The 143,936-nt window shown below is 40.9% G+C and overlaps 3 protein-coding genes across 4 annotated transcripts; 1 reads left to right on the top strand and 2 right to left on the bottom strand.

The window, feature by feature from the left end:
- Window positions 1-14,761: 14,761 nt before the first annotated feature.
- LOC116488959 (sodium/bile acid cotransporter 7) lies at window positions 14,762-63,585 on the top strand. The gene is made up of 7 exons (XM_032186966.1): window positions 14,762-14,785; window positions 28,784-28,867; window positions 38,533-38,698; window positions 41,644-41,695; window positions 43,218-43,291; window positions 58,337-58,482; window positions 60,854-63,585. The coding sequence occupies exons 2-7, from the start codon at window positions 28,835-28,837 to the stop codon at window positions 60,896-60,898; spliced, it is 516 nt and encodes a 171-aa protein (XP_032042857.1). The 5' UTR covers window positions 14,762-14,785; window positions 28,784-28,834; the 3' UTR covers window positions 60,899-63,585.
- Window positions 63,586-75,420: 11,835 nt separating this feature from the next.
- Window positions 75,421-84,434, bottom strand: REELD1 (reeler domain containing 1). The gene is made up of 7 exons (XM_032186250.1): window positions 84,215-84,434; window positions 82,872-83,094; window positions 80,833-81,002; window positions 80,654-80,719; window positions 79,831-80,020; window positions 78,108-78,171; window positions 75,421-76,016 (listed from the first exon to the last, which is right to left on the bottom strand). Exons 1-7 carry the CDS (start codon window positions 84,432-84,434, stop codon window positions 75,426-75,428), a joined length of 1,524 nt encoding a protein of 507 aa, XP_032042141.1. The 3' UTR covers window positions 75,421-75,425.
- An 8,810-nt stretch (window positions 84,435-93,244) lies between these two features.
- Window positions 93,245-98,070, bottom strand: LSM6 (LSM6 homolog, U6 small nuclear RNA and mRNA degradation associated). Of its 2 annotated transcripts, none has more exons than XM_032185923.1 (4): window positions 98,022-98,070; window positions 97,745-97,856; window positions 95,058-95,171; window positions 93,245-93,414 (listed from the first exon to the last, which is right to left on the bottom strand). In XM_032185923.1, exons 2-4 carry the CDS (start codon window positions 97,836-97,838, stop codon window positions 93,380-93,382), a joined length of 243 nt encoding a protein of 80 aa, XP_032041814.1. In that variant the 5' UTR covers window positions 97,839-97,856; window positions 98,022-98,070; the 3' UTR covers window positions 93,245-93,379. The 2 variants fall into 2 exon arrangements, with proteins under 2 accessions (XP_032041814.1, XP_032041815.1); XM_032185924.1 differs by lacking the exon at window positions 98,022-98,070 and adding an exon at window positions 97,980-98,017.
- Window positions 98,071-143,936: the final 45,866 nt, after the last annotated feature.

Below are 143,936 nucleotides of genomic sequence, written 5' to 3' on the forward strand. Positions count from 1 at the left end.
TCTGGCTCCCATGGCTCTATGAAAAGTGTGAGTTTGAAACCAAACAAAATAAAGCTTCAGTCCACATCTTTGCTCAGCCTTTACATGTACATTTTCCTGTTTTGAGCTCTTTTAAACTGCAGCTATCAGAAAGAATAAAATAGTGCATCACCTAGTAGAGTACTGAAGTGATCATCCAAGCAATTTTCTTCTCCCTGAAGCCAGACAGCCAAAGCTTTTTATTACTGACTGACTGAACTTCCTCTGTCTGTCTGTCTAGGTTGTTAGGCCACCTACTTGTCATGATTTGTGATGTTAGATGCTTTTGATTGTAGGCAAAACAGAAATGCTAATTTTAAAATAATATTTACATTTTAAAAACTCTCTTATATAAGATGTGCTATAAAATTGCCAGGTTATTTTTGATATATATATATATATATATATATATATATATATATATATATTTTTTTTATTTTTTTTTTTTTTTTTTTTTTTGGTGGAATGCTCTAGCAGGCATCTGGCAGGCAGCTCCCTGGGAGTGCTTGCTTGTTCACAGATCCCGAAGCTCTTTGGTTAATGCACCTTCTCAGGAAAGCAGGGTGCTTAAAAATTTCCAAAGACATTTGAGAGCTGGCAGCTCATTTACAGCACCAATACTGGGAACAACCAGTCCACGTTATGTTACCTTAACCTACAGGGTGGTTGTTTCTGCTCTTGATATGAGAGAGGCTGGTCTCTTGTGTCAGGTGTGGAAATGAGGGTGACAATGGCCTTGTGCCCTTCTAATAGCAGGGCCTTGATTTAGCCACTGTCATGTTACAAGCCTGCCTTGAACACGCATTTGCATTGCTGTACAGGTGTAACTGCTTTAGAGATGTAACAGTTATGTGCAATTGTAAATAGCCGATGCAGTTTCCTTTTTGACTCTGCCGCCTGTGTGAGCATGCAGCAAAACTTCAGGAAAAAAATCGGAAATCGAGTCTTTTTCACGCTGAAATTACATTTATAACAAAAAAAGGCTGATAATAAACTGATGGTGACTAAATCAGGGGGTCAGGATCCCTTCTCTGAAATATACGTTGTGTACTCAGACAGGAGCTGTTGTATTTCTCACTTGTAAGGCATTGTCTGCAGAATACTGTAGACAATGTAAATACTGTACCAAGATTTGTATTTAACACCAGGATGAGGCTGTTGTTTAACCCTTCATCTGGTGGGAACTAAAGCTGCTTTATAATGGATAAGCAATAGTTATTAACAACTGATACTGAGCTGGATGATGGTGTTTTATTTTTCATTATTTTTTCTTTTGAAATAGTTTCAGCTGGTAGATCTCAATGGTGTATAACACTAACATGAGCTTGTGTACCTGAATTTCTGTTAGATAAATTGAGGAACCTGAGAACTACTTTGAAAATCAAGTCACTTATTAATCTTGGGATGGCTTAAATCTTGCGATTCTCTCAGTAACTCACACATTCAGGGTGGAGATAGCGGCTGATTTACTCCTTCCCTGTCTTCTATGGAGAGCAGTACTGTTTGCCAGGTGAGGCAGTTCATGGAAGAAGTTAATGATGACAGTAGACACAAACAAGTCTCTTGTTGATTAGAGAGTCCTAGAAGTCCTCCGTAAAAATTAAGAGCATTAGGGATATGTGTTGTCCGGCTAATGAGGTTCTGTGAATGCCTGTCATTTAACTGATCGATTATAAGGGACTTCACTTTTAAAAGGGAAGTATTCTCCATGCAGAATGAGAATTATCCTGGATATGGAGGACTGGGGCCTTTTGAGGTTTAAGTACACAGTGATCTAATCCTGTACGGTGAACTTCCAGCCTGATGGTGGTGCTGTGTAAAGAGCTGGGGCAAAGTTTGGGGAGGGAGAACAGAGCTAAAAAGTATGATGATAACTTGAGAAGGGGAAGGTAGAGATCTTGGACAACATCTTTCCATTTTGTAAAACATTTCCTTGTTTTATCTCTTCTAAAGTAGGAAACACCTTCCAAGTTAATACTGTCTTGCCATTTGAGCCCTTGGGAGTGCAAATCAAAAAAGGCTGTCTTGTGGGGGCCGTAAAGGAAGTATTTTCTCTGTGTTTGGTTCCGCTCATGTGAATTACCCTTTCCTGCCGAGGCAGTCTCTGCTAGACTAGGACTGTTTTGTTTTCAGAAACAATTTTCCCCCTCAAGAAATACTCTGTTATGTTACAAAATCAAGGATCCACATTTCAGAGCAGATGATTTAAGCCAAAACTGGTGTTTGTATCAGAGGGTGGAAAAGCAGGCTCCTTCTAACGGCAAGTTTGAGCAGTGTAACCCAAGAGCCTTCCTAGGCAGCACTCCTCTCTCTGCTTGCAAGGAAGATGGCAATGGTGAGCACCCCGTGACTTGTGGAGGTGGTTTTTTGTTGGACCTGCTTGCACAAAATCAGTGTAGACAGCTCTCTTTTGATGAGAGAGAGCTGTAGATTCCACCATTTGCGTGCATGCTTCAAAGTGGTTGTCATTTTTTTAAGGCGGTGAGATGAGCGATTTAGGGTGCTCAGCTAAGTGGCAGGCTGCTGTAAGCAAGACCTCATGCGATTGGGTCATCTGTGACTTTAGAGATGGCAAGTAATTGAAAAAATGGTGGGTTTTTTTTGTGTGTCATGAATGAGATCCTCATCCGTACCTAAGGAATAACATTTTAAAAAAATGCACATCTTTGAAGTAGATGGTTAAACTAAAATAAAATTACAAGATATTCTGAGACCCATATGGCATTGTTGATAACAAGAGCGTGGGCTTTGGCCCACCCTACTCCAGATGAACAAAAGCTACATTTTCTTGTTCCAAATGTGCATGTTGGGCATTTTAAGACGTGTATTAAGCAGATGTCCATGCTGTGGGGATATCCAAAACAATGCAAAAAAAAAGGCAATACCAAAGTTTCATGCTCTCAGCCCTGTGTTTGGACAATAGGCTAGAGAGATGGTTGAGCTCTTGCAAGAGCACAAAAACTTGTCACCAGGAGAAAAGAAGCAGTTTTTACTGCTTGTATAGAATCGGCAAAATGGATAATAATCACTGCAGTCGTGCTAAAGCATGTTTGGAGTCAGAACTGTGAAACGACTTCTCTGCTATAAAATAGTTTAGTAACTCTTTAAGCAGAATAAAGTGAGAATTTTTTTTTTTTTGTAACTAAAAGATCTTTGCCTGCACCTAGTTAATCTAAACGGAATCACTGTTCTGCAGTTTGGTACTCTTAACCTTTGTGTGCTGTAGTGATTTGTGATTTTTGAGGCAGTTATTTTAATGTCTGCCACAAAAAGGTGCTTTATGTTCCTTTTTCCTTATTCAGTCATTGCTAACATATTCAACCAGTGAATGTTCAGCAATTTATGCACAATTCAGCTGAATACTGTAATAATCCATTCTAAGCAGTAAAAACAGTTATCACAAGGTAACATTAGGTCTGCACACACAGAGTAGGCTGTTCAAATCGTATTACTGATTGCTGAAGATTTTCTTCAGTTGTTTTTAAACCATTTACTATTTGCTTCTGGAAAAGGTGGTGTGGCAGCATAATTTGAGTTGAGACATCTTGCTTTTGATTCCCGTTTGAAAGCAAATGCTTATATCATTTAATTTCTTACACGAATTATTTAGTTCCAGGCTTTTTGAAAAGAAGGCTGCATCTTCAGTCCCATCTTCCAAAGTGGAGAATATTTACCCACCTACTACCGAAGTTCCTACAGAAGTTGATGTTATCAAAACACAGTGCACGAGTTACTCTGGAATTTATGCAGAGGCAGAAAGCAAGAAAGATTTAGGGTTACAATTGGGTTTTCAATCAGTTTAGTTTTTGCATGTCCTGTGGACATTTTGTAATCTGCCACCCACCCTCCCCAGGGGGTGGATTGGTAGTGTACCAGCTGGTGTGGTCTGTTTGGAAAATGCAAGATAATCACTACTGCAAGACTACAGTCACAATGTCTGTAGAAATGTATTTGGGAACACTAAAAGGAAATGATAGATTAAATGACTGCATCCTTTCTAACATTGTCTAACTAATTTATTGGGATCTGCATATCTTTAATAACGCTGTGTGGGTATGTGTTTGCGTGCATTAAGTTTCTTCTTCAAAAACAATTTTATTTGAGGCTGAACTTGCTGGGTTTCCTGGAAGACTAAACTGTTTTTTTCTCTCCCTCTATGTAAACCATGCTATTTGACTCCTCTTCGGTATGTATTCATTATCTTAAAATAGGAGCAACCTCCCCTCCCTGTGCTCAAAATCAACATTATTGTTGAATTCCCAGACCTAAGAGAATACTGGTTGCATTACAAGCAAATAATTTTTTATTCTGTATGGTAGGAGAAACCACCAATTAGTACAAAAAGGGTTAATCATATTTCCCTTTTTAAAATACCCCTTTGTTTCCTCTGTCTTGTGTTTGCCATAGAAGATACAATGAAATGGCAAACCTGTGTTTTTGTTCCTTTTCAAAAATCCCTGACAAGCCCATGACACAGGCTACTGCTGTAGCTGTACATTTCTATTCATTATTGATGACTTGGGGCCAGGCAGGCAGCAGAGAACACAAGCAATATAGATTACCATATTGGGGGCTGGGTCTGGGGGGTTGTGTGTACGCGTGCGCACGCACACACACGTGTGCGTGTATTTTGGTTGGGTTTGGCTTAACGCTTTGGAAATGCTCAATTCTGAACAGAAATCATATCCGGGAATAAGAAAGGGAAACAGATCAAATGAGCTTTGTCATACATTTTAATAAAACAATTTGGGGCACTTAGACTAAGGAAGAGAAAGAGAATATATGAGTGAGCTTGCTCACAAACTAATTACTATTAGTTTAACTTTCTAGCAGTCTTAGCAGCAATCCTGAGGGATCCTGAGCATCATTTATCGTAAGGGAATTTGGAGAGTATTTCTCACCTTACAGAGTGTAGGTAGTACCATTGCTGATGAGGAATTTTGCTGACAAAACACATGTAAGCTGTCTAATTTGTCTGTATTGATACTTACAGACTAACAGTGCTGTTGGTCTGATTTGAGGGATGGGCAGTATCTTATTTCACAGGTACCACAGCCCAAACCCACGGTTTGGGTGAGTGAGAGTAATTATGCCAGCACTTCATAGGTTTTGAAGTGGTATTTCTGAATAGTAAGTCACCAAAAGACCTTTTCAAGCCCAATTAAGTGTTTTATTGCTACTGTTAAATGAATTAATGCTTACAGGATTTTACTGGGACAACATTCCTGCCCATTATATGAAGTTTTTCTTCCGTATGTCATAGAAGAGTTGTACAAGGCTTTCTTCTTGTACTGTTTGAGGTTCTTGGCTTTAAGAAAAATTGGGAGATAGGAGTTTATTTAAACAAAGTATGTGTGTTGAACATACGAAGTGTTCTTTGGTTCAAATATGGATGGTGTGTTCATGCAGACACTGTTGTATTTAAATAGTTTTCAGTTACAAGGAAGGCTATCAAAGAAATAAATACAATCAATTTTGATAACTGCTTATTTCTGTATTTGTTATAGCTCTTCTTTCAGGTTTCTGTAATTTTTCCTTATGCTTCTGTGTGTGTTGTTTTTTTTTTCACACAACTGATAATCGCAGCAGGAAAAGTTAATTTAAAGTTTAGTCAATTCAAAGCTTACTGTGTTAAAACATTACATATAATTATATATATACACATACAGACACACACCCTCACAGAATAAAATACTGAGTTCTAGACAGAATTAGGTCCAGCTCATAAAAAAGATCAGAAAAGGCTGGTAGGGACCTTTTTCTGTATCTGATCTCTGACCTTGGACATCACTTTTCTAATTCTGTTTTCCATGTTGAATAAGCCTTTGAAAATAAAAAAGGAGGCTGGTGTAAAGCATAAGAAAACCTGCTTTCTCTTGTTTGGGGAAGAAGAGGTAAGAAACCATTGCCATGGAAGAGGGGCACTTAACTATTCCAAAAAGCAGGATCAGGCAACACATGATGTTTGTTTAGTGCATTGGTTTAATTTCTGTGGTTCTGGTTTCTCTTAGTTGTGACTCAATACTCTTTAATGTGTTTCAAAACATGGAATCAACTATATGGCTAATTTAATACTACAACTTCTCTTTTAGAAGGAAGTTCTTTTCCCTGGAAGGTCCCACAGCACCATCTAGTGTGCCATCCTTTCCTGCTACCAAATGGTGTTGTGATGGCAGGGGTGCTGAGGCTGGCATCTTTTGCTACCTAACGTCTTCCTATTAATTAAAATTAGGGTTTGCTGATTAATGTAGGTAGGTTCACTTGTAATTTTCTTTTTCAAGAAAACATACTTGAAAATTAAATGGAAAAATAACTTTTTTTTTTCCTAAAGTGTGTATGTTACTGCATTTCTGTTTCCTACATTCAAAACAAGGAGAAATTGTAGTGCATTCTTAGCACTGCACTACCATACATGCTGCGCTTGACATAAGCTCCAAAGCATGTAACTCTTTCTTATATCCTTATCATGTATGCAGCTGTTATCGAGAAAGGGCCATGCTTACACCTGCAGGCACCCTAATCCCCTGAGCTGCTCTGCTTTCCCCCTCAGTCCCACTGAGGCCTTGCTAGGTGCTGTGGGAACCTTTCTGCCTGCAAGAAGTTACAGGATTGTGTCTAAATGATTTTTGCAAAGGGAAGGGGATCAATCTGAGAAATGCACAGGTGGGGATGGTTGAGAAATCCCTTTCTTCCTTTTATGCCTCCTCTAGGGAAGACCCACCTAATGGCAATGTATAAATTGAGTTCCTGTGCTGACATACAGAATTAGTGATCTTGTTCTTTGTTGACACTGCACAAGAAATAATCCTGAATAGGAACAGACAGTGGTTTAATGAGCTGGTATTTGGAAAAAGTATTGCACGTGTGAGGAAGTGTAAAAGATTCTCGGGATGGGACGTGAAGGAGAGGAAGAAAGCATTGGGGCCAGGAATGATGGTCAGCCAGAGTGACAGAAGAGGAAATGGAAAAGAACTGGAGCTACTGGCTTGGCAGTATCATTGCATGCACCGAAGATGTTAACAAGACACCCAACTTCTTGCATTGTGCAAAAGAGAGCTAATAAAAAGTTGCAGGAGGGTGCTGCAGGTTTGAGCAGGGAACGTGGCTTGCTCCTGTCCCAGACAGGTGTGCGAAGGCTCTCCATGATCCCTTTGGTCACACAAAGTAGCAAAAGGTTGCTGCAGCTGAAGGGAAGTGCAGCCAGCAGCAGTTTCCTCAGCCAGCAGCATTTCCCTGCCCATCCCGGGAGCTGTTCCACATGCTGCCAGACAACTCCTCTGTCACTGAGTTTCACTCATGCTAATGTAAGCTATCAGGTTTCAGGATGCTTGATGGAAGCACTTATTTACGACTCTGAATCAGACTTTTTTTTTTTTTTTTTTTTTGTATTTTGTGCATCATTTCAAGTGCTCTTCTTCACTTTCAAAACCCAAAGAAGTTTTTGTAGTTACTTGAAAACTCAGGGTCCTTACTGACTTTACTGCTGTGTAAAAAGAAAATTTCTGATGTGTTGAAGATGCCCTCTGCTGGGAAGCCAGGCAAACTATATTTATATGGAGTTTTACCTTTCTGAAAGACTCATACTCTTCACTTAACTCTCTACCCTGTACTGGAGCCTGACCCCTCAAAACTACTGGAAAAAATAATTTCTCCTTCTGATTTTTTTTCTTTGCACTCAATTTACAACAGAGGTAGTAATGTTATGCCAGTATTTCAGACCACTGTATTTCTTTCCAGGTTCTGTTGCATTGGAAGTACTGAATTCTGGCTTCTTTAATTCATTTTGATTCTGTGTTGATTTCATACTTGTGTAAAGTGTGTGTAAAGGGAACATTCGTATTTAGTAATTCCTAATAAATAGTGAAAATTCGTTTGGTTTCTACGAGTATCTGATGCGAACATGCTTTTTAATCTAATCTTTTTCTTTTTTTTTTTCTTCTTCAAATTTCCCTTCCTGTAGTAGAGAACACTGGGTTGTCACAACATAACAAAGGTGGTGCAACATCTGGAACAATTCACAAAGTACTCTGCATAATCTCATAGTTGATGTGAAATCAGGTTTATTTTGTCTCCTCCAATAAAGGAAAAGCCATTTGACACAGGACTTCTAATTTTACAGTTTTGTTATTAAAATCCAATATTGGCCTAATTCGATGAGTTGCAGCTATTGTTGTACTTATTTATAATTATAGTTGAATTAGGGTTATGCAAAGCTGTCTTTTCAATTTGGTACTGTAGTTCATTGACTTCATGCTGTAGACTGTGAATTTAACAAAACGTGTGAGTTTAACTTTATGTTCTTCTCAATGTCCTTTTGCATTTTCGTATTGTATATTGTGGGGAGAATGGGTGCATCTAGCATTCTAAAAAGTATCAATTTATAAAGCCTTTGTTCTTCTCAGCATTCAAATCAGTCATTTGATATAAAACAGTATAGTAATGAGCTAAATTAACTATTTCGCTTTGAAGACCTACAATTGTAGAAGACTTCTCAGGGCAAATAACATCTTTGGAGTAGCTGACATGGAAGGGATGTGAGATAGGAGACTTTTAAAAGCCCGTGTTCTGCAACTTTAATAATTTCGAAAATAATAAAATCGGAGAACAAAAGACAAGTGGTTATTTTGGAATCATGAGCTTCTGTGATGTCCATGGGGGAACAACACAGGAACACCGAAGATGCATTGTGAGGCAGTGACTGAAATCACAAGCACAACGGAAAGTCTAGTTCTAACGCTATCTCTGAAATTGGAAGAGGTGAAAACCAACACGTCATTCATGGGGACAGTTAGCTTTGTTTGGGGGTGAGGAGAATGTATGCATCAGTGTGGAAATTGAGATCTAGTTCAGCATCTAATTCAACACAAACTTGTCAATTCCAGTGTTGCCTTTAAATAGGAACAAATGAATAGCATCGTCTTTATAGCCATGCTTATACAAATACTAAAAACTGCTCAAAGAATCCAGAAAAGGGATGTCTTGAAAGCACCTGCAGTCAGTTAGTCCATGTACTAATGCACTGAATTTTTTTCCAAAGTATTTCGGTTACAGACTTGAAATCGTATTAAAAAGGTTTAATACTCGAAACATCAAGATGTGCAAAATTTACAGTTGCCTATGCAACCCTTTTCTGTTAGGACTCCATAAAACACAGAATGATGCTTTCATAAGGCCTTGCACAGGCCTTCCCAATGTAACTTTTAGTTTTTTTACTTTTCTGGTTTGAAACCAAAGAAGTATATTTAGCATGGAGGTTTTAAACTTGTTCTGTGGTGTGTGTCGTGAGGCTATGCATCATTCCAGAGAATTGGGAGTGGGTGAAAGAAGGGGGAAGGCTACTCTTTCCTGGGACTTTTGGCTGGTTACCCAGGTATGTGAAAACCCTGTTTCAGAAGTAAGAGTCGATCTTGTAATGTCTAAAATAAAGATTACTACAGAACAGGTCAGCATGGGACTGTATTTTAAATCAGCCTATTGAAGAGGGTGTGTAATGTAATGTCCTATCCAGTAAGCAATATGTTATGCAGGCGCCATGTCACCATGTGGAATTGTAGAGCTGTGAGGGTTGAAGGTAGGGGAATTCTTGCTGTCCTTCTCTTGAATAAATGGAGTTGACTCTAAGTGCTGTTGTGGTCTTTACGATCTCTTTATCATCTTCTATAAGCTTTTGGGCCTTTGGGATCGCCTGCTTGTTTTCCTGTTGTGATGGTACCAGACTTTGAGAACTTCTGTGTATTGTCAGAAATTTGGTACTAGTTTACCTGTATTGCTCACAAACATATCTAATTCCGACCTAGAAGTACTTTACTAGAGGCAAGGCTACTATTTAAAATGAAAAACATTATGAAGTGGTCTGCAAATTTGTCAAAAATAAAAATAGAAATGTAGTGGGTGGCACACACAAAAAAAAAAAAAAAAAACCAAAAAAAACCACCACCACCAAACATTTCCAAGCACAAAAGCAAGCAAACAAATGACATAAAAAGAAATAGAAATAATATGTGTTTTGAGGTAAAGTCCATCTCACACTGCAAGCAGAAAAACTGCCTAGATTGGTTTTTGTTGGGAGGTAAGGTGGGGAGGGACTTGCACTTTCTTTTCCAAAAAGTGGCGCTGACTCTTGAGGGGGACAGCGAACATGCAGTACTGTTGTACACACGTGGAGATTGTTTTCTGAATACCTTCTCCAGAGTTCATAGCCAGTTTTCTCACATATTACCCTATCAGTAGTAATGGAAAAGCCATCCAGTTAACTTGTTAGTAACCTTTATTCAGTTTATAACTTAAGGAGGCTTATGCTTTTGCTCCTTTTGTGCCCTGCACTAAATTACCTTTAAGCACATGAGTAGGTAATTGATTTCAGAAATTATGCATTTCTTCTGTGCCTTGATTACAAATATATATATATATATATATATATAAAATATACGTGTATTAGATATTATATATATTTTTTGCCTTCTAATCCTACTTCTAACAAACCAGAGGCTGCTTTGGTTAAACTTTTTTTTCCCACTTAGTAATTGCCATATGTGTGTCATACTGATGACCTGTGAGAATGAAGAAAAATTGCATGGGAAATTTGTGGGTAAAGGAAACGAAGGAAAGTTCACATGTATTTCATGCCTCATTACAATAATCCTTACTTGTCTTCTACCATGTGTCCCTTTGGATCTGTGCCCACCTTGCTCTTACTATTTGCATAATTTCTTTCTTAATGATTTGCCATTATAGATTCAAATCCATTATGTTACTTCCTTTTGCTGTCCAATTTGGCAGCCAATTACATGTATTGATTCTATGTATTATCTTGGAGAATAAAACACCTTCTAATATCTGCTCTACAGCAGTGCTGTACTGAATGAAACCTCTAAAAACCTTCTGAACATATTTTATCTGTACAGGGCAAATAGCAATTAAATGCATCTCCAGGTATCCTCCTTCCTGCTACAGGGCATGTGCATATGCATGCGCACACACGTCTTTAAACTCTGTTAAGATAGTTTAACGTGAAGATGTGTTTCTTGATACCGTAAAAAGAAGTGTATTTGCAGGTATCCAATTTGACTGTTCAGACTCCTATTTTGTATCAGTGTCTCAGGTCAGGCTGAGATTTTGTTTTCTTCCTTTTCCATTAAAATCATTGAAATATATTCAGTCAGTCTTTCACATCAGAGGTGTAAATGGATTTCTTGAAAGTTTTTCTGCTGATGGCAAACGGCAGTCACTTTACAACTTTGACTCCATTGTGGGCAGCAGTCAGAAAACTTAACACTCCACCCGAACTTTGGAGATGCTAAAACTGTGTGATGACCTTGCATTCTCAAGGGCAGCTGCTCGGCTTCTGCTGGAAGTGCTAATCTCCAATCTGTTTATCTCCATACACTGGGTGTTTGACAGCACTTGCCTCGAAAGCCAGGCAGGGAGAAGAGCAGTCAAAGTTAGATACTTTTCCTCTTTGATGGTGTTTGTTTCCAATTGACTTAAAAAAAAAAAATAGTCTCTTTTTTTTCTTTTTTCTTTTTCTTTTTCTGTCTTTACTTTGAAGGTAGCCACATCACAGAGGGCAGAACATGCCTGGTTAACAGCCTGCTAGTGCATGAGCGGGACAGCGTAGAGTAACCATTCTCTTCCTCCTTTTCTCCCGAGTGAACTACATTTTGTTTTTACCTTAGGAACCGAAGTCATTGTCTGTAACTTCTGTCAGTTGGTTTTAGACTGAATGTGCTCTGTATGTTATTCTTTGGTGGGTATGAATTGAGATGCGTCACGTAGTGCTTATGAGCATGTTGAGGAGCACATTTCTAACGAAAAGGTAATGTGTTGAAGTGAGGTGGTGTGTGCAGGGAAAAGTAATAATACCTTTTGTTAGCTATGCTTTAGTCATGTGAATCCTTCAAGCCTGGGATAGAAACCTAAAGAAAAGGGTTTTTGCAAATAAAAGCACAACAGTGTTCATATAGCGCATAAATGGGCTTTATGTACACAGGGTTTGGCTGTTCTTTTCCATCTCTATCAGGCAGCCTGATGGCAGATTCTCTCCCCTAACAAATCTTGCCTTGTTTGCCCCCGTAAACAATCACAGTCAGCACAGCACAACAGACTGAAAAAAATCCTTGGTATTAATGTAGTCCTTGTTTTTTCCAGCGAGAATTCCCTATCAAAATAAAACATTAACATCAAATTAATCTGATTCTGCAACAGTATCTATTTTTTAATATGAACTTGTCTGTACTGTCGGGTAATTGTTTAGCTTCCCAGGGAATTGCCTGTGTGTTGCAAATGGGCAAATTCAACCTTGTGAATCCTTTCTGTGGTGAGACAACGGGAAACTTCCTTCTGATTATCAAGACCTCCAGGTTTAATTGCAAAACTTTCTAAAGAATTGCTAGAATTGACCTTTTGAACACTAGATTTTCAACAAGCACAGTCAGGATTCTATTTATGATGTAAGCAGGGATTCTCTTCCCCTCCACTTACAGAATTAGGAAGAAGTGTTACTGTCACGGAGGTAATGTTTTCTTTTATGAAATAATGTGCTTTGAACTAGCAGCTGTTGCTGCCCATTGCATTAGTATCTCAAAGCTTCCATAGCAAATATATAACAAGTCGGAGATCCCATCCTAAAGAGGAAGGATGCTGTCTTTATCCATCATCAAGATAAAGCAGAGGGTTGTTTTCTTCTGTTTCTGTTTTTGCATTTTTCTGTAATGTATAAAAGTGCTGTGGGATTCACTGAGGCACGAAGCACGCAAGAAATGGCTAATGGTGCTGAATCACTGAGATCCTTCAGGTTTAGTGGAGATGCATCATAAGCAAAGGTAAAAACAAAAGAGGAGATGATGTAGGTGCATTGCCTCCTGCGCCATTCATGTTCCACGTTGCTCATGCCCAGAAAAATCTGAAGTTGAAAGCCTATTGCAATTGTTTCCTGCTATCCCAAAACTGCAGGGTGCTTAGGCAGTACTCAGCCACTTGCTACTGTTTGAGCTGTGCAATGTCATTGTCAGTGAGGAAAAGGGAAGAAGAGGCTCAGGTATTCTTAGTAGTTTTTCCAGAGTTTGCCCATTCTGATGGAGTGACTGCTGCATCTGCTTTATACAGATCTTACTGTCAGCTCTGTGTTCCAAGCACCGTAGATGCTGCTGTTCACAAGTTCAGCTCTTAGTGCCTCCTCCCTTTCTCAGCTTTTGTTTCATCCTTTACAGCTGACGTATTTGAACACCTATATTTCTTTATAACTGTATCTGCATTTTGGTCTAGGCTCCCCTGTAAACAGTGAGCGACTCCCTAAAGCAATTCTTACTGCTTCTTCTATTTCTAGTCTTTTATGATCCATCTCAGCTGTGACATTTGCAAAAAGATAAATGATTATGGATAGCTAGGCTGTGGGGCAGTCAGATACAGCATATATTATTAATTTCAAAATATGTTTCAAAATTCTGCAGTCTTCAAGTTGCACAGCTTATCTGTTGTCTCCTCTACCCTTCTTGTGGCATTTACTTGTTGCATTTTGTTTTAAGAGCACAAGAGGAACTCTGTGTGCATAGTGGGCACTAGTGTCTGGATTAGGGACTTGTGGACCCAGAAAGTAAATACAAAACTAGTCATATAAGGTTTTTCTTTATATTGGCTTCCAAAATATTTAAGTAAAGGTGTGTTTCTGTAGGCTAAATGAAAAGCTGCCTTTTTGTTTAATTGTTTTTTTTGTGTGTGGAGACAAAACCAAATAGAAAATAAGCATCCTTTAAGATGAACATAAGCAAATTTTGTACTGTCATCCTTTATACCATGAAGTTTGTGAATAGCCAAAGGAATTATTATTGAGAAATGTTTGGATGAAGAACAGTCTTGTCTTAGAGAAATTCTGAGCAAGCTCTGTGAATTAGCATACATTAAATGATAAAATAATTTTGTTGAGCAACAATAAAATATTGAAGTCAGATGGAAGGATGATGGGGAATTGCTCTTTGCAGCCATGAAACTGATGCATGTCATGTTAACTCCCAACCCAAACAATTCATTTAAAGATTTGCTCTCATGAAACTTAAAACCCTCTGTTTTGTCCAATCATCAGCTTTAAACCTGTTCCTTGTCAGTGAAGACAAAAAATCCTTTTGCTTGCGTCTGCCTGGGGGATGTGGAAAGCTGAGGTGGTCCTGTGTGATTAAATTAGATGAAAGACTTGCCTTCTACCAGTGAGACACGAAGTCTAATCAAGTGAAATGAGTTTTGAGATCTCAGCTCATTTCCTTGGGGAGTATCAGTTTACATTACACAGTCACGACACCTAATTCATCACAGTTGATGTGGCTTTTGCTCAGAAGAAGACTTGGGATTGGGTAGCACGGGACTCAATCACAAGTCTCCCCCTAAGGAGGGGCAGCCTAGTGGAGTTAAGATACAGCACAGTGAGGGGAGAGCTTTAATATGTTTTTTAAAATAATTGATCTGTATTTCCGTCTTTCAGATTAGAAAGGCTTAGGCCCAAAATGGGAAAAGCTAGAGGTAAAAAAAAAAACAAAACACAAAACTTTGTACTGAGTATAGTTTATAAAATGATCGACGTACAAGTGCTAAGGAATGTACACTGAAGAGTGAAGTTGAACTTTTTTTCACTTAATTTCCATGATGTTGAATGGCGTTTGTGTATTTCCATGCATCGTGGTAAAATGAAGAAAAGAGTATTCTGCTTCCCTGACTAATGGACAATTTCTTTTATTTCTTCCAGGGCATTGTTGTAACTCCACTTCTGCTTCTGCTTTTTGTAAGTATTTTGATCTTAAGATGTCTTTTTACTGAGTAATTCTGCATCTATTAAACAGCATATTTAAGACAGAGATTTGGGTGGTATAGCCATGCTTAAGTAACAGGAGATTTTTCTGGTTGATATTTGAAATAAACTGCCTTCCAGAAGGGACATAAAAGTGTGTCACAATGAAAGCAAACAGTAAGTGCACTTTATTGTAAGAAGACCAAAACCTGTTGCTGTTGCAGCACCACAAAACCCTATGCTGCTGGGCTGGGTCAAATGCAAAGGCTTGCCACATAAGGTGATCACCCAGTTAGGTGATCTCTTGAAGAGCTCTCACATGCAGGAGTTGGACAAGATTATACGGTCTGGAATGGGTGACAGGCCAGTTGGAGAGAGTGCTGCTGAGATCAACAAAGCTGCACTCTTGGGCAACTAAGCTCATGGGTATTTCTGTGGTAATGGTCAGTGATGTCGGAAGCAGAAAGACAAATGACTGGAGCCCCTGTTTATCACTAAGGTGATGCTGCTTCATTCCTGTTAGTTCGGGACTTTCTCAGTTGTTATGCTCAGTCAGGATCCTCACAGTCTGGGGTAGAAGGGCAAAGACCTAGTTTTATCTTCAGGATGTTAGTAGATATTAGTGAATATACAATGAAGGGACGTTAACAGACAGGTGATGGCTCTTCAGTAAGTCCTGCGTCAGCAAGTCATGATGCTTGTGAAGGATTTGCAGGCAAAGTATGGTGCAAGTTACTGGGGATTGTGGCTTCATGAAGAGGAAGGAAGGAGGCTGAAGCACTTCAAGGATTTCAGGAGAGGCGTAACTTGTCTTACTTATTTATGTTACTAATCATATGATGTGTAAGCCAGCACCCTGGAAAGGGAAGCAAGTGTGGAGTTAGTCTGAAGCAATTTGTAAGCAGCAGGTTGTTTGTAGTAGGGATGTTCAAGCAGCAGATGTACTATATACACATATAGCAGTGTATACTGCTAAACTGGGACAAATAGTACTGTGAGAGTAGTTGTAACATCAGCTACTGTTTCAGTAAAGCTGTGTGGGAAGATTTTTATTTTAGAGTATTTTTATTTTACTGTAGCAGATTGTAATTTATATGACACAGCTCTGTTTACACAAGACCTGCTTTGACTACATCATCTATATCAATACACACCAGCAGAGCTTTCCTCATATTCTTGGGACCATGGACTTACTGCAGGTTGAGAAAGACAATTATTCTAAGAAAAATGGATGTTTTGTTGTTCTTTCACCAAATAAATTGATTCCAGATGATCTGTCTCACTGTTTTCCTCTCTTCTTACCTCCCATATGGAACATGTATCTTCCAGGCAAGCACTCATCTGGAGACCTGTGCCTTTGTTTCTAAGCGACTGAAACTTCATCTCTTTTTACTTTATCTCTCTGGCAACTTTCCCCCTGCTATGTCTCACTGAGTTATGGTGCTCTATACAGCCAAACCTAAGAAAGGACTGTTTTTTGTAGAACTTGAAATGTTAAAGAATGATCTGCATACCTTTCAAGCAAGATAAGGATCTTTCTTTCAGTGACTTTATGGACAGAAAACAAAATATTCTGTCCCCTAAACTGCAATTTTCACCATTACTTCTCAGTAGAGATGGTAAAACTTTTTGTGTGCAAGAACCAGAAGGCATAGCATATGCTTCTGTTCTTCGTACAAGCCCTAGAGATGCTTGTATAAGAAGTGTGTAAAATGTGCATTAATTGTTCTGCTGTTTGTAACATGACTTCGAGCTGTTCATTTTGAGGAAGATAAACACGTATTACTTTTTCATCAGAGTAGTAAACAAACTAGTCTGGGGGTGGGGGGAGTTGCCAAAGCTGCAGTCTTTGTCACACAGCCCCAAACTTGAGGACTCCTCTTGGAGTTACGTAAATATTTAAAGCTCCTTGATATCTTTGTTGAGGTCTTGACACACGAAGAACAGTCATTCGGATCAGACTAGCCACACATCTTGCCAAGATGTGGCCCTCTCTGAAGGTTCAGTTTATCCAGTGGCAGGTATTTGGGACAGCAAACTAAATGTATGTGCTCTTCTGTAGTCTTCCTGTACCCTGGCAATGTATGGTTTGGACTGTTGAACACTTTTTTTCTTGTGAACCTCTCTAATTTTTCATTGAATTTCCTTGCTACATCTGACTTCCTCAACATGCAGTGGCAGCAAGGACATAGCTCACATGCTTCTGTTGGCTTGTTTTAAACCTGTTGCTTTATCATTTCATATCGTACTGCATAATTACAGTGGAATGAGAAACTATGACTAGTAATTTTCTGTTTAGCTTTCTGTATCACTCATTAATTTAGTCATGCCAACTTAGTTTTAGAGCTTAATTAATACAGGGTGGGATTTCAAGTTTGAAGATACCGTTTACCTCAACAGTAACTGAGCTGGGCTTCTGAATAGCATTCAGGGAGCTGTGAACTCAATGCCTCCGGTGAATTTTGATTCATGAATTTGGTGCTCACTGGCATTAGTTCTTCCACGGAGTCATGCTAGTATATAGTCTGAATGCTATATTCAATTAGTGATCCTATTTGTAAGGTTCCTTGTATATAGCACATAAAATATCCTTAGTGCTGCCAGAAATAAAATAGATTGTTGTCCATTAGCTTGTTGTTGTTATATAGCTTAACCTGTGGTAGTGCTTATGGTTTAAATTTTGTCCCATGTGCACTGGAGAATATAGTGTTCTGTGCTGCCTTTCCAGTTCCTAATTGCCTGGTAATGTAAATGTAAGTTGTCTAAACAACATTGATAAAGACATGTTGAAGCTTATAATAAATAATGCATTTAATGCAAATAATTTGTCATCTTAAATGAATGGTGTTAAATGTAAGATTGTCAGTTACATTTCTGAAAACTGTATTTCTGTTATGAAACTTTTGGTTATAAAGCTTACTCAAAAAAAAGGTTTCTAAGAGGTTTTTGATTTAATGAAACCTTAAATATTGTGCATGTAATTACCAGCCTGTATCCTTGTGAGAACGCTTAGCTAGACTTTAAAGAATAGCAGCCTTCAGCATGGATACCTCTGATTAACGTTTTACCTAATAAGAAGCTATTGAATCTTGGCTTCCAGATGCATTAATCTGCAATATCATCATCTTCATGTTAACTCTTATTATTAACAGTTAATATGATATATTCCCAGCAATGGTGTTATAAATGGGCAATGTCCCATAAACTATATATAATTGATTAGGGTTCATATATATGGTGAGGAGAAGCATTGAAACAAAGTACTGTAAGATACATCAGTTTCAAGTTAACATAGGTTTATGCTGTTCACATTTCTTTGCAACATTCTGCAATGTTTCATTAATGGTGATTAGGAGTGTGTATACCAAAGCATTCAGAGAAGGATGCTGTCTGTCTTCTTCTTGTCAGGTCAGGTACGTAGCTGAAACCAATTGATCGTGAAGATTTTTAAGGCAGAGAAATAAGTTTTGATTTGTTTGCTCAAAAGTATATTGTAGAGAAAAAAATGCTAGAAATTGTAGCACAGAAGAAATTTTGCTTTTGGAAATAACCTATTTGTAATCATTATTTATTGATATAGTTAAGTAATTCCTGAGGAATTTAGTCACTTGGGCATGAAACAGTACTATTACTTCCCTTTATTTTTGTAATAACATTTCCCCTTTATTTGTAATCTTTCAAAAGAAAGTTTTTGTAAAGAACCTTTACATTTCAGTGGTTTAAATAACTGCCTGTCCTAGCACCTTTTCTGAGCAAATTTTGAGAGCTGAGCAAGGTGGTTACTCAGGGAGGTGACCAAGTATCCAGTGAGCTAGCAAAGGGAGCGGAGGTAAGAGGAACTGACCCAAATCTGACACTCCAGCTTTGACTACTGAACCTTGTATTTCTTAACCTAGTTCTACTGACTTCACGTAAACTCTCCATAAATATACATAAAAGAAGCTCCAGTCCATACTGATGTGTGGCTGAGGCAGAGGCTAACTCCTATCCACCTGCAAGTATTTATGATTTGAATTCATAAGTATGCTGCATTTGGGCATATTGACATTGCTAAAAGACAGTTAAACAAAAGGTATTGTCACGCTGCAGAGATAAGTGCTGTGATCTCTGATAGCCTCAAGTTGTCAGTGCCTTTTTATAACGTCTCATTCGAAAAACAGAACTTCAAGAGTACTGTGCTCTGCAGCAGTTCTATAGTATCACACATGCATGTCTGTGACTGAAAAGCAGAAGTACATGTAAGTATGAATGGAATTTTATTTTCATTTAGAGCTTTTATATGCTTTTGTATTGCCCAGGATGGAGGGCAGCCCGATGCTTCAGCAAGGTCCACGTCCCTTGGATTTGCCCTGGAATCAGAGTGAGCGTAGATACTGTGCTACACTGCAAGAGGAAGCAGTGACCTTTCTCTTCTGAGCATGGCTCTGTGCTTTCCAGCTGCACTGGAATAGGGTTCCCTCTCTGTCCTGAAATTTGGTTGAGCACATGGACTCACAGTCATACCAAGGCACAGAGGCTTATGATTTTGGTGATTGCATTTGTTATCAAAATACAAGAAATCAGTCATCTGCACACTTGTTGTGGCCAAATGTGAAGCTGCAGTTCTTATGGCACAGCATCACAGCTCTGCCATGTTCTTGATTACTGTTGAGGTTCAGTGCCTTGACAGAAATGGTCTCTGCAGTTGTTGGAAGCACGGTCAGTTAGCTGTCAAAGAAAAAGTCAAATTGCATGAAGCTACGCATCATTATTGAAAGCTATCAAAGCAAATGTTAAAGTGTTTTAGATTTGTATGTACAGTCTTCAGAAGTGTGCCTGCAAACCAGTCAACACGGAATGTTAAAAAGTGGAAACAAAATCCTTGTGTATTTTTAAGAATACACTTGGCAAAACCTTCCTGTAAGTGTCACACACTGCTCCCATGTTTGCTATTTACCAAGGGGGGTTACAGTGATGTTTGTGTCACAATGGAGTCTTCCTAAGGCTTTATCAGCTTGCTCCTTTCCTTGATTTATTCAGCGATGTTTTCTTTTCTGGTAACTTCTAAAAGTTTTGGTGTTTAGAGTAGATGTTTTCATGGTGGCATTGTCGTGGTGATGTCATAAGTGACAAAAATTTGGGTGTAGTCAGTGAAGGAAATTCTGTGCAAGTATTGCAGAAGAAACAGAAGGAAGGTGACTGGTGAAGAAAGACATGAATGAAACTAGGTGTTGATTGAAATATTGAAGTTTAAAAATTTTCCCCCTACATTCAAAATCCCTAAATTAAAACATTGTTTTAAAAGTTAATAATTCTCAATTTTTCACCAAGTCTTCTCCAATCCCATGCTAATGTATTCCAGATAAATCTTTTTATTAAAAGGAGCTCTCGTTACTTAAAATAAACAAAAAAAAGTAATGGATTTCTACACACCATGTCTTGTTTTTCCTCCCACACATCTGGTAAATGAAAGTTGATACTAGTCAGATGAATCGTTAAATATGCAAATACTGTAGGAGCTGGAAAGCCTTGGAAGTTGATAAGGAAGTTGATAATGGATTTCACTAGTATGTGACAAAAGACTGATTACAGGAGAAGGGGGGGGCAAGGGAAGAAGCACCACAGTGCATTAGCTGTTAAGAGATCAGCTCGTTCATGTGAAAGATTTAAAGTGCATCATCATTTCTACCTGGTTATTTACCTCACCATTTACTTTCTCTTTAATCACTGAGAAGACAAAATACTCAGATCTGATCCAAACCCATTACAATTAACAAGAAGTTTGAAATGACTATTGTGAAATATTTGCATAGCATTTTAGTACATTTTCAAATGCAGGTTTTATGGCTTTATTATATAAAATTGCATACAGATAACAGCCAGGGAATAATAGGGGGTCCTTCTCTTCCTGATGCATGTACAAATTATCGTATATTTGTGTAGGCAGAAAGCTCTAATATATGTAATATTTCTGTGGAAAACACTTATCTACTTTGTTTTTGCTCTTGGAATTTTACATCTATACAGTGCTAGGGGAGTCTTTTATGCACACATCCTGCTTCTATGCAGCAGACGCTGAACGTACTTCTTGACAGGATGCACAGAAGCAGGACACTGGGAAGAACCAGTCCCAGAACAGCCAGTCCTCCGCTATTTCGTGCTGTGCAATTTATCTCAAAATGGAACATATTTCATTTTAAAAGTTAACATTTTTGCTTTCCCCTCCATCCTTGCAATGCTAGAAACTTGCTGTCTTGTAGATAACTTTCTATCTTGTAGATACTTTCTGATTTCCCCTTGTTAAGTATCTGTGACAGGTCTTTGGTGCATTTGTCCTTGTTGCCAGTGTTACATGCACCTGAACACCATTTCTGTGAGATTTAGCTTCCTGGCTCAGACATAGTGCACATCTTATCCCCTTTCCCAGACTTCATTCAGCTAGGCTGAACGAACCATGCTTTTCTAATCTTTGCTTATAAAACAGAACCCTCATTCTCAGGTTTTCTGCACCTGCTCTAGTTGTAATTCTTTCTTCCATTCAGGTAAAAAGGATTGTGCACAGTAGCAGAGAATTCTTCACAAGGGCTTATCCAGGCCTTGTACAAGCAATTTTGAATAATTTATTTCTTCTGGTACATCGCTGCTGTCTTTTTCATGGATGCATAATATTCAAGGTTCTTAATTATCCTGTGATTTACTAATCTATTTGTTTCCAGTTAGTCACCCCATGTTCATAGCAGAAATTTTGGATGCTAGTCCCAAAGTCGCAGCTCTCTGAGGGTACTAACCATCAAACTCCCGCTTAGGTGCCTTTGGGTTGTACGTTTGGTCTCTTTTCATTACAGGAGCCCTGAAGATCACTGTTCTGTGGTGAAGCAGAATTGTGACTCTGGTATAGTTTCAGAATACCTGTGGTTATGTTTACAGCTCTATAAAAGGCTTTAAAATTGACAAGTATGTTTTGGTTGTCTTGGTATTTAATGTGTCATAGAGGAACCCAGCATGGGCTTAGTGTCGTGGTTTAACTCGGCTGGCAGCTAAACACCACGCAGCCGTTCGCTCACCCTCCCCCCTCCCTCTCTGGGACGGGGGAGAGAAATGGAAAGTGAAGCCCGTGAGTTGAGATAAAGACAGTTTAATAAGACAGGAAAATAATAATAACAATAATAATAATAATGTTACAATGGTGATAATAGGAAAGTAATAATAATATGTACAAGCAAGTGATGCACAATGCAATTGCTCACCACCCGCTGACCAATGCCCAGCTTAACCCCGAGCAGTCCGGCCCCCTCCCCCCGGCTAGCCACCCCTATATATTGTTTAGCATGACGTCAGATGGTATGGAATACCCCTTTGGCTAGTTTGGGTCACCTGTCCTGGGTCTGTCCCCTCCCAGCTCTTACTGCACCCCCAGCCTGCCTGTTGGCAGGACAGAGCAAAAAGCTGAGATGTCCTTGGCTTGGTATAAGCACTGCTCTGCAACAATTAAAACATCGGGGTGTTATCAGCACTCTTCTCATCCTAAGCCAAAACACAGCATTCCACCAGCTACTAGGAAGAAAATTAATTCTGTTCTAACTGAAACCAGGACACTTAGGAATCTGATCACTTCAACAAGAAATACTGCAAAGTCTCCTTGCCCTACAAAGAAAAAAAAAAAAGTATTTTAAAAGTTGTCAGTTTGTCAGCTTTTCTTTTACTACACATCTGACTATGAAACTGACTTTTTTTTGGAAACAGAACTGGAGGATATATGCAGACAGGGTTTTTTATGTTTGTACCAAATGAATTCCCATGGCCACAGAAGTGTATAGAGGTATGGAAATACATGTATACCATGAGACCAGAACATCCTTTTCCTTAGCAGAACTAGAGAACTAATTCTGCATTTAATTTTTAAGAATAGCAATAAAAGATCTGTTTGTTAAAATACAGGGTTGCCAAAGCACTGGACATGATCCGTGTCGTACCTTTAGTCCCTTTCTCTGAGGGAAGAGTCAACTTGTTGGTTTGGATAGGCAGACTTTAAAGCTTTATTTTAAAATTTATTTATATTCTTTTTGGTACCTCCAATTCTGCCAGTGCTAGGAAATTGAAGCTTATTTGCTTTTGAATACCAAACCTTGTTTCTTCTCATGGTATAGAAGCTCCATTCTCAGTGACGTTCCTCCCCTTTCCTTCCTTCTCCTGCTGTCAGCACCTGTTAGAGGCAGACAGTTTCAGTACCAATGACTTGATCAGTCTCTGGGAGCTGGCATCCCTTCCACAGCGCCTCTGCCTCACAGAGCTATCTAAACACTGCTTGTGAAGGGTAAGCAGTGGAGCAGGAGGAACATCCTAGTGACCTGCCAGCGCAGTGTAGACTGTTGTGAAATGTTAGGCAGGAATGACTACTTCATCCCTTTCAACCTCCTTCTGCAATTCCCATGATCAGAATAAATTAAAGACCTAAGGCCAGACAAGCTTGTATTCCCAAGAAGATAAAATGAAGACTTACTGCTTTTTTTTTTTTTTTTTTTTCCTTCCCCTTTGGTAGTTGGTTAATGTAAATAGTTTGGCTTGCTATGTTCTTACTGAAACATCTTCAGACATTTTTCATAGAAATCTACATTGCAGAACAGGGAAGGAGGGTCAGTCTTTAGTTTTTCAATTTTTGTCAGAAGGCTGATTTATACTTTCCTACCAGCGTATTTTTTGCATGCTTGAAGAGATCAAAGGAACTTCTTTTGCTTGTTGTCAGACATCCAAGCTCCATTTCCTGCCTGAAACCTGTAGCCAGGCAATGTAGAAGTTGTAGGTGCCTGTCAGCACCATCCCCATGCAGCAGCACAGCTGCTTTCTACTTCTCAGAGTGGGAAGATCACTGCAGTAACTGACCAAGTACCTGGGTCACTTAGGGTGATGTGTATACTTTTCTGCTGTAACACAGCATACTGCAATGACTGGGTCAAGATAAGGGTTCTGGCAGGAGTCAAAGCAAGGGAGGGTTTAGTTTAGCTGGTCGCTCTTGTTCGCTGTCCTTCATTACTGAAGAGGACCCCATCCACATCTTTTCTAAAAGCACATCACTTTCCACTTCTTTTCTGTAACAGGGGTGTCATTCACAGCAGGGCGTAAAGGGCAGGGTGGTCCAAGCAGGCCTCTGAGGCAGCTGAATCTGGACTGGATGAAAGTAACCAGAAGCAGTGACAAGACAGCATTGAAGAAAAAAATTAGAAAGATAGGTCTCGAAGTACTCTGTCCCAAAGGTGGAAAGGAAAAGCTTAAATTTAACATCTCACATAAGAGAGCAGCCAGTGATCCTCCCTGACAGTTCAGTCCTGTTTTCACCCCTACCTTACTTCCTTGTCTGTTCTTAACAAATGGTGAGGCTGAAGTTGGCTGACAGTGTTTTAGAGTACAAAGACACAATCTGAGGAAACATGTTAATTAGAGGAGAGCACTGGAGGAGTAAGGTCCCAGAGGACAGCTGCCTCTGAAGTGGACTCAATGTGTGCAACACATGTGACACTGGATTATGATTTGGTATGACTGGTGGGAGGTCGGTTTCTTCTGAATCAGTGGCAGTTGTAGACATGGGAACACCCGCTGTGAGACCTGCCCAGTCTGCCAGAAAGATGTGAGTGGAGGGGGCATCTGGCTTGTGCAGGCAGTCAGGCCTGGAAGTGGAATTGTCTCAGTGTTAAGCAAGCAAGGCTTTTGTTTGGTTTTGTTTTTACCACAACCAATTGAGTACATCCTATCAGTTAAGGATAAGCCAAGGTTTTTACCATGAACTCATAAATAAGCCTACTAAATAATCTGATTTTCTGAAAAGTCTGCTGAGAAGAAAAGTCTGAGACTGAATTAGCAAGAATGCTGCAGGTGAGGTTTGAAGTACTGCATGGGGACAGAATTGTCTGAGTTGCTTGGAAAGGTGTCCCTGGAATTCTCTCTTATTACAGCCAGATCCAGCAAATACTTGCAGAAGGCCCAGTCCCTGCTCATGTGAGCTGTCCTTCTGAAATCACTCAGAATAGTTAAGTAAAAAGTGCCTGTTCCTTCCCACAGGAAGGAATACTCAGAATTAATTAATTAATTAATTAATTAAATTATTTATTTATTTATAGTATTCAAACAGTTTTATTCAAACAGGTCGGTCTCATTAATAGACTTTTAACTGAAATGCTGCTATCCAGATTAGAACATGACAATCACTTTACAATATTAAACTTCTCTTTAAAATAAGCATAGACAAGGGCTGGCATGACAGTATGCTGGCATGAAAAATTTTGATCACTGGATAAAATGGTATGTCTTATTTCCATTCGAGATTGCAAGCAGATTTTCTCTATACAGCTGTAAATCATCAGCTTGAATCTGTTGATGTTCCTACAGCCATTCTTAACAGGGCTTGTTTATTCCCTGTGATGAAAGTTTTCTATTTAGTCATGGATGTTGTTATAACAAGGAGGGCAGCCAAATAGAAACAGATATTTTAACACAGTGCTAATTTCAGTGCAACGTGGAAGATCTAGGGTTTTTGTTTGTTTGTTTGTTTGTTTTTGTTTGTTTTGTGTTTTGTTTGTTTCTTGACAGCAAATGCAGTACAGACCTCAGCTTGATCCCACTAAAACCCGAGTAAAGTCATAATTATTCATTCAGACAGAATATTTGAATTTGTAAATGTGTAAAAAGGTTTGATCAACATTACATTGAACTTTGTTTCCTCTGTTCCTAAATGGTCACTGCTCATCCTTATAATGGATGGGACCAGCAGAGCCAAGTTCAAAGTAAGTCTGGAACACAGGCAGCACCTGAGATCCCATGGGACACTTACATTTGTGAGCCTGATGAGTTCTCATACTACAAACACCGAGGCAGTTCTTGGTCAAGTTCTGCATCCGTTATCTGCAGCTCCCTGTGCATGTGCGATTCCTCATGGTTAGCCTCTGGATGTCCAGAGGCTGAGTTAAAAATTCTTTTTCTTCTAGGTGATTGAAAAGTTCCTGCCTTATTTTTTTCTTCAGCTTTTATCTATCTCCTGTGTCTTTCTCTGGGAGTAGATTTAAGATTAAGATGATGCAGGAGTTTTTATAGGCTTGTTGTCTCATGTTCTTACCAAAAAACAAACAGCCCACTGAAGTTATTATCACAATATACAGAAGGGAAGCAGAATTCAGAAATCTGCCTGAGGAATAAATAATGTCAGTGCCGTAGACGGGACAGGGAAGTCTAACACCAGAGCAGTGCAGGAAGGGGACATGGAGCTGAGCAAACATGCTGCTCTTTGCCTGTCTGTTGTGTAGCAGAGTTTTGGGACCCCAGAAAGAAACCAGCTCCACTCTGTTCCAGAAAAATGGAATTCTCAACTACACAACTGAAATGGGATCAAAAATAGTGTGATCGTAGGAGCATCCAGAAGAGGGAGGAGTCATGTTAGAAGCAACAAAACTTGACTTTTTTTGCCAAGAGAATTTATCTTAAGGAAATCAATCTGTGATATGAGTGGTTTCCTTTAGCATCCGACCACAGTACGTATAATTCAGTTTCTAATTGTGTAAAAATATGTCTATCTGTATATATACCCAGTGCTACAAATCCATGATAACTTGAAGATGCTGTTTTAGAAGTAATATTTAAAAAATCTGGCAAGACAATTGATGTTTGAACGGTTGCCTTTTTCAGCAGTGTGTTACATTGTTAAACAGCTTTTCATTCTTGACTTAGAAACTGATTAAACACCCACTAAGCATAAAACTTTAAAACAGAGAAGTCCAATCAATGCTTTTATAAAAATGCACAAGAGCCACTGTCAAAGTGTCACAGTTTCGTGAAGCCATGAAGGAATGTGGACTGCTTGGTTAGATTCTCTCCTCTGTGACTCAGGCAGATTTTAAAGTTTAAAAATCTTCACTTTCACTTGAAAAAGCTTCTTTGAATACACAGTAAGTAATGCTTTTAACTCCTCAGCATACAGAAGGAAAAAAAGCGTCCAAATACAGTTTGAAAAACTATGAACCTTTTAAAATTTCAAAAGCTCCTTACAATAATTCAAACATGAGTGCTGTGATGGCATTTTGATGCTCTGCTTTCTGCAAGGAATCATGCAGACAAGCCCCATGTCCCTTGCGAATGAGATACCAGTACTGTCTAACTTCAGGTACTTGTGTGGGTGATCCAAGTCTTCCCCTGGAAGCACTTCTCCCTCTTGCCACCATGGGAATTTAGGCTTTGTAATCTCGGTGCTCTCACTTGCCACCCTGCTCGCAGACTGAAAGCCTCAGCAGTGACATTATCTTCAGCTCCTCTCCAGCCATCTGCTGCACCCTCATCCCTCAGCTGGGGATGGTGGGGCTGTGCACGAAACAGATGAGCTCTAGTTTGTTAAATGGCCAGGCTGAATCTCACCTGGTGCTGCCAGTCAAAGTAACACATAAGAAACAGTCCTACCCTGGGTGTTCTGCCTAGGGCTCTCTACCTAGAGTACATTCAGAACAGGTCTTATCAAAGAAAGTGGTGGAGTATGTTTACAGGAGAACAGACTTTGTCTGGTCCCACTCAAAGTCGCATGATTTCCTAGGGTGCTGAAAGGGAATTCAATGCTGTATTTTTTCCCAATTCAGTTGCCACCCATGTACACCAAGAGTCCAGCTTGCATGCATACACAGCCCGACTGGTGTGTACACTGTTCTCCCAGGCAGTACATACAAAGTCTGCAACAGTGATCTAACTGCCCTTTACTCCTCAGATGACTTTCTTTAGATACAGGTTATAGTTTTACATTTCTGAATAAAATGAAGTGCTTCACCATGGGAAACTTCTGGGTTTTTTTTGTCCTGGTCTTTGAATTTCTGAAGAATGTTTTTATGCCAAACCCATTTTTATGGGCATATGTTGATTTTTTCTAGGCAGAGTTATAGGAAGTGACTAGACTGTGTGATCACCTTGTCTATCATGCCTGCAGGTGGCTTTGAAAGGAAGACACATGTCAGAAGTGTAATGTGCTGTCAGAACGTAATTTATGAGACTGATGTCTGTGTGAGAATGTTGTAGGAAATCAACATAATTTAGGAATGATTCTGAATTCTGTTTTCATTTTGAGGATTGTTAAGGTGATGTGCAAAATGTAGAATAATGTGGATCTATGAAATCCTCAGTTTAATATCATTTACCCTCCTCCTGAACCAAGGTTGTCTGAGGAAGCTCTGACAGTGCTGTTTCAGTTGTCTTAGTATATGTTTCTTAGTGTATGTTCTATTGCTGTTAAAGATGTATTAAATGAAATTACATGAAACTTTTCAATGATCTAGCATAGAATAATTCCAGTCAGAATGTTAAAAAATAGTATTTTCCCAAATTTTCCTGAACTAAGTTGCAAAAAAATCCCACTAACGTTGTTTGGTTCATCTTTCCTTCTTGCGTCTTAAAAAATATAACACACACAGTTCTAGCTTTAAAATAGTAATTAAGAGATCACCTGTCTGAAAACAAAGCCTGTCACTGTCTAGTTGTCATAATGAGAGAATAGCAATATGCCTTCAGTAGATCTCTCTTATTTTAATGTCATTGAAATAAAAACTGAATATCTTCACTATTAACTTTTCTATTATTTTTATTCTGAAAATAATGACACTTTTTTTTTTTTTTTTTTTTGCTTGCTTGATATTTGTATAGATGGTACGGTTAGTTGAATTAACTGCTTAGTTAGGAAGACGTTTGCTCCCTGTCTTTTTTAGAGTATCATCCTACAAATGCTTATATGCTTTACTTTGCATATGTGTGTAGTAGGGATTCAAGTAAATGAGTATTTGATGGAACTATCATTTGAGGTTATAAAATAATCAACCAGGGATTGTTTTGCTTTTGTATTGTGGAATACCAAATGCTTTATTGGGACTTAACAATTAAACGTGTGCACATACTTCCAAGTTTTTATGCATAAAATAAAGGCATGTTAGCATGCAATATCTATGTACTTGTAGATACTAAGAAAAAGTTGAATATTAATGGTATGTTTTTATTTTGTAGCTTGGATCATCCTCCTCTGTGCCTTTTACATCTATATTCTCGCAGCTGTTTATGACTGTTGTAGTCCCCCTTATTATTGGACAGGTATGTCTTTTGAATATACATCCTTATTTAAAAAAATAAGATAAAGAAAGCGATCTTAAAGACAGACTGGCAACACTGTGTGCTCCACATAGGAAACAGCCTCAGGATAGTGAAGTCTAATATCAGAGAAAAGATGCTACAGTACTCCCTGGAGCCACATTGATCTTTGTGGAGATTGAGCATCTGTCCCTCACTACCACAAACATACACTACTGCATATAGAGAAGGGAGTTTGTGAACATAAAGCGGGAAAAATGGCAGCCCAGACTGTGAGAAATTCCAGCTCCATACAAATGAGCTTTGAGAATACTATATAGTCCTTTTGTCACATGCCCTTTGCCTGGATGATGAGGGAAGTTCTCCCTGTGTAGTATCTGCTATTAATTACAGGAATCAAAAATTCTCTACCTTAAATATATATATATAAGAGCTAAACAGCCAGAAGTTAAGAAATAGTAAAATTAAGGCTGCTTGAGCCATTTAGCATATCCTTTATGATAAGGGTGGTAATTGTACAATTGCAAACTATTTTTTCCTACATGACTCCTCCATCATTTGTAACACTGGATGGAGGGTATTCATGGAATGAGCAGCTGTTCAGTATTTCATTTTTTACGCATTATTCATATTGAAACACAAGGCCTTATTTTTCATGGTGTATGGTTGAAACATTTCACCAAGTGCAAATATACTAATTACAATATAAGGTTTTCTCTAACACTTGTCTGTGGTATATGTTTTTTCAGAAATATTAATATTATGTCTTTTCTTTCACTTCATGGTGGAAAGTTGCTATATTAAGACCAAAAATCATAAGAAGTGTCCACTATATATTTTTTGGTTTTGCATACCAAAACACCTGGAGCCTAAATCTTTAATACTTGTCGGTATTTATTGTTCCCAGGCATTCAGAATGCATTGAGAGAACATCAGAGGAATATGCCAGTAGTTCCAGAGGAGTACTGTTGCTGTCTCTGGAATCCAGAGTTTTGGTCTGGGGTCAGCAGGAGCTTTCTTAATTTTGTAAGCCCAAACCAGGCTTTGAAATGCAAAGCATGGTTAAAATATATAGGTAAATAACATTGGAATCTGTAGTGGAGAACTGAGCAGTAAGCATACAAAACAAATACTCTGAATGATCTTAAATATAAAATCATAAACGTGATGAGACTTAACCGGGAACAGATGTGATTTAGGAGCTTTGAAAAAGACTAAAAGGAAAGAAAATAGAGAATCTTTTGAGCTTATGTAACTCAGTTGCATTTTGAATACTTTTTTTTGAATACATTTCAGTAAGAAACAGAAGTATGATTCTCCTTTACAATTGTTCGAAGCAGCATCTGGAAATAAATGATGAACAGAAATAGCTCACTTTCCTCTAAACATAAAGACTTTGTTTTGAAAGTTACTCTGCTTGATTATATCTATTTAGAGGATATGGAAGAGAGGAAATGCTAAGGGTAGCTGCAGATAAGAAATGCCAAGGATAGTTTGCATTGATTGTCTTGATCATGTAGAACTGTACGAAGGTAAACCAACCTGCCCAGATGGGAATAGAAGCCATTTTTGAAGGCAGATATCCAAAAGTAACGTGCAGTAACTCAGGGAAAAACAATAAGCAAGTAAAGCACTAACATCAGGAGGTGCGGGGATATGTCAGATTACTCTTGATCCAGAGGTGGCACGGATCTGCTTTGAATTAAGTGGGAGGCTGTGCATTTCATGTGTGGACCACTGCTCACTCACTCCTGGACTGTTGCACAACGCGTGGTGTAGCAACGTAGCAAAGCTTTGTGAATCACAGGCTGCTCACTCTGGGATTCCAGATGCATTAAGAGATAATGGCCCACAATTCATGAATGACAGTTTCAGCAATTACTTCTAATTTATCATTTCATGCCCTCAATTCCTTACCTCGCAGAGCCACGCTGTTCAGCAGCACAGTCAGCACGAGGATGCCCGTTAAGGTTCCCTAGTAGCAAAGAGCTTGATTGGGAAAAACTGAGCTTGGAAGCTGCCTGCTTGGAGGAGGGTTACTGCTCATCACCTTTCCGAACTCAGCTGTGATCAACAGAGGCTTTAAGCTCTCTCCACATCAGTGTAAAACAGAGGAGGCTGCTAAAGGGAGCATTTTCTAAGGGGGTTATTTTCCTTTAAAAAATCTCGCCTCTGGGAAAACCTGTGTTGCCTAAATGCTCATTTCCTGAGCAGGCTGCAAAGCTGCCTGTTTGAGCAGCCCCCAAGGATATGAGCAAAGCAGATGAGGAGATGCTTTTACATTTGTTTTGTGGTGGTATTTGCTTTATGGCAAAGCATATCTAGAGTTTTGGTTGCTTGGCTGACTTGTCAGATTTTTTTTAATGATGGCTGGTAGAAAGAAGTCACAATAGTGTAATCGATGCTTGCTTTCTGCTGTCTCTAACAATTTTTTAGCATGTGGCAAGACTGCTGTTGACAGAAGTCAAACATGCTTTTCTAGCCTCTGACAATTAAATGTGTAAAGGGCTGCAGGTACAGCCTCTGCTCAGGTGGTGACTGCCATTTGATAGTTAAAGAGAGAACTGGTAAAGAAGGAAGACACTGTGTTATCTGGAAGCCACCAAGGCTCACAGGTTGCTGAGGCATTGTCTTCAATGAGGAGGGTTACTCTGTTCTTGGTCAGAGATGTTTGGGGTGTCTGCAGTGGCCTGCATCTGCTGCGTCTATAAATGTGTTTTGGTAGTAGGCAATATGATATTATGCAAGTTGATATGGATAGCACAATATTGCATTTGTTTTTACAGAGTTAAAAATAAGATCCCGCTGAGAAGAGATCTCAAAGAAAGATACAATCGATAGTATTTTATAAAGACCTAATGTGCTATAATCCTTAAACATCTGTAGTGTGTAAGAACTTACTGTGCACCACTCTTGAACACCTCTAAGGGGAATTTGAGAATACTTGTTACACAACAAACATGCTTAATAGATCGTCGTGGATAAGATTTTTGAATTTCTTCTGGTATCTTAAAGTTCTGATTTTTTTTTTTTCTGGGCAGCAGAGTTCTGTAAAGTCTGATGAAGATTGCTGCTGTCCTGAGCTGTCATTTTGCAGAAAAATAATTGTTTCCTTGGTTTTAGGTGTTGGTAATACTTTTAGGCAGCAAAATGTGTGGTTTCATAAAATGTCAAAACGGTTTCTTCCTGACCAGCTCTGAGAATTTGGCTGAAGACTGTTGTTTCTGTGCTTACTTTTGTCTTCTGAAGTGGCAGATAACAGGAACAGCGAAAGCCACTGCAATATTTCCTTTCCCCGTTTTGCAGACTTTCTCCATTCTCTACACCTAAGTGCTTATGACAGACTTATTTTATGTTTTATATTAAAGAGCGATTTATGATTAAATGTTAATGAAATAGAATTTTCACTGTGCTTTCATTATATTCTACTAGTTTGAACATTTTTCAAAGCAGCACACCAAAACCCACTGTTTTCTATGAATAAATAATAAAAAGCTTGTCTGTACATTATCATTCATGCATTCTCTAGTTGCCCCATTGGTAATTTGTCTGCCAGCGTAAAGTGGGCACTTCATATTAAACAGGCCTTAACTAAAGCTAAAATTAATGTTATGATTCTAGTAGTTCTTCTTCCCAAATCTATAAAATGAAGTCAGTTGAACAGAAATCCTAGCTGAACGTAGTCACACTAAAAATCTTGATGTTCTACAAGTAAAGGATTTTAAGTGCCTTCTGCGTCATTGCCCAGAATGTTCCAGAGGAACCCTCTCAGCGTTTTGGAGGTGTGTTTATAAATGCAATTTAAAAAGAGTTCTACGTTGCAATACAAGTTGTCAGTGAAATTGAAGCTAAAAGACTTAGCAATGGATTTATTTTTAAAGAATAAGAAATCAAAAGGGAAGGTCATGTAGCAGTTACTAGTGAGCAGGAGGAACCATTCACCAAACATAATGTTTGTATATTGTGGAGAGGGGAAACAATACTCAAAGAAACTGTCATAAAAAGGGAGCAGTGTCAAATGCTTTTGTTCTTGTAACTTATACAGAAGCAACCCTGCTTTTTCTTCAGACTCTGGGGAGTTGCAGGGAGGAGAGGAGGAGGAAGAATGCCGTCCTGGGAAACGAGTGCTTCTGGAAGCTTGTTGCAGAAAACTGAGGTGGCAGATAAACGTTTGTACCACAGTGCATTCCCTACTGACACTTGACTCAAAGAGGGAACAGAACCTAATCCCTACAGAAATATGAAGAAAGTAACGCACTGCTGTTACAGACTCACTTCACATTTCTTGCCATGTTGCATCTGTTCTTAATGTTTTAAAGCAACAGTTGTAAATTGCTCCAAAATGTGAAAGTTAATTTTCAAAATGGCCTCATATGGGCTTTATAAAGCTTGGTTTGAAGGTGTATACGTGTCAGGAGTTACCTCTTGGCAGTAAATTGATGGGAAAAATGGAATGAAGTAGCTTTTAGAGGAATTTGGTAAGCTGAGGAAAGAAAACAAATAATGTAAATATTTACTTTCCAGATTGCAAAAATAATTTTGTGATTCTCTTTCCTAGCTTCAGAAAAGAAAAACTAAATTAGATTGCATGCTCTAAAATAAGGGCAGATCTGACATCTGTTGATGTCCTAGAAGCTACAGAATGGTGGGTGAGCTGGTACAAAGCTTGGGCCTGTATGAAAACATACAGGAGTAGGTGAGAATGCGCACCTGGACACAGGTACTGCTCCAGACAGATGGTCCTGGCAGGGTCTGGCTGCACCGATATGGGCTCTGCTCTGGAAAAAGGGTCTGTGCATTTGAACTGCAATACGGACCTTGGAGGCATGGAGGGCTATGACATAACATAAATCTGAGAAGTTGCAACTTACCTATATTATTTCTTACAACCCATATAATCTCCCTTCTATCCCAGTATCTAATGCTTCCTAGTGGTTTTCACAATCTCTGCCTTCTTTGTTCACTTTCTTTATTAATTTTTCAGTATATTCCCCCCTTTCATGTTTTCCAGCTTTACTGCAGTAGTTCCCAGTATTCCGTGCAGACTTTTTTCTTAGTTCGCCGTCACTATGTAAGAAGGGTTGCTGAGAAGTCATAGAACTCTTACAGGTATCCTTTGAGCCAAGCTTATAGCTTTTCAAAAGAAAATGTTGCTTTGCAAAGTTCTGTTGCTATAAGTAATAGTTAGGAGTGAGTTAGTAATCTTACCTCAAAATACAAAGTAAATAAGGTAACTGCGGCATTTAGGGATAGTGATAAATCCAGCATTGGTTCAGCTTGTTTCCTTGTGCATTTCAACACAAGGAAGAAGTGGCTTGCATTTCTTTGTTGAATTGTTAAAGCCCAGGTGTTTTGTCCAGGTATTTTGAAGTCCATACCAACAGCTAAAAATCAAGAGGAGCAAAAGTGCAGTAAAAATGTTGTAAATTCTCTTAAAGGCTAAATTAAACCCCAAGAATAGATAAATTCAGAAAAAAACTACTTTGCATAATGATACAAATACCAAGATATACTCTTGTAGGAACAGAAAAAGTGGCTTCATAACCATTTCCCCTAGTTCGTCATTTCAGGAGTTTACAAAAAAAAAAAAAAAAAAAAAAAAAAGTTAAAGATCTAGGTAGGTTTTAAAAGATGTACTCTATTACATATGTCAGAGATGGCTCCATTGCATATTTGTTGGTGGGGGAAAAAAGCTCCTTGCTCTGTTTAGTTCAATTAATAATGAACATTAATGAATTACATTGCTTATTACATTTTTAAAAAAATCTTGCCTGTCCAGCCTGTGAGCAGGCAGGTGGAAACAGTCTAACTGTATTTTACTGATGGATTTCTCTAGGTATATAGTGTGGCTTGTGAAGGTATAATAAGATAAGTGAATTGTTTTTCTATAATGTATCTCCTACTATTTTCATGTAAGATTTTTTTAATGGATGAATCTTATTTACCTGCTTTCCTGGAAGAGCAGATCGTGTTTGTACAGGGCACCTTAAATGAATTAAGCAGATGAGCAGTTAGTCCATTTGCTTGGGAAGAGTAGTTGAACAAGAAGGTATGGCAGGATACCGAGCAGTCTAGAGGAAAAATACTCTAGATGTAACCACTCTGGTAGAAGAGCTAATTTGAAATGGACATATGACTGTTAATTCATGTATTATTACATTCCGTTGTTGCTGGAAAATAAATTCAGTGCAAGAGGAAATTTTGAGCCTGGAATTGTGCTTCAAAGTGAATTTGAGCCAATGCCTTTTCAAGAACCTTTGGAGGTTACCAGGACCAAGGCAGCAGGAGGTGGTTGCCTGATGGACACATTTTTGTTTAGTTACTACCTGACTTTCATGCTTTTATATTTCACTGTGATTATTTTTCCAACATCTCTGCCCTTTCTCCCGTCCCGTAACAATGCATTTTTTTTTAATTGCATTTCTTATGTGAGGAATTCCCTTTCACTAGGATCCATGGATTTATTGCATCTAAAGAGTACTGTCCTTTTTGCTCTTTTTCATCAGTGTGCCAGTCTGATGCATCTGTTTTGGATGTCAGTCCTTCACATTTCTGCTCCAGGCTGTGAGTTCATCTGTTCACAGGAATATCACTTCAGACATTTTCTCAAGTGCTTGTCTCTGGTGCTTGTCCTTTTCTTGTCCCCCCTTGTAGTGGTGTTTACTTCAAAATTGTGGGATCTATCATTTCAACTAAGAAGCAGCACCCCAGCATAGTGCTCGAGTCTGGCGTATTTAGTACAGCTCATAACATGCAAAAATCATTGTGGTAGCTCTCTCTGTTTGCAGACAAATGAAGCTTAACATTTCTGTCCAGGCTCCAACTTTACCTAGCAGGTTCTTTATTTAATCATTTCAACCTGTGTTGTTCGTGGCTTTTCAACCTCTATTAGACTTGTTGTCAGTGTGTGCTGTCGCCACAGAGCTGCCAGGTTCCCTGGCTGACTCTGTACTAGTGTGTGTTGTCTGTGTTGTATTTTTGGGATTTGCCAAGATGTGTAGTGAAATAATAAGCTTGTTTTGTTTTGTTTAAGCTCCTATATTTTAACACTGGAAAGTTATAGGGTTAAGAATTAAAAGGCTTTCAAAGTATCCTTGTCCTCAAACAACTCTGCAGGGCATGAATAAGTAACAAATAGATTGTTTTTCAGTCAAAATGAATCAGCTGACATGAGCTTCCCTGTTAAAAAATCTAGTTGAGCTCTTACAAATACCTGTAGGGTTATTTTTTTCTCCTCTTAAATTATATAAGAATTTGGGTTACGTAGAATCAATGATCATAGGCTGAATCCACCTCTGAAATTCTAGATTTTTTTTGAACCTGTGAGAGAATCAAAAGGTATTGGATACAGTGTTAGAGAGGATGGACTTAACGGTGTTTTTACAATCTATGTGTAGCATGACACTGGGTTGATCTGATGATTTTCTAAAGCCACAGTTCAGTTCTTCAGAATCTGATTACGTCTTTTTTGTTGTTGTTGTTGTAGTTTTATATAAAGTGCAATAAGAAACCCATAGTGGTAGTTATGCTTGCTCATTCACAATAGTTGCAGACTCAGTGAAGGTGGCTATCTAAAGAAGGTGTCAGCTGATTGAAGATTTTGAGGAAGTACAACTTGCAGCTTTAAAATGTTTTTCCTTTCTCTTATACATCTGTCTGCGTTAAATACGTGCATGAAGTTCATATTGTCATGCACATTATATTTATACCTTGTACAGACACAAGGTTATAGGTCTCATAATAAATACCTCCAGTTACTTATACCTGAGGCATAATTAACCATAACTTTTCGTTTTTCAGCATCTCATTAATGAGCACGGTGAAAAGACCATGAATGTGTGGTCTCACCTAGCTTGTCTTTTTCCCCAAATTGACCTTAATTTAAGTTATAATAGGAATTATTTTTAGCTTCCTTAGAAAACACTCACTTTAGAGGTGAAAATCTGTGCTTATTGCTTGCAAAGTCCAGAATAGGCTCATCTGGTCTTCCTGGTTGATCTCTGTCACGCTGCACACTGAATTTCTGCACGCAGCTGTCCCGGCTCCCCTCCATCAGCGTGGCGGTGTATTCCTACCTGCTGGCCTGTAGGGAGCTGCCTGCTGGACTCCTCTCAGTGCTCTTTCAGAAGTTTGGCTGTATCACTGAGTTGTGTTCTCTAACATCTGGCAAGTGTGAAATTTTAAAGTTGTGTTTTCACTGAGGTGCTGAGCTTTTTGTGTGTTTTCCTGTAAATCTCTTACTCTTCATCAGCAGGAAGCTTACACGTACTGTGAGGTGAGCACTGGGCTTCAGCCTGCTTAGCTTTTTGTGAATCTCACACACAAAGTTTTTAGTGGGTGCCCTGCCATGTGGCTTACCAAGCCTATTTTCCGTGGTTACCGGGATAGCTGCTTACAGGACTTCTCTGCTGAGAGATTTGCAAACAAGCTGGGAAGGCAGTGAGGAAAGCTGACGGCTCTGAGGTCAATCCTGTGGCTTTGGCGGTTAGTGTGTGAAAAGGTCCTGTGGTAGCTTTGGTGACGATGTTTTGATATTAATCTTGAATACCTCTAAAACGCTCTGTATTATTAAACTGATAGGGGTGTTGCTTATTAATGGTACCGCTATGGGAAGGTAATGAGACACCTTTAGAGCCTTCTTGGTAGAGTTGTTTCAGGATCTTGTGCTATTATTTCTGAAAGAGTATGGTAACAGAGAGTATCGGGAAGTCTCAGGAGAAATTAGGCAAGATAATGGGATCGCTGAAAAATTAACAGAAGTCACAGCTATATGAGAAAAGCTTTAAAAAGTTTTTTCAAACCATATAAAGTGAAGAGAAAAAATGAAAGCGACTCCCCAGGCAGGGCTGAAATAGATGTATTGTATCTGCTGATGCGTAGTCCTGTTGTGTTTGGCATAATTTGAAAGTTGAATTTCCTTTAAAATTTATAGTTGTTTCTAAAAAAAAAATCTTGAAAAACAACTTCAGATTCAATTTCCTGAAATTGCAAAAGTTAGGCTAAGTAGAGTAGTTTTGCTTGTTTTCATGTGTTAATTCTTGTATTCTGAAAGCGTGCAAATGGCATTTGTCTTTGGATTTACAAAAACTCTAGATATTCAGAGTTTGAATTATTTAAACTCCCACAACACATGCACTTTTGCTTTTCAAGCTTGAGTTATAATTTAATTAAAAACTTCTGGTGCATCGCTAGCTATTTAAATATTAAAATGTTCCATGGATCACTTTCGATTATCTACCGTCATGAAATTCCTGAAGATGTCAGATTTTTAAGATTCCCAAAGTTGCACTTGGAATTGTCTGTTGATGCAAAGGGGACTGTGATAATTACATACATCCATTAGTATCAGCAGAGGAGATAAACTTTGGGGAGGCTTAATGGGCATGTCTCGGTGACAGCTAGCAAAGAACATTTGGCATGATTAAGGATGGATTTGAATGTACTTGAAAATATACTCTCATTATGGACGCCCAGTGGAAGTTGCACTACAAATGTTAAATTCCCCAGAAGAAGAGTTGTGTGGCAGGGAAGCTTTGAAATCCACTGTGGCCGTCATCCAAATTACTCTCTTCTCTTTGTGTCTTTCCGCTGTCAGATTCACTTTGTGATGCCCAACTTGGCTCCCTGCATCTTTGAAAAGAGGCAACCTGTTGATTTCTGTGTTTCAGATTGTCCGAAGATACATCAGGGACTGGCTTGAAAGGAAGAAGCCTCCATTTGGCGCTATCAGCAGCTGTGTGCTCCTGATGATCATCTACACCACATTCTGTGATACTTTTGCCAATCCAAATATCGACCTTGACAAATTTAGCTTGATCGTCATAGTGTTCATAAGTAAGTTCAGTCGTAAAACTTCTCATTTATCAGTGATTCATGGGCGCAATGAGCTATAGGTATTGCAAAGGATGGGGCTGGAGTAATGCTGAAATGGGGCTAGAGCTTGTACTTTTAACGTGTCTAGCAAAATAGATTACCAGACTTCTTAGGGGCTGGATGCTTTTAGGAGACTGAGTAAGCATTTTGAGAAAGGTGAACCCTGCTACGTAGGGGTTCCTGAGACTACTCAGTGGACCTTGCCTTGTAAAGGGGCATGGCATTACTTTCCAAGTGTTTCTGACTGTTCTGATTTGTCTTCTTGTTTTTTAAACGGCCATATTTGCACAAATGATACATTCCAAGCAGAAAGGAAATATCTGGGTTTAAGCTGTTATTCAAAAGCATTGTCAAAACTTTTAAATAGTTCCTGACCATGTTACAAACCTAGAAACTAGTTGGGAGTTCGAAGGTGTTGATACATTTCTGTGGATGAACACATTTGGTGCAGAGTTTGTTTTAGAAGCACTCTATTCATTCAGCCTTAAATAATGCACACATGAGAATAGACTGCTGGTATCTTTGCCATCAGTTAAAAATACACTTGCAGATCACTACCTCCCAGGGAAGGGCAGTGGTATACAGGCACTGTCTTCTCTCCCTGTAGGTATTTCCTGTCTTGCTTCAGACTGCAGAGATTTGTTTGCTTGAAGCAGAGGTAACTGCAGTATAAATCATATCTTATGTTTTCTAAAATCAGTGCATCACTTTCCTGAAGTATGTGTACGTGCACATGTTTCTACCTAATAAGAATCATTTATATTATATAAATCCAACCTTCACTGAAGTCAGTGGGAAATTTGCCCCTGCACTTCGTGGGTCACTTTTTATTCGTATTACATGTTCTAGTTGTGGCTTTTTTTTTTATCATGAAACACTATGTGTGTGTAAAATATTACATGGAATTATAACTGGTACTGCATAACTGCTTTATTCTGAAAGCAAAGAAAGAAGCCATTCTAACAAGCTTTTGCAAAACGGAGGAAATACTTGTTTGCACAGGCACCTGAGAATGACCACATATGCTTAAATCAGTGTAGGGTTGTCAAAGAAAAAGAGGGACATGGAAATCTCCAACTCTGACATGAAGTGCAGAGAAACAGAATAAAGTAATTTTGTTGCTGTGATGACCACTACATTGAAAAAAAGTTGCCTTTGAGATAAAAAGGCATGTTTTTCCTTGAACAACTGTAGAGTGGTTGCTTTCATTGCCTTTCTTTTACTTTCATTTTGCAGAGACAGCTCTGCATTTGTGCCATGTGTAATTAGGTGCACCACTTGTAGTGCAGTGCATTAAAATGATTATATATACGTTTTTATTTCCAGTGTGCATAATTGGAGTTTCTTAGTACAAATATTAATGTAAGCCTTGAAACTGCTAGGAACATATTAGGCATTTGTTTTTGCTAAAACATTTATAAAACTGAACGATAAGGAAGTTGTGGAGGTAAGTATGGATGCTATATTCTAGAAAAAAGTTTTTGAACCTACATTGGATGTGTTGGCTGGATGCGTGTGTTATGTTATTACCAGGATGTGAAATTAGCACAAAGATTTTGAGATGAAACTGCATTTATTATTCTGCTGATGAATGTTGTCGTGGAATTTTTATGTTAATATGCTAGCCACAGCAAAATATGCACGAGGGATAATTGGTAGTAACACATGCATATTGCTTTACAGAGGTATACGTATTAAGGGATTTTTTTTTCTGTGCATATTAAATTAATGGACTTAGCTGCAGAAATATTGTAATTTGGGAACAATGGATTGCTTCCGTAGTTCACGAAGGAAGTATTAAGTGCATGCTGAGGTGACATTTATACATCCTAGGAAACGTTATGTAAGAGAATGGAAAATGTCACTGGTAATAGCTAATATCCCTGCCATGTTGCCCAGTTATAAACTGGGGTCAAAATCAAATGCATTGTCTTGGCTTGCACTACCCTCAGGGACACATTAGCCTTATTGCATTCACAAGTTTTGCAAGGAGAAGGAAGAGGACTCATCCCCAGATTCTGCTGAAAGTAAAAAGCCTTCCCCCCAGCACGCTCCCCCCGAAAAGGGCCGTACAGGTCATAGGGCTTCTCCTCCAGCTCTGCGGGGAGTTCCTGCCCTCCAGCGCGGAGCTGGTCTCTGCAGCCCCAGCAGCTACTCGCAGCACAGCTGGGAAGCCGCCTCTGCTCCCTGAGCTCATTCCCCGCATCTCTGCAGATCGAGTGAGGGCTCTGCGTGTCCCAGAACCCCTGCGGGCATCACGTGAGCTGGCAGAGAGGAGATCTCCCCTCAGGATGCACAAAACCCATCCACACTTACAAAGTTGACTGAGCTTGAACGAACAGCTGCTTTGTCTGATGTATGCTGCCCAGTTCAGGAATTAGCCTTTGTCTCCGAGGGAATTAAATGTGTATGATTATCTCCTGTTAATAGTGATCATTCATCAGGAGAGTAATATACCCACTGCATGAGAATATTTATTGCAATCACGCTTACACATTGTACTTTCTTCTGTTAAATAGAAAGGGGCTGCATTTAAACACTTGGCAACCAGAGCACATCCAAGAGGTTTTATGTTGTTGATCCCATAAGCAAAACTAGTGAAAACAGATGTGCAGCATGCAACAGTGAATTCTCTGTAATTCATTGTGTAGCCAAGAACTTGTGTAGCGAGAATACCAGCTCTGTCTGGGATGTGATGATACATACTGTTCTTGCAGACATGATTGTCCTAATCACCAGCCTTTAAAGGCTGTCTGTCTGTCACTGGATTTCTCTCAATTGACTCGGTCCAGCCTACCTTCTGATCTGTTGTGTGAGTGCAAGAGGCGCATACACTGCACTCGCAGAGATTTAAATGACCTTCACTTCTGTGATGTAAGTCCAATTTTACCTTGTTTCTCTTTCAGTATTTTCTGTTCAGATGAGCTTCATGTTTTTGACCTTCCTCTTCTCTACAAGGTAAATGAGTGTCCTATAACAGAGTGCTTGAATATTTTTGTGTGATGTTTTGGTTTTGTGTGATACAAAAATGTGAAAGCACAGGTTCCTGAATAGGGGTGACCTCATTTTGATATTTCATATTGTCCTTACTGCATTTTCTGTTAGCATTTCATAGACTAAGAGAGCAGGACCTGAATTCTGTCCTTTCTTGTGTGTTAATTACAGAGTTGTTAAATCTCAATCAATCACTGCTATACCTCATCCACTGAAAAAAAATGGATTTGCACAGATGTCACTGAAGGTATAATTTGCCCTGCAGACATGCTGATGACATATGAGAGAGAGAACTCAGTTTGACTTTTTACATCTCAAGATACATTTGCTGGGCTGGCAATCCACTCTTCTCTGTATATGTCAAATCTGTTACATTTATATGGTGACTCTTAAAAGACAGTTGTCCCAAACTAACGTTGGTATAGGTATTCTTTTTCTTTTTAAATATCAGCTAAGAAGAACAGTTGTATGTTCACTTCTCAAAAAATAGTACTATGAGACTGGTGTTAGCTGAAGGCTTAGCGCATCACTTGAGCTAGTTAGAATATCCAGCACTGTCCTCTGATTTGTGCTTCCTGGAGTATTTTCCTCAGCAGCACTCTGCTGAACGTGAAGTGTCACAGTACAGCAGACTCCAGACATATGCTTTATATAAATTATACAATATCTGTAAGGGGGAATCATAAAGAAAGGTGCCATGTCTTACAGCTACTTATGCTTTTTTTAGTGCCACAAGGAAATTTCTCTGTGACAAGGTCATACTGTGACCTTGGAAGGCAATTTTATATAACTTTTGAATGGCTATACTTGATCTGGAGGAAAGATCTGCCCCAACTGTAAAATCTAAAGTGCTGTAAGTAGTAACCAGTTCAGACAGTATGATAAATATTTAGGATCTCAGAAAATCATTCCAAATTTGGACCAAAGAGTGATCCATTAACCAGTCATCGACCTCTGCATGTCATTTTTCCACCTTTTCTGGCATTTCTTCCAATGTGTAAACCTTTAGATGAAGTTTTTCTCTGAAGTAGAAGATAATGACATGTCCTAAGCAATGTTTATAGTGTAGACTCAGTTTGCTGTCTAAATTGAGCATCTTGTAACCGTTACATACCAGGAAAGAAAATCATAGGGGTTTTTTTGTTTGTTTGTTTGTTTTTCTTCACAGAGGCAAGCCAGCCACTGCTGTGATATAGCATGTTTGCAAAAATAGCCTTGGCTGGAATAAAATTTGTCCTACATACTGTATTCCTCTCTTTCACACAGGAGCATATTCAGTATATAGCTTGCAACAACTGAGAAACAATTCTGCTTAAAAAAAATAAATCAAACACTACTGTTCATTTGTGGGTAGAATTATTTCTGTCACTAGAACTGATCAAAGTGATGTGAACTTGCATATGGATCCTCAAAGTAATATATTTGATTGATGATGTTTTAAGAAGGTTTTTGCTATTAGAGGTTATTAAAACTCTTTCTTTTCTAGGAATGACTCTGGTTTCACACCAGCAGACACAGTGGCTATCATTTTCTGTTCCACACACAAATCCCTCACCCTTGGTAAGTCAGAAGATAAGCTTTTGAGCAAAATAACAGTAACACTCATAGCCTGTTTTGTTGAAAAGGAAATAAAAGTAGTTGTTTGCTGGCTTTTCTGCTTAAATGTTTTTAATTTCAGTGTGGCAAGTAATGCTACCAGTATGATATTAATCATAGGATAATATTTTTACATACATAAAATAAATGGTTATTACAGGACACGCAACGTAATCTTCTCAGCTCAGATTTCAGGAATATCATTAAGACCTTATGGAAAGCTGGATTTTTCTTTCTGTTCTTATATTGTTGTTCTGTTGCCTATTCCGATATTGATAAAATTTCTGCTTTGTTACTAAAAATATTCTAAGGTGTATCTTCGCAGTCTCACAATAAATTCCTTAAACCTCAAAACTAGGATGCAGAAGTGAAAACAAAGCATGTAGTGTATTCAGTAATCACAAACAGATAATACAGTCTTTTACTTAACATGAGCGAAATGTCTGTGTTTAAGTCTGCACATTTTGGGGGGCAGTGTTTTAACTACTAGAATTAATTTATCAAAATATTATTGAGATATTTGTCATTTAAAATCTTTTAGTGATAAGATGTTCTAAAGTCACAAAATACTGTCTCTGAGTCCTGCTTAGCCTCACTTGATACTGCTTCATTCATTATGTTCAGTCAGTGAAATGACTTGAATATTTTTGTGCTGTTTTTCGAAATATGAAAACGTTTGATAGAGCATATGCAACTAGATGTATGCCTTTTCAAGACCTAAACACAGCTAGTGTCAATAAGGGAGTTAAAAGCTCGGCCTGAAGCAGGGGAAGAACTAGTTCAAAGATAGAGAGGTGAGATGTTTTCAAGTCAGTTTGATAAGGTAAAATTCATCCCAGGGTTCTTTGCTTCAACCAGGCCTGTGCTGCAGAATGGTTGGAAGCACCCTTGGCAGGCTGTGGGAGGTGAAAGAGTTCCAGGAATACAAGGGAAAGGCAAACATAATGCCTCTTTTCCATTGAGAAGGGGCCAAGGAATTATAGACAGTGAGTTTAACTTAATTTCATAGGAAACTACTGAAACAAGTAAATAATTTTAACAGTGTAGGAGGAAATGGGGAAATGAGATTTGTCAAATGCGTATCAAATCAAACCAAATTAATTTCCTTTCACACAAGGTCCTGTGGTTTGTGGAAAAGTAGCAAAAGTTGCATGGGTTAAGAGCATCCTGACTTTTGACACTATTGCATGGTGTTCTGGGTTCCGCAGTTCAAAAATGATGTGGACCAATTGGAAGGAGAGCAGAGGAGAGTGCCATAAATGATCCTAAGTCTCATAAATATGGCCCATGAGAAAGGTTCAAACAACTGGGTTGAGACAACAGCTGAAATACAGTAATGATCTTCAAATGCATAAAATGTTGATGCAAAGTAGGAGAAGTGACTCTTTTACAGTGGACTTTGAAAAGGGAAGAGCTTTGTTACAATGAATAAGATTCAAGCAGTCAGGGAAGCCTCACTGTAAAAAAACACTTCAGCCGTGGAATATGTTGCCTATCAGTGTAGTGAAATATCTTATCATTGTAGACAAGCTTCAGTCAGGAATTAGATAAACTGGAGTTGACCCTGCCTTGGAGCAGTAGATAGATTAAATGACATTTGAGGTTCTTTCCAGCCGATTGTTCAGTGAAACTGAAGCTTCAACTAGTAAATGTGCTTGCATTCAGGAGGACGGTTATGTTTGCATTTATAGAAAGCAACTCCACACCTAAATCATAACACACTAGTGTACTTGCTGCTATATGGAGATGTATAGGAACTTAGGACACAACCATGATATTACAGAAGAGAAGTTGGTTGTATCTGACAGCACAAATGTGTAATTTGCTTCTTTCCTCCCCAGTGAAAATAGTTCTATATACACTCTGTGAATACTTCTGCAGCATGTGATGGCACTGAGAAAATAACCACAAAGCCTTTTTAAAAATATTTAAGTCCTGAAGGGCCTTGCTCACCTTCACCCAGAAAAACCATTAGGGACTCTTCATATCTTTGACTTGCTCTGCCAAGCATCCTCATGTAGACCATCTTGACTCGTATGCTATGTGAACAGCTCAGTCAGTGCACATTTCATCTGCTAATACACTCTACTTTTGGTATTTTATTTTCTTATCTAAAAGAGATTATTTCCAGGTTTGTAGTTTGCTTGTCTTTTTGACTTGCGTTTTCCCAATTCCAGGTTACTGCTCTGATTAGCACAGCCTGAGGAGTCAGATATACTTTATATTTTGCTGCTGTCTTTGCCCTATCACAGCAACAACAAAAAAAATTATTTCAACTACCTTGACTTCAAGGACTCCTACAACTTCTCCTCAGCCATATATACTTTTATCTCATACAGATGTCTCATATGAATAAGTGTGCAAATTGAAATGAAACAGACTCATGGTGGAACACAGTATTACAGGACTGTTTCTTGGCTACAGATAGTTTCATTTGTGAGCTTCAGGACAGATTGCTTTACCTTCATCTTTGAAGAGCCTGTGTCTCATTAAAGGCATATTCTGCTCTGTTTGGTATTAGTACCAGGTCTAGATAAGACAGAGCTGTGTAAGTACACATTTCTGTGTAAATAAAGAGGATCGGGTTTTGTAAAGCCATTGTGAGACGAGATATGCCCCTGTAGCTGATGATGTAAACAGGAATTGTTAACCAGAGCAACTAGCATTTATTTCTTCACTGAAGTTGAAAGCAGAGTAGATACGATTAGTTCTTAAGGATCAGCCATTTCTGAATGACAGTTAAATCTATTTCTAGTAGTCTTGTCCACCCTGATCTTAGCAGAAACAAGAACAGACACATGTATTTTACCTCCTATTCTTTTGTTGTTCTGTCACATTTCTCCATGTCCAGAGGTGTTTACGATAAACCACTCAACAAGAAACCTTCTGTTCTCTTGTAGCAGAGAGAGTTTTTCTCTCTCACAGTTGTTGCAGTGCCTGAAAACACAAACACAGCTCAGGGTCTGGTTTCATATCCATTGTGGAGCTGTGCTTTGTTTGTCTTCAAGATTCCAGTGGTAGTGTATAAATGACCCCCCAACACTTGTTCTTTCACTTTGAAATTGATTTCTCTCAGCTTGGCAGGTAAAGCTCCAGATAGGTACATCTGGTCCCTTCCCTGGGGAATTTACGATGGCACCGACAAAAGTGGGAGAAGAGCTGACAGCTTTAAAGCTTTAGAAGTGGTAATAGGAGAGGCATGAGAAGACTTTTATAAGTCACTTTCTCCCACACCATATTATGAAACCAACTAATTCCCATGCAGTGCATGCTCATGAGGCCAACTGCCACTTCCAGTGTTGAATCCATGAATAAGTGCTTGCTTTGCACGGAGATGAGTGCTGTTCCCATATGCTGGGTTTTATTTTGTAGACAGAACAGTTGACACACTTTTTGTCTCACAGATCAGAGTGCAGGGCATGTTTGTGTAAGGACAAATTACACAGGGTAGGTGCCTTTGTGTTTCTTAGTTAGGAGCACAAGCCGGTATTTCTGAATAGAGGTGGATGCTTTGGCAGTTTTTGAATACAGTACATCACACATGCAGAAAAAATAATGTTATTTGGATTTCACGTAATGAGTGAAACGGGATATAAACTTACAAGTAGTGAAGATAAATATAGCATTCACAATGCCCTCTGGCATATTCACCCACACTTTGTTCTCTTTCTCTCCTTCCGCCTACTCACATATATGCATAGTGCATGTGAGCACACACATATGCGGACATTTGATGCATGGCTTTTATTAGTGCATTTGCCATTGATTGATTAGTACTTAGTATTAGTACTTCTTCTATTGATTGATTGCAGATGAAGTGACTATTTGACCTTTAATTATGAGCCTTGCTATTGAAAATGACATTGAGCTATGGCTTCACATAATCCATCTGGAAAGCCCGACATGATGCCATTCCCTGGAGTTCATTCAGTAAGAAGAGAAGAGGCCTCAAGGAAGTGCAAAGCTATCAGTGTGGCTCGTCTAAACAATACTGCAGAGTTGTTGCTTGGACTTACACGAAAGTTGCAGCCAAGTATGGAATATTATTTTATCTTTGGCAGAGTTGTCAGTGTGAATTACTAGCCAGAAGTTACAACTCTAAAATGAAAATTTAGGATAGTCAAAAAAATATTTTTAATTTACTTTGTGATATTTTTAATTTACTCAGTAAATGTATTTTATGAATAGAAAATGGAGTAGTGATACTTATTTGGCTCTCACAAGTGCAAATGTCTGTCATGCAGGTATGATGAACAGCAGATTAGTTTAAAAAAAAAAAAAAAAAAAAAACAACAACAACAACAACAAACACCTATAATGAAATCAGGGTATTTTGTGATGCATAGTACATTTTTCCTCATTTGTATTTAACAATGTTGCTGTTCTTTCATTACGGAATTCTTAAGGTAATGTAATCAAAGTTTCTAGGGTACAAAGTACTTCCAGGAAAGAATAATTTTCAAAATAAAAGACAAAGCCCTTTGTATTGTTTTAATTTCATTCATTTTTTTTTTTTTTTAAATACTCAGCTGCTTACTCTGTGAGTGCAGAATTGATAGTCTGTCCTTGAACAATTTTTAAAAGCACTGTGTAATGCACAAGTGGATTCACAGACAGCTCAATTGTGTGTGAGCAGATCATCTAGGCTATGGATTAATCAGCCCATGCCTTCCCTCAAGTTCCCCAGCTGCACAATGTGACAGAGTGCATCGTGCTCACATATAGCGCTAATCTGCTCACAGCTATCTAGAGTTTGCTCATGTTTTCTACAGATCTCTTTGCAAGTTTTTCAGAGGTAAGTAATTATATTTGCACAACCTAAGCCACTGCTGTTTAATATTAGCTTCATCTGGTTGTTCCTGTACCCAAAGTCTGCGAAATGCTGCTCTAATCAAAAGCAGACTCTTATTTTGTGGTGATAATCACCTTTTTCTTTAGACAGAAAAATGCCAAAGTGTCCTAACTTGTGTTAAGATAAAAGGTAGGTCACTTTGATTTTAAAAAGGAGGCCTCACTTAATAATTCTGTGATAGAAAGTAAGGTTGCAAAATCAGATGCATTGCCCTAAGTGAATATTCAAGCCAAACTCTGTGGTTGTTTTTCTCTGCTCCTGGCAGAGAATTGTCCTCTAAGGTGGTTATTCACCAAGGGACTAACTGTGATTACCTGTGAATGTGTGAATAATTCCATAAAGATGTAAAAAATAATCCCGGTTAATTGCGCTCTAAAAGTTTTCAAGAGTAAGATTTGTGATAGTCTTTTCTACTTCCAAATTTTCCTGTGAATGTTGAACGAGAGGCATTACTGCTGGTATCCTGTCATACTTCCCCATGTTATTAGTGCTTGAATTTGCAGATACTCTTACCTGTTCCAGACTTTTAATCTCATTTCCTACCCAGCTGTTAGAGTGATGTAAGTGAAAATGATCTCGCTGCTACTCTGACTGGAATTGGTAGGGTGCTGACCTTCAGAGAAGAAGGGAAGCCAATGGGAGAAATGTGGTAGAAAGAGTGTGTGTCATGTAGATACCACGTCTGGGCTGCGCATCCCTCACTTCTTCCAGAGGGTTAGGAACAGAAGGGCCCTCTTGATCCCATGCCTGCTTCTGAGATCCCAGGGGATTTAGTGGCTACTTTTCACTAGTTTTCTTAGCGTGATTCTTTGGGTCAAACTGAAGTTTTTCTCATCTCTTCAGTTTTCACGCGGCAATTGCTTGGAAGAAGCAGCAAGTCATTGGTTGGGCTTTTTCCTCTTCTCTGTAGTTCACCACCTCTTTGTCTCTGGAAAATAAGAACTGAGGATTTTGTATTACATGAGATGAGAGCGGGATGAGCAGAAGCACCCAAATCCACTAGACTTCTCTCCTGTCCACATCTTTCTTTGTAACCTAACTTGAGGGCAGCTGGATTGTCTTTCCTAGCTCATTAGTTTTGTAGAAGCAATGTTTAGTTCTTACCAAATGATATTATCAAAGAGGTCATTATCATGTAATCAGTATGTCTTTTTTCTTAGCAGACCCCTAAAGGAAGCCTGGGGAGTTCTGTTATTTCCAGTATGGCTGCCAGATCAGAATACTAGCAAAACGAAATATAATCTTCAAGGCAAAGATTTATATAATTGGGAATAGTATATATGTTTCCTGCTTGCACAGACTGCCTAATCCATGCGAGGTGACGTGCCATTTTGCATGTGCAAACATTTCTCTAATACTAATCCCACCACTTGCTTTAAGGAGATTCTCCATGAGAAGTCAAACTAACAGTTTTGAGTAGGGTGCGGTCACTGGGATATCAGAACATGTCTTTTATTTCCCCCTTGCTACTGACATATGTGGCTGGGAAAGTACCCAGTGCTCGTCTGCTTCATACCAGGGCATCCCAAGGGGCTGTGCTTTCAGGAAGGACATGCCCTAGCAGGCCAACACGAAAGTGGGAAGTGTTTTAGTCCAATGAGTTCTAGTGGCTCTCAGACGCAGAGTGCCTGATTCTCCGTTTTTTTATCACAAGACTGGCAATATAGCATGTCTAATATATTGCAATTTACTCAATTTTGACCTCTCTGTGATTCCAGAAGGGAAATACTGGAGGAAATTAGGGAATCTCTTTTCCTTTCTGACCTGAAACGTATGTTTCTTTGATTAGACTTTGAATGTGGCTAGAAATTCTGCACCAGCTCCCAGGGCTTCCTTTTCATCTGTATACTCTGCCAGTAGTAGGTTTTTTATTAATATTTAGAAAGTTTGCCTCCAGCAGTACTAAAATGTGCATCAGAGGACAACAGTTGTTTACTGTGTTTGAACTGAAGAATCTCACCCAGGAGATCTCATTCACTTGAAGTTTACATCTCTCAATCTCGACTTACAGAAAGAGATCGATGAATAACAATTGTCATTTCAGAGTTGCACCTCTCCAATTATTTATTTGGTTGTGTGTCTTCCCAGATGTACACATAATTGGATCAGACACTAAAAACCAGATTGCAGGTTTTTAATGACAGCAAGCTCGTACCTCTTTATAATAAAAAAAAAAATAAAAAAAATAAACACATATCCATCTGTAAAATGATAATGACACAAGAGCCCTCCCAACCCTCCCTCCCCACCAAAAACAGTTAAAGTTAATTTATCTGCTTTAAGAAACTACATTATACTCAGCAGACAGCTGACAGGTTACCCTCGGGAAGATCCACATTTGGACATGACTCAAGAATTTTTTTTACTTCAATCTGGCAGAGGCTACAAGTGTCACCCATGCTAAACCTGAGTATTGAAGATGATGTTGAGTCTCCCTGAGAGAGTTGCATCTACATTTGCTGCTCTCAGTGCACCTTCTGGCAGCCAGTCTGAGCTGCTGACTCCAGACACTTCTGAAAGAGTGGGTGCAAAGATGTAAAAAAAAAAAAAAACAACAACAGCAACAAAAATTAGAAATCCTACAGTTCATGGAATTTTAGGATGGGAAATAGTATCCCTTAGTATTTCTGGGTAGTATGCTGTTTTCTCAAAATGCCTTCCCAAATGACTGCAACATTTAAGCTTTTCTGGCCTCATAGCTCTTTTTCTTGGACTCAGAAATCAGGTAAAGAGATGATTGAAGGAAAAATATGCTAGCATTCCTAACATTTTTTTTTCTTTGTGAAAAGAATCTTTTTTTGTTTTATCATTTATAATGAATTTGTGGTATCATGTTTTCCTTTGTGTCAAAGCTTCAGGAGAAAAAGACTTAAAAAAAATAATAATAAAATTAGAAGATATGAAACAGTTTGGGATATAATCCTTTCCTTCTTGTGTTTACAAAAATAACAGGTGTGACTATAAAATAAAATTATACTTGTAAAAATATATATATGTAAATAAATCCACATAATCAAGACTCTAATGCTGAGAGGGATGTTAGCCTCAGCTGTGTGTGGAAGGGGCAGTAACGTTCAAGGAAATAATCAAATTAATCAAATCTCAGCTTATGTATTTTTAGGAAATTTGTCAATCTGGTTGTCCAGAATTCCTTTCAATAGTGGATCTAACATATTAAACCTTCAAAAAGTATTGAATACAGGAATTGTAGAGAAGGGAAGGAAGTGTTTAAATTCTATTTGTTTAAACTTCATAGCTTAGATATTAATAGTGAATTACAAGGAAGATTTTACCCTATGCCTTGAATATAATATGTGTGTGAAGAGTGAATTGATCTTTAAGCAATAAAAAGCAGTGAAGTGTTATGGTCAGCTTACACCACTGCTGTGCCTGCACTGTGGTCCCAAATTAAGGATAAGTCGCCTGTAAAATATGACTCATGATGGTTCAATTCATTCGTGTATTCCCTCTTAACTAATTATTACTACCATGTTGTCAGGCAGGTGGAGGAGGTGTTCTAGAGTCTGAGGCACTAGTCTTCAGTTGTTGATGTTAAATGTTTCATTGCTAGCAGCTGGTAAGATCGCCTGTGTTGTTCACTAAACATCACTTCCAATCTGAACACATGCATTGAAAACCCAGAAATAGGCAAACTGTACTTTCTTCCTCTTCCATCTTCTACATTTATTTACTTAAAATTTTGATAGTATCACAATGTGTCATTTTCTAGTAACTACTTAGATTTCACTTAAAATTGCTGATTTATGATGAGTATAGTGAGCCAGTTACCTGAAGAACAGGAATTACTAAAAGCATACAAACCATACTAGGGTTTTGGTTTTTCTTAGTTATGACAAAATATATATATATATATATATATATATATATATATATATATATATTCCTTATTTCCTTTTCTTCTCCTTCTTTATTTGAGTATTAGACCAGCTAAGTCTCTTACAACATAGTGTGGGTCTCAGTGAAATTCTTGCACTCGTAGGGTAATTGCATGGACCACACCGTGTGATCACATCAGTCTAATTCAGTACAGAGCCTTTCCAATCTTTCCAATATTTCTAGTCCTCTGAGAGAGGTAAGTCACCTAGTGTCGTGCAATAGTTTAATATGATTTCATATTACATTGGAAGATGCTTTCTTCAGCTGAAAGCACTCAGCAGAGAGCACGTATTTGTAAAGTTACTGGTAGTCAGATATCATTCAGCTGTTCCCAAGACTGAAAGAAACTGGTCCTGAGGGAAAAGCATTTAACTTGAGTTCAGTGCATATTTAGGTGAGGGTAAAGAATCCTTATCTGGTTATTTTGTCAAAAGCATCATGATATCAGTATGTCATAGCAGAGTCTTAACAAGGGCAGTAACTTCTATCCCTGGGTTGCCTTCACTGAGGAGAGGCCCAGTATATGAACTTCTGCCTCCTCAAAACTAACCATTGCAATCTGATTTACCTGGAAGAAAAGCAAGGAAATCTTTAAGAAAGTTTGAGAACTGGAGATTAGCAGTATGTTGCCATTCTGGCAGCTATCTGCATGAGCAACCTTTCTCTCATCCTGTGTACTGGATTTTTCCAGATCTCACCACCCTTTCCTACCATGCAGTCACTGGACTGCATGTGATGCTATTCTGAAATTCAGCAGTAAAATTTCAGGTGCTCATTTGGCACTGTCTTTGCAGAGAGAAACTCAGAAATCTCCTGTTTTGGCAGTTTAGGAGGGGTTTAATGCAATATATGCCTCCCTTTGCGGGCTTCTCAGTTAAAAAAAAAAAAAAAAAAAAAAAAAAAAAAGCTTTTTGGCCTACTGATGTTCCCTTCACATCAACTCCTGAGAGGATTCTTCAGAAAGACAGCATAGCACAGAGAGTGTCAGAGAAGCCACCATTCATACACCTGCTTCATTTTGTATATTGCAGTTAAAGATTATGGCAGTTGCGAATTCTGAAATGTATAGATGAGGAGAAAAGAGAACTGAAAAATGCACAGGTTAAGGATTTTCTTCTGAGTATTTCCACTGCCTCTCTCTAACAGTTGTTTGACGCTCTGATTCCTTGTGATTTCATAGCCTTAGTGATGACCTCTTTGTTTTGTACCTAAATCTCTTTTCCGGAGAAGAAATGCAGGAGCATTTTGTGATTTGGAATATGTTTCAGTAATTTAAGCTATAAAGTTTTAGGATAAATTGTTTGTTATAAAGACATTTAAGGGGAAAAACCTATACAGTGAAGTATGTAAGTAGAGCATCTAGCAATAATTCTGCTTTGGGTGTGAGAGATAATGGCCTATGTTTCAGTGGTAATAAAAATGTTCTATTAAGTTCTCTGAATCCATCGCAATGTGGTAGAAAACAGCAAATGATGAAACACTGCTTTGAGGGGAGCTTACACATCCAGTGAGCATAAAATAAACATATTAAAATAGAAAAAAAAACAACTGATTTCCAGTACTTATTGTTTTATCACTTCCATCATGGGTATAGGATAAAAGAAAACTCTTACTTGCTTGTTAGAAGAAGAAAGCTCTTACTTGAAGTTCTTACTTGGCAGATGTCAGTTGAAAGCTCTGCTATGGAATATGCTGCAATGTCAAACTCTGTTGGGTAATTTTAGACAAATGTGTCATGTGTGACACGGAAATATGGCATGCTGTACATTAGTGATTTCCCAAGTGTTTGGATCAGGTAGTAATGTGCTGAGAAAGTGCTCTTTATCTCTCCGCGCTGTGTACTTGTATAGCAGTGGGGAAAGGCTTTTGGTAGAAATTACTTTAGTCAGAAAAAGAATCCATTTACAATATGTGCCTTCTAACATCTTTCAGACAATGCATTGTATTAAAGAGGCATTTTTTGATTAATGTTTTATAAACATTTTTCAGCATGACAGCTTAAAGTCCCTGTAAAATTGTAAATGCGTGCATAGTGCTCACTTCCATAAAGTCAAATGCCATCTCATAAAGTCTGGTTGGATCCTGTCAGTGACAGTGACACAGAATCAGTACCTTGGAGCATTAAAATTAATTTGCTTCATTTATATTACTGCCATGATAGCTAGATGAAAAGAGTCCTATATTTAAATTCTCTTAAAAATACCTTCAAATCTTTTAGGATTTTTATTATAATTATTTTACAGTTAACTAAATGTAGAGAAGCGCAGCATAATATTTTCATGGGCCTTTTATGAAGGTGACTACAAAATATGAAAGTAGCAAAAAGGAAAGGGGAGCATGTGGGAGGTTATACTGGGTGCAGAGCTGGAGGAAGGATAAATAGCTTTCCGTTTTGTAGACTACTACAGGAACAGTGGCCTTAGACCAGGGCTGATAAACTACAGCCTTGAGACCAGATTGGGATGCTCTAGAGCAATGGAAAGCAACCAGGACTTTCCTGTCCCAGACCGTATGAGCAGTCTTCTCACTCCTCCTTGCTTCAGTTCCTCAGGTGTGCGAAGTTGTTGCGTGATGGGAAGAGGCTGGATGAGGATGGAGACAAAGAGAAAAGTGAACAGTACTCCCACGTCACAGGAATTACTTCCCTGTCTTAGTTGCAGTGGGCCTGTACCCCATTTCTGCTATCTGTCCTCTCATCAGACATAGTGAGTGAGGGTCTTTGGCAGAGGAGTTGAACCAAGATGCTGGAAGCCTGTAACTTCATAAACTGGAGCAGCATGGATTGGTGTCTGTGATGTGAGACTTCAGACCATGACGGCAGTCTTAGAACTCACCAGCCTGTATACAACCTTTGTTAATTCCAGCATTCCTCCGTCAGTGTCAGTCAGGATGAAGACCCAAGAAAGTCAGTCCAACTTCCCTGAAATGCAGATAAGCATGATTTAATGGCTCTGTGAAAACAGAATGACAGATCCTTACAGGTGTCATTCCTTACACATGTGAATGCTCCATTCTGTAAGTAAATGCCCTAGTGTTACTGGAAGGCCACGGGGGAAGGGAGCGTCTGCTGTGTACTTTGAGGAAACAAGAATTATAGCTATGCCAGTGGCTTGTTTTCTACAACAAGTGATTTGATCCCGTGCAAAATTTTACTTACCTTAGACTAAAGATATAGCTATCATACTCCATTAATACTGAGGACAATATGTTATAAAAATGAGGAAAAGAAGAATGGACAGCCCAAAATAAAGACAGCAAGCTCCATTTTGCTTAGCAACTTTATTCCTTGCCATCTATCCAAAAGATTTAAACTCTTCTTACAATAGCTTCTTACAATGATAGTTCATAGTCTCATCTTGAAAATGCATTCTAAGGTACAGCAAACAGCAGCACCCCAATCATCAGCTGGGATTTGGTTTTCATTCTTTTCCGGTTGTGTTGTTGTTGTTTTCAAATGGTTTATTTAAAAACAAGCAAGAAAAAAACAAACACCCAGTTACTAATATTTTTAAGAGAGGAAAAAAAATTTTTCCTAAAAAGGAATTGGTGTGAGCTTTATGCTCATGAAAAACATCATCAATCATCCTGATGCTTGCAGTTGCTATATGTTGGAATAAAAAAAGTTTAGATAATATTTAAAAAAAAATAAAATCCCATGCTGTTTTGTTTAGCTCTGTGGTACTATGACTGACATAAGCATTTGTGACTGTAGTCTATGGATCTCTGTCATGAAATAGTTTTGGAGAGAGTTGCATGCTGGCAAAGTTGAAATTGCAAAAACCAGAACGTACATAAAAAGGGAACAGAGAATTTGCTTTTCTTTAAACTACTGCTTACCTGCAAAAAATATTACTTCTTCTTTTCACCAGTTAGTTTTTCCTAGTAAATAGCAGGAACTTTAATTGCACATTAGTGGCTTACAAGAACCTATTGTTGTGACATGTATTTAAACAAGCTGTGAATTAAGAACCTCTTTCCACCCTGCAATCTAATTACATTGTCACACTAATTATAGTATTTTGTATTTATATTTGACAACTTTAATTTTCTTTTCCTAGTTTACTGAAATAGCTTTCCTCTAGAGAATTTACCTTTTAGTCTAGAATTTCTCCTATTTTCTTTCAGTTCAGAAAATGTACAGTGACTTAAAGAATGCCTCAGTCGCTTTGGATCCATTCTGTTCATGTCTCCACCATTAGTTTTCTGTGTGATCTTAGGCTGGTCATCTTAGAGTTCCCAGATTCTTTGTTGGAGTCCTGTTCAGCATACTGAAGTGTTTTTAAATCTATGGATGACAAATGCCAGGTCCTGTCTTATGAACATAAATATAACGTGTTCATAGGTTGGGACTCTAGTTTATTTTTCTGTGGTTAGAAAACAGGAAAAGACATGTTAGGGTGAAGTTGAGACTGGAAACAGACAATAAAATCATTATCTGTTTACAAAAACAATATGATGGGTATTTGAAGTAAATTATACTCCATAATAGAATGCAAATTCCCATTTAATTCCTATCAAAATACTGTATATTCCTAAGCCCTAGAAATCAGTGTTAATAATAAGCAGTCCTATTGTGTTGGTGATATGTCCCTGATACTGTTTTAAGGGTAATTATTTATTAATATTGAATTAAGTATGCAAGCCTTTATTTTTTTGATTTAGTCTTTTGCTGGAAATAGCCACATAAGAACAGGCAACTGATATGGGGATGAGGTTGTTAGTGGTTTAATGTGATGAAGCTAATTAAAATAATTAAAAGAAATTGTGCTGTGGCAACTGTGAAGATTTTGGCAAGTTTAGCTATGTGTGAGCAATAAAGAGGTACTGGCAGCATAAATATCCAGCAAATAAGATATGCTTTCCTCCCAAAGGAAGGGAGACACTTTATTAAGGGAAAGGTTGTTGAGAACAGAAATTTATTCAAGACATAGATAAGTTTTTGTTTGTTTGTTTGTTTTGTTTGTTTGGTTGGTTGGTTGGTTTTTTAATGGCAAATTTGGTTGATCTAAATCATCTACTAATGGGGGAATGAAGGTCATGTGCCACAGTGCTCAGTTTATTGTCACTGCCAAGAAAGAAGACGCAGATAAACTCTGTGAAAACTCTTGTCTAGTTTCGTTCGCTGCAAGGTTGATGCTGGTGGAAGATTCCTAGACTGACATGTAAACCAGAGAAAAAGTAAGGTATGTTCTCAGGGGGGTCCTGAGGACTAGCAGCGACTCTTGTCTGCAACTGGTCAAACAAGACAAGAGATGGTTGTGAGGATTGCCCATGCTTTGTGGAGCAGGTAACAAAGCTGCAAGATTTAAACAGACTATTTTGAACAATTAAGTGTTCAGTGTCAGCTTAATCAGTTTCATTACTGCAAGAACTAAATCAAACGTAACCTTACATATCACTTCATCAAGTGGGAAGATTACGCATGGAGATGTCTAATAGAAGTAGCACTGTTGAGCATAAATTCAAGCTCTTCAGAAAAATGGCCTATGTCTCTCTCTTAAAATTTACCTCTTCCAACACCTAGCAACTTCTCTACTCCAGCTGCTCTCCAATTCTGCATATGGCCTCTTCATATTGCTCACTAAACCTTTTTTCTCTCAAGCTGTCACTCTTCTGAAACATACAGGTAGAGCAGAGAGTTTTACTCTCTAACACGTGAACACTCACCTGCACAATACTTGACTCTCCAACTTAACTATGTGAATCAGTCTAGGGATGTCATTTGGGTACTTAACTGGCAGGGAGTATGCCAGGAAAACGCAACCCTCCTCCAGAGGTGAATGGACTGAAGAAAAGGTTACAAGCAGGAGTTGGGCTGCTTGGATGGCGGACAATCATGAAAATATGAAACAGCATAGCAAGATAAGGTTATAAATAAACAGTACAGACCTATGCTTGGCAACTGAGCAATCATGTTGTAGCACTGATGTATTTTATAGCATATCTTCAGCAGGAGTTTGCAGCTATCAGCAAAATTAGAAAAGATCTTTATGGCATTCCCCTACTGCTTCCTTTCTGGCATAGAGCTTTCTCTGCAATGTATTTTTTTTTTTTTGTTGCTGTTCATTTTCTTACAGGATTTTTTTTTTTTTTTTTTTTTTTTTTTTTTTTTTTTTTTTAATATATATACAACCTCTGTGCCTTCATGTTCTGTTTTCTTGGAGGGTATTGGATGGTTGGGTTGTTTTGCAAAATGCTTTGCTTTTGTCCTTGACTCGAAATCTGAATTGAGAATCTGTCTCCTGCTTTTCTGCCTGCAGGGATTCCAATGCTGAAGATAGTATTTGCGGGATATGAGCACCTGTCCTTAATTTCTGTCCCCTTACTCATCTATCATCCTGCTCAGATTCTTCTTGGCAGTCTTTTGGTACCAACGATAAAATCTTGGATGGTTTCTAGGCAAAAGGTAAGAACTTCACTTCAGTAAAATCACCTTGCTAACTTGAATTCTAATCCTTAAATTACTCACTGTATGTGGCTCCATTTTGGTTACCTGAGTTATGAAAAGTGGGAAAGGTCCCAGTTTTCCAGAACTGAGTCCAGAAATCAGGTCTTGTTAAGCTATACTTATCTTAGCATCCAAAAATGGACAATTGTGAATCATATTTAATTTTGAGATTCCATCAGTTTCATGTAATGATAACTACTTAATTATCAAAATTAAATAATTACAGACATAATCAGGAGACTGGTTGTTTAAAGAAAATTGCATGCTGTTCCTGAAGAATGATAGCCCAAAGTTGACGCTACCAGTGGCAGAACAATCCCTGCAATGCTGGCTTCATTGTCTAGCTGCTCCCTGCTGCCAAGACCAGGAGTGTGGCTGGAGTTCATCCAGACCTCCCTGGTCCTCAGGGGTGGTACTGGCTTTCAAGGGCTGCTGTCAGTTGCTGCAAGTTAGCACAGCCTTTAAACAGGGCATCAGAAAAGTCAGCCCAGTACTGGAGAGATTTACAGTTCACCAGCACTAGTTTCTTATTCATTAAGCTTCAAATAAACCTTCTGTGTTAATCAGACTGTAATGCTACCATAGAGCCACTTCAGGGGATTGTTGTTCTGTTGCAGCAGATTTATCAGTTGGTCTTCTGTATTATTCACAAATGTTATTTTAATTACTCTCATAAGAAAAATCAATGAGGTTGGGGTTGGTACAGTTGCAATAAGTATAATAGAAGTGAATATTGTGACTGGATAATGGTCTCCCGCTTTGAAAATAAACATGTCATCATCACCCTTGATGTTTATTTTCTATAAACACCTTGGTTTCGTTTTGGCATCTCTCTTGCAGGGGGAGACGGTTATCCAGTCACAGTACTCAACTGCAGTGACATTCTTACTTAATTATGATAGTACATGTGATCTGGTTGTATGAAATTGAATTTAAATATTTAGAGGTTCATCTGCAGTACGGTATTTCTAGTTCGTAAATATGGCAACAGAATCTGCCAAACTACAAAGTTAAAATATTGTTTCCCCAAACAAAATGTGGGATGATGTCTCTCTCCAAAGTCTCTCGCTGAATAATATCCAAAAGACTAATCTCAAATGGCTAGATTTAACAATAGTTAAATGCTGGAGTTTCTGAAAGCTGGTGTTTCTGAGGGGAATATAGCCTATTTATTTTTAAAGGTTTAGATTTTTTAAAGGGTTTACATTTGTGCTAGAGTGTTTTTTCAGCAGTGCATACAAGCTTGAAATGTACACTATTAAAGGTTAATATCTACAACAAGAAGACCCATCAGACTTATCTCTCAGACTGAAAATTGTTTGTTTAGCCAACAATCCTCCAGAAACAAGTGTCTTACCCATCAAGCAAATGCGTCTGTCAGGGCACTTCCCTCAAAAGGACACGGAAAGCAAAGGTTCCAAATTTGATGAATTTCCCTCTCAGGCCACAAGAAACACCAAGTATTTTTTGTTGAACAGCACACCAAAAGAAGGCATCCTGCACAGTGCACACATCTGTATAAATTTGCAGCTGAAAGCCTAACCCCATTTCAGCCTGTCACGCTTGCCTCCTAGGTTAGAGAGGGTGCTTCCTGCCAAACTGGAAACACGACCACTTATTATTTGAGCTGAACCTCTGTCACATACTGAGTAGTTCAGCTACCATAATTGGCTGACCCTGCCATTGCTTCAACGTTTCTCCATGGGGTTTCTCCTCTCCTTGTAAAAACGTTTGGTAAGAGCAGACTAAAGCTACAGACATTTTAAACAAGATCCTCAGGCATCAGTCACCTGGCATAAGATCAGTTCTGGACTTGGCTTACTCTTACATACCCTCAGAAAGGAAGGTGTAAACACCCAAGGTGCATGACATCCACCACTGTTACAGTGACTATGCTGTGAGCAGGCTTTGAGCCACATGGAAAGAGGCCAAGGACCAAAAAAGTGTTTGCAGAAGTTCTCATCACAGTCTTTACCCTGAGTAGCTCAGAAGCTCTTGTATCCATGCCACAGGTGGTTTCTTGACTGGGGTCCCAACAGTTGCTTTCTAAAAGACATCTGAGACCCACCCCAGCTTCCTTCACTGCCAATGTAGCCGTATTCCTTAAGGTTCCTCTGTTATGTCTGTCTGTATATGAGGAGGTTGTGATGGGCTATCAGAGATAAAAAGAACATCAAAATAGAGTGGCCTATTAGCTGCATGCTGATAACTTACCATCCCAGAAGTACATGGAGCATTTTGTCAACCCTCAATAAAAAGCTTGTCATGTACTGTTGATCTTCTTTTAATATAAAAAAAGTGATGTTTTTTTTTCTTTCCCTGTTCACAGGCACTGAAGTTAACCAGGCAGCCCAAAGTACCTGTGAAGGTATAATGATGGAGATGGCCTGTGTCACAGTGAATGTATATATGTACTATACTGTACACACAGACAATTGAGACAACTGGGTATTTGTGAATGTTGCTTCAGTGCATATTTTATTTTTATATATACATATATTATATATATATATATATATATATATATATTAAAACGATACCTGTTAAGTGCCTTACAGATGCATTTTTGGCAAAAGCATTGTTTCCAGAAGCCACTTTGTTGGTTACTGCAAGAAGTTGTACAGTATTTTGGAGTCCTTTAGTTTTTATTTTTCTAACAGAGTGAAATGAAGAGGTCATGACTAGCAGCTGTTCCTTCCATTACCCCTGCTTTGATGCCAGGGTCCCATAGCTGTAAGTTTCTGTTTTAAACTAGCCAAAATGACCAGAAGCCTATCCCACTGCTGGCTTACCCTGGAGAAGAGCTTTCTTGAAGGTTTTTTTTCAAGATTGACTTGAATTCCTGTGTGATTCTGTTACACTCCCTAGTCATATGACTGTGACATGCCTTTTTCTTCTGAGTTTGTGTATACTCAGCATGGGGCCATCTATTGGATAGAAGCTGAGAAGCATGAATTATTTGCATTTGTTGACACAGTTGTCTAGACATTCCTTCAAAGTTAATGGTATCTCAAGAAAATTCTTTCAATTCCATTGTATGATATTGTGCCATTGTATATCTTAAATGCCTCATAAGCTTCTTCAAAGAAATGGTCTGGTGCTTGGGTTATGAGTGAAATATTTGTGTTTGCAGCTAGGAGATCTTTTATAATTTACCCCTGAAGAACACATTTTTGTTTTTTTCTTTCTTTTTTTCTTTTTTTTTTTTATTTTTGTTGTTGTTGTTTTTGTTTTTCTTCCCCTGGTGCAATGCACAGAGATCTACAGTGACAGAATTTAGGATGTTAATATTGAAGCAAAGTCTTTACTGTAGTAAGCCAAGCTATGTTTTCTGTATTGCTGCATTGGTAATGAATAATAGTTTGTGAGGATAAGAGTTGACAATTATTTTCTGTTGCCAATTAAAAAGATCCTTACAGTAACAGGAACACTATCTTAGCTAATTTGACAATCAGTCACAACTTTTTAGAAAATCAAATGTTACCTTTTTTAGTGAAACTATATAAAACATATACAAAATACTATTTCTAATGTGAGAGTTGAAGAGATGGGAACACAGGCATATGTTTTAAGCACCTAGCCAGCACTGCATTTTGCCTGAGAGACTGAGATTTCAGAAGAGAACTCTACACTAGACTCTGAGGGTTCCTATCTGCAAAAGCTGTGCTGGCAATTGTGGGTTAAAACATTAAAAGGAATGAAAGAAATTGGTCAAACACAGATCAATGTAAGTGCAGAAACATCATGTGTGTCACAGGTAACATTGCAGCAAATGCGACTGAGCCGATCTTTAGCAGATGTAAATTATTATAGCTCTGGTAGGGCTATAGGCATTTATGCAAGCTAAAGGTCTTTTTTTTTTTTTTTTTTTAATGAGAATAGGCATGTGAAATTCATATCCTTTTGCCTTACTGAAAAACAAATCATCTTTGGTTTACCTAGTGTGTTTTTTCTAGTCTGGTATTCCCGTGAATAACAGGAAAGCAGTCTGGTACCAATCATCAGTGCTTTACCTGATGGTCTGTCAGTGCAAGACTGCTCTGTTGCCATCTGTATGAGAAACTATCAGGAGCCAACACTGTCACCTTATTCAAAATTGTCGTCACTGATAAAACAACCACATAACAAAGGTACGTGATGTGGTAATAAGCTGAATTCTTGCCATTCCCTGGAGAGGAATCAAACTCTGCACACTGAGTATGTGGGAGGGCTGAGAGACACCCCCAGTGTCCTCTAGGGCTGTGCTCTCTTCTCACTAGCCAGTAATGCAAAGGACAGCAGGCAGTGAGCTCACAGTTTGGATTAGTATGTCCCTAGATGGCAGTCAGATCCACCAACCGGCTAACCTGGGAGGTAACGAGAGAGGGAGAGAGTAACATGCACGTTCCTGGGCCCTTTCTTAAAAACTCCTTTGTCTGTGCTTAAAAACTCTCCTTGCAGCAGAGTCCAGACTCAGGACAGCTCCTTTTTGTTTGCTATAAACCTGAACATCCAGAATGTTGTAAGGACTTAATCCCACTGAAATTAATGTCTCTTTCCATTGGTTTTGAATGGCAAAGCAACAGTCCCAGGAAGAGTGACTTTTTTTTTTTTTTAATATACAGGACAAGTTCAAGCATACAGTAATTTAGTGTGGTTGTGTTGGCACTAAATAGTCAGAACACTGCAGCTACCCTTACTGAGCTACCTCTGTGTACTGAATCTCATACTTTCAGTACATCCAACAACTTGCTTAGATTCCACTGAAAACATTCTTTCTTTGTTACATACTTTCTGCATTTAAGAATATTTCAGACTGTTTTAAGGTGGAGTTCTGTTAAAGCCTTTACAAAGTCATTTTTGCTTGGGGCAACGTAAATGTTGTGTATGAATGTTGGAGGTGTTGATCTAAAGGGAATATGAAGCAAAACTGAAATACATGTATTAAATCCATACTTAATGAAACTTTATTAATGCATATCAATTCTGTTATGTTTAAAGACTATTAAGATGTTTGTTTTCTGACTTGCTATGCTGGTATGTCCTTAATAAACAGAATGATTTTGAATTTAATTTTGCAAAGAGGAAAACAAGATACAATTACTTATTGAGGTCAACATTTTACCTCTATTACCTTTTGTTTTGTTTTTTGTTTGTTTGTTTTTGTGAGTAAGCTTTTAAATTGTTTGCTTGTCCTTTAAAAAAATCTGTGATCTGTACTGAAATATTTTATGAACTAAACTTGGGGAAAGAAAGTTCTCAGAATACTGTAAATTATAATCAAATGGAAGTTAATTCATTGAGTTCCAACAATTGTTCAGTAGAGAGTTAGAAACGTGGTTTTTTGTTTTTTTTTTTTTTTAGCCTTAAATTTAACAGAGAGATCTGGTATAGAACATAACCAGGCAAAACTGGTGACAAATGAGGACTTTGATTATAAAACATACGGATTTTCTTGATCATTAATACTTAAATTTACATATCTGTAATCCTGTTTAACATTATCAGAGCTAAAAAAAAAAAAAAAAAGACAATAAAACAGCACTTCAGAGTTCACAGGGAATCTTGGCACCTTGTGTTGAGTTATTCAAACATTTAATTTTCCCTTTTGTGCAGTAAATTGAGAAGCTTATGATGACCCCAGTAATAGGTCCAAGATAAATCATTTTTTACATATTTAAAAGCAAGATCTTTATTTTCTGGTTGTAATTCTTCTTATATATCCTTTAGCTCGTGTGAATAGGTTATATGACAGAAGAGCCACAGTCTCAGCAGAAGCTGGGCAGTTGTGCTTGTTCATGGACCAAAAGGAGAGTAATCTAGCAGTTTGGTTTTACAGAAGTAGTCCCCTCAGTTATACTAGCAGTCAGAGAAAGAGGAACTTTTATTTGTGTATGGTTTTCTGTGAAAATATCTCGACAGCAGGAGGTTAGAAGGAAAGATGAAATATTGTCTGTCTGCAAGCACTTTTATTTATGTGTAAGTGCATACGTGCATAAAATATGAGCAGTTACATATGTAGAAATACTAGAAAGGACCAAGTCCCTGGTATATATTTTTTGCCAGTTTGCATATGGAGAAAGAGACTCTTTTTTTTTTTTTTTGCTGTTATTCTGACATTAAAAATGAAATTTCAGACACCGAATCGTCTTTTGTATTGAATCGTATTCTTATACCTTTAGAGCAGATGATCACAGCATTGTATTTGTAAACTGTGGACTATTTTGCACTTAAATAGATGTTGATGCATTTGGGAATTACAACACAGTAAGAGGCTAAATCACGGTTTCACCATTCTGTTATAATCCAAATGTGTTTATATTACTATTATTATAAAGTGCCAGAGCACACAGAGACCTTTGCAAACACGTTAAATAGACAAGAGACTAAATTCTGTCCTTGGTTTCACTTGCACATCTCCAATGAAAAGGCTGTTAAGCTGTGGAGTAGGCTTCCAAGGGAAGCTGTTTGAAAAGCCCTGCCTAACAATGCTCTGTGATAATGTAGCCTATGAAGAGAGTTAAATAAAGAGTATTTTATATTTTATATTTGATGGCCTGCTCTTTCCAGCATGTAACAAACCTAATCTCTTTTGTCCCTATTTCCACGGGTAGCCCCAGTCTCCCAGACCAAAGGTACGGCATCTGACTGGCACAATGTCTGAAGAGGGAGATTGTCTCCTCTTTGCAGTTTTCTTTTGTGAACCACGTATCACTTGCAATCGTTAGACTGTGAGCTCTTTTGAGGAGGCATTTTGAATTCATTTTTTTGAAATTTTTATGTACAGTTACTCTACAATTCTCATTCAGCAGAGAACACCCTACCTGATGGTAAGTAATCATGAGTAGTAGGGACACGTACTATCCAGTGGGTGTAGATTTGCAGGAGTAGAAAAGGAAACGCCAGGAAATAGAGGTGCGACGCATTGCTACAGGCAGGTCTGCTTCATGCTGGCATGTAGAGCTGTAGCAGAGGTCACAAAATCAGCCTCTAAATTGTTCTTTTGCCAGAAAGGTGGAGAGTGAGATCTTCAGTGAGAAGTGAAATTAAATTTGCTAGTGATTAAAAGGACAAGAGAGATGTGTTGGAAGCAATTGGTGCCAATGAGGCCTCTCAGCTGCTCCCCTAAGCAAATTGCAGTCTCAGTGGAATATCGGCTTCTCAGTCCATCAAATTGCAGTAATCAAGTCTGGAGCTGATGGGAGCATGAGTCACCACTTAATTTTCTCATCAGTGGAGGCCAAGTTTTCAAAATATTTTTAGATGCATTTCTGTAGAGATTTCTGCCAGCCAGTGACCTATAAGACTGACAACGAAATGAGCAGTAACTGCTCTTGAATCACACTCTGTTCCCTGCCACCTACCCTGCTGACTGCTGTTTTGGGCATGGAGGGCAGGTAGACTGAAGGTCTTTGTCATCATTGTGCAGAAAAGAGCCCCACTGAGTTGATCCCAACATCAGCATTTCCTAAGTAAAGTACTGTTCCTAGATTTCAGTATTTCTCCTGAAGCTGGGCTCAGCCCACCTAAGAGAAAAAAAAAAAAAAAAAAGAAAGAAAAAAAAAAAAAGTCAGTGCAAACTCTTACTGAAAAGCAATATAATCAAGGAGAACAACATGGCTATTAAAATAACCTATTTAACTGTTAACATATCTGGCAGGTCCAAATCAGCTCTGGCTCTGTGTTGCTAGCCCAGACTGGAAGCAAGCAAGAGATTAGGAACTCGTTATCCCTGCTCAGAGAGGCAGCCAGTACTTAGCAGCCGCAGCACACAGAAGAGGCCGTCTGTCTCCAAGGCATCCTGTGCTGGTGCATATTGTCTGCTCTTTACCTGTGTTCAGAGGTGCCACCTGGCAAAACCATTTTTCACCCAGTGAAGAAGAAAAAACCCTCTCTGGACAGCATCAGCCATGGGTGGTCTCCAGTGAGTATAATTGTAATGAAATCAAAGGCTTACAGATGTCAGTATGCAGATGTTCATCTCTGTAAGAGGAAAAATTACTATTTATGGTCAGTTTTCTTATGAAATGCTTCCAAATTCTTAAGGAAATCAACTCTTAACAGGAAGAAAATGGGCTGCCTTGAAGGAAAGATGATTTCATTGATACGATTTAAAAAATTATGGAGGTCATGTGAGAACTGGCCTTTTGCCAGAGGAATTGTGGAAAATAAAATTTGAGAGTCCCGTGACAATAATTGGGTATGAAATTCTATTGACAAAAGCTTTTACAGGTCTCTGCTCTGTCCGTTCCTTCGCATTGTGACTGCAGTCCTTCCCAATCAGCGTCCTTTGTCTGCTGCACAGCCCATACCCGGTGTTCCAAAATTGTCTCTCATTTCCTGGGGCCTTCCCCATGTAGTTCTGTTTCTCACCAGCAGTGCTTGATGACATCTGCAGTAAAATGTCTTTTTTTCCCCTATCTTCAACCTGACACTGAAGAACTTTAGACACACAAATTCCTATTCCTATGTTCTTCATCAGGACTTGCTGCTCCCCTGTGCCATGGTGCCACCACGCATGTGGGCCTGCAGCTGGCTGTCGGATCTATCACGGTCACTGCTGCTCCATCAGGCAGTCCTACCTTTGCTGATGGTTTCCTTTAGCCTTGGTGGTAATCTAGGCTGTATATATAGCTGCTAAAGCTAAGGGATTCTGGAAAAACTGCATCTCAGTCGGGGATCAAAGAATTCTCTAGGAAAAAAATCCAGAGTCAAGATAACGCTTTTCCAAGAGCAGAGTCTAACCCTCCTCTGCGTTCTTAGCTGTCCGATGCAACGTAGCACTGCGGAGCGGGATTCGAGTCTGCATTGATGCCCCAGAGCCAAAGCCTCCACCCAGCGTTGGTGCTGATGGCAGCATGTAAAATGTATGTATCAATTCTGGTGTGATATGTTTTGCCAAGATCTTCAGCAAACTGTTGCCTGCTCTGTTTCATGGTGTTGCTTTAAATTATAATAATTTCAGGAGGAACTCAATATTTATAACAATTACAAAGAACCTTTTATTTCCAGTGAAATATTTTATATATTTCTGTTTCAGATTGTCTGAAAAATAAACTGTGATTTCCAAATAGTGGCTCAGTACTCAGATGCATGTACAGTATTGGCTGATGCATTCACTCTGCCCTTCTCCAGAACACGTGTACAGCCTTTCAAGTACTCGCAGAGTTGTCTGAAGTGCCCTTTAGGAAAATGGTATAACATCTCTGTTTAGGTCCAATTCCTCGATAAATAAAATATATCCCAGAGGCATAATAGTGTACTAAAAATAAGAGTATGACAATTTCAGCCAGCTAATACAGTAACTCTGATGCAGCTCATGGAGTGTTAACGTGGGAAGTCTGTGTCTTTTCAGCTCAGCTGCCTACAAGCATCGAGCACGGCTCTTTCTCCAAGCCGGAGTCAAATCCCACAGCCCCATTAACAGCAACGTGGGAGCAGTACTTCCCCAGCACGCTCGTATTTGTGCCACCCTGTGTTTACAAACTCCTCTCCTTCTGGCCCTTCCCAATGTAAAACCATCGCGGAGCTGTGATACATGAGGTGTTTGTGAGTCAGCGGAACATGAGTGCTGCAGGCTGTGGAGTCTTGACCTGATCATGGTTCAGATCGGGCAGCGTGTATTTGTGATGCACGGCGCTAACACGTAGCCTCTCCACTTACGAAGGGCATAAAGAGCTGTGTGTTGTTATACAGTCATATATAAACGTGCCCAAATAATCTCATTTAAAGTATCTAACAGGGCATTGTTCTAAAAACAGCAACATTCAAATCTTACTGGTACCATTCCTGGGCAGATTTTTAGGTAACTTTTTTTTTTTTTTTTAAAGTAAGGTGCATATTGCATGTAGAAAAAACACTCTCCCAGTGTAACAGTATGTGTATTAAACCACTACCCTGTATGTTCTGTAATTTAAAATTTTGCATGTCTATAGTAAGTTGTGCTTGTCTAGCTATTATTTTTGGCAGCAAACTCTCTGGTAATTCATCCCATTTGAATTTTTAGCTTGGACTTATAAATAAATATGCCCCAGTGTACTGCAAGCAGCAGCTTTCTGTATTTAAAAATTAAATTTTGCGAGAAATTTCAATGCATTTTTCAATATCAGTGCAAATATTCACAATTTAGTTCGTTAAGATGGTATCGCAGTGTTGTTTGCATAGCTGCTGTTTGGGAACGCATTTGAAATTTTTTCAGAAGCCCAAATTTAGGGGTTTATTGTCTTAGTAACAAAATGTTTGCTCTGAACAAAATCCCAGAAGCACAATACATTAGCAGAGAGAAAAGAGTATTTATAGCCAATAATTCAGCTGAACTCTTTTATAAATTATGACTGTAAAGAAAGACAAAAGGGTGCCTTTTTAAAACCTTTTGGCAGCTTCTGGTTCCAGCGATGCTGAGTAAGGTAAGTAATGTTCTTTTGATTAACAGTCAAGCCTTGAGTGGTTTTCGTTTAAAAAAGTCTTTATTAAGCTTTTTTTCTCAGTCATCTTTTTTGTTCTGTTTTGAATGGACTTCCATCTGAAGAAAACTTCCCATGACTTTTTAGCCTGCATTAAATTCACGCTGACAGATGAGAATTATTATTAATTTGCTCCAGAAAGAATTAACAGGCCGTGCCAAATAAATCCACTAAGTGTGCTATTCATCTCTCGCGCATATTATAGCTTAAAAATCATGATAGTGGTGCTATAAAAAATCAAGAGTCAAGCCCATACTTCGACCTGAAGCGAAGAGACGGGCTTGGGCTGAGGGTTGTCGGGGGCCTTATTCTTGTGTCGGCGGGTCAGGACATGACGGAGGCGGGGGGCTCAGCCTGGGCTCTCGGTCTCTAGGAATGAATTTGTGCCCTCAAATTCATCCTGTGCCCGCTTTAGCAGCGCTGAGCCCCGGGGAGGCGCCAGGGGCTCGGTGCCGGCGGCCAGAAGATGGCGGCGGCGGGGGCAGCGGGCGGCGGGGCCGGGCCGGGGGAGCCGCCGCCATCGGCGGGACAAGGCTGCCCCCTGGCGGGAACAAGCGCCTCGCTATGGCCCGTCCTCACCGTCACACCTTGACCAGCGCGCTGCTTCTCTCCTCACAGGTCGCTCAGGGCATGCGGGACTGTGTTTTTTGAGGTTCATCCCTAATCCTGTGTGTGTGCACCCGGTAACTGGCTTGCTTCAAACGGCAGAAGAGCTTACACAGATCAAACGTCCGAGTGAAGCAAGAGTCAAGCAGGTACTCTGTTATTTTTACTGCAGTAGCGTGAGGAGTTACAGCCCAGATCAGAGCCCCGCTGCGCTAGATGCTGGAAGTGGAAAATGTTCTCATTAGCGGGGTGCGCAGACTGTCACAGGAGTGAGCATGAAAGCCTGCACCAGCATTTTTCTAGGTCACTTTTACCTCTCGTAGAAATAAATAGGAAATATACATAAGGTGGCAATCACAGTCTTATTTTAATTTCTTTCTTTTTTGAAACAATATGCGTGAGAAGCTTTCATAAAACCCTTTTTTAAAGTCTAGAAACCAGCGTGTGAGTATATTTGCCTTCTCTTGTGCACTGTACACATACACCTTGCAGTAGTCCAAGTGCCAGTCGCATCTACAGTAAGGCTGGAAACCAAACACTCGGTGCTTGCTTGGCCAAGAGCTAGCGAGTTATGCCAGAGTTTCTGCGTGCCATACTGCCCACTTCATTGTCCGGGTGTATGAAAGGAACAAGCTATGCTTTCCCCACAGGAGAGTTTCTCTTATTTGTTGTTGTATCTTTAACCCTTCCCGGCAAATTTCAGCACAAAGGGTTGGTCTGCCTGCCATGTCTATTAACAGCATAGAAGATCGCAGTTAACTTGTCTGACATGTAGTGTTTGTGCTACATTAAGCTTTGGGAATTACTGGTGACATTTTACTTGACTGGGTTAAATATTTTTCCACTTTGAGCCACGTGTTTGCATAATAAAGATCAGCAAGTCATATCTTCTGTGTTTCCCTCTATACCAACAGCATAATGTCCTTGGTACCTGGACACCACTTCCTAATGTACATCAGCGTGCAGTGATATACAGCAAGTCTGATCTTTGACTTGCCTTTGAAATAGGGACACATTTTCTGAACAACAAATTATGCTTTGACATTAGAAGGTGGCAATCTGTAATGGATATTGCAATCTGAAGATTCAAAGAGACTATCTGTGATCTTTGTCCTTAGCCTAGTAAGCTGGAGCCTCTCTTCCCTTCTGCACATTATTTGATTGTAGTACATAACCTTGGGATGTACTAATAATCATTAGTCAGAGCTGATACATCCTTTACGGACCTGCCCTGCTAAGAAAAGGAGATGTTCTCTAGAACAGCAGTAAATCAGCAAAACATGCACTTAAATATACAGTAAAATGTGGTTTGAGACATGATCCTTCATACATCATATAACAAAATGGTTTACTGAGAGAGTCACGCATACACTAATGAGAAAAGAGCACTTCTGCAATGAGACGTGAAAGGGGGAAATGATTCAGTGGTGGGAGGGAGGCTGGGGAGAGGTTCCAGATAAGCTCGTGGTCCAAGGTGGTTGTGACTCCCCAGATCCTGCAGGAGAGCTGGGTGGGAAGGCACTTCTCTGCCCTACTGCGCCTGATGTGGTACCTGGGAGGAAATGGCAGGGAACGGGGAGGGAAAAGATAGGAAGGGAGCACTGCAGAGCTGCTCAGGCTTGTTGACTTTCAGACTATTGAGACTATGGCAGAGGCAGTGGAGAGAGTCTGGCTTATCAGGAGGAATGACGGGGCTGTTCACCAGCTGGGTAGGTCAAATCACTACTTTGTCAGGGTTTTTTTGGCTGGTAAGCAAATGTCTTTTTGCAGTTGAATGCTGCAAGAAATCATTAAAGCGTCCCCTCTTTTTACAGGCATTTCTCATTGTTAGGTAATCTGAGCAAATAAACAATGCATACGTCTGCAGACCAAGGAGCTGGCTGAAGCACAGGTGACCCCACAGAGGTGAGAGAGAAGTCAAAACCTCACCCCTCAGCAAGCAGCTAGTGTGACCTCAACCCGTGCTCAGTGTGTTGTGGAGACGTGCTGAATGTTTTAGTCTCTGGGTTCCTGGCCTAGCTGCTTTGCCTCCCTTGGTTTATATGGTCTCCAGTAGTTGCAGAAACTATTGCCAAAAGAGCTGGCCAAGCCATCCTGCCAGATCTCCATAACACCTAGGGCCTCTCCCAGCTCTGCTCTGCGGAGAGGTTCGCCTGAGCTTGCACATCCCTGAGGACTGCTGCAGCTGGGCCCACGGGGGTGGGCATTAGGTTTCACACTTGGGGCAGGGACGTGAACCGGGCTTCAAAAAGGGTTGGTGGAAGAACTCCCATTTACCTCAACAAGGAAGGCTTCGCGTGAGTCTCATCACCCATTCTGGGGCTGCAAAAGTAGTGCATGTTTGGCTTTTTTCTCACGAGTGACAATTCAACCAGTGCAGGAAATGTCTGTGATGACTTAACCAAGCTTTGGGCCAAACGCTCTGCTTAATGTAACCTCTCTGCACTACGTTTAATGCCACTAATGTATTGGAGGGCTGCCATCCCCTGCTAACTGCACTTGGGTCAGGAATCTTTTAATAGAGCAGATGCAGCATAGTGTGAGACAACATCATCTCCCGGGCAGAGGGGAACAGAGTCACGGAAGGGCTTGATCCAAACTGGTGCTGATACCATGAAAAAGCAATAAGAATCAGTAAGTGATGGTGTTACGTGTTCAGTACACAGGATTGATGATTTGGGGACAGTGCTTGCTTTTTTTTCTTTTTTCTTTTTCTTTTTTTTTTAATGAAGCAGGGAGAAAGTGGGAATTACAGTGACACAAGATGGGAAAATGAGTATGCAAGTAAGGGAGTGATAACTGGGCATGTCCAGTAGTTATTTCTCTAAACCTTTTTTTTTTTTTTTTAATTAGGATAGCTTATGCATCATAACAACAAGAAAGTATTTCAGCCATAAGAGTTTTCACTGCTAAAACTGTGAACTGTGTTTGATGCCTGTTTGATTGGTGGGGAGACAGGCTTAGGATGGGTGTGAATTAGAGCTGAATGGAAGCTCCTCTGCCACCTTCTGTCAGCAATTCAGACAAAGCACTGTCACTTGCCTGAGGGATGGCGGCCTCACGTGGGCCACAGACTACTTCAGGCTGACCTGCAGTGGAGGAACTGAGACTCCCCACTGTTGAAATAAAGCCAACAGACTGACTGCATTTGTGACCAACACAGTCGTACACCCGGAGAGGGAAATTCTTTCACTTCTCACTCTAATAAGTATTAGAACGGTTTGTGTCTTTCTCTCCCTACCTCTGACTTTTTTTTTTTCACTTAAACTTGCTACAAATATGAGCATAGGTTAATTTCACTAAAAGGTGAGTCGCTTAAGAATGTGGGGCATTTGAATGATTGGCCTTTTAATAAGTTATTGCTCATGTTTTTAGCAGCATTAAGAAGAGATAAAACCTCTATCCCTCTTGCCACGGCAACTACAATAAGCGAAACGTCATTCAGAAGTCAAGAAAAAAACACAAGCACTTTCAGTCTCAGCCAAGTCCACAAAGCAGCAGAACTCATTACTAATTCAAAGGAGATGTGTCCCTCAGAGCTCACCATTACTGTTTTTACTACTAATAATACTAGAGCTGCATAAATTTAACAGAAGGTAGAGTTTGGCAGAAGGCAAGAGGAGCACTTCAGTGCTTCTATCCTAATCAAACATCTCCCTCTTTCAGACTGAGGCCTTCATTTCCTGCAATCAGTCTGGTAGGAAGCAGTGCTGGATTATAGGGAAGGTGCTGGGGAGAAGGGTACAGTTTTCAAGCTGTACCAGTCTGATAACATTAAACCTAGAGAGAAATAGGAAGAGGACATAGGTATTTGTAATTTATTTATAAACAACTATGCCTTCATGAGAAACTTCTTAAAATAATATGTGATAGTTCTTTAAATATTTAAGAGTTTGTTGGCCTATTTTCTCAGTTAATTAGGAATTTTTTGGCTGCATTAACAATGAATTAAATGCAGTCTGCTTCAATCACTAGACAGTTCAGCAACACCAGGATAGAGAAACATGATTTCTTTCTAAAGCATGACATAGCAGGCAAACTTCATTGTGTGTGTCTAGACTTGTGCTTAAAAAACTATAAAGTTCCTAGTAGCTAGTGCTTAAACTGGACTTACTGAACATAAAAGCATTCACCTAACACCCTTTGGAGTCCTGAAACAAATGTACTTTCAATTACAGCTTGGCTAACCTTGGCTACTCTGCAGTAGAAGTGCCCCGGTGCAGCCACCCTTCTCATCAAAGTGCGGTGGTTAAGACTGCCCAGGTCATCTCTGCAAGCTGCATTTGTGAGTACACTTATTTTCTTACTCATTTACTTTATTGTTACTTGACAGAAGTTTGGCCACATAGGGGCTATAAGGCTTCATGTCGCTAATCACAGTGCAGCAGTATGGTCAGAAATGAGCCCTTCCTCAAGATGGAAGTCTCTGTTAGCCAAAGATGTGCTACATTACCCCGAGGGGTCTGAACAGGAGATCATACGTTTCCACTGAAGTCAGTGGCAGTGCAAGGGAGTAACTGAGAGCAGAGCACTGACTGATTATCAAGCATGAAGATGGCCAGCTAGCTGGAGACGGCCACAGTGCCCTGCTGACAGAGTTGTCTGGTGTCCCCATCCTGGGGAAGGAAGTGAAAGCCATCAGGATCCCATCAGTATCTGCTTAGCTTGGTGGGGCGGGAGTGTTGCAGGCTGTAACATAAATCACAGCACCAAGGTTTAAGTCTGTTCTGGATTACACAGCTCAGGGGACCACCTAGCCCCTGCGCCATAGCAAAGGACACCAGAAGAGGGGATCACTGCTCTCTGAACGGCTCTTAAGTTTACATCTCAGGAGGATTATTGTCAGGATTACACTTTTTGCTCTTTTAAGGCTTCAGTAAAACAAACCTTTGCCCTTGCCTTCATCACCTTTAATTCTTGGAACCTGTCAAGGGTCTTCATGTTTTCCAAGGGCTGTTTTAGTGCCCTCCTGCAGAAAATCACACGGTCGGAGGGAAGTTTGCCAACTCGGAGAAGGATGCAGATAACTTACCATTTGCTGGAGACCTCCAAAGTGACCTGGAAAGGGTACTTTTCAGTGTGTGTTTCTGCACAGAGTGTTACTGAACTGGCTCAAAATAAAAGACAAAGTAAATGATGGCTCTCAGACTTAAACAAGCTTCTTCATCAGGTGCAAATGGATAGAAAAGGTTTTCTTCCATTTGCACCTGATAAGGCAGCATGTTTCTCCCCCAAAAGCTGGTGTCGGCTACCCTGTGTTTCCTTCCCTTAGATCAATTCAGCATCCTTTGGATCAATGTTCTCCACTAGTGAGTTATTGCTTTTTATTTTTAAATTGAAACTTTAAATCTAGTGGCAAATATTTTGTCATCTGAGACATACCAAGTGCACAGACCTAAACCTGTAAGCTTCTAAATGAGAATGGCTGTCTAAATCAGGGGTTTCTAGTTCCTAGAAAGGAGGAGAAAATATAACACTTGAAACCTTTGCTGAGATTAAACAGGAGACAACAGTACAGTGCAGAGGAAGAATTTCTATTCTTGGCTACACCCTTAAGGCAACAGGGGAAGTGTAATGGCTGCAGTGACAGTTAATGAGTAGATATACAATATTAATTGTGGTAAGTGTAACACAGAACAGTCTATCTACGTTTGTTTTCTTAGCAGGAGCTTAGATATTTTTGACTAACACCTCTGTGTGAACTGGCTGCGTCACTTCTGTTTACCTCTACGTGTGCATGTACACAAACAACACTACTGCTTCCTAGAGTCCGTGTTCTGCACACCTGGGCCATTTTCACCTCTACGGGCAGCTGGCTCACCGACGTGGCTCTGCCCTGAGTGCTGCAAACATTTAGATTATTCTCCTTTTCCCGCTGCTGGAGGGGCTGACCCAGTTGTACTCAGCCTGGACCAGCACGAAGCTGTTCTCCCGGACCTTGCGGAAATGCAGCATCTCCCCGTTCTCCCTGACGGTGACGACGTCGCTGCCTGGCTCGCTGAAGGACACCTCCGTCCGCTTGTGGCAGTACTGGGCGTAGAGGCAGCGCAAGCCAGCTGCCAGAGCCAGGCCCAGGACAGCTGTGCAGACCAGGAGGATGCCAAGCTGCGCTGCTATGAGACGGGTCCCTCTGCGAGAGCCTTCTCCCTTCCCAGGAACGGCAGATTCAGGAGCTGGTCTGGTCACCCACGGCAGCGTATTCCCACCCACCTCCTCTCTGACCTCCTCCTCCTCGCCCACGGAGCCTGCCTCCTCCAGCGGCAGTGGTGGCTTGCTTTCTGCCATCTGCCTCGAAGCCAGTGACAAATTGCTGGTAGTGTCTGCCTCGCCAAGCCAGGCTGTCATCACAGTGGCTTCACCCAGGTGATGGCCCATCTGTAGGGCAGACCACGAAGCTGTTGCCTGCAGGGAGGTTTTCAAGGTGGCCCCGTTCTCAGTGCTTGCCTTTGAAAGCAAAAACATGACAAAATATCCAATGAGGGAACAGAAAGGAGGACAATTAGATTCTCATCCACTACCAACTCCAGTGGTAGTTTCTGATTCTGATTCTGACTCTGTTTCTGATTCAAGCATCCCCTGGCCTTGGAAAAACTCTTGTTTCATCCCCTACACTACTCAGTAGTAGTGTTTAGCAAACAAGCTAGATTCAGAACTGCTCCTTCTGTATCAAATACATGTAGTCACGGGAGGTGAGGCACGGGCAGCTGATCCTGCAGGGGCAAGGTAAGCGTGTTGAATGGGCAGAGATGAAGGGCACGGGCAGAGAGGAAGGTCACTGCTTTGCATAAGTAAAGGTCTGCAGGTCCCATTGTTGATGTAGTGGTATTTTTCACGGGCATTGTTACCACAGAAAAATCACTTAATAAATTCCTGCCTTCAGTGATGCCACGGTCATGTTCAAAGGACAGATGTGATCTTCCCAGCCAAGCTTTGTGCTGGGGGTCACAGTGGGCCCACTGTAATTCAGCATTGCCCTTCTGAGATTGTGGATCAGGCCATGGAGCTGAGAGGCCTTGAGAAGGCTTGAGATGGCCCTTGGCATCAGCATTTTGGGGGCAGCCCATAAAAGCTGTGAACTCTCCCCAAGGCCTGTCCTGGTTTCTCAGTCTGCACAGCCAGTTTGAAATCTGCTGCCCTTCAGCACTGGTTAACCATGTGTTATAGTGCTCCTTGCTCCGGTGCGTTTCTAGGGGCTCTGCTTGGTGCCAGGCACCTTATTTCATCAGTCACAAAATGACAGCCACCCCATGCCAGCTCTGCAGTCCAGGCTTTGCTGCAAATATCATCCAAGACTAACTGTGAAATGATCTCGCAATTTAGGAGGCCCCCACAGAATTTTTCCGTTCCCACTGCGCACCTGAGGCCCAATCCAAAACCTGTGAAATGTGCTGGAGTCTTTTCTTTGGCTCCACTGAGATTTGGATCTGGCCCTTAGTAGCTGGCTACTCTCCAGCCTGTCCAGCCTGGCAGGCTTTTTCACACATCCATTAATTACACCGGAGAAAAATCTCACCCTCTCCCATCACTAGTGATTTCTAAAGCTTGCTGGGAAGGCCGTGTGACAGGAGCACAAAGCTGAGGTAGGAACCCTGGCAAGCTGTGAACCAATGGGGGGCGGGGGTGGCATCAGAGCATCCTTTGTGGAAGAGACAATTTCTGAAGAAAGGAAGGCGCTAGTAAAGCACAGGTAGTAAATAAAAGAATTTGAGTGGTTGAACTGCAAGCTGTAGGGTAGCTGGCTGGCAAAGTTATATCATGTGTGTATGGTTTGCGAGACCTCATAATGGAAGCTGAGGTAGGGATATAGCACAGGACTTGGGACTTTGCTGTAGGAAATGGAATTTCCTTGCATGTCCTTGCCCTGTCTCACCATTTTTCTTCTTTCTCTTTGTACTGCTTCTCTCCTTTCAGTATTTTTATTTCATTATGCTGGTCCGGTCTTACATTGCACAGTAATTTCCTGTCCATTGGTTACCATCTTCTGCCATTTCTTCACTTCTCTCCATAGCACTGCCAGATGTGTGTCTCTACTCACTTGGCTGAGGAGAATATAGGTTTGTTGTGTGCAGAGTGCTGCGGAACCACCCTCTGAAAGCACCCTCAGCTTTTACCAGAATGGATGAAATCTTTGACCTCCAGTGAATGTAACGGGCACCTCTGGAAAGGAATATCTCAGCCTTCCACTGGAATAAAATGCACATTTCCAGCCCCGTAACATCCAGCAGCCTGGAGTCGTGGTTACATATGGAAAAGTTATCTCACATTGGTTTTGCAGAAGGACTCAGAAATCCAGCCATCAGGCTCAAAACGAAACAAAAAAAAAAATAAAATAAAATAAAAAACCTTTCCAAGTTAAGGTTAACAAATAAAACTTAATAATCTCTAAGTAGTTTTAGTCACTCTGGAGTCCTATGCAGCCTGCGTGGTCCTGTGAAGGAGCAGAGAGGTTTTATCCTCATCTTCTCTTAGACCTTTCACCAGCTTCCAACAATTTCTGCCATGGTAGAAGGCATCCTCCCCATGCCCAGTGCTTACCTGCCTGTCTTCTTTACACATCAAACATGGGTACGGTCTGGTGGTGCTGGCAGTGCTTTGTGCTCTAAAGTATTGAAACAGGAAAGACACGGTTAATACCCAGTATCTCTTGCTTCAGATCACGTTAGAAGAACCCCCGGGGCCTACAGTATGCACAATTTGTAAGGAGTGCCACTTGTTGGAGCAACCTCGTGATGCACACAGCCAACACCCACCATACAGGGTCATATTTAGACCCTGTCAAAATAGAGGGTATTTTGAGCAAGTTTGCTGATGACACCAAACTTGGAGGAGTTGTGGACTCAAATGAGGGCGTAAAGGCCTTACAGAGGGATCTGGACAGGTTGGAGAGCTGGGCGATCACCAACCGCATGAAGTTCAATAAGAGCAAGTGCCGGGTCCTGCACCTGGGACGGGGAAACCCTGGCTGCACGTACAGACTGGGCGATGAGACACTGGAGAGCAGCCTAGAAGAGAGGGATCTGGGGGTCGTGGTAGACAGCAAGTTGAATATGAGCCAGCAATGTGCCCTGGCAGCCAGGAGGGCCAACCGTGTCCTGGGGTGCATCAAGCACGGCATCGCTAGTAGGTCAAGGGAGGTGATTGTCCCGCTCTACTCTGCGCTGGTGCGGCCTCACCTCGAGTACTGTGTGCAGTTCTGGGCACCACAGTATAAAAAGGACATGAAACTGTTGGAGAGTGTCCAGAGGAGGGCTACGAAGATGGTGAAAGGCCTGGAGGGGAAGACGTACGAAGAACGGCTGAGGTCACTGGGCCTGTTCAGCCTGGAGAAGAGGAGGCTGAGGGGAGACCTCATCACAGTCTACAACTTCCTCGTAAGGGGGTGTCGAGAGGCAGGAGACCTTTTCTCCATTAACACTAGTGACAGGACCCGCAGGAACGGGGTTAAGCTGAGGCAGGGGAAATTTAGGCTGGACGTCAGGAGGGGGTTCTTCACAGAGAGGGTGGTTGCACACTGGAACAGGCTCCCCAGGGAAGTGGTCACTGCACCGAGCCTGTCTGAATTTAAGAAGAGATTGGACTGTGAACTTAGGCACATGGTCTGAACTTTTGGGTAGACCTGTGCGGTGTCAAGAGTTGGACTTGATGATCCTTAAGGGTCCCTTCCAACTCAGGATATTCTATGGTTCTATGATTCTATATTTTTAATAATGTCTGATCGTTTAGTCCTAGCCTCATCATTTACTCATTTACACCCCCTGTATAAAACTTTGCATGAAAGGTCACGTGGCCCAAGCCCTTTAAGACATCTGAGTAGACACCCTCAAGGCAAAATTTCATAATTGCCTGAAATCCTTTCTTCCTTTTCCCTGCAGGTGGAGAAATAGCTCTGCTAAGTTCACCATTTCTTTGAACATTTGCACACTTTTAGAAGAATATTTCAGCAATCAATTGTGATCAATAGCTTTTATCACATTTTTCAGTCACCTGGCTAGGCAGCTCTGCCTGGCTAATCAGCAGAAGGGCTGTTCCCTGACTGCTCTGTTACCTCGCTGCTACTGCCTGGCGTGTGCCATCTCCAAAAGATTATTTTTGGAAAGCTCAGCAAGCAAACACCTTCTCACATCCCCTCCACAGCCACAGACACCTTGCTCCATGGCCCCTCATCCGCCCACAGTGAAACCAGCATTGATTTCCTTCCCCAGGACTGCTGGGGAAGCGGCTGCTCGCACTGCCTGGTTATGGGGTGTCCGTGCAGTACCTGTCAGAGGGGCTCTGGCTGGAGGTGTAGTCCTGGAAGAGGAAGCTTTGTAGGGCACTGGCCATGCCCGGCTCCTGGAAGGTGAGCGATGGCTCCAGCCCCGGGCCGCTGGAGTTGCTGCTCCCTCTGCTCCCGCTGCGTGCATCCAGCAAAGGCTGGGACTGCGTTGGCTCGGCAGCAGGCGATGTATCTGGGTGTGCACCAGAACCTGGCCCCGCTGCTGGTGTCGGGCTGAGGCCGGCAGGGCTGGCAGGAGCTGGGCTGCTGTGCTGGGGAGAGCTGGGGGCAGCAGCAGGAGAGCTGGAGCCTTGCAAGACATGGAGACAGAGCACAAAGCAGACGAGGAGCAGAAATCAACTTTCTTTGCTTTGTTTGTTTCAAATCCCACCTGGTGCTAGCATTTACTAGTAAGGATCATAGCAGTTACTTTTATTTTAAGTCTCTTAATTTAAATAGGAACCCAGATGGAGAGTAAAGCAACAAAGCCCACTGCCTAAAAGGCATTCAAGTAAAATAATTACAACTCAGTCTTGATGCCATGCCAAAAAGGCTGAGAAACACATCTCATTGTAGTATACGTAAATTCTTTGAGTATTTTACCGATCAGAGGCTGCATAAATACAAATAACTACATGCCCGAAGGGTAGTAGTCACATTTAGAGATGTTATTTAGGCAGTATTGCTAACTGCACTTGCTTGTCTTTGAGATGGGATTTTAGGCAAAGTATGTTTAGCATTTTCAGTAGCATTTTAGCTCTTAAATCATAGGAGCTGGCAGCTCTCTCTGTCTTGTTGCTACCTTTCGTGGGACCGTCTCTGTTACCTTGGATGCCGACTTGTGCCCTCACTTCAGGAACTTCTTCATGGCCATCGCTGATCTCGCTGGCAGCTAAAAAAGTTAAATGGCCCTCTGTAGCTTGTTTATCTCACTTGTCTTCAACGCTTGCAATAAATAAGCTATAAAAATACTCTGCTTGAAGCTGTCAGCAGCAAACCACGTACCTTTGCTTGCTGTGCCAGCTACACGTGGGTCAGCGCGTTCCTGCAAGGATGCAGACGTCAGGGGGCCGGCCTTCTTGGTGCCAGCAGACGTGGTGTTCAGCCCTTGTTGAGCCACGACAGCAGACTCAATCCTTGCCCAGTAAACAAAGTATGACTGGACTACAGAGATGCTGTTAAAAGATAATGAGGAAGGAATTTACTCACTCTGTCCCATTAATAAAAGATCAGAACGCTTAGCTAATCACAAGGAGTGCTTTAATCCAAAGGCAGCGCACAAATATTTTAAAGGATTAGCCCATCGCACATCTTATATTACAAATAAAAGATAGCACGTCCCAAGTGAAAGATACTGGTTGAAGGATCACTCATAATTAAGATCAGTCAAAAAATGTGTGGGAACAGAAAGGGAAGAGAAAAAAAAAAAGCCATTATATTAGCTGTGTCTGTAGGAGCACATTTGGAGAAGTTTGAATAGCTCTACATATAATCTTCCGTAGGCAGGGAAACAACAGAGGTATTTACTAATTAAAACAAGTCAGTGTAACTTGTACAAACAGCAGAATAGGTAGAGAAAGCCACAGGCGCTCTCTCTTCTCAGCCCTTCAATATTTGCGCCTGCCTCTCGCTCTGCTTTTTGTCAGGTGCCAAAGCTGCGCTTGGCCAGCCCGTAGCCAGTCGTCCCCAGAGCCTTATTCAAGCTGGATCTTTTTGGGGAATTTCAACCCAGATTGCTCAGCTGCTTCTGCAAATTAGATGAGGGGGAGGCAGCCCTGCTCCTCCTAGGCTGACTGATTCCTCTGAGAGGTTTCGAAGTGCAGCGAGGAGTTCTCTCGGATGCCGTGACACAAGTTTCGAAACACAGATTTACGGTGTGGCTGGGGTCACCCTTGTGGGATGTGCCTCTTGCTGTCTGCCTTAAATCTGCCCAAATTTTACTGATTTATAAATAATTTTGAGGGGGATCTGAGAGCAGAAGTGAGAGCAGACACAGGAGATGGGGCGAGAGCAGGGGAGGAGGTTTCTGCTGGAGACATGGCATGCGTGTGGGGGCACAGCCTGGCCTTGGTGGGGAGGGGCTGCGGGTGGTCAGCTTGGGGGGGCAACAGACAGAGGGTGCGGGGAGAATTGCAGAGGGTGGCTAGCGATAGGCACTGCTGCATTTGGGTTATTTTTAATCTGCTTTTTTTTTTTTTTCCTTCCATGTTTTTAATAGTATTTTCTGAAGCAGCGGGCAAAATGGAAATGCTGAGCAAAAATATTTTTGTTTCAATGAATTTGTGTTGAATCACGATAAGATGCTCAAGCTGTGGCACTCACCAGGAAGCTTGTGTTTCGGGGAGCAGCCAGCAAGCTGGCCCTGCAGCTTCTGAGCAATTTTGTGAAGTCAAAACGTAACAAGTTATTCCAAAATGAAAAATCACTGTTCTCCCTCTAAGACAGCCAGTTAGAAAAATTTTAACTTCATTCCAGATCAGAACCAAAATACTTGGACTTCAGTGCAGAACAGCAATGCCAAATTTTGACCCTGTTTTTTGACCCCAAGCTTTGCTCCCTAACTAATCCTTCTGGGAATAATTCTGTTTACATTTAACATTAAAAAAGCAAACATACAAACAAACAAAAAAAAAAAACATCAACACAGCAATGATATACGACATTGTCCTGTAGGCAGGGAAGTCCTATGGGCTGTGTTACTTAGAAAGGCAGACAGAGTGATCACAGTTCCCTCCTTATGCCTTAATATTCCTATTTCCTTAGTGCTTAGGCTGTCATCTCCCATGGCATTTATTCTAAGAAGATAGTGGCCATGTAAATAAAAAGCAGCACTACCCAGCAGATACAAATGGAGATTTATACACCAGCTGGGGCACTGTTGCATCACTCAATAAGTATTTAGCTATATGGGGTTCAGAAGACTTTAAACCACCATGCTGGACAAGTGCAATAGAAAAATACAGCCAAGTCTTTGAAAACTGAAAGATGAGAAAGCCTGAAACTGCGCAGACACTGGTTGTGGTTAGGAGCCAGCATGTTCTTACAAAAATTTGATGTCTCCAATGGGTTGGTCTGGTGCCTTCCATACAAAGGACAGGTTTCTCTTCAGGGACTTGTCCGAGTGGGTGACAGTATCACCATCTTCAAAACACGTCAGCAGCTTGGAACCAGGAGGAATGAAGACAAACGTGCCAGCAACTTCGTCGTTAGACACTTTGCGGGCTTGAAGCAAAAAGCCCATGAAATCCCGGCTGCTCCTCACCATCACTGCAAGACAAGACATGGGACACAACGGGAGCTGTGTTCCAGTGCTCAAATTAGTCTTTTAAAATGGAATTTCCATTGACACTGTGAAATCAAAAGAAAGCCATCAAAAAGAAACCAGCATCCTACAATATTTGTCCTTACAATCTATGTTGGATGTGCTAGCTACAGGGGGCCAGACTTTACCCTTAACTTTGCCATATGACCTTGCACGGACAATTTGCTTCAGTCTTTTTCCCCCCTGATTATAACGCTAACCATGCTGCGCTAGGCAGCGTGCAGCCATTTTTAAGGAGTGAGGTTTGGGTCTTTGTGTTTTGTGCCTGTGCAGAAGGTTGTTTGCAGCCCTCAGAGCAGTATTATTTTGGACAGGAATGAACAGGCAGGTGGCCAGGCTGCAGGACACAACCTCGCAGCTCTGTCTGCCTCCTCCTTGGGTGCAGCAGTGCTCGGGGTGGGTCACGTTGCCCAACCATCCCTGAGAGTCAAGGCAGTCCCCTTGCCCCCTTCATGGCCTGAAGAGAGCCCATCCCTTGCCGGGGATGGTTCCTCCTGTCCCCATGCAGGCATGAGAGGCAGAGAAGGTGTTTTGCCCTCTGGAGGTGCCTCTCACGTGCCTGTGTGATGGGTTCCTGTGTGGATGAAACGCAGCTGAGACGAATCCCACCCGAAGCACCTGAACCTACCAGCTCGCTCTGGCAACCACCTGGTCTGCAAAACAGTGAAAATCTGGAGCCAGGTGCCACCTGAGGAAGCTTTAGGCAAAGTGCTGCAACCAGAATCTCTCTGTAAATACATTTGGTTCCCAGTGATGAGACATCCAGCACAGCGCACCTGGAGCAGTGCCACGTGGAAGTTCTCTTCCCATCCCTCACAAAGATTAATGTCATCACTTGTGATTACTTAGCGTGTGTTTTTTAGACGCATGGAAGTTTCTTAAATAATTGCTCTTCTGAGTCAGGAGCGCAGAGCAGAAAGCACAGTACACAGGGTTTTGAGTCACAAATGGATATAATTTGAAAGTCTGTGAACTGCCACCAGCTAGAATTAATAACCACTTTATGTTTTCTGCCCATGACTGGAAAGGTCTGGCTAAGACATAAAATCAGCAGTGGTTTCTCACCTGGAACCTTGCCTCCCGGGAAGTAGAAGGACACGTTGGTGTGGATGGTAACGTAGTTGTTCCTGGGGCTGTGCAGCTGAGCTCTCAGGTGCTTGGGCATCATGTCAGCACAGGCGGAAAGACTGGCGCCGTGCGAGAAGGCGGCCGTGTAGGAAGCCAGGCAGAGGGTTGTGCACAGCCAGCCAGCAATCACCAGGTGGGCTTTCCTCCCGTCCTCCATGCCGCATCGGGGGGACAGCAGGCAGGTTCACCTCAGAGCAGGGCCCTCTGGCAGCTGCAGTCTGTACACACGTCCGTTGCCTCTGAATTAGCTGAGCAGCCGTTCCCACAGCCTTTAAATGAAGAGGAATAAATGATCTCTGCAGCATACGGAGCCTCTCTGGGGATCCACAGAATTTCACATTTTGAAGTAAATTGTTGGGGCTGGGAGGGGAGAGATCCCACCAGAGGATGCATCTCTTGTGAAGCGTCTGTGGAGCGAGTAGCTGGGAGAGATTTGCTCCAGAACTGTGGGTCACATTTAGCGGGAGGAGAAGGCTCTGTGAGGATATGCTCGGGAGTCAGCTCAGCACCGTCTACCTCTTCTGAACTCTAGAAGTTCAATATTTTGCATGCCTTGCTTTTAGTGTCACTCAGATTCGGTGGCAGGCACAGAGCATATTTCCAGATCAGACTGAGTATTTTATTCCCATTTTTCAGACTGCACTTTTGAAAGTGAAGATGAGGAGTGAGAGCACCACACTTACTGTGAGTGGTAAGGTGGCATAAAGCAGGTAGCCCTGCTTTTAATGTAGCTCTTTCTAACATCCTTTCAACACGCAGCTTTTCCTGGCTTAGATTTCACTACACTCAATCAACAAACAGATGCAAATGCATCAAAAGGAATCAGAGACTGAGGAGGTCCAGCCTGCACCTCCATTTACATCACTTCTGAAACTCACCAGCTGACTCTAAAAAAACATCACATGAAACAGCTTGTGCCCCGCCTGGAGCTGGGCGCAGATGGATGCAGTTTAACCTACGGCCGAGCATCATCACGTTCCCATCAGATATGTTCCAGAAGATATTCTGGGATTCACGGGAGCCGTTGCCAAACACCCCAGCCCCTGTGCTAGAGGCAGGATGCTGTTGTGCTCTTATAGCAAACCTTCCCCTCCAGATACATGTAAATCTCCCTTGCTGGGTGAGATTTCTCTCAGCAGCTCATGCAAGTACCTCTGAGCAGCAGCTCTGCTCCTCGGGAGGTTCCCAGGCTGCGTTTTCCCCCTTCCCATCTCACCCCCATTGCTTCCTGCACCCTTCACCACACGCTCGCAGGCAGCGGGGACGTCACCTCCAGGGCCCTGGCCACCTGGTTTGGGGTCTGGGTTTGGGTGCAGGTCCAGACCCACGCCGTCTCCGCGCACTTACCTCAGGACACACGCACCTCCCCGCTCGCTGCCGCCGCGTCCCTCAGGCTGCCGGCGACGCATCCCGTCAGGGAAGTTCTTCGCCTTCTCCTCTAATGGGGAGTGCAGCAGCTGTTACTGCTGACACCCGCTGCTTATGGGAACGCGCCGGCAGTGCCCAAATCCAGCCTTAATCACATTAGTTTTCCCCTTCGTATCCCATTCCCACCCCCCCCCCTTTTTAAAAAAAAATAAAAATCTCCAAGCTTCTGCAGCGAAAACAAAGGCAAATAGCAGGGGGGCAGGGGGGCAGCAGCAAGCCATGGGGTGTGCGTGGGACACCCTGGGAGCCCTCTGGGTGGGGCAGGGTGCCAGCTCCTCCAAGTACGCTCCCCTCGTCCTCAGGTCCCTGGTGAGACCAGGGATTACCCTGCTCAAGCCAAAAAGCTTGAAAGTGGGTTTTGTTGTGGCTGTGCTGTGCGCAGATTTGCATAAACAGCCTGTCTGCGTGCCAGTACGAAATCGACACGGCCATAAAAGCATCGCTGTTGCCTGTCGTCACCCTGCCTGTGATCGGCTTTGCTGTACTTCAGGAGGCGGCACGGTGGGTGACAGCAAAGTGGCTTTGGCCGTACCAGTGTCCCCTCATTGCCTTGACCTGGTCCTTGGTCACCCCTGGGCCCTGCCTGAGCTGTGCCAGCGCCCAGCCATGGTGCTGGTCCTGGCCCTTCACTTCCCAGCTCAATTTTGGGTCGTTCCTGGTCTCTTCTGGCTGCTGTGGTGGCCTGGACTCGTGGCCACCATCACCAGGCTGGTGCAGCTGCTGCTGGAGCCCCCTGACAGTTCTGGCAGCCCTGTTTGGAAATCTCAATCCCAATCCTCGTCGCCCCAGAGCCCCCATTAGAAGGGGCTGAGCATAGTGCCATAGCATTGCGGCCTCAGGCAGACAGGGATGAAGGCACCGACCACCTCAGCGGCCCTCTTCAGGAGGCAGCATCAGGTGCCCGCCATGCCACAGGGCTGGGGCCTGGCCTTGTGGCAGGGCAACGCACACGGCTGTAGCGCTTACTGACGGAGGGGTGATGGAAGAGGGTTTGGTACCTGCAGTCCTCCTCCACTGACAAATGTGTTCTTGCAGGTGCTTCAGCCACGGCGGACACCACGACAGCCTGCCCTGCTGAGTGGAGGTGGTGGATACGTGCCTTAGCGTGAAGCTGCTGTACGGTGCTGGGGAGACATGACCACTGAGAGCCCAGCTTTCATCTGCTTGACTGGTTTGAAAGTGCAGAACTGGTGGTACTGGCCTCTCATCTGAGATCTGTACGTGAAAAAGGCTTTATAGCCACTGAATTTCAGGATATAATGTAAGGCTTATAGTTTCCCTTCTTTTTGTCAGTGAAAGCAGAAAGTCTTAGCTGTAGTAGTTGCGGGGAGGGATAGTTTGTTTTATTGCTTCTATTTCTGTTTGCAATTGCCCATACTTTATATATTTAAAAAAAAAATATGTGCATTTAAGTAATGCTATGTTAGTGCCTAATCCTTTCTTGAAACAAGGCAGGCTCTTCTGGCTATTCCTTACTAACTTACTCCCAAGTTAAACAATCCCTTTCTTGTAATTCCAGTGTAATAAGGAAGCAGCTCCAGACCTCTGCCCATGTGTAGGGAAAACAACTGAATCCACCAAACACCACCGCTGCAGGTAAGTGTGTCACCGAGTCACCGTGTGGAGTTACAGCACCACACGGCCTTCTGCAGCTGCTGTTTGCCTCGAGCACACATTTTCATTGTACCATCTCCAGTGAGCTCCAGGCCTCAAGAGGCTTTCAGCAGCACAGGGAGTGTGCAGATCCTGAAGCAAGTGGCACCGAGGGTTCATTGTAGCTCTGTGCAAAGGTATGGGGGAAAGCAGCAGAGCTTCAAACTGATGAGACCAGCACCAACCCAGCTGCACCAGCACAGGATGTAACACAGCACGGAGCTGTCCCTGCACACTTTGGAGCTGGGGCTGGGCTGCACGCAGTGTGTTGTGTATAGGTACACCCGCTCTGCTCAGCGCCAGGTCAGAGAGATCTGCACAGCCTGGGCACAGCTGTAAGTGCTGGGCTGGTTTGAAATACAGCCTGGCGCAGAGTTCAGCCCTGCTGTCTGCTCTCGAGCAGAGAACTCAGTGGCTTCAAAGCCGCAGTCAAACCAGACGTCACCACCACCTCCTGATAGAGATGGAAAAATCCCGTCACAGTCATTACCATGACATGAGCACCTACCAGCAGCCCCCAGCTGCAGGCTCTAATGCCAAGTGACAGGCATATGTTTCCTTAAGAAATATAGTCCTCCCCGTAGCCTTTGGTTGCATCACCCAACAGGACAGCATTGCCTCAGCCTTTTCTGGCCAGAGCTGTGACCTACTGGAGTCATTTTTGCTCAGCCAGGCTCTGTATGTCCTTCTTGTGATGGGGCCCAGACTCAGACTAGGAAAGATCATGTGGCACTGCTGTCACTAGCAAGAGTTTTGGCTTTTTCCTGTCATAAATTTCTTTCTTAGTAGGAAGCTGGCACAGAGAAGGGATGTGAGACAACTTACATCCTCTTCATTGATTTCTCAGCAACATTTGTGTTACAGATTCTTAGAAGAGAAAAATACTCAGTTGAGGCTTCAAAATAGAGTTAGGGAAAATTGTACGTGCTCCATAATAGCTTGATAATTAAAATAGTCTGTAGACCGTGTAATTTGAAATTTCAGCAACGTAGTGCACAGAAAGATTGTAAACCCAGCAACAGTCCAGGCTCTTTGATGCAGAAACATTCTCCTTCTTGCAGGTTGCTTGTACACCTCCACAGCAGCAGAGTGCAACAGCGACAGCAGGCATGGAGCAGCGGATGTGGAGAAGTACCACGAAGGTCACTCTGTAATGCGGGCATGGACGCAAGCAACCCTGAGCTGACACTGGAGCAAGCTGGTTGCTTCATTAACAGGTTGAGAAATGCTCTGATACTGCAAGATAATCAGGGTTATAACAAGTTTTAGCAGTCCTTCCCACTCAGCCAGCAGCCACTTCAGTCCTCTGAACGGTTTTGGGAGATTAGAGAAGTAGGAGCAGATTGATCAATTAGCGAGACAGAAGGTGGCAACAGCTAGTTGAGTTGGGCTCACAAGGAACTGATCACTAAACCCACAAAGCTGCAAGTACTGTCTTATTTAAGTACTTCGTGTCATCTTTAAACTGGGAGCAGTGGCCAACATTTAAATGCGGAAGGAGGTTGGTAAAAATTGTGAGAAGTCCCACAAGGAGAATGAAGAATAATGCCTGCAAACTGCCATCTCAGGGTTGACCCGTGCATGTCTGTGGCTCTGTGTTTGGGGAGATCAGGGAAAGCAGGATGCTTCTCTATGTCTAGTTAGGAGGAAGGTCAGAAGTGCCAGCGGGGCCTCCTGCTTCTATTCCATCGGCTGGTTTTGCTATTCCTCTGTCAGACTCTCTGGTTCGGCAGTGCATTCAAATGTTACCGGTGGGAATGAACTCACACACACACACACATGCAAAATACATTGTGGCCTCCTGAGCCTCATTCTCTTACAAATTCTGCTTAACCACCCCCTGCCACTTTATTTTATTTGGTAACTGCTGGAGCCTGCGTGGGGGTGCGGGTGGGGATTAGCGGGGAGGGATGGTGCAGGGCTCTTGCTGGATTTCAGTAAGAGAGGCCTGGCAACAAAGAGCTTACTAAGAAAACTGCTTTAGTAAGGCAGAACAGGAGGAATACAGATAGTGAGTAAACTGCACGTCCCTTCAGGTGCTGGGCACCCCACATTCAGGTAGCATCAGACAGCCTGGATGGATTTTTTTTCCCATGTCGTGCTGTGCAGAGCAGATCTGACCCTGTCTGAGGAGAGACGCTCTCCCTTTCGGCCATTTGAACTGTTATGTGATTTCCTGTGAAAACAACTCTCTTCTTGAAGGCTGTTCTCATGAGAACGCCTGGCTGCCCTGCTCGATAAGGGCAAGGCCAGGCAGGTGGCACAGGCAGGGGGAGCTGCCCGCGGGCTCCTGTTGTGCTGCTTGGCGCTGGCGATCCCACAGCCAGGAGGCTTGCTACGCCTGCTCAGGGTAACCTGACTGCAGCACTGGCCCCTGCGTGCGAAGCAGCCTCATGGGCAGGATCAGCACCGGCCAGGGAAAGCTCGTGCCCGTGCGTTTTCTCTGGCACAGGAACCTCAGACATTAAACCACTGGCTCTGCAGTTTGTTTGCTTTCAAAAATGACAATGAGCTGGGGCCGGCCACAGGCATGGGTTGGCATATTAAAGCTCAGGCATCCCTCTGGTTCCATCAGTCAAATGCTCTAAGGCGTCACTTCACAAACACTTCCACACATTCTTTTGGCTACCGTGAACAATGCGGCCAAAACCTGCAGCGCTGTGGCGTAACCCGTTTTGGAGCCGGGCATGAACCTCAGGGCTTCATGGACAAGTGGTGCCCAAAAGCATTCTGGGCGGCTGTTTTGTCCCCATAATGTTGTGAGAAAGCTGTGCAGAGCTCACAGCAATACCATTCGGAGCGCTTTTACATTACATTTCCTTTCAGCAAGGAGCCAGGTGGCGATCGGAAAAGTGAGTGGTCAGCAGCGCGTGCACCTTTAAAGCAAACCTCTCCCAGCTCCCCCTGCTCCCTGCAGAGAGGGCACTGCAGGGCACTGGGGCCCTAGTGGGAACTGCACCTCGCACCTTGGCCTGCTCCTTGCTGCTGGTAAGTACCCAGCTCCTTCTCCAGGCATGCTTCCTCTTGCTGCCTTGCTGCTCCTGAGCAGGGTTTTGTTGAAGGTGCTGTGGTGTAGTTGGGCTTTTCCACTTGGTTTCATGATTGGTTCTGCAGTTACTGCTCTTCCCAGGGTCTGCCTGAGAGCATGGGAGGGGGCGGGGCTGGGGAAGCGCTTGGGTGGCCTTGGTTTCATGAAGTGATCCAGTGTGAAGTTACTAAGGTAGGGAAACACAGCTCTGTCCTTTGAAACTCAATTAATTTGTTGGTTAGTTCTTGATTATTTGATTTTGGAGGCATTCTTTTAAGTGAAGTGACTGCTGTTATGGCTAAGCACGTGTAAGTCGCTCCAGGTTAAGTTTGACACCTAGCTGCTAGGGAAAGAGCTTCAGGACATAGTAAGTTAGGTAAAATGAAGGATGTAAGTGTTACTGCCTGATCCTGTCTGCAGGAAGATACGCTTCTAGTTGTAAGAGTATGCAAAATGCATCGTGTTGTTGGTGGATCTTCTCCCAGTGGAGTAAGGATCGTATAAACGTGGCTGAGTGATTTCTAAGCACCAAGAGTTTGTGAAATGCATCATTCTACGGCGTTTATATACATGTATCATGAGAAAGCTTGCCTTAAATTTTGGATAGCATTCCATGTGCTACTCTGAGAGCTGACTGCCCAGCGTCTGATTTACTTGTAGCTGGTATGTTGTCACATACAACACTATAAGTCAAAACAAAATCTAAAAGATAGGCAAAATAAAGAGAAGTAAGATAAAAGCACGATGAACGTTGTATCCAGCTCAAAACAAACATTGGAACGAATAATTGAAGTAAGGCTTAAATGTTCGCTTGATTCAACATAGGGGCTGAAGCTTGAATTAAGAGGAAAACCTTGAAAAATGTACATGAAGGTCAGTGATTGTGGGAATTAAACATTTAATTATTTTTAAACTTGAATGTGGATTGCAACAGCTCTTTTTTAACACAAATTTTATCAATCTCATGTAGCAAGTTGTGACTTCATTATCTAAACCACATTAAAATCTCAGTATTTAAACAGTATTTTCCAAAGTTGGAGTTTAATTTGTGATTAGACCATGCACTGCCTTTTGAAGTAGCCAATCACAATTTAAACTTGTTCTGTAATCAGCCATTTAGGAACAGAACTGCAGTGATCAAGTTAGAGGTGCAAGCACTTGAGAATAATGTAAAGTCTATACAACATGTGTTGCTACAGCTGGGTAGGTAGAGCAGGTAAAAAAAAAAAAAGTCTCAGGGACTGAAAGAGCACAGTAACCTGCCAGCTGTATAAAAATAACAAAACAAATGAGCAACTGCGTGCTCCACTTGGAGCACATCTTCTTCTTTTTTAGAAGTCACTTACAGAAGAGCACGTTGGTGATTTGTACTCACATCCTGGACCATTTTCAAGCCCTTGTCAAAGAAAGATAAATTATTGAAGCATTTTATAAAGTAGCGTCTCTGTGTGTTCTGTAGTGGCTTCTGAAGTCTTTAATGTAGAAAGGTTAACTATTAATTGCAAAATAATTTGGAATTATTCCCTGACTTTTTTAGAAAAGCAACCTACATTTTCTGCCTTGGATAATTGAAATGTTACTCGCATTAGAGCTACTGGTACTTGAAAAGAATGGGGCAATGTTACACTAACACAATTGTCTTGTGTTAGTCCATCCACAGCTAGAAGTATTTTCTTATTCTTGGAGACACTGTAAGCTACTCAAAGAATAAAGGAGGGCTTCAGAAAACTCATTTAAAAAAAAAAAAAAAAAGGCTAAATAACCTCACCATGAGGCACAGTACCCTAAATTATAACCTTGTCCTGAGGAACAAGAAAGTGTTTTTGAAAAATTTGGATGTTAAGTGCAGTAATGCTCAGACTAAGAAACACCTGAACCTTCATATTTATTTCTTGTCTGACTGCAAGTAAAAGGAGAAGAGAGGTTTTATAAATCGATGCAAGTATCCATCTAAAACTGAGCTGGATTTACTTGCTTGTCTTTGATTAACTGGGAGGGTTGCTGCAGAATGTAAACAAACCAGTTCCGACTTCATTGCCTGCACAGATATTTCTCTTTCTCTTATGCATACCCCATGCTATGAGCTCAATGTATTTTTTTCACATTTCTGGCTAGCACATAAAGAAAACAATGTATGGATGGTGCTAAGTTGTGAGGAAAAAGAGCAAGCTATCTGAACAGGATACGCGTGATATGATAGCAAAAGCTTTTAGATTTCTTGTCTGTTTTGAGGAATAGCTTTAAATAATAGCTTAAAATGCTTTTTATTGAAGAAGTCCTTTGTGTTTGGAAAGAGATGCAAAACCAAAACAAAGGTTACTGCAGTCGGGGAGGGAGGGAAGTACGGAGTGGGAGGTGAAGTGGCTGCTAGCTGTGCTGGGTTACCAGCTGAGAGCTTTTCACTGGTGACTGACTTCCACAGCGGGTGCAGTGCTCCCCCTTAGGGTTTTTCTTCCATTTGACTCAATTCTTTCCCCACCCCTAATTGTTCAACTGTCACTGTTGCATCCCTTGATTCCAATCCACAATTCAAGATGTTTTGGGTAATTTAACAGTCAGCAGCTGAACTTTTTACCCAGTGACTCTTGCTACAGTTTGGCATTTAAAGCTGAATCTTTTCCAAAAAAGACAGGTCGCTGTCACCTGATTCTTTTTCCTTCCCAACATCAGTTAAATGATCATTTTGCCATGGCTGCATGGCTGTGATTCTACGCCTGCTTACCTCCAATCAGTATTTCTGTGACTGCTAGTGTAACCAAATGAGCTGTTGCTTTGAATTAGTCTTGTGGTACTGTTACATGCTTCATTTTTACTTATTTCTGTATTGTGGAACAAAGCAGTATTTTGAAACAAAAACATTGAGGAAGCTTAGATTCATTTACATTTATTTAAAAAAAAATATTTAAACACTTGTGAGTTATTAACTGCAAATCAAATACTTCTCATCCCTTTGGAAAGGTTCACAAGTACAAATTAGCCTCCTTCTGGCATCTTCACATCCTTCTCTTCTGTGTGCTTATGTACAATACTGTGAAAACGAGAAAATGGCACACATAAGAGGGCTCCAGTAAATGCCGTGCAGAAGACTGTTTATTTAAAACATCTTAGTTCCATGGCTTGTAAACTAAGTGTAATGAATCCCCTTCAGCATGAACGAAGTCTGAAACATTCAAGTTTCAAGAAATGTTATTAAATTTATACATTATGTACTAACTTGGCTCAGTATTATATCCAGAACCAAACCATACACTCCAGCAGATGAGAATAAACCCAGCTACCCTGCAGCATTACTGAGGAGAGCATGATAAAATCTTTACGCAGCAGAATTAAGGGTGTTAGACACGAGTGTTACGGTCTTTCAACAAGAGCCGAAATCCCAGGCACTTCTGGCAAAGCTAATTACCCATGCGACAGCAGGCATCTCTCGCCTACTTGGCTGGTGACACCAGAACACCGTCTGACGCAATGTTTCCCAGGCACTTCTTAGGAATGTTTCTTACCTGAGAGTGGGACTATGCAAACTGTATTTTGAATGTCCACAACATGAAATTGTATCGTGCTCCTAAACCTGGGATATCTTAAGCTCTCTGCCCAGCCTGTACTTCATTTTCCTCCCTCTTATCCAATTGTTACTAACTTCTATTATAAATTCTTATTTCCATAATTGATTGTCCAGCTGCAGTGCCACAGTACTTCCTATCATAATAAGCTAAATTCCTTGCAAAAAAAGCACTTGGCCTTGCTCAAGGATTGTTTCTCCTCCCAAAACAGAACAGAATCTTTCACGCTGGTGCCACAGTCTCCTTGACTATTTATGTAATGCGAGATTCAGTTCTTGTTTCTTTCTATTCCCCTTCCTGGCTTGTGCTTTCTTTTCTAGTAACTTAGGCAAACGCTGCTTAACTTACCTTTTCTACAAGTCGTCTCTTCACATCTGGCTTTTGAACCTTTTCTGTTTTTAGATATTCTTCTCCCTGGCATGTCCTGCTGCTACAGCCTAACTGTCTGATACCACAGCATCATTCCAGGAGCCTGGGATACCATCAGCCCATGATTAGAAGCAAGTTTCTTGCAGGGGGAAGGATGCTAACTGTCCTTGCAGCACACTAAAATTCATGTACTGCACTGGGACAGTTCAAGGTTCAATAGTGAAGGGCAAGTGATTTTTCTTGACTGATCACAGAACCTCTACTATAAAAATAGCCTGCAGTACTAATGAACACCACTCATCCAGGTGTGTTCAGGCTGGGGCATTCACACCTCAGGGACACAGAGCTCTCTGTGTCTCCATGTACCCATGTGCTGTCCGTATCATCCATGTGTCCGGCAGTTTACCTAGCAAAACACTGAACTTCCTGTGGAGAGGTCACCTTGGCAGGCAGCGGGTGCAAAAGTAATTCTGTCAAGTGACAGGAACTTGAGGTCTGTGAATGAATAGAAAAGAGCACGCTTCTCCTAAAGAACTCTGAGTTCAGAGGCAAAAAGGGCCATGGGAATGAGGAAAAGCACAGACCCTGAAAAAGTGCCCTATAAAAAGTAAACATTAAGTTTTCCAAGGAAGTATGAAAGGAACATTCTTAAAGGGAACCTACTAACACCTCAGTCACATCTCAGATGCAGAAGTAGAATACCATTATTTTACTGAGCAATAACACAGGGAGGAGGAGTTACCATTATTTCCTCGGATAAAGGCGTCCCCATACTTGTTCTTTAATTGTCCATTTACGTATTCTTCTGTCTGTTCCAGAGCTATGTTCATATACCCATCCAGGCAAGCCAGGACACCTGAAGGTAGTGACAGTTTAACAGTGAATCAGCTTAAACTTACTTTTAAAGAAATAAAAATGCATTGCATTCGAACAGTACAGGGAAGAAAACAAAACTCTTTACAACAAACTAAAAGCCCAAGCTTGCAGGTGAGTCAGTGGATCAGAGTATTCTTAAAAGAATGAAGCTGTGAGTAAGGAACCCCAGGTCCTCTAGCAGCAACTTTATCAGTTGATATAAGGATGGGGGGCAGGAGTCACTGAGGCACAACTTCCAGAAGACCAACAACCTCCACTTGAAAGTTCAGTTGTCCCTTCTTGCTTGTTTTATGCCCAAGAAGAACTTGTGACATTAGGTGTAACGGGGTAGCCTAAGAACAAGACTATTAAGTTCAGTTTAATTAAAGCTTGTCAAGGATGTATCTGATAAATAACCCTTTTAATACAGGACACCGTATACATTTTTCAGATTGATTTTTATGCTTACAGACCCAGAATAACATGGGCTGCCAGTCTGTTTTTGTGTGAGCAAAGTTCTAAATCACTTTCAACAGGCAAGGAGTTTCCAAATGACACTGATATCTTCCCACAAAAATGAAATTACACTGCTTAATTAATGCACAGCTTAAAAAAAATACCTGTTATACTAGATGGTCTCTTGATCAGGAAAATATGCATTTGCAAAATATGCATAACATGCACTGCCTTTAGAAGTTTTTGGTATTCTGACTTCTCATAGCCCCTGTTCAGGCTGCACCTTGTTGACACAGTACTTGCACTGTGCTGGCAGTACGATGGCATTTTTATTCATAAGCACTCCTCGGGATCTGCACTCACCACTACAGCCAGAGCTAAATTAAACTTAGCTAATGAACAGACCATTTCTGTAACAAACTGAACGTGGGGATTAACAGAAGAATTGCTCAGAAAATGTACTCTGATTTTGTGTGTACATGAAACAACTTCTAACAAGCTGTTCTAACCTCAGTCTTGCCTGTGCATTTTTCCAACTTCATTGCAGCACAGACCCTACCACTAAAACTACTGCCACTACTAAAATTGAGAAGAACCTCATTTATTTACCTAGTATTAAAACTCAGGAATTACGGTACATTGCTGTATTGAGGAGAGAAAGAAAACTCCAGACTGAGAATCTTCCTCTGGGGCATGTTTTCATTTTCCAGAAGTGTTACTGTAATATATTCCATTAAATAATTAGGAATTTAGGTTTTTCTGCCAACTTGTAATGGTTTGAGGATTGTTATTTTCCTGTATGTGTTTTTCTTCTCTGTTTCCACACAAAGGGGAAAACCTGACTGCTGAGTGTTTTTTAGCTCCTTGTAGGCCTGACTGTAGGCACATTAAACTAGCAGAGTTCCAGGCCTAGCTAAGGGGGCAGGTTACAAATGTATCTTAATGAGTAAAAGGTACCAATGTTCTTATGGAACATAGGAAGTGTATCAAAAAACACCTTGCACGTACTCTTAGGCAAGTGATGACTTGCTTTAATTAACTTGAATGAGCTGCCACTACATAATCCTGCAAGAATGAATTTACAGAAATGACAGATTGCAAATTTCATCAGCTGAGAGACACTGAAGAGGAACAGGAAGGGATAATAAGGCACTGCTTGCCCTGTCAGTGAGCAAGAATTTGAAGCTGTCAGAATGCAAAGGCTCCTGTCACAGGACAAACCAGTCTTGTCTCAGAAGCACTAAGCTTTGCCCACTGAATTGAACCTACCGGTAACAGGTATCTCTGGCACAACGGTAACGTTTAATTCATTCTAGAATAAAGTGCCTAGCTTCTGTTCGATAGGAGATCGTGATAGTTTTAGTTACGTTTGGATGCTATTGGGGGAAAAAAAATTGGCAGGCTGATAGTCTTAGCCTAAGGGGAGTATGAACTTAACATACTCCCCTTATATAATCCCAGGATTATAGGGTGTTTTTAAGCAGTAAATTAAACTTAACAGAAGTTTAATTTACTGCTTAAAAAACACCCTATAATCCTACATAGAGTGCATGAAGGTCTGCAGATAAGCCAAGGAGTTCTGGAATAAAACTGCTGGACTGCGTTTAAAAAACACTGGGCACAGAGGTGCAAAAAACACACTGAGCTTTCTTCTGTATCCCTGTGTGTCTTGATCCAACAGGAGTTTAGGAGCTGTTTAACCAAGCACACAACTCGTCCTATTTCATCCCCATGTAGTTGCTGATAGCACAGGTTGCTGTTTGAAGCTTTTCTGGACCAAGGTCTGTGCCAGGAGTTGGGGAACATGAAGGCACAGGAAAGGGGTGGCTTCCAAAAGGCGTGCTGTCAGCGCAATGAGGGCCTGACCATTTCAGGAGCTGTGATTCAAGCCCACCTCTAAAAAACTTGATTTAGAAACTCAGGCTCGTCTTGAGACTGCAGTCAACCGCTGCGGCTAGGGGTTGTAATGACTTAGATGGGTATTTCTGATCAGTAAACCCGCCGTTACCCTCCTCCCTCCCTCCCCTTGCTGTCCCCGCCCTGCGGCCGGGTCTCGCCGTGCATCTCTCCGAGCAGCGCTGTCCGGGGCTTGCTGCGGGGCGGGGGCCGCGCGCTCACCTCGGTAATCCACGCCGGAGTTCAGCTTCACCACCACGGGCCGGCCGATGATCTGCTTCAGGAAGTCGCTGGGGGTTTGCTTCCGCAGGCTCATCCTGGGCTCCGAGCGTGGCTGCGGGGAGAGGCGCGGGCAGCGGCTGAGCCCCTGTGGGGGCGGCCCGGCACCCCCCCCGCGGAGCCTCCCTCCCTACCGCCCGGCCGCCCTCCCGCCCGGCCCTGTCACGGCGGCCGTTACCCCGCGGCCGTTAGCCCGGGACCGTTGGGCGCCGCTGCTCACCCGCCGCCGCCTCCTGCGCGCGCCCCGGCCCGCTCGCGGCCAATGCGGGCGGCCCCGCTACGGCGCGCCGGTAGGGACAAAGCGCAGCGCGCGCGCAGCGCCGCCCGGGCAACGGCGGCAGCCGGCCCGCCCTGACAGGAACCCGCGGGGGCTGGTCCCCACGGCTAGGAACTGTGCCAAGTTCTGTTCTTCAACAAGATTACAAATAATAATACTTGTTAATGATAAAATAATAATAATAATAATAAATTAAAAACAAAACAAAACAAAACAAAAAAAAAAAAAAAACAAAAAAAAAAAAAACAAGCAAACAAAACGCCTTGTTTTTTAGGAGTTTGGTAGCGTGACCCAAACTCCTGGTGGAGTTGACCCTCTGTGAAAGCATCTGGACTGACTTTTTTTTCTTTATTCTTCCAGTATTGATTAAAAAACTTTTTAATTCTTGTAATAGAGGGAAAACTTGCTCCAGAAAACGTGCTCTTCAGAACAGGGAAAAATTTTTTCTTCAGAGCACGGCCAAGCGTTCGCCCTTCCTGAGTTGCCTTCTCTTTTTAAACACAATTTCAGCCATGTCTCCCCCAAACACAGCCCAAAATAAAAGAAAAACAGCCCAAAACTCCAAACCTCGGGCCAGGAGGCCTTCATCCTGGGGCTGCAGACCAGCCACGGTCAGGCAGCCAGGCCCACCATGGCCGTGCTGGCGGGCGCCCCTCAGCACCAGGCCCGTCGCGGCCTCACGCACGGGCACCTCGGGGAGCAGGCGGCACCGTGTCAGGTGGGTGCCAGGTTTGTTTTTGGGGTGTTTGATGCCACCCAAATCCTCCTAATTCCCTTCTTAATACCATTACTGCGTTTACAGATGTGTCTATTCTGAGACACCCGAATCGAAATGGCCAACGGTTTCATATCCTCCCCGCTCCCATGCTTTGAGGCCAAGTCATGAGTCCAAATCTCTGTTAATGTTTCCAGCATTGCCATAGGTCTCTAAACAATCTCACATGCTGTTCTTAGGGGTAAATTAACCTTCATGCAATAAGACATACATTAACGAGCACTTTGGTGTGGTGGGATTTGACCTGGAAAGAAAATTCCTATCTTGTGATTACATAATCTTCCTGAATCTACATCTGTTAATGCACAACCTAAAGAATGCTTTATTTCCTGAGTGATGAAGACCACCTTCCTGAGGTCATTTGGATTTCAAAGGTTTTAAGTAATCCACATCCAGCAGATTGCTTACAGAATTCAAAGCTTCAGGAATGAAAATAAAATTCAGACCTCATTGTTTAATGATTCTCTTTTTTTGTTGTTGTTTCGGTCATCTAGATGAAAAAGGATTTAAATGCAAAACTTTGTGTGCGTTGCTATGAGTAGATTCTTCTAAATACTGTGTTGCTTTATCCTTTCGTAGTGCACTGAGAGAGTTTTTCCAGCTGTGCAACTCATTGAAGTCAGCGAGATGCTGCCCTTGTGTTTTAATCAAGATGAACTTGAAAGGTGAACATTGTAAGTGGTAGAAATTATTTATAATTTGGTAATAAAAGTTTATGTCTAACACTTCCAAATTTCATACATCTGCTATGTGCTGGCCTTGAGATATAGAACAGTTGTGATTGCCTTTACATTTGGCCTTAGATGAAAGGTCATAAATTACAATGATAGTTCGTACTCATTCCCAGCTCGCAAAATTTCCATATTAACATCTTCACCTCAAACATAAATGGTTACAAAGTTACAAAGAAAAAGTTGCATTGGCCTTTGTCAACTGAACTTAATGATGGAAGTCGGCAGCTCGTATACTATCGCTAACTCTTAAACATGAAGCATCTCGGAATCTTTGTTCAGAGGACCTAATTAAAACTTTACAGTTAGCTTTAAAAAATGAAATGGGATTTGACAGTCTCTCGTTCTCTCTTTTCAATGCAATAAAAAACACTTCAAAGTTAGGGAGATTTTTCTTTCCAGCCAGTTGAAATAAAAGCATTTCCGTAGAGCGAGATGGCCGTGTAACACAGAACGTGTTAAAAAGGGTCATCCAATTCTTCTAGCTCTTCTGAAAGGAACACCATTTACATAAGTTAAATGCAGGAGAACAACAATCCAGATGACAAAAGAATATCTGTGGGAAGGCTTTGAATTCAGCCTAAATAATCCCTGGCTACAATCAGTGGATGAAAAAAGATGTATGAAACAATCCTCACCTGACAGTTCTGTCACAGAGGACAAACCTATTCGGGCCAAAGTCATGGCATACCGCAAGACTTTAAGAATCAACTTTGGAACCTACTTAGATAAAAAAGAAAAATATGCAAGGAAATATGGGGCTGAGAACCAAATCCAGGGAAACTTCTTTTTCCAGGCCCACTGGCCTGATCCAACAGTCTTGAGGGGGCTCAGGTTCAGATCCGTGCCACGCTGTTTGCATCAAGGAATCGCCGCAGGTGTTTTCTCCGAAGCAATCCCAGAGGATCCCTGAGGAAGAACTGAGCACATTGGTGCCTCGTGCTGCTCAGTGTCACGGCAAAAAGGCTTTTTCAATCCAAGTGGCAGGTCTTCAGGGAGCCGAGGATAACAACGTGAGAATCCAGCCCAAGGCTTTCTCTCTTCCTCCAGGACTTTCAGGTCTGTAGAAAAGAAAGGGAAGGTCTCTAGAAGCTTTCAGAGTTCATGTAACTCCCTCAGAGTTCCTGGCAGTGCTCTCCTTGGTTCACCCAAGGGATAAGCTTTCCTGTGAGCCTTAAGAGGTTTGAAATTCTCTTTGCATGCATTTTGATGGGAGAATTCAAGCCTTTTGGCATTTGAATGACACTCTATCTGCTCCTATGCAGTGAAAGATTAAAGGTTTTTTCCCTTAAATGAAGGCTTAGTTATCCAACATTATATCCAATGCTGTGCTAAGATCATCAGAACTGCTGATTCCCAGCCATGTTCTCAATTAAAAAGTTAATGCATTTTTAAATTGGACCTTAATAAAATATATACATATATATAGGTTCTGTGCCACAGATTTCAGACAAAGAGCATTAAAAAATTCTGTTGTCTTCAGGTTCTTGCTTTGCGTTCCCCAACCCGGGATGTTCATGTCATCCGATATGGATTAAGTGACATGATTACCTTTTGTAACATGTTTTTGTCTGCAGCTTTCTGTTTGGTTCAAGTATAGTTTAATAGATCACGTGAAAACTGTGCTTTCTGTTACATTAAGTAAAGACTCAATTTTTTTTTTTTTAATTTTTTGAAACACTTAGCTAGATTATATCCAAATTACAATCAAATTGGACCCAGCCTTTTATGTTTAAACTTTCTAAAATACTTACATCAAAGAAACACAAGTTCTTTATTTTCTTCAGTACGGAATATCAATGCCAGATGACATTTCAATGTAAATTTTTCCATAGCCAGTTTGATGCTAATTCCGTACTTCAGGTTAAAATCCTGGTGTCAAGGTTAAGCCCAGAGATGAGCTCAAATGGTTCCTTTTAACTGACCCGCTGGTGTAAAGCATCTGCAAGGTTAGTTCCCAGCTCCCCAGCAGTGCTTCTGATGGCCACCTGAGGATATGGAGTAAACACAGGGCTGCTCTAACTCATCGTGTGGTGAAAACAGCCCACACCTTGTTTCAAAAAGGAGGATTGGGAAGCGTTCAGCCGCCTTTCTGTCCCTCTGACCCTTTCCACCTAAGGATTCAGCTGATGCTCTAGGACAGGAGTAGACTTGTGGGAAGAATAATTCTCTTTTGGGGAACAGATGGGAGCTGCCACCCCCTGACTTCTTCTGGCCTCTCAATGCATTTTTTCCATTTACCTGTGAGCCTTCACTGGTATTTCATATATGGGGAAAAAAATGTGTTGATCTCTCCTTGGAAAGAGCCATAGAGCCTTTTTTTTTTTTTTTTTTTTTTTTTTTTTTTTTTTTTTTTTTTTGTGGATTGAGCCTAAAATAACTTGTGACTTGTGTTTTGGGGTTTTTGTTTTGTTTGTTTGTTTTCCATCAACACATTGGAGTCTTCCAGAAAATGTAAAACATTAAGCCTGAGCCCAGCAGTGCTACTTCACTAGATGGGACAGCTAGCACAGTTTAAGGAACAGTTGTAATAGTAGCAAACTGAGTTTTACTGATGCAGACCACAGTACTAAATATATGTGTGTGTGTATGTATATATATATATATATATATATATAAAATATATAAAAGTATAGATAACTGAGAAATTTGAAGCATTTGCCCTGGAACATATCAAGAAAAAATACTGGAAAATGATGATGCAAACAAAAGATCAAGGCTTTAAGCTCTGGGGTTGTAAGCCTTTTGTTTCTGATGTTTGTACAGTATGAAGAAGCTCCTTAGACGTTGCTGAACTGCAAATAAAAATATTGCTCAAGTGTTAACAAAAATAAGCATGCAGTGATTCAGTTTGTCAGTGTGAGGAGTGCCTTTCTGGATATTAGCCAGACTGGAAGCCAGGAGTGGAGGCTGCAGAGTCAGTGTTCGGGGCTGGTATGTGTTACTCTCGTGAGGATACTGGAAAGAGGCAAAAAACTGATGGTGTTGTGTTGGTCAGACTGCCTGGGTTCCCACGTGCCTCTGCCAGAGGCTTCCAGGGTGACCTTGGGTGAATCACTTGCATCCTCGGTGGCTCAGTTCCCACATTCACTTAATTAACAGAAACTTGATTAGATGGAAGAAGCTATTTTTATTAGTGTATGTTATTTCTGAAGTGGAGGAAAAATAGGAAAGATATTTATAGAAAAAATCAAGTATTCCTAGTTTCAGTAACTTTAAAAATAATTACATAGTCCGCTGTTAATCCAGAAAACTAAACAATTAAGTATTTAAAATAATGGAGACTACGGTGTAATCACTCTGTTCTTTCTGTACCTTTATTAGCTGCAGAACTGGAGAGCACAATTTCTTTAGAAATAAAATGTGATTTAATGTCAATGTTGGGTCACTCCTAGGGCATTTGTGGGCTGGTATTTTCCAGTACCCTTAACTCCTGACCATTGACTACCAAATCGCTATTCCTGAGGATAAGGAAGCAAAATTGTATAGGATGATTTTGTAGCTTTATATAGATATATAAAAAAAGGTAAAATCAGGTGGGTGGACTAGAAACTCTGTATGCAAGATAAACAGTTTTGTTCGGAATAAAACAAAGGCATAAATTTTCATATTAAGTCAAAAGCTAATTTTGCACTGAGTACATTATGCAACTCCTGTCTTTTTAACTTTATTATCCTTTTGTGCATATCCTAGTGAAAATAAGGATGCTAGCTGTAAATATAGAGCTGTCAATGTGGTGCAACTGCCTGTGACCCAGTCCCCAGGGTCTGCCGTTAACCTCGAACACTGTGTTCAGACCTGATTCCCTGGTGTTCGTGCACATGCAAGAAAATATTCCTATATATTTTACTCTTGACTATTTCGATGAGGAAAAGATATTGCTGGGAAAATTATATAAAAACGGTATTGAACACTGTCACCTAAGTCCTTTGGATCTGCGATAACAGTTTTGATGATTACCTCTAGGAGAGGGGGATGATGCAGGGAACTCGACACGCTGGCTCGTGGGTCATTTTTTGGCTTTCAGTTTTCACGGAAAGCTGTGCTATCAGTGCAGCTCTATTAGCCCTAGGAACTGTGGGGGCTTTAGGGCAAAGACAACACCCGTGTTTTGCCACTCACCCTACACTACTTAGAAAACGTAGACGGCAGTAACGTGAAGTGTCCGCAGCTATCCAGACCTGTCATTAAAAATTGCACCCTTACTGCTGCCACGGGCCTGTGTGGATGTTGGAAACGATGGTGAACGCTGAGAAACCACTCAGCATAGACGTGACCTGTGACCGTGCAGCTGAAAAGGTTTGAAGGGTTCTTCTGAGGAGAAGAGAGATGATTCAAAAGCCTGCTCAGTAGTCCTTGTGGGCTTTTGTGGCCAGGAAAGTGTTGGCAATATTGCTCTCAAACAGGTTATAAATCCTTATGACTTGGTTCATCAAGGAGCTGCAGCTCTCGTTACTTTGCTCTGATCTACATGAACAGAGGACTTCATTCTAGAAAGAAGAGGAAGAAAATCTCCTCTGCAGTCAGGAGAAACTGGGAAGTGAAGAAGCAAGCCATGTTTTTACCATGCACTGCCTTTCTTAGGTTTCTTGCTTCGTTTCACTTCCAGCTCTGCTGAGCTGACATATGCTCTGGTTTCCTCCACATGTGTGGGATGCTCTGGTCTGGTCTCTTCAGACCACAGCCCGAGCATGTCATCTCCTCGGCTACTGAATTCTTCCTATGCCACACATTCACCTTCCTCATGCAAATCATCATCTATCTATTTTTTCATGTTTTTCACCTGAACTCCTGCCTACTTGGAACTGACACTACCAATTGATTTCACGTAATGCACACAGCACAGTCTAAATATATTTATTTCTGTCTCTGGATGTAGGGTTCAGACATTAAAATCAATGCCTTGGAGGTGAAAAGTTTCATCATCCATAAATAACTCTTGAGCCATTCATTTCAGCTCCCCAAACAGAGTATCAACAATCGAGTATGTGATCTGGAAGATGAGATTGAAAATACATATGCTATGCTCCCACGCTGAAGTTTTCTCAATTGAAGGGAATTCCAAATATTTAAGGAAGAAGGAAATGGGCAATAGCAGTGAATTGGTACTCTCTAAGAAGATGGAGGAAGGTTTTTTTTATAATAAGGAAACATCTGTGATAATTTTATCCATTAACTAATAATCATCATCATCATCACAGGCTCTGTGTGAACAATTTGGGGAGGTACCAACAAACTTCCAGCTTGAAATAAGCACACCGAGTTAGGCTAGTCTGTGGGATCTGCTCTCACTTTAGATGCTGAGCTGCTCTCAAACGTTAAGGCGGGTCATTTCACCGCTCTGTGACTCAGTTTCCCTTCTGCAAAACACGAATTAAATACCTAGTGTTTTCAGATTGATGGATGAAAATTGTTACCTAATAGTGCGGTATTAATATGCTAATCTTGCCTTGAGAGTAATTTAGTAATTGGCAATTGGCACTGATCGGTAATTATTTATATTTTTCTTTGCTGCTTGTGAGGTATTTCTCTGCTATGCGTTTTCTAAAGTCGTATATATAACAACTGAATGTTGTCACTTTCCTGCAGAACATACAAGTCTTTCAGTAGTTGTATGATATAAAGATGAAAAACAGGTTAGAGTCTGGTATGTCATTTCACTCAAGGCTAGAGGGCCAAAGTCAAAGGGAAAATCTAATGATTTACTGCATGAGTAAGTGCACAGTCTATGTATTAATAAATTCTACAGGACTGTATATTCACCCTGTTCTCACACTGGGTTTTAAGCTTGACTTTTTAAAGGAATTGAAATAGAAAAGATTCCTTTTAAAATTGTTCCACATTAAATAATCTGTGTTTCAGAAATTGTATATTTATTTTTCAAGTAACCTCATTACTACCAGACTACTTTCCCTCTGACAGTGGAGCAGAGTGCTTATCTTCATATTTTCATAATGAAAACTCCCAAGCCCAGGATACTGTGGCAGATTTACAGCCTGTGAGCAGCAGAACTGACAGGCATTTTAATATGAAAGGAGATATGATGTCTTTAATGTACAGTGATGTCACTTCTAACAAGGTAGAAGCCTGCTTTCCGCGCTGCAATCACCATAAGGAGTGAAACCCGCCTGCTTCAGGAGCGACCTTTTAACCCAGGAAAAGGTCACAAATAATAGAAGAGAGAAGGGACTCTGCTTACTCAGGTGGAAGGGCACACTGACGTTGGAGGAGCAAGGCTATTGTGGATGTGCATTATCTCCAGGAAGCTGAAGCTAGAAATAGGCTAGCTAGAGCTAACCTTGAGAGCAGAAAAGGAAAGGATAATGAAAATCCTCAAGGGAGTGTTAAACTGAAAGCTAGATTGCCTGTTGACCACCTTTTTTTCCTTTTATTCAACATTGATTGGACCTAATAACTTGAAAGTGATATTGACAGCCATATAGCGTGCCATTAGATGGGCACACGATTATTTCACTGAGAAAGGACAGCACCCCGGTACCAAAACCTAGGCTTTCAGTTCTACATTAAGCCAGCAAATTTAATATTTTGTCTAGGAAATATTTGCCAGTGATTTTAAAGGCTGATTTTAAACGTCCTTTTCATAAGTCCCCTCTTAAATACGCTTCTAGCCCTTACCTGGGAGATTTTATCCTGCAAGTCCAAAGCTGCACTGTTCTTAAACCTTGTATACAAGAGTATCTGCTGAAAAGGCTGTAAAATGGCAAGAAATCTCAAGCCCCAATGAGTATCTTGTGCTAGCATTTGACTGGTGATGTCAGCTAACGACAGGAAATTAAAGTATATGGGCATACGTATCCTCAAGAGAGGCTGTTCCTTTAAACTAAAATTCAAAAAAATCAACTTTGAATGTTGCGTCATTTGGTACTTTGACAGTTTGATCTTGAAAAGCATACTACAGTGTAAAAAGAATGTTGGCAACGCAAAAAGTAACTCATTTGTTTTCCATTACCTTTGCAGAAATTGTAATTTTAAAAGAAAACACTTCTCAGCAGGAACCCGAACCCTCATGTAGCTGGGATGATGGAGCACTGAAACAGTAATATTCAGGTGAGGCAAAACAGGGAGGAAAACAGTGTTGGCCAGTCTCTATAGTAGTATTGCCAAAAGGAAGCACTGAAATCAACATAGCTGCCTATCTGTGGCATGCAAAATCTGAAGTGGTGGCTGACAGGGATCATGAAGATCCCTGTAATATTCCACAGCTAATCCTGTATCATTCTGACTGTAATTTTTACAAACATGTATATTCTTAGAGGTGCCGTGACTTTTTTTTTTTAATTTACTTTGAAACAGCTGTCTGTCTTCATCCCTCTTCAAAATGTAGGGAAGAGAAACTGCAGGATTGAGCTTGCATTTAGAAATAATCACCTTACATTTCAGCAGAAAACACCAGAAATAGTGTGCGTATCAGTAAATTACTTTCCTGATTTTGAGCCTGCTCTTCTGACCATGAAGAAACACTCCAAAGAGTGTGTTTGGAGATACATTAATTATATTTTCCAAAAAGTAAAAATATTGGGAAAGGGGGTATGATGTGATCCTGCTGTGGATCCACAGATCGCCGGGGACTGAAGAAGGGTCAGATGCAATTAACAGAAGCAATTAAAAGTTAATGATTTGAAAGATCCCATTATAGCTTTAAAAGATGAAAGATCCTTTGGCTGGTGACAAAAGCAGCTTGACACACCCAAGTAAGCTGTGAACTGCTTCACTTTTCCATGCTATCTTCTATCTGTCAATATATTGGCTATGGACTCTGCCAAGGCCAGTCTCAGAAGGCAGGCTGTCACATTTCTCAAAAGATAAAACGTCCCTAAGGGTACAAAGAATACAGGGACGCAAGCTGATAGACAGAAGCAGCACTGCAACTCTAACATTTTATGGATAAGTTCAATGAGTGAGTCCTTAAACGGATAATTGAATTGATAAAAGGCTTATATTTGCCCCGATTAAGCTTGTTCTGTCTCCATATGTAGGACTTGGGATAGTTTAAACAAAAATCGAGGAAGAAATTCAGTAGAGAGACATTCATAAGCTCTTTGAAAATTGGTTTCATATGGAAAGCTTGCCAGTTGTTACGTCACACTTGCTGTTTGTCCCCACAAAAAATCCTATTGCCCAAGAAGGGTCATTTCCAACAGCCCCTTTTTTTTGTAAGGCTTTGTAAATATTTCTAGACTACGTCTCACATCTTCCTGACTCATTTCCCCTCTCATCCTTGGTAGTTTTCCCATTTGTAATTGTGTGGCATCCCTGTGGCATAGAGTCACCTGGGAAAGTGCTGTAAGGCAAAAAAAATAAGAGATTCTGGCTATTTTTAATGACACTTGGAAGGTAGAAATATGGAAGGAGAACTACATCACATCAGCATTTTTCAAGCAACTGCATTACATCAACCAATCTCATCGCTTGTGCTTTCCACGCTGCATCCCTCGATTGGATCTCTGTTTGTAATTGAATTGTAAACTATCTGGGGAATGTGCTTTTGTTCTGTGCGTGCTTATACATTGCCAAGTGCAAGAGGGTGATGGCCCATGACTTGGATCATTAGGTGCTATGCCAATGCAATGTTTAAATAAATGCATGTTGGACTAGGGACTCATAAACTCCTGCTTTCAAAAGCTTTGGACTTAAGCCTATGTCTGCCAACTTGGTTGACATTAGTGTCCTCTTTCAGAAAGCTCAGAAGGTTATGTCCTTTTCCTCCTCAGCAGGCACATGATGGCTTTCAGAGAATGAGTACTGTACCCTCACATGGGTAACAAATCTCTGTGCATTTAATAAAATTTAGGTAGTGTAGGGGAAGAACACTTCCTGTAAGGATGAATTTTATTTGCCTATGAATTTAAGTACTGGTTCATTGCTATTTGGGGCATGAAGTTCAACTCATCTGTTCATTCTGGCCATGATTCAGGCAAATGTTTAGCGTCAGGGAGCAAACCTTGTATTGAAAGCGGTCAGTGAGCATCCCTGTACCTAGTCAAGGCAGTTTGAAATGAGATAACAAGTTTGAACTCTATGCATCTCTAACATACAGCTTGTATTTGAGTTGCATTTTTGATGTTTGAGTCTCCTGTAAGTCATTTAATATGGCTTACAAGTTCTTTACAACCACGCTTGAATGCTTACATTCTCTCCCTATGCTTATTCTCTCCCTAAATGCTTATTCTCTCCCTAAAATTACATATATATATACATATATATTTGTTGAGTATATGTATTTGAGTATTCTGATAGATTTTTGAGAACAATAGATTTCATTCACAGTTTATCTCTATTTATATGTATGTTTAGTGTTCTTGCATATTTACACTAGTCTCACAGTATAAGAATCACAGAATAGTGTAATGTGCTTAAATACTGAGTTTTCTTCTTCAAATAAGGCTGATTATATGCATATTTTTCTCTTCCACCCAAACTGTTTTGGATTCCTTCCACACATGCAGCATCACTCACCATTCTGTTTAAATAACCAGATTGGGGAGAATATTTGACTTTTTAGAACACCTCTTTATGGAGAATTAAAGGTCATAGCTGGAAAACTGATCATCTGAGCTCAGTCATTTCTGTGTATTCTGTTAATTTTTCCTGGTTAATGGCCCTTTCAAATTCAGATTGCATGGTTACTTCAGACTCGCATCAGATGCTCCTTGGAAATAGCAGCTCACAATGGGAAAAGATAACCTCTTTCCTTCAAGAGCTGGAGCTCTGTCTGTGAACTACCGGCATCGTGGGAAGATTGGCTAAAGTTCTGTAGACACTTAATAGAAAAGCTCTCCTTTCCCGTGTCAAAGAATAGCTATCTCAAATTCTAGCCACTTGTCCCTGAGGTCTGAAACCGGCTGATTCTGTTTATCAATTAGGGTGCCAGCATTTAGAACAACATCCAGAGGATAATGGTAATGAGGGACCACAGTCGTGGCTCCAGGGGAACATATTAGTATTAACCTCCGTGCTAGGTCACGCACTACCCCTTTTAATGAGGGATGTTAGGGCTTCCTAGACAGGTGCATTTTGAGCTGAAGAGTAACATAACCTTTTCTACCTTATCATGTCAGGTGGCAAATTTAAACCACAGTGGACTGAAATAGGCTTGCTCAGCACTCCGGATAATTTAATTCCACAGCCATCTCTCCTCTTTATCTCCTGTTGACATGCTCCAGACTATAACATAATAATAAAAAAAAGCATGTTAAGATAAAAACCTTATAACCAACAGTAGGCTTTGTTCCCTTCCCCTTGTTCACCTTAGTGAACTGCAGCATGGGGTGCTGGTGATGGAGAAGCAATAGCTCAACCTGGATGCCGAGCATGCTGGGCTTTGGGGTCCTCCTGCCTGCTGACAGACTGCTTTCAAAAGCCCCTGCAGTCTTACCCCACATCATGTGCAAGCTCAAAGGCTTTTGGGGATTGTGGGGGCCGGTGGTTGCAAATGGAGCTGTACGAGGTTGACCTCCTGCTTTTCTTAGTGGTGTGCTTTTGCCAGTCTGTGCTCCTTTAGAATTTCTATTTTTAAATATTACGTGTGTGCCTCCAGAAAATTACCTATTTAAGCTGACGATGAAAAGTTTCCTGGGACCCACCACTTTGCTTTCTGCTCCACAGTGGGCTCGCTCGTAAAATAAGCTTGAAGTATACCCTATTTCTCTTCAGGTTTTTGAGGATAAAAGCAGTTGATTTCGTTAGCCATCAGTCAGGGACAGAATAGCTCATAGATCTGAACGTGCTGGATCCAAGAACCATTATTAATGGTTGGGAAGCAGTGTGATTCAGTGAAATATGCTGCTTTCCTCAGCAGTTGCATAAGAATTACCACTTTGCTGCTGCTGCGTGATCTTGGGTAAGCCACCTAAACATGCTGTGACTCAGCTATCCCCTTTTCTAAAAAGGGCATGTGGGAACTTACCCTAAGGAAATACACTGTCACGGTGCAGTGCGTGGAGGCAGGGGCAAGGCCTCTGTGCTGAGGACAGCAGCAGTCTTTGAGGCCAGGCAGCAGAGAGGTGCAGGTACATGAGCATTGCCTCCTCTGCCAGCAGCGTGGAGGCCAGCACGGCTGTTGAGCAGCAGCCAAGGTTACAAGAGCTTGGCAGTGCTGGGGAGCCCTTGCAGCCACCCAGCTGTCCTGGCTGCCTGCTGTACCAGAGGGCTAACCAGGCGTGGTGACCTGAGGCTGCAGGAAAAGCCTTTTCCGAAGGGCTAAGACCGTTTGTGGGTATCTAAAGGGTGATACTTGTTGTAACATTGATTTATGCAGCCTTTGAATTACATTACAATAGGTGTAGCCAGTTATATGTCTGCAGTAGAGCAAGATTTTGCGAGGCCAGACTAATGAACAAGCCCCTCTGCACCCCCTGAAGTAATTTGAGTCCCTCCCTTGTGTATGGACGGGAATTACAGCAGCAGCCACCGTAGCACAAGTGTGCCAGAGAACAGCCCAGTGCAGACACATCCCTCAATGTCCTATTGATCATATTAACAAAAGTGAAGTAGTCGTGTGTCAGTGCTAAAAGGTAGCCCTGGTTTTATATCAGTGCATTCTTCCAGAGCTAATATAATTTAGTGATATCCTCTATAATTAAATATTATTAATAATCATGTGTTTTATTCAATTAAAGATGTTCTGGAAGCATCAGGCATCTTTTCGCATCTGGCACAATGCAAAATTTCGTTTGGGAAGGGCTGCAATAACTCCGCAAGGATCTCAAAAAGCCAGCTGAGACATCTTGAAAGAAGTTTCGATAAGTGGAGGGAGGTCCAACAGCAGGAAAATAGATGCTGATGCTCCAAGCTTTCTTCTTTGACCCTCCCATTCACTGGTGCAGTTAGAGACAGACCTACAGTAGGGTTGCTATTGGAACTGAGCAGGATAAGCAATGGCTTTTCAGACATGATCTATTCCAGCTAGCCGATGATTGATTTTGGGTGTTGGAATAAATGAGCTTACCTTTTTTTATAGTGGTGGAATTGTTTCTGGTGCATAAAAGTGTTGCATCACATTGGAACGCTTCCGGAGAGCAGTGGCAGCGATAGCTATATTTCAGGCGCCCTTCTTAATCATTCAGATCCAAGGAAAGATCGTGCCTTTGAACTGCTGGAGGGACAGCGTGACTGGCATCGGGTATCAGCACGCCTCCTGCTACAGCCGAGGCACTGTGGTCAGTGAGGAACTGGTGCTGATCAATGCCACCCAAGCATACCCATCAATAATAAAAGAAATCTATGACAGAAAAGGGTTGTTGTCTCATACCACAAAATGCCTCTTGTTAGCAGCAATGCTGTGCTCCTGAGGGGACATCTCACTGGCTAAGGAATAAGGTGGCTAAGGAATAAGGTGGAATCCATTTTTAGGATGAGGGAATGCAGCTGTTTGTTAAAACTTGTGTGTTTTGTATTGAGGTATTTTACAATAGCAATGTCAAGTGCTTTGCTTTTTAGGATTGCGCTGTGTTACACTAGAAAAGCTGACAGCTAAACTTAGGTTTTGCTAACTGTATCCTTTAGTGGAAACCAGCAAGTGTTTATCTTGCCCCATATTAACACTTGATTATATTATCTACCTGTGGGATCACCATAAAACTGCTCTCTTATGTAGAATTACATACAACCACTTTTTCCTTCCTTAGCTACATAATATTTCTTTATGGAGTGCAGAGTCAGCAGGGCTGTATGGACAGGATTCAGGAATGCCTCATGCCTTCTCTTGGCTCTTCTGCCTTAAATTGCAGGGTCCTGATCCAGGCCCACTTGAAGTTTTTGGATCAGGTTACCATTTATTTCAATGATGTTTGCATGAAGTTCCAAGAGACATGTACCATTTTCTTTTTTTTTTTTTCATAGAAGATTTTTCAAATTATGGGGGTCCCACTTTGGTTGTTTAGGGATGGATCCTGGATCCTTGCAGGAGAAGTCTCCAAACTTTTTTGATCACACATTGCTATCAGTAAAATCATTTTGAGTATGCAGCCCCAATGTATCTATGTTTATTAATGTATAAAATTATATACATGTGCTACTGTGCTAATATATTATTAATATATTAATCTGGTTTAAATTCAGTTTGTGCTAGAGAACTGACTTCAGCTTTTGCTTTGTATTTGTTGTTGTTTTGGGGTTGCTGTCTTTTTTATTTGGATTAGCATCAGCATTTTGAAGCTTCTGTTCGCTGATTTCCATTAGGTTTGAACCCTGTTCATTCAGGGTGAAAACCTGGGCTAAGTTACACAAGGGTGTCTCTCTTGTGCCCCCGACTACTTGAGCTGGCTCCACTTTAACTCTGTTGTCCAGGATAGCATTCATCCTGCCCAAGGCTGTTTGCCCATACGTTTTTGCCGTGCCCTCATTGCCTTTGTCTTCAGAGCATATTACTAAATGTATTGGGACTAAATATATTCATTTGTCAATAAGTAAGCCACAGGTAGAAATATTTACATGATAATTAAGAGTTGTAAATACGTGGGAAAAAAGATCACATATTTTATGAAAACAATAATTTCCAAAGGTTAAAAAAAAAAAACACATTCAACATTCACAGAAGCTGCTTACCTAAATGTCACTCTGAACTTTTGATATCTCCTTAAAGTCATCTTTCCCATCTCCATTTTACAGCCTTAGCGCAGAGACCATGTCTACTTAATGTCTACATTAAAATGTAGCACGTCTACATCAAGATATTTAGCTACTACGAGGCACTGTGAAATGAAATGAGCACTAATTTCCTCACATCTTGCAATCATATTAAAATAGCCATCATTCCCTTTCTCCAAAGAAATTTTGTTTTAGCTGAACATAGTAAGAAAATACTCAGCTCAAAAAATAGCCCAAGCAAGACTGAAAGGAAAGCTCTGCTTGGGTAAAATTGATAAAGGCAAGAGCTGAACTCAGCTGTGCATTTTGGGAGAGGTCAGTGAGGGGGCTGCAAATTCTAGAAGGCCAAGGAATTCTCATCCAGAGAATTTTTGTTTAATGTACGAAGGTATGCGCATATATATGCGTGTGTGCAGTATGTACATGCATGTATTCTTTCATGGATTTATATAAAGAGCACAGCACTTACATGTTCAGCAGTAACACCCAGTTGGTGCATAAGCTACAAGAAGAGAGCAGGTAACTTGCTGGTAGCTACAGCGTACTTGTCCCCTTGTCAGCCTGCACTACAGCAGCAGTTTAATGTCACTGCTATCAGCGTCAGCAGCTCTTATGGGCAACCTGTTCATTACATGCACATTTGGAACCATCACTATGCAACATTAATTTTAATTTTAAAAGCTTCCTGTAACTTTAGCAATACGTAGCATTTACACATAAATAACCTTTGCATCAGAATGTAGGTCAACTCATTGCCTCTGTCAGGAAAATAATACACCTGATACTGTCAGATTGAGGAAACTGATCTTAGCCATCTTTAATTGTTGTTTTTGAAGGCATGGGTTGTCAAACCGTTCTGTGTACGGCAATATGACACGAGGAATACCTCTGGCAAGTTGATTATATTTATCTATCTTGCAAGCAGTTGTCCAGCCTGTGAATTTCATCTCCTACCCTGCAGGACCATTTTGTAGCCAATATATACCTGCAGGATGCATAGGCAAAGAGCTGGTGAAGGCTTGCCAGGTTCCTGAACCTTAAAGCACTTGTGTTTACATATGCCAGTAGACCGACTGAAGTAATTGTGACTATTTGCATGGTTTAATTTAAGTGTTTTCAGATTTGGGTCTGCGCCGATCAGCAGCAAAACTAATATAACAAAAGCAATAAATTAGTTTGATCACAGATCTTGTAAATGCTCAATTGTGTAAATTGTGTAGTGTGAAGTGGTTTGGACAAAATGTTTGAGTCAGCTTGCCATAAGACGTGGAAGAGTTCATGCAGCTGCAGTCAGAACTGGGAACAATAACCTCCATTGACAACCATATAGGAAAAAAAATGCCTGAACAGAAGTTTATTCCAGTTCACAACCAAGCATGATTTATAGTGTACCACAGTTTCTATTCTTAAAATATTGCTGTATTTGTTTTCAGTACCAAAAATATGTCCTTGATTAGATAGCCTCAGTCACAAACAGCTGTGTATATCTTCCTGTTACTTCCTAGTACAGACGGTAGTATCTGTGGTAGGACCTTACTAGAGCAGGAATTAATTGCATTGTACGGACAAATGCAACAATAGCGGGAATACAAGATTTTCTAATTATTTTTTTTCTCTTTATCAAATAAATATAGTGTCAAGAATACATCAAAATTCTGTATTAATTTACATCTAATATTTTTTCCTGCATTTTTTTTAGTAATGACTTTTTTCCTTACTTCTTAGCCAAAGTGGTTTGAAGTGGTCCTGACTTCTCCAGAAGCTTTAGTAAATCATGTAAACAAGACACAGATCTTTGTTGTTTAAAGCTTGGTTAAGATGAGCATGTTAGTTACAGCTGTGCAGTTTGAATTTTTGTTTATGCTGATGCCACATCAGAAGAAGGGAAAAAATCCCCAAGACTGCCTCAATTTACAGGCCATTTGTAAATTCCATTGCTACTTTGAGGAAATACAGATTAAACCAAGAATCCTTGTCCTGGACTTCCAGAGGCATTTGAAGTGCACCCTGAAGTACAAATGAGTAAATGGAAATACTCTTGTGAGGACTTACTGTATGTATTCTTGTATTCTGAAATAGGAATGTTTGTAAGGAATTATTGCTTCAGAAATAGGAATGCTTTGCACAAGTTATTTGAAACTTGGTGCGTTATTTTCTATTGCCTATAGAAAATATTGTCTGCACTTGGGACTTTTCCACTCATGTCAGTATAAATTTAGCACTACCTTAAGTGTAGGTAAGACATTTGTATCTTTACCAATTGATGACTTTTTTTTCTGAGCAGGTTTGGATGATACAGTATCTGAATGTCAGAATCTGCTGGTGTATCAGAAGTACCATAGCCTGGCAGACAAGTCATAAGTGCCTTGCATGAGACCTTGCTTTCTTTTACAGCCACTATGAAAAGCTTGGTCACATGTGAAGATGAGGTTGCCGTGTTCTAAAACTGAAGAGAAACTCTTGTACAGAAGCTGTATGAAAATCTAAGGACCTAGTTAAGGGAGAAGTGGAAATTGGGTTGAGTGTGGCTAGGCCTGTGGCTGGCCTGCTGGCTGTCTGCGGCTTCGTGTCTCCTCCTGCCATGCTTCTCTGGTGACTCAGACTGCGTGTTTACCTGAAATACCACCGGGACAATGTTTGGAGAGCACAGTCATGTGATGTTCTTGGCAGGCTGGGTTTCCTCTCTGGTTGTGTTTTCTAAATGAAGAAAAAAAAACTTGTGCTTTTGTATCTGGACATTAGGGAAAGGTATTTGCTGCACCACCATGTTGCAAGCAAATGGAGCACTGTACGTGGAACACCAGGGTACCTGTCTAGACTTCACCAGCAAAATTATTCTTTCTGAGCTGTCTGTTGTCACTTAAGAACAGGATCTTGGAGTAGCAATGCATCGTTGGTGAAAATATCAGCTCAACGCTGAGCCGCAGATGAAAAACGAGAGGGTAAATTACACATTAGGGATCATTAGAAAAGGAAGTGTCATGGGTGAAACTGATGTCATGCAAGTGAGGAATTCAGAACGATTTCTTCACACAAGCCCGATACCCTGCTGCGTTCCCCGCTGCCCTTAGCAGTACCTCATACACGCGCCGGCTTCGCGACCTGCCGCTGAGGGTGGCGGAGCAGGGCGGACATCTTGTGGCGCCCCTTGACGCCCTGCAGCAGCTGGGCAGCTGGCGCGGGTTTGTTCTGATTGGTACCGGTTGAGGCCGGTCGGTACTGGTTGGGGCCGGTTGGTACCAGGTGTGTGAGGGGACAAGGTGCCCAAGGCCGGTCAGTCACCGTGTGTGCCAGTGACCCGAGTGCCATCTGGTGACTCCTTCCAGAGGAGGCACCCAAGGGCCTGAGGAGCGATCACCAGCTGGGTACAGTAAGGCATTTGGGTCTGGGAACGGGATGGCAGGGAAGGGTTGTGTTGTAAGATCAGGACTGGCCTGAAGACAGCAAGTAAGGGCTGATGGTTCATTATTTCCAGGCACAAGCTCGTGTGTAAGGAACATAACGTGGCAGGTCCCCAAAGTAGCAGCAATTCGTCATGTAATAGGCAGACAAGCTTTGTGGCGCTACGTGGCGCATATGTGGTGGATGACCGAGGTTTACATGAACTCGGAGCAGTGAGTACGATGTTACTAACCACGCAGAAACCACCCCGGGCTCAGGGAAAGTCTGATTCACCCTCTGCGAGCACCGCTCAGCTCTGTTACGGCTCTCCTATAGACATCTGCCTTAGGCTGCTGTGGGAGACGAGAGGCTGGGCAGGTGCACCTTGGTCTGTCCTCGTGGAGGCACTGGTGTTGCGTACATACAGCTTTATCTCTGATGTGTGGCTCCTTCTGGCCAGGGGCTTTGCAGACAGACACCTGGAGCTCAGCCTGGTGTCTGTACCTGGGTGGATGGGAGCCTTGGCCATTGGCACTAGAGGACAGAGCTAAGGAAGTGCCTTCAGCAGTATCGTTGACTAGCAGTTTTATGGTTTTTGATGGTTCTGAAGTCCCCAGTTCTTGGAGCTATGGGAGAATGCAGAAATAGCCATTTCCTTGCAGAGGTTCAGGTTATACAAGCTCTTGGATTTGTAAGCTGTCCAAGAGGCCAAATCCAGTCAAATGCTTGTGTCGCTTATCTTGTATTAAATATTGCAGTAGTCATCTTATCTATCTGAGAAAGGTGAAGGGTTCAGTGACTCTGAGACTTGAATCTGTGTGCCAGAGAGTAAGGGAATTTTTCAAAGTTGTTGTATTATGCTTATCCTCTTAGAGTCAGACTTTTTTTTTTAGAAGGTGGTGTTAAAGACTCTTATATGGTTTAAAAGGTACAGTTAAAAAAAAAAAAATCACTTTGATTTTATTAATTTGTAAGTCTTGCTTATGGCCTGATCCTGCAAAGAACCAAACACCACAGGTAAAGAGATAACTTCTGCAGGCATCAGTGGGAATTCTTGTGCTATGTGCTCAGCCAGAAATGAGAAGAAGACAGGAGCTTATAGGGGGTTCAGAAAAGTCTCTGGAGTTCACTCATATCAACCCACAACCTTATCACATGGCCATGATTTTTAAGGGCTTCTATAACTCTCAGATCAGCTGTGTAATATGAGGATATCTGTTGTCATTATACAAACAAATAAATGTCTAACCTTTGTGATTGAGAAAATCTGATAATATTAAAGACATTTGTCTCAACACCAGCAGACAAACCAGATGACTGCAGTATCACGGGGCTCTGAAGTACAGTTATTCTTAAGAAAAGCTCATGGTATTTTTTTAATGCATTTAGGGTTAGCAGTCTTGGGATTTTCAAGCTTATTTCCCGTTTCTCCATTTTGCTTTCTATTTTAAGTTTTGGACAACAAAATGCTTGCATCTATTTGCACATGAGAGTAAGCTAAAGCTCCAAAAGTTTCTGAGACCAAGACTGCTTGTCTTGAAACACTTTGCTTCTAGTGTGTAAACTGCTGGGCCACTACTGGCCCTCTTGAAGTTGACACTAATGCCTACAGTGAAAGGTCTTTCACTGATGAAGAAGCTTTGCTATGTGTTGCAACGTGATGATGTTTTCGCTACCTCTTTCTGATTTGCTTATGTCTTCTGATACGGTCAAAATAATTTCACAATCTGTTCTTGCAGATTGTGGGATTGGATTAACAGAAGAAGCAACACCTTCCCTGTGAGCCCTTAGTTTTGATCTCCTTCAGGCTCTTATACTTAATTAGCATTATTTTTGTTCAAAGCTCTTGGCTATTCTTTTTTGGGAGAGAAGCCCTCTAATTTCTTGTAACTTTTCAGAGCAACTCTTCTAAATAACACTGATACACAAAAAATGTTTTTCTGTCTGGATTATGTAATCTTGTATCTGAACAATGTAATTTATTATCAATATCTGAAGTGGATGTCTGCAGCTTCCCCAGTATATTAATAGCTATATCCATTATTTTCTAAAGAAGAATCTCCTGGGCCTTTCCTGTGATATAAGCATTACTGCTAACTGGGTAGCTGGCTGGAAAGGATGATAGTGTCCCCTGCTATTATAAATCTAGTGAGCTCACCTTTAAATGTCTGTCTTTATTCTCCCCTTTGGGCATTGTTCCAGTCCCTTTTTGGCCATTTTATTTTAAAGAAAAATCCTGTCCATATGGTTGAAGAAGGAAGTGTACTTGCCCTCAGATTCAATTAATGTGTGCTTCTTCTATATATTATGGAACCAGACTGCCATTGTGCAGGAGAGAGAAAAGAGAGCAGTCTTCACTGAAAAACTAAATTACTAGCCCATATGCATCAAACAAGAATAAAAGCTCGTGCTAGAGGATACAGTAGATCTAAATATGCATGCCCTGATTCACGTAGACGGCCAAACTCTTTCAAACAGAAACATAATTTGACCTATGAAGTAATTAATGCCATGATTATGGGGAGGGAAGACACCACAGTTCAGACTGCAGCCAGGCTGCTTTCCATTAATAGAAAGCTCTATTATCCCTTCCCCCAACACGTATACTTATCTCAGTTTTTAAAATGATGTTGGCTACAAAATTTGTCTGCATTGAAGGCATAGCAGATTGTTTCAGCAAAATTTCAATGCAAGTTTTTCAAGTGGTCTGATTCTGTTTGGTTTTTTTTTTCCTTTTTTTTTTTTTTTCTCCATTATTTGAAAAAAAGTAGCTTACTTCTTCTTTAGCCATGCCACATATATCACTTTTGCTAGATTTTTGAGGAAGATAGATTGGCCAGTGTGGTACTCATGGCTACAGATTTTGTGAATCTCACAATTTATATATACATGTATTGAAAATGTAATTAAATGACTTAATGAAGGGAAACCTACTGGGGACTTTCAAATATGCAGGTGCTAACTCTGCTTCAAGAAAATCCCGGCATCATAGATCACTAGAAGCTGCAGGACTAAAGTGAGGATGTGTCACTGTACATTTGCCCCTTTTTATTCACTTCCTTAGGCATTTGCTATTGGCTTCTGCTGGAGGAAAGGTAGTTGGTGGCATGGACCTTTGATCGATGTGGTGTCTAGTTATGTCAACAAAAAGTTCATTTTGACTCAAAGGGGAAAATATTATTTTGGAACTAGAACAACAGTTTTCTCATCCATCAGAGTAGAAATTCAGTCTTTCTTTTTAGTTCATTACAGAGAACAGTTCTTTTATGCTTTTCATATGATCCCCTTTGATAATTATAAGGAAAATTATAAGGAAAATATTGCTATATTTTCAGCTTCTGGGGAAAAATATATTGACAATTAAAATGTGATTGGAAACATTCACATTATTAAAGGAAATACTTTTTAAGATTATGAGCCTAAGATTGCTATTGTACTTTATTTTTTCCCTAAGCACTTCCTATTTCCTTGTATTCCTGAAAATTATGCATTATAACTCAAAAACTAAGGCATCCATAAAGTGCAAGGGTAATAATTTATTAATTGCAACTAGGTATCTCTTAATTTCTGCAAGCTAATCAGTGGCAAAAAGGCAGCTTTTGTTATTGACGTTTTGAGCTCTGTTGATCCCTTTTCCCCAAAAAAATTGTCTTAAAAAAAAAAAAACTTTGAAAATTGAAAGACCTCTGGAATCTAATTGATGGCCATTCTCTTCCAAAATGCTTCTGAGGTACAGGGCCAGGTCCAGAACCAATGTCTTAGTTCTTCCACTGAAAATCTCTGCAGTAGGCCTTACGAGGTCTGTGTTCATACCATTCCCAAAAGGGCAGACCCACCCCATTATCCCCAAATTCCAGCAAGGTAAGTAGGCATCTTGCCACGAGTCAGTAGAGAAGACTGCAAACAGAGAAGTAGTATCACAGTTTATGCCTACATCCTTGATACTACCTAATTTTAAAACTGTCCCTATCTTTCCACTTAGAACAGCTATAAAATCAAGCTAATAATGTTTATACTTTATTTTGGAAGGAGCTTAGAGATTTAGAAATAAATGCTTGCTCTGCAAATGCAAAGATTTATTTTCCACATGGAGTAATTGCGGCTGAGTAAAAATGGGAAGACGATCAAATACATTAGAGAACTTCAGATCATGAATGGCTGTCAGGGATACTTATTTTCCTAATATTTTAGATGCTTCTGTATAGATCCTCTAGGGAGGCTAATCTACATCCAAGAAAAAGCTTTGGCATCGTGTCACCTAACTTTTTGATGTCTGGCCCCTGACGCACAGTTCAGAACCTTATTTTAGGCAGAGCATTACTGGCTGTATGAATTTTGAATAGCCTTTGCCAACAGGAGAGCAGTGGAGTTGCACTGGAACACTGAGCTTGGAGGCAAGAGCCCTCTGCAAGTTGGAAATTAATTTTTCAAACGAACAAAATCTGTACTCTCCCACAGACTTCACTGGGATTTAAAGACACTTCTTGTTTCAGGAAGCTATGTCTTCATTTGGGAGAGATTTATCCAAGTACCTCAGATACAAAACAGTCGAGAACTTTGCAGAACCCCATTTTATAATAAACCCTATATAATAAATACTGGCTCTGGCTTTAGCAATTTTTAAAAAAGAATTTATGGCCAGAGTTTAAGACCATTTCCTCTGAAGATGCCCGAAGTATAAACTGGGTATCTTCAAGCCCTGATAGGGCAGAGATGAATGAGGAGAAGGTTGGCTGTCAGCCAGCAAAGCTGACCATGGAAAGAAGTCTGATGTGTTGTACCTTGGCCAGCCTGTGGCATCCTGACTTCAGGCCCTTCTAGAAAAGGTACATGAGGGCAAAGTCACAGTTCAGAAGAAGCCCATGCACTGAAACTCAGCAGCCTGGGACCACCTCTGCTGTTAATGCCAGCCTCTGAGCACAAACAAACTCAGCTAGACACAAAATCAGTCTTGTGGTTAAAAATACATGATTTCTGTAGGGTTTTTAAGCCCAACGTAATAGCTGAGTCCAATAGCTGGCTCTGAGAATGTAATGCTTAAATACTGGGGTCCAGCCACAGTACCCTGGAAGTGAAGTCCTGGCAGCAGGAATTGTTAATCCATCTTCCCTCTTTGCCTTTGCCGCCTACAGTTGCTGCTCGTTTGAACTTTTGTATCCTTTCCCCATTATGTAATGGCCTAGAGGTCACGCATGTTCCTCTGCTTTGAATAATACATCTCTGTGAAGCCTCAGTATCTCTGTTTGAAAATTTATTTCTTTCATTTTAATATTTCATCAATTTTATCCTAAATGGATGACCTTAACTGGTTGCAGTTCATTTCATTTCTTCTCTGCTTAAATATTTTAAAGGTTCCAAAGTACAAACATCATTCATGCAGTGTGTAACAAAAATGCCCGGCCTGAGCTTTGGATTATTTAATTGTAATTGTCAAACTATTATTAAAATTGATTTTTTTTTCTTTTTGCAATTTCTTCTCCACCATTAGTTCTCCCCATTTCTAACTTCTTTTGTCACATTTTTTCCTGGTATTTAGCTACACTTCTCAGTGTAGGGCTATCCAATGCATTGGTGCTATTGCTTGTGAACATCAAGAACGCTGTGCAAGGGGGATAGGTATTGCATTCACAAAGTACCTCAGCAAAATAACCCATCCAGTACTGAACACAGCAGTCAGTGCTAGGTGCAAGTAGAACCTTCTGCCTTTTTTTTTTTTTTTTGGAAGAAAAAGGAATGAAAGCAATAGTTCTGTGAGCTGGTACCACCTAGGTCCTGTGACTAACCTGGACTTCTTTAAGCTGAAAAAGGGTTGTATTTGAATGGTAAATCATCACAATATATAGACACTCAACAGAGAATAGAAGGACTTAACAAATATCTGGTGTCTTAGCTGTCAAGTGGATTGTGCTGATAGAGGTGGCAGATCAGGTTCTTTGTAAGAGTAGCAGTCCTACCCGTTCCTAGGCCTTTTTAGCTAATTAATTTCTATCTTCATAAGCTTCGGTACCATTTGGCTATGGCATTCTAGCTTCCTGTCGTGATCAGCTTAGCATCGCTTTGTGCAGTTTCACATTGACAGCTGCTGAGTTCCTGGTCTCACTGACCCTTTTGGTGTGTAAAATACCTTGGGCTATTTGGAAATGGAAGACAATAAAAGCTGTAAGTGCAACTTAATTTTATCATTGTTATTCTTCACTTATATGACCAGAAAGCAAAACTAAGATATGTGTCTTCATACTGTGGCATTTTTATTGAAAAGTAAGAGTAGCATTCTGAAGAAATTCCTTGACTGCTTTTAAAAGAGGTAGCTGTTCTATGCTTGCAAAATATAAAAATCAGTATACAATCCATTTTGTAAATTGAAAATATCTGATTATTTGGGATGGGTATGTGTTTTGCTGATTGCTGCCTTTATCTTTCTCCCATTCAGCACTACAGTCTTGCACTATTGGAACTGTATCAGCAGTGTTAGTAAGACATGGATCAATGTTTCATTTCTGACATCTGTGTCATGTTACAGTGTCATAACCTGTGCTCTGGTTTGGCTATGCAGTATTCCCCACCAGAGAGAGACATTAAATCCTTTTCTTTCCCATTAAATCTCTAACTACCATATTGAGGAAAGTATGAAAGAAATGGCACCACCTCTCTTGAACTGGCTATAGGATTTTCTTTTACCTTGTGTGGTGTCACCACAATGGAGGTCATTCAGATCACTTCAAGCAGGCATCTCTGTGCCTCCATGCAGACAAATGGGGACACCTTGTTTTCAAGTGTGGATCTTAGGCTGTGCACAGAGGTGAAAATGAGTTGAAGTGAGTGGATAAACAGCTTGCCTCTTGTTTGTTCCTTGGATAGGGATCTGGCTCCTTGCACACCGGTCATTTAGTCCTGTAAGGTGTTTTTATGGCAGTTCCAGTTTCCCTAAAACCATAGAATAGATGTGCCAAAAGCAGAGTAAACGCTTTGAATAGTCTTTTAAAGGATGCTCAAAATACTTCTTGTATATTTTTTGCCCTGTGGAAATAGCTCTTCTGGTTGCTGGAAAAATTACTGAAGGTAACCAGCGTTGCTTCTGTTAGCTACAGGTTTTCTTATTCAGGTGGTGTGGCAGGTAAGGCTGTCTTGCCTCAACAGGGAATGTGGTTAATACAACACTTCAGAAAGCTTTTGCAAACATATTGTTCATGTCCCTCATTACAAAATTAAAAAGTATAAGCATTGAAAATCCTTCTAAATTCAGGTTTAAATCCTACAGGATCTCCTTAGAGTGGAGCATAGCTAGAAAGCTTAGAAATTAATTGTTAGTAGGGCCTGATACATTACAACAGTTGTGAATGTGTTGTCTTTTTTAATTAAATGTTGTTAAAGGCGCTTGGATTAGTGCACCTCATGCTTAAATTTAAATAGTTTTAATATACTTGTAAACATATTTCTGGGTAGTAGGCAAGTCAGACGAGGAATGGGGAAAAATACTAGCATGTCCGAGAAGACCAGGAACTGAGGCACCAAAACAAAAGTACTGAGACAGTTAAGTCTGACTCCAGTGGGTGCTGTTCAATAGAACAGCTCCAGTATCTGCACAGATATCCAGAAAGCCATGAAGGAACTGTGGCATTTTTTCCAGAAGCAGGTTTGCCTGGGAATATATCTCTGGCCAAAGTGAAAATGCCCTGCTGCTTTTTTCTTCAATAGGGTAAACGTGCCCATGAATAGCAGTATTTTTTCTGTGACTACAGCTGCTCTTTTAACTCTCTGGATAAAGAGCTGAATTTGGGTAGCTAAAGGTTATGAATTCAAATCCCTGCCTCCACTTCCAGATGCATGTGTACACTTAACTGGTAACAATGCTGTCTGTATGTGTACAATCATGGATCATTGCAGCAACACAAGTCAATTAGCCTTTGTGACACTCCATCATCCTGTGAAATAATTTTATGAATACTTCAGGGAATGTTGTCAAAAGGACAGTGCTGAGACCTACAGGACACAAAGAGTACGGCGAGCTAAATGACCACCTTTGCCAGAGGTTTTCCAAACACTTCTGTGCTTACAGACATCTGAACTCTGCATTCCCTTAGTGTCCCTTGGGAAATACAAAGGATAACAATTAACCTTTGCTTATTAGAAACCACACAAGGCAACAGAAGAGCCTCTGTGGTGGCATGCCTCATTTGAACTTCCCAGGGATGTATGTCTGAAAGGACAGACATTTTGTGGTAGTCAAGATAGGTAGAGCTGAGCCCCCTAATTACGCTGTATTTTAGAGGCCCCACTTTGCTTTTAAAGGCAATGGTGCACAGTAGTCTTCAGCTTTGACCTGGGAAGTAAGAATCAGACTAGGATAAGACAAATCTCCAGTCCTTCTTTAGTAGTTCCATTTCAATGGAAGCTATTTTGTGAAATAACAAGACTCCTGATAGTTCACTTTTCCTGCCAAAATTTTCTTTATTATTTTCTACTTCCATCCTTTCCCAGAAAGTCAATATGAATCTCTCAAGAAATACTATGATTTTGTACCCTCTTATTTTATTATTTTAATTTGCCAGCTGCTGTTGACCTTCTGTTTCTTTTTCATTTGTTCCGATTTTTTTTTTTGTCTTCCCATTGTTGGAAAGGAAAAGGTGAGCATGAGGGAAACTTCTTGTTTTCTTTTTAATATGACTTGAAAGTAGAAAAAGTGTCAGGTTATTAGTTTCTGGTTTAAAACTTTGGGGTTTGAGTTTCTCTCTGAGGAAAACAGTAGATTTTTATTAATTTTTTTTTAAACTCATTGGTCTGTTTCATTTATTGTGGTGTGGGTTGGTTTGGTGTTTGCTGTTTTTTTTTGTCTTTTTGCCCCACTGGATGAGTATGTAAAGGTGACAGTTTTTCTTCAATTCTACCTCCTGCCCAATTTTGAAATGTAAAGGAAAGTTTTAGTTTTACAGAAGCTTTACAGGAAAGTGTGTTTATTTATTTATTTATTTATTTTCTGCTGCATCCACTTTGCTTTCCTTTTCTTTTCAGTGGTTTTCACTGAAGACTCTGTCTGTGACATTGCATGCTGTTAGGAGGTGAAATTAATGTAGAGGTGGAGTATTAGACATGTGGGAAGCTTCAGAGGGGGGCAACAGCTGAGGAAAGTAGAAAGAGAAGGGAATGATTTAGGAACACAACCAAAGATACAATTGTTTTGTTTCTTTCTCAGACATGTCAAACAGTAATTGAGGCCAAAAGCGTAGGATAAAACTAAATGAAAACGTATGCTAAATGCAAAGAAGAGTATTTTTTATAACTGGAGAGCCACCCGTGTTAAAATGAGGGCTTTTCCTGCAGGTGGCTGCCTATGTGGTGGCCGCCAGGCACTGGCCGGCCCCGTGCCCACTTCGCCTGGCAGAAGTCGAGCATGAGGTTGGCTTGGAACTGGGGACTTCGAATTAATCCACCTCATGGCTTCTCATCCAGGGATCCTGTCAGCTGCTCCCGAAGCCGAAGGGGCTTTCAGACCACCTCAGCGCTGCCAGGCCTTGCTTCAGGCCTGCTCACTCCTCTCCTCTCCTCCTGCCATGAGCTTTCAGCTCTGGCCTGCTTCCTGCCCGAACGGCCTGTTCCCTAACAAGCTTCATTTCTTGGCCCTGCTGAAGCAGATTGTGATCCTGGCCCGCGTTTCCAACGCCTTAAGATTCATTACTTTTCACAGGAAAGTATTACTGCTACCTCTTCAATTTTTTTTTTCTCAAGCAAAGGTGAACTATGGGTCTTATAGGCCGCACACACATGCCATAGGCTAACCATGAATTAAAAACAAAAGACTGTCTTGTTAAATAAAACAGCCCAGTATCGTACAAAATTTGATAATGAGTTATATACTGAAATAAGAGAGGCAATTATTCTATTTGACACAGTCCAGTGCAAGCCTCGTTTGCAAGGCTTAGTTCAGTTGTGGGCACTAGGTTTTAAAATTACCTCAGTGTGCTGGAAAGAGTTCAGCTGACAGCAACAAAAATACCTAAAGGTTGAAAAATGAGGCCTTTGAAGAGACGCTTGCATGGTCAGGCTAGGAAAAAAAAGAAAAAAAAAAAAAAAAAGTAGAAGGCAGATATAAAAATTTTAAAAATAACTAAAAAGGGAAACTGTAAGGAAAAGAGGACTCAGTCTCACTAGTGAAGAAAAACAGGATATGTCCAGTCTAAACTGTAGATTTAGGTGAAATGGATGCATGATATTAAGAGTAGCTCTGTCTGAGGGTTATGCCAGGAAAAAAAAAAAAAAAGAAACAGGTAGAAGGTTGGATGTCAGGGAGAAAACTCTGTGGTAGCAAAAAGTGACCTTCTGTCTTTCAACTCAAGTTGACAACCTTGACCAAGAGGCTGCTTGTGAGGCAGGAGGAGAGCAGCAGTCATGCCATGGGCTTTTTCAGATGATAGCTGAGTTGTCCCTAGCCAGCATAATCTAATTACCTGCTTTTCCTCCTTCTGAATCCACAGGAGATTCAGGCAGTTTTCACAAGAGCTGGCAGGTACAGTTTGATTTTGGCCTCGTTTTATTTGTGTAGAACAAGAGGAGGTTGTCAAGGGAGTGTGCAAGTGGCTCTTAGGTATGGTTGAGGTGAGGTTGGTACCTCTTGTACAAAGGAATAAAACCAACTGTGTTCCTTGCAGAAGAATGAAAGTAACTTACAGATGGTTCTGTGTCACACTATTGGTTCTGTTCTTATACTTCCAATGCTTTGAAGCTGTTATGGTTTGTTGGTTCATTAAGTTACATTTACAGATTGTCCCTAAACATTTGCTTTTACATAGTCTGCATTTTAACACTCTGTAAGTGCATATCGATATGTTCTGTCCTCTGTGCAAACCACAATCAAAGAAAACCCATTTCTGCAATGGCTAATGAGGTACTGGAGCAGTAAAATAAACAGAAGGAATTACACAGTGTCAGGAAACTTGACCAAAGAAATGTCACCTTCAGAGAAGCAGCAACTGAGAGATGACCTTTCACTTTATTACTGTGTGCCAAATTTGGCTGGATTTAGACAAGAACCTACAATTACTGAATATTTAAAAATGTATACTCTTACTCATGAAGAAACTGAATAGATTCGGGGGTGCTTATGTGAATGAAGCATATATTATGAAAGACATCTTTGACATACTGGCAAGAACCATGACTGAAATTACAGTTGAATTATGCAATTAGATTTTATTAACTATACATATTATTAAGGATTTTTTTTTCATTACAGAGGAAAGGATGTCAGGGTCTTGGTGATTGTACTGACCTCTTGTGCCACTGGGAAAGAAGTTGAGAGGCTTCCAGAAGAGCAATATAGTTCCTATTTAATCTTTAAATAAGAAAAAAGGTCAAGGGACCATTGATGCTATTTTATTTCCTTCAAGTCTTCACCAAGGAGGCATCTCATTTTAATGTGTATTGCCTTAAATTTATACATATTTAAAAAATGTGTAATTCGCTGAAACATTACATATTTTAGAATTAACTTTGCAATGTATTTATAGCAGAACTTGCAAAGTGTAGGATATGCATGTATGTGAATCCTCAGAATTATGTAACTAACCTCTGGAGGTTTCTCACTTCAATTCACTTCACTTCTGATACAAAAAATAGAAAAGAGGAAAGAAAACCCTCCAACAGATTACTTAAGATCTCGTAAAGATGTCATATCCACACAGATATTCACTTTTCATGCCAAAGGTAGAAAAAAAAAAGGTGGTAATTTATATCTCTAATGCAGTTTTATTAAAAAATATTAAACACACGATTAAAGACAAGTAAATGAAAGTGAGCAGTTGCCTTAGGACAGGTAGGGGAAAAAAAATAATATATGTGTATATTTAAAAAAAAAGCATTTGGGTAATTACAGGGTCCTGCACTCTCCTTCTTGAAGTTCCCTAATCATGCTGCAACTTTGGCAAACACCCACTGGAGAAATATGTAAAGGCTGTTTTAAGTTCCTTAACATTTTTACTTCCCCTCCAAAATGGAAGAGTGAAGGGCAGGTGCAGCGCAGTTATTCAAATGGCAGATTGCTCGACAGCAACCATACCAGAGCTGTTCCTTTCCTTGGCCTCTCTCACTTCAGTACAACCTTAGCCCATCTTCAGTCTCTACTTCTGCAACATGCGGAAAGCTATATTAAAAGCATGTTCAATTAGGTTCTGGAATTGAGCCTTCAGGATTTAGGAAGCGCCAGTACCGATGCTGCAACACACAGTATTAACTCAGTCTTTGGGTATATACACCTTATGCTAATCTTCAGCTATATGATTATTATTTTTTGCAGTGGGATGCAGCAAAGGCAAGCTGAAATTAATCAGAAAACCACTGGAAACTTAAGTTCAGCTCAGGGCCATGATCAGCAGCATGCCAATGCGCACGCAGGTACTCCTGCCCATCTTTAACAGGCTTGAGCCTCTGCTTGTCTCAACTTTCTTAAGCTGTCCCTGTCCCAGTCTTGCTGCTTTTCTGTTCTTGGCCTCCTTTTCTACTCTTTTTGGTTAAACTTAACTCTTGAAGTTTCTCATCCTAAGATTGTCTACTGGGTCTCCTTTTCCAAGTTTTCCCATGCCATTCACTCACTTACTTTTCACACCCAGGCACATTTCTTACAATCAATTCCCAACCTTCCTTTGAATGTAGTTTTTGGTCTGTAGTTTTTGGTTGCTCAAATGAGAACATGAAAGTCCATCAAACATGATAGGTCAGTTTCAAACAAAAAATTAAGAAAGGTAAAAAGAATAGCTTTTGTTGTTGTTTTTGTTGTTGGTATTTCCTCTGGCTTTTCCATTTTGGTTCAGGCATTAGCCAAACCCCCATGAAACTTCCCAGGGAGAAAGACAGTTGAGAGAAAAAAAAACTAAAGGAGAAAACAAACAAACCCACAACTGTTTGAGGCTTCAAAAACAGCTCATGGTATAAGTTTTAAAAAAAAAAAAAAAAAAAAAAAAAAAGATATAGGGTTTGAGGGTCACAGTGTCACATATACATAGATAAAGAACTGGAGGGGAGCACTGAGGAAAGCATCCAGTGGTGGTGCCCACTGCTTCCCAAAGAGCTTCAGTTGCTGAGAAAATAGGAACAGTTGCCAGAACAACTCCCCCACTTCTGCCATCAGTGACACGATACCAGACTGGAGGGACTATTGGTTTTATGCCAGAGAGTTTCTTATATTTTAATGGTCTTTTATTGGAGGCATTCCTGGCCATCCTAGCATTCAAGAGGAAGAGTTGTGACAGGTTCTACAGAAACTTTCTGCATAATTCTATTATGTGTTAAAGAAAACTTTAAAGCGAAGACTCAGTTTCCAACTGGAAGAAGAATATAGAGTGTTGTACAGAAGACAAGTAATACGTGGAAGAAACTGCTAAGGGGAATATTCACGGTGGATAAAAGTATGTAAAGCTATATCTCACAAATCAGTGCATTTTAGTCCTTTTCGATTTCCAGTGCAGGTGTATGGGAAATTTAACCTACTTAAAGTAAGTTTGCTTCTTTTAATTCCCTTTTACAGATTCCTTAGGTTCTTCCTGAGTTGTGCAAACCACAGGTTAAAGACCATTACAGAAAAGATGTAATCTAGGAAGTTACTTATTTCTAAAGATTCTTTCTCTAATAAGAAAAGTAAGAGCAAATCTAAGTGGAGACTGACCAGATTATAATATCAATGATCACTCTGTAGTAATATTTTGTTTATGGAGCTGAGAAATTGCAAATGCCTAGCTCACTTTGGGGGTTACGTTTTTAAGCAGGTGTTCATATGTTTAGAAAAGCAGGGGAAGGACTACAGATATTACATAAAATCTCCTCCTGTGGTGTATCTGTTTGGCTAAGACTTGTCAAGCCACTGGGTTGTCATCATCTGTGAAACCAGATCACAAAATAAAACAAAATCCTAGATGATCTAATAGGTCAGGAAGTAGGTTTTTTTGTTTTGTTTTGTTTTTGTTTCTCCAGCACCTAAAACGGTGGGCTTACCCTTCTTTTTGGTTCCTAGCTGCTACTGTACTGAAATAACGAATAATAGAACTGTTTCTGATACCAAACATTACATTGTTAAGCAGATCATTACTTACTATAAATGAACTTAGTTCCGTTAAAGAGAATTTCATTTACAGGGAGTATTTGGTTCTGTATTTTGTATATGAGAAATAATTTAAATTGATTAGAAGAACTGTATCTTTTGCTAAACAATTATTCAAATATAGGTGGAAAAATAAGGTTGTTGGAGAGCATTTGACAAAGAGAAGAATTAGCTAATAAATTGACTCTAAGCCTAAATTATGTGAAGACATGCCACACAATGGGTTTACATTATCCACTTTCCTCTGACTATAGCATGTAGGCTCGACTGTGAAAGTACTACCATATAGTCCCATCACATATCAGTCCTATTAAGACAGAAAGAGAACCTGTTAGGACATTTTTTCATCTTAATACCACTGCCTTACCACTTTAAAAAATTGAAATTAAAACTTTTTTTAAGAGAAACAATACCTCACACTACTAGAACAAAGCTTTCCAAAACTTAATGATCCTGATTCCCATGTGCCTTACCCTCTCTGTAATCACTTTTGGCCCTTAAAAACTTTATGATGTTAATTCTTCTTTGAATAAATATTAGTAGCCCAACCAAGAAAAGAAAAGAAAATCAGGTCTGGTGGGCCCATTTGCTTCTATTATTCATTGAAAAGCGTGTGTGTGTGCATGCTTATAACTGATAGAGTAAAACTTAAATACTGAAGTCAACATTATAAATTAGGGGTGAAAAAAATCTGTCTTTTTCTTTCTATCCTTGACATGCGAACTCTTTTCTTACCTCTTTTGTTTCCCTTCTTTCAAATGCTTTTTTAATTCTCTATATTTATATTTTCCCTTTTCTTTCTCTAGAGCTATCCTGCTTTTACCACTTAATGTTCTAGTTGTTCAGAGTTACTTCCAAAATCCTCACTGTTACATGTCAAATGAATTTCATTTAGGTTCAGGCTGTGATCGTCACTGAATCTGAAACCATGGAAATTTTAACATGCTAGTGACTGGATTGCTACTATTTGGCTTCCTGAGCCCTGTTTCAGAGTACGTATTCTTTTAGTTGACTCACCTCCAAAAGCGCATCAGTTTTTGGTTTTACATAAGCTCGAATGTAATTCATTGGCCATGGGAGGTCTTGAGTCAAGTTGATTGATACACAGAGGTGAGAACAGAACTGGCCAGTCTGTGCCCCTTGAGCTGCTTGTAGCTAACTTTAAGTACAACTCATGTGTTGGCTCCTGGGGGGCCTATGGCATAATCTCTGCTCTCAGAAGGAGTGAGTCAGCCAGAGCCTGCAAGGCCAATATTACTGGATTTCTCTGGCCTCTGGATGTTCATGTAGCTGAGCCTCATTCCTCAGGTGACTTCTGCAAGGCTATGTCATCACTGAGCTCGCTGAACTGTTCCTGTAGCCTCCCTAGCTCCAGAAAAGGATAGGCATCTTGAGGCTCTCAACACAATGAGATTTTTGGTATAGAGTTTGGAGGGCTGAGGAGATCAGACATTCTGGGAAAAGACTAAAGTAGTCTGATAGGTTATGTTTCTAAGTGGTATCTTTTCCTCAACCACAGTAAATTCTTTTCCAAGCCATATGATCATCAAATTATCCCCCCCTCCAAAAAAAAAAAAAAAAAAAAAAAAAAAAAAAAAAAGGATTAATATCAGTACCCTATCTTTATAGGAAGCATCATATTTTTTTGTGCCTGGAAAATATACCTTTTTTTTCTACTAAACTGATCAAAAGCCTTCTCTTGGGCCTCGTCTTTCTGGATGGTGCCATCTTCTCAGAAATACATCATCATCAGAGTGCTTTGTCCCAGTGATGTATTACATTAATACATCTGTTGCTTTAGTGATATATTAGTGTAATACCTTATCAGAGTGATGCATACCAATGACCTATTACTCAAAAGGTGGTGCCATTCAGGAATGAAAGAATTCATGGACATATTCAGTATAATTACAGAGATAAAAGGCAACATACATTACACTGGAAGCTGCTTTCATGGAACCAAGAGCACCGGTATTATGCTAGCCTCTTCGGTGCCATTTTCTAGTGCCATTGCACTAGATTTCCGATGCAGAGGTTGTTACATCTCTTTTAAACCTTTTAAATATACTAAGAGCAACTACCATTAACCTTGGGTCACTGTGAAGCAGACTGTATCCAGCTACATTATTTTTACTATATAGTAGTACAGTACTTACTTACCCGTAACCGTATGAAACTAAGTAACATTAACCTCCAGATAGTCTGAAGAACATATCATATCTCATTATAATAATCTGGGCTTCATCCTTTGCTTGACTTTAATTATTGTCCATTCTCAAACATTCTCAGTTACATGACAGTTGAACTTCAGCCTGTCATTAACTGTAGGTTTCTTTAATCTTAACCTTCATTTTCTTTACCATTGCTTTATTTTTTCCCCAGTACTTTAGCCACTGAAAAACATGTGAAGTCGGTCTGGTTTACATTGTTTTGTGTAGTATGTTAATTAAACATTTCAAAATATCACCCACAGAAAATGGTAAAGAACAAATTCTACTTTCTCTCTCTCAAACTTTCACTGTAAAGAAGGGCAAAAAATGTACAATTGTATAAAAAACTCCTTTCTCCCCTGTGCCTTAACTTTCTCACTAATTGGGTCCAAGCTAAAGAGACGGTCCCGTGACAGAGAATCAGAACCACATTTTGGCTTGTGGTAATTTAATTGAGGTACAAGGTATTGATTAGCTTATTTATTTTTCCTCTCAATACACTTACATTGAAATGTGAAGAGTGTTGCTTAGCAGAACACGGAGGCTTACAATTTGCTTCAGTTGTTTGTAGGGTATGGGGAAGGTTTGTAGGCACCTGTAGATTCTTTTGCCAAATAGCCCTGAGCGAATCTATTAGAAATTTACATACTCACACAATGAGGGAAAAAAGAAAATGCAAATAATTATAGCATGTAAACACTGAATTTTTCCTCTTTACATTCTCTTCTGTTATGTTCAGCTTCATTATTAGTGACAGGTACCATTTTAATTTGCAGAAAGGATTACTGAAACAACTTTCAGTAATGTATTTAGTCAGGTAGTCAGATAAATTCACAGAAACTTTAATCATACAGTATCATAAATGCAGAACATCCTGCTCTTTACATTTCCACTCCTCCAAGGTCATTCAGCTGACCTGTCACCTTCTGGTTTGGAAAGTGCTGACTCAAATTCTTCTCCTGCCCCACTGGGGGAGGAAGAAGCAGAAGCTCTCTTTGGGGGAGTCTGATGAAAGAAAAGGACTTGCTCTCATGCGTAGAGCAGTACTGAACAGTATAGCTTTATAGGTGCTATGGTACTGCTACAGCAGGAGGTGGCGTAACAGGTTGCAGTGGAGGGGAGGTCTGTGGCTGTGCAAATGTGGCAGCCACCAAAAGTGCTGTGCGGATTCAGGGGCAGCAAGTGGCAGTGGTGCTTGTAAGGGCCTTTCTGCCAGAAGGCTTATCCCAGCCAAATTAACAGTCAGGGCAAAGCTAGAAACCAGTGTTTTACCTGAAAGTATAATTGCTCAAGTCACTGTACCTAGGCTATTTGCAACCTCTTCTTATCTGAGGAAACTGCTTATTTCACTGAGCGTTTGCTTCAGTCCTGAAAATCTGTTGGATCTGGCAGCTGAAGGTTCTGTAGTGTTGGCCTGCTGGCTGCAGTGGGTCTAGCATGTTCCTGAGAGAAGTCTGATTTACCACAGAAACTTTCCAAATCATTATTAGCAAACACAGTAACAGGTAATTCTGATAAACTACAGGTGAGCAGGCAGACCTCTGTGTACCATGCTTTGTGTGCTGAGCAATAGGAAGGGATGGATTTGGTATGGGAAGAGTGACTAACAGGTGGGCTTCTGATACTACTGTTATTCATGTGTATGTACTTAACAGAGTTAAGTAATAACATGCATTATCAGCTCATACTATGTAATACATTTAGGGTCACAGTCTTGTAAGGTGGGGAATGGGTTAGTCTTTTCTCAGGAGAAGGGTATCTGCGTGGAGAGAGAGAATTAAGTGAAATGCTTAGTAGTCTACAACAGTCTGGGGGCCTGCAGGCAAAGTGTGTGGTCTCATCAGCATGGTTTAAATGGCCATTCAGTCGTAGGCAGCTCCTGTGCCCTTGTTTTCTGCTTTAGAAGTACAGTTTGTGGGGTCTCTGGGAATCCATCCGAATGGTTACTGACTTTGGGCTTTTGTTTTTCTGAGTTAATTTTAGCAACATCTGTTGTTCAATCTTGTTCACTGTGTGCTACACAAATGCTTTTGCTAGTGTGCTGCAGAAAAGAAGGAATGATAGGCAAGGTGGGTGGCAATTCCTTACACTTGCTCAAGCTGGACTGCCACTGAATGTCAAACCATGCCATGTTACTAGGCTGTGGCAGAGCATGTGTGGTGGCTTAGGACACAGCATTCCTTTTAGTTAGATGAATGATAAAATAATTGTATTTTTAAAAAAGGAGTTGGACTGCTCCTTTAAGCTAGATTTAACCACCTATAAATTTGATGTTTGGGGTTGAATCGATTGTTTAGTTTCCTCCATAGTCCATGGAGAAAGCAAAGTTTCTCCAGGTAAATTCATGCTACCTTCATAGGCTGGGGAATGACTGCCAACTGGTAGCACCTAACTGTATCTTTTGACAACAGGTAACCTAGAAATACGGGTTACATTAAATGACTATGTCTCCCTCTTGGTGAAGGCTAGCAGAATTTGCATTTGCTGTCTACTGCTTAAAATTGTTCAAGGCTGCTGTATTCCATTAATTTCATAAAACTTTGAAATAAAACCTTATGCTACTAGATGTCCAAAACTCTGTCAACAACAAAGTGGACAGATGAGATGGAATTGGTTTGCTAGAGGAGAACTGTGAGGTGAGCCACAACTTCTGATAAACCTACCTGTGTTCCTTGGGTGGATGCTGCTACTACCTACATAGTACAATCACCAGCAAGAGCTTAGTATAATAACCCATATATGGTGATCTTGAAAGTAAAAAAAGAAGTCCCTAAAAGAGTAATATGGAAGATCTAAACTAAAAAATGGTAACGGGTGGCAGGGTATTAGAAATGGGTCAGCAACCACTTAATCTAGGGCAGGTGCAGCTAGCTGAGTTTGCCTCATTGTGTCCTAACACCTGGGCTGCAACATGCAGTGGCAAAGGTGAACATATAGGATGAATTTTGCTGACTGTTGTGGGAAAATTAACTTCTGGCAAAGAGATGAAAAGAGCAGTTGCAAGCAGTAAAGTGGCTCAAGCCTTGGAACAATTTGCTTTGGTGCATGAGAGCTGGAGTCGTTAGCCTCTATGAGCAAAACCCTGGCTATGAGCAGATCAGTGAGGATTTTGACAGTGACTGAACTGGGACCAGGATTTCCCTGTAATTACTGATTATGGCAGATGTGCAACAGTTGTGCTGCTGTTTTGGAGCTGAACAGTTTGCTTCTGGTTTGCTGGTTTATTGTTGTTGGGTGTCTTTTGGTGGTTCTGTTGCTGTGTTGTTTTTGTTTTTGTTTTTGTTTTTTTTTTTGCCAGTGCTAGAAACTGATTTATTCCTTCCCCCAGCTTTTTAGGCCTGGGAAGTGGGACTCATAAATCCCTGTGCTACTTGCTTTCAGAACGTGTGACTTAAAAAGTAGGGTTTGGCTGATGAGGATGGATGCATGAAAAGATCATTCAGGTAAATGACTGCTGCGTTCTGCATTAATTTCCTCCTCAGCCACTCAAACAATGCTTGCTGACCAAAGCCTATTAAATAACTGCATAAAATATTTGCGGATTATCTCTCAGGTACAGGAGAAAAAAATGATTAAAAAAAAAAAAAAAAAAAGAGGTACTTGTGGCAGGAAAGGACTTTTCTGTAAAATGTTGGTGCTGCATCACTAGTAATACAGGCATTCTCACCTCATGTTGACATGATAGCCACTTCTGTTTATAGATAATTCTTGGGATGATATTCTTGCATGATAGCTCTTTTCTGCTTTAAGTCTTGTTGATCTCCATAGAGCTGTGATAGTAAAAGATGAAATAATCTAGGAAAGGAGTTCACAGAACCAGTTAACTCCATCAGGACGAGTAAAAACAACTGTTAAAATTTGAGGTCATGCCTGCAGAGAAGTCTAAGCAAAAACTGTTATTTATTTGGAGAGAAAAAAAAATCACTGTTTGAGGACACTGTGTGCGTGGGGACATTGATCTATCAGAAGTCAATTTTCTGCAGCAATGTTGACTTAGCTTACCAGCTGAATACCCTAAAACAAGTTAGATGACCCTGCTATTGGGTCCACTCTCTAAAGCAGAAGAGGAACAAACTTAGTAGGGCTTCAACATCAAGATTTGATTCACCTTTTTCCCCTAACACCTGCTCATATCCAAGAAAAATTAAAAAAAAAAAAAATGCTGAAGTGTTCCACAAGAGGAGAGGAAAAATAATACTTTGATCAGCTGTACCTGTAAATCTTGGTTACTGGTTAAGCACCCTGATTGCCACCTGAGTCTGTGTTGGAATTAATGACCTCTGGCACCCGTTATCTTCTGGTCTTACCTGGTTTCCTTCAGAAACCATGATGCATGGAGAGGGAGAGAATAGTGACTAGCTCAGAGGACTTCCTGTGGTGAAGATGCAATCTGAGAGACTGACAGAAAAGTAGTTGAAGACTAAGAACAGAGTCTTGTTATTTTAGCTCCTTAGCATTTGTCCTAAGTCTTTACAGGATCTTTCCTTCAACCACTGAGGAAAGGCTACTACTATTTCTTTTTTTTTATAGGAATGAAATATTAAAAGAGAGAGGGAAAAGCTCCAGTAACTTGCTCTGTACTTCCATCTGCTCAGATCACGTTCAGGGTTTAGTGTTCAATGTTTTTTCCAAAAGGAAGCAACAACCAAAATCAGAAACCTAAACCTTAATTAAGTCTAAAACTGCAATTAGAAGAAAGGAAAGAGAGAGAGAGAGAGGCAAAAACAAGCAAGCAAAATAAACTCTCTCAGCTGCTATTTAGTTCTGGAAGTACTGAGTACTGAAGCTTAGCTTTCATTGGTAAAAGTTTTCCAGGCTCAAACTGAAAACAAACTATGGCATGTTTTGTCCAGCGATTGTAGTTCAGCCTGCTGTGGATCAAGAACGTTTCCACCAGTGGCAGTGGTAAGCGTTCTCCAAGCTTCAATAGGAATGTACTAACAGAATTGGGCTGTTCAGAAAATGCATTAGTAACTATTGTTTTCTTTCAGGTGGAGGGAGAAGAGGGAGGTGAAAGAAGAGCCAATGACACAGAGTCTTTTATGCTGTAGGCCGATGGATAGAGAACTCCAGGGTGCAGGTGAGTTAAGTTTAACTTTTTCTTGAAGGAACCGACTCCAACTCAGAACTCCCACTTACTTTCTAAAGTGTGCCTGTATTACCTGATGCTTGGCTATGTAGGATGGGGAAACTTGTTGAGGAAAATGCATAAATAGTTTATTTGGAAATAAGCATTAAATCCGGTTTTCATTAGCTCTAGGTAGTTTCCTAGTGTGTGGATTGGTCACAGATCTGGTTCTAAGGCACTTCAGTCCTAACCTGAGATCCGTAGGGACCTCAGTGGCCTACCACAATTCTGGATTCTGCCCTAGAGCTGAGACTACAAAAGGAACTATTTTAACTTTTTTTTTTTTTTTTTTTTTTTTTTTGTGCATTTCATATGAGGCTCTTTCTCCCTCTCAAGCATATGTTTACCTAAGCAGTGGTACTGCTATGACCAACTGCTAACAAAATCAAATGAACAAGTAGAAGGTGCAGACCTGGGAAAATCACTCCACATTTTCAGTGGTAAAAGTAGCAATTTTCTATATGCTCAGTATATGGTCATCAAAAAGGTTGTAAAAACAGTAGAACTACAAAAGGTTAGTAGTGACAACTGAACACTTGGCTCCTGAATCCAGGGTGTGTTGGCACCTTTAGAGTCAAGTGACTCCTTTATTTTCGGTATGTGTCTTCTAATTCAGAACTTAAAAAACCCACTGGTTTAGGATTGTACTGACTATTGCAAGCTATTGAGTTACAATAGCATAATGAGGTACCTGACTGTGTGCTCTTCTCATCTCTGGCACATTTGAAGTGAAACAAAGGTATTTTAGTCTAACACATTGTACTTGCCATTTTAACAGTCTAAGAGGGTGTCCAAGAGCAGTTACAAAAGTTCAGCTGATGAGCAGCAATTTATGAAACCATAGTAATTTATCATATGAGATTATCTATATCCTAATTCTTGTGTCTAATTCTTTCTCTAATCCTGCTCTGGAGGGTATGAATTTTAGCAGCACTTGCTCTCTGTGCTTTCCTGATGGATAATAATGTTGCATGAATATCTTGAAAGGAAAAGGTGTGAGATTAGTGGGTAAAATTTGTATGTCCACTAGAGTCTCATTTGCATCTTCTGTGTTAATAATGAGCAGAAGTGCCATTGCTAAGCCCACATGAGAACAGCCCAAGCATTCGAGTTCAGTGGCAGATCTGATATGGGGCTGGATGAGGGAAGCTCGTGAGGTGGAAAAGTGTTGAGGAACTGCAGCTTCGGCTCACAGGGAGTCCAGTAGGGTACGTGGGGCAATTTTAGAAGTGTACATGGACATGCTGTGCTACCGTGCTGTTTTAGAGAAAACACTGCTACTCCTCTCCTAATTTAATAGGGAAAGGTTGGCTGCAAAACATAGCATCCTGAAGCACATGGCGAGCCCTGCAAACAAACTACAAAACAGCTTGTTATTTTTAAGATGGTGTTGGATTCTCCTAAGCTGTTTTCTCCTACTGCTTGTATTAATTTACTCAAAAGCTGACAGGGCTACAGTTTCCACAACATAGTAGCTAAAGGCCTGCCTGAAATTTGGTTCTAATTGTCTCATTTGTTGTGATTCAGCATATTTAGCAGTAAGGAGCAGAAACAGTAACGTATGGTTACATGTTCCCGGGGGACTAGTTTTGGTGGTTTTTGTTGTTTGTTTGTTTCTTTGTTTGTTTGTTTAATGTTATCTTTTCGGCACTCTTTTAACACAGAGGACACTAAACGTTTCCTCAGCACGCAGCGCGGTTCCCTCAGGCGCCCCGTTAAGGATCGCCCCCTGACAGACCAAAGCCCGCAGCGGGGCAGGCCGAAGGTAGGGCGGGCATCGCCTCAATATCGCGACACAAGGCAAGGGGGGGCACATCCTTCGGTGTCACAGCCCGTGGCGACCCGCCCGGCCCCTCTCCTCTCCTCACCGCCGCCGGGGGCGGTTCCCCGGGGCCGGGGGGAGGCCTCCAGCGCCCCGCCGCGGCCCGGCGGCCGGCCCGGCCCCGCCGAGCCCCCCGGCGCCCCTCACGCAGCCTCGGGAGGGAGGCGGGGAAAATGGCGGGAGGGGAGCCCGCAGGGGCTGCTCCAGGGGCTGCCTCGCCTCACCTCACCTCACCTCACCTGAGGCGGTGTCCTCTTGGGGAGAGGCATCAACGCGGCGTGTTGGGTGTTATGAGGCAGCCGTGGCTTGGGCTGGTGGAGTCATCGGCTTGTTCTTGCTGGTCAGGTGTAAAACAGACCCGAACTTGTGCAGGAATGTTATTTCTGCACCCGTTAATAAGTCACCGTTGTACCTTCAGCATTCTTAACCTTATGACTAGGAAACAAGTATCGGCCTGCCACCTAATCCTGCGTTTGTGACTTTGTCATCCTCTGTTGACACAGCCTTTTCCTTCGGCAGACTTTCTCCCTTACGCAAGAAGGATTTTTAATGCAGGAGTTAAGGTGTTCTGTATTTTAAAGGACAGGTGAGCAAGGCCTGCAGCGTTGCCTGGGTCTTGCACAGCATTGGCCAAGAAAGAACCACCTTCACTCCAAGCATCTGCTAGTATCGTTGCCTTAGTCTGGGGCCTGAGGAGGTACGGTCCCTTGGGGCAGAGCTCTGAAGGCTAAGAGTTGTAATTCTTGACTACATGGCAAAATCACATCTTACCACTTTGTGTATACAATAGCTTTACTGTGCCAGTCAAGACCTGAGGCTTGGTTGTACAAGGAGCAGCTAAAAACAATGGGACACTCAGTAGTAAGAGAAGCATCAGAGGGGACAGCGTTGCTGAGTTTGTCTGGAAAAGTTAGTTTGAAGAAGGCCAACTATAGAGAGCCTATGCTGTAAGATGCTGGACAGAGAAGTCCTCCTGCTACTGGAAAATGTTGAAGGCACAGCAGTTTGGAGATGGGGAGGAGTTTGATAAGGGTTTGATTGTAGCAGCAAATGAAGCACGAAGCTGTGAATTAGATAGGATGGCTGAGCAGAGGAAGAATATAGAATTGAGGTGTTCTTTCAGGTTGGAAGAGTGTTGTGGGTCAGGATGAAGAGGAAGAACAGGCTTCAGTCATAGAGGTAAAATTGGTGTTATTTTCAGCATGGGAGAAACGGGAATAGAGAACTGGATGCAGTAAGAGTTTGGTGGTAACTTGGGAAGAGAAAGGGCCTTTAAGCTTAAAAGGCTTGCAAGTTAGATATTCCCTCTGTTACATGATGGAATGACAACTTCAGTCAGCTGCAGTGTTAGAGCTGTCAGGCCAAAAGGTGAAAAGGTGTTAAGAAAGAGCACTTCCAGCAACTTGGATCTGAATTCTAGCTTTCCTAGCAGCCTAAAATGTCTGTATCTTTTTAGCACCTTCTGTTTTCAGTTGTATTTTTGTGTGTTTGTTTGTTTGTCCTTTTGGGTGGCTTTTGGGTGAGGTTGCTTTTTTTTTTTTTTCTTTTTTTTTTTATTTTTTTTTTTTTTTTTTTGTTTTGGGTTGGGTTTGTTTTTGTGTGTGTGTGTGTTTTGCCGTTTTTTTTTTAATGTATCTAGCTCCAGATAATTTGTTGTATTATTCTTTTTAATAATATCGATGCACTGAGAGCATAAACAGGACTTTTGGTAAAAAGGCCATGTGTTGTGACGGTCTGAAACATTGTCAGCAATGGAGGATGACAGTTTTCGTATTTTGATGTTCTTTAATGGAGAGTGTGATGAGCTTTCTACATCTTTAATAATCTGATTAAAAGTTATTGATTGGAGGGAAGTAAGTGGGAGTCAGACTTGATTAACATACCCAGCTGAGCAGCAGGTGTAAATACATCTGATGTGGTATTGCCAAGTATGAGGACTGGAAGGTTGCAGGACTCCTATGTACCTAGTAAGCCCCGAACAGGAGAGTTCCTCTCCTATTTTCTGCATTATCCTTCTCCACAGAGCAGATTTCCTTTTACAGTAGGATCAGAAAGACATTCTACACCGCTTCTTTCTAATCTTGTCTCTGCTGTGGTGCCTTCTTCAGCTGTTTTCCCTTAGAAAGCTTGCATTTGAGTACCTTCATGGCCCTCTTCCCAATTGTTTTGCTACTCAGCTGATAATTTAAAAGCCACTGACTTTGCTTTTTATCCCCATGTAAATGAAAGCATCCTAGTATCTCCTTCCTGAGTTTCCCAAGTTGACTCTTACGTGGTTCATGAAAGAAGCAGCCAAAATGTGTTGTGTTTTGTTGCTGTTTTTCCCTTGTTCTTTGCACTGTGAGGTACAGGCCACCTAACTTCTTGATTATTGAGACCAGGAAGGTTTATTAGTTTTATCTCGGTTGCCATTCAGTACCTTAGAATGAACAGAACTTCCCAAATATAATAAAATTTCCAAGAAAACCCAACAAAAACATCTTAAAACTAATAGGCCTTGCACAAGTCAACTGCCTTGTTGAACCCCTTCTCTAATAGTCATTTGCTTTGACTTTTCCTGTTACCACCTGCCTGATGACCTTCACAAGACAAAGTGGGCTTAATACTCTGGCTGGGCAGGGAATATGTCTTGTTCAGTCTTCTGCCAGTGACTGTAGATATGACCTGTGTGAAATCCTTGCAGAGTATAACATATGGAAAAAATACTTCTCCCTTTACTTTAAGAACACTTCTGCTTTTCTCTTCCCCATGTTAATACAAAAATGTGTGTTCTGTTGCATGCATGCAAAGGGATAAACAGATGTCCACTCAAATGCTTTGTAGTACATTCTTCCATTTTCCGTCCATCAGTTCTTCAATCTCACAGTTGATTTTCTATTGGGAAGCAAATAGAGGGGCAAAACCCCTGCCCCACAACTCCGTCATTTTGTTTGTTGCTCCAGTTAGGGGGGAAAGAGATGTGTGAGAGCATGTTGCCTGGGTCCATTACTCCCTCTGCAGGCAAGAGCACGCTACTCTTTGCCGAGATTCACCATCGTCTCTACGCAGTGCGAGCACCTTGGGTCTTGGATAGCACTGCTGGAATCAGCAGGTGTTTCTCACTGTACAGCAGCAGCAGTATCTGTCCAAAAATCTAAATGAAATCAAGTGTAACAATAAATTAAATTGTAGCTCATGAATTGTATGTGTATCTTCCATGAAATAGGAACCTCTAGGGCAAGCAGCCAATATGAGAGCAATGAGAGCATAAAGGAGGAAATTGTATGCCTACTGGTAAAAGAAGTGAATTGCACAGAGGAAGAATGGGTGCAGGTTAGCAAGAAAAGCAACAAAATAAAAAAATATATATTCTTGTGTTCACATGGAATTTTCTGGGTTTCTTGATTCATGCATGTTGCCTCTTATCTATCCTGCTGGTGGGCACTACTGAAAGGCATCTGGCCCCTTCATCTTCATTCCCACCCCTCACACATTAGTATACATAGACAACATCCTCCTGAGTCATCTTTTCTCCAGCCTAAGCAGCTGCAGCTCTTTCAGCCTCTCTGTATAGGACAGATGCTCCAGTCCCATAGTCCTCTTTGTGGCCCTGTGCTGAACTCACTCCAGCACATCTGTATCTTTCAGATAGCAGGGAGCCCAGAATGGGACACAGCATTCCACTTGCAGCCTCACCGGTGCATAGGAAAGGTGTGAGATCGCTTCCCTCGACCTGTTGGCAACATTCCTCCTAGTGAGGCTGAGTGGCCTGTAGTTCCCTGGACTCTCTTACCTGCTCTTGTTGCAGACAGGAGTGACGTTTGCTGTCTTCCAGTTTTCAGGAACCTCTCCCAGTAGCCGTGACCTTTGTAGGATAATCAAGAAAGACGCTGCAGTGACATCAGCCTGCTCCCTCAGCACTTGTGGGTGCAGCCCATCGGGCCCCGCAGACTTCCATATATCCAGCTTAAGTGCTTCCTAACCTCATCCTCCTCCACCAAGAGCGAATCTGCCTTGTTCCAGATTTTCCCTCTGGGTTCAGGGACCTGGGATTCCTGAAGGCCAATTTTACTGGTAAAGGCAAGGAAGGCATTTCAGCTTTCCCTTTCATGCTTTATGTGCTGTATTACTCGGCATCATG

Source organism: Aythya fuligula, chromosome 4 (assembly GCF_009819795.1).
Source record: "Aythya fuligula isolate bAytFul2 chromosome 4, bAytFul2.pri, whole genome shotgun sequence".
Taxonomy (NCBI): Eukaryota; Metazoa; Chordata; class Aves; order Anseriformes; family Anatidae; genus Aythya; species Aythya fuligula.

What these genes read in the sequence shown, in the direction of transcription:
- LOC116488959 (XM_032186966.1), top strand. Translation starts at nt 28,835, where the DNA reads ATGACTGTTGTAGTCCCCCTTATTATTGGACAG. An exon ending in GATCGTCATAGTGTTCATAA is followed by an intron (nt 38,699 to 41,643) that starts GTAAGTTCAGTC and finishes TTTCTCTTTCAG; the next exon opens with TATTTTCTGTTCAGATGAGC. An exon ending in ACACAAATCCCTCACCCTTG is followed by an intron (nt 43,292 to 58,336) that starts GTAAGTCAGAAG and finishes TTCTGCCTGCAG; the next exon opens with GGATTCCAATGCTGAAGATA.
- LSM6 (XM_032185923.1), bottom strand. Translation starts at nt 97,838, where the DNA reads ATGAGCCTGCGGAAGCAAACCCCCAGCGACTTCCTGAAGCAGATCATC. An exon ending in CTCCGGCGTGGATTACCGAG is followed by an intron (nt 95,172 to 97,744) that starts GTGAGCGCGCGG and finishes CACTACCTTCAG; the next exon opens with GTGTCCTGGCTTGCCTGGAT. An exon ending in CTTTATCCGAGGAAATAATG is followed by an intron (nt 93,415 to 95,057) that starts GTAACTCCTCCT and finishes TCGTTTTCACAG; the next exon opens with TATTGTACATAAGCACACAG.
- REELD1 (XM_032186250.1), bottom strand. Translation starts at nt 84,434, where the DNA reads ATGGAGGACGGGAGGAAAGCCCACCTGGTGATTGCTGGCTGGCTGTGC. An exon ending in CCCGGGAGGCAAGGTTCCAG is followed by an intron (nt 83,095 to 84,214) that starts GTGAGAAACCAC and finishes CTTGTCTTGCAG; the next exon opens with TGATGGTGAGGAGCAGCCGG. An exon ending in GGCACAAGTCGGCATCCAAG is followed by an intron (nt 80,021 to 80,653) that starts GTAACAGAGACG and finishes GTGCACACCCAG; the next exon opens with ATACATCGCCTGCTGCCGAG.